This window comes from Triturus cristatus, chromosome 1_2 (assembly GCF_964204655.1).
Source record: "Triturus cristatus chromosome 1_2, aTriCri1.1, whole genome shotgun sequence".
Taxonomy (NCBI): domain Eukaryota; kingdom Metazoa; phylum Chordata; class Amphibia; order Caudata; family Salamandridae; genus Triturus; species Triturus cristatus.
The window spans coordinates 763,465,729-763,609,907 of NC_140580.1; the positions used below are offsets into that span (position 1 = coordinate 763,465,729).

The following is a 144,179-nucleotide window of genomic DNA, read 5'->3' on the forward strand; positions in this document are numbered from 1 at the left end:
TTTTTTCTTATTATCTGCCAATGCTTCAAGGAACCAACAATGTCCACTGAGAATGTTTGTACTCGCGTGCTTCATTGTATGTTAGTATTTGAAGATCTGAAACAGACCTTAACCTTGTTATCTAGTTAGGGATTGTTCATCCTTGAAATGTTTTGCACAGCTCCAGTGCATGCTAACTGTATAAAACCCTTGTAGAACTGTGTAAATTGTCCACTCTGGTCATAGCCACCTGAGCTCTGTGATCATGTGCACCCACATGTTACTATAAATATGAGTTGCTTTGGCAGACCTCCGACTACTGGCTTTCTTTGTTTCGTAAGAGGACACTAAAAAAATATCGATTTCCACACATGACTGTTATACGGACCACCAGCATTACCTTTGGTGGCCATGCATGGCTAAAATACAAGTAGCAGTTTGTCATGTAAGAGGCGTGCCTGTGTCAAAATATTGGGCGGACCAAGACAATGCACCATGGCTAAAATACATGACCCCACCCGGACACATAAGACCAACCACATGGTGAGTAGTTTGCTGTTGTTCTGCATTCACGTTCAAGGGTGTCACACCCTTGGGGACTGGGAGAACCCGGTAAACAGAACACGGTGGGTGCATGCTGGAACTTTAACAAAGGCACACGCCTTAATAAATGTGACTGGGTTCTATTAAGCAGTATGTGTATCGACTGACGGAATATAAACATGTAAAAACCCAATAAAGACATCTTTTAAAAAGTGACATGCCACCGGTACTTCTCTAAGTTCAGTAATGGTTGCTCCAGATGCGGGGGAAGAATCTGGTCCTGAAATAAGCAAGAAACACTAATACAGCCCTGGGGCTGAGGTGTCAATACAGAACTTATGGGAAAAGGTTAGTCTGGTTAGACTGGAGGTAATGTACCCCCAGATGGGGCAGCAGCCAGGGAGCTATGGGAGGGGTTTGCATATGGTTTTCACATTCCCTGTTCTGGACCACATGCAGGCATATATGTGGAGAATGTGAAGTCTTGTAAAACAGCACCAGAGATAGTGGCAGAGAAATTGAGGAAGGATCTAGAATTGGGTTGAATGGTGGGCCCCTTCGCCACACTGTCGATACGTGACTGTAGCATTTTACCTATGGGGATTGTGCCCAAAAAGGCACCAGAAGAATTTCAGATGAAACACACAGTGCTTAATTTATGCTGGTGGTTTCTGGTGCTCAGCACAGGCACTTAAGTGTCAAAACTGGCACCTATGAGAGCCTGCCACATGGTGGGGCAGTTTGTGTAATTTAGAGATGAGCAGTAGTTTCTTGATTTAATATAGATTAAAAATGACTGATACCTAGCGACCAAGCCATTCTTAGCTTTGGGGGCCTGAAGTAATCTGAATCGTCACACTTGTAGGACTGTGACTGTTAGTAGTTGTGTTGGTACCGTCCGCTGCAATGGCCTACTGATGATGGCCCTGCACTTATCCATTTACAAATTAAGCACTGGATACACCACCTGCCCGAAGACAGGTCGATTAATGATTTATTGAACAGGCAGAGTGTACAGTATTGTATGCAAGGATCTGACACAGCCATGGAGCTAGTGAGGAAATGTAGGCCTAGGACAGAGATTGGAAAAAACTGACATCAGGACGACTTTCTGGCTGCTGCCAGTTCACTGATTACTTCCAACTCCTGGAGATTCAATTCCAAGGAAACAATTACTTTGACAAAGACATGCCACAGGGGTGCTGAGTGGCATGTGCACTCTTTGATGAATTAGGAACCTTAGTGGAATGGGTGGTGAGACGGAAGGCAAAGAGTGAGCAAGTTCTGCACTACCTGGATGATTTTATGATGGTAGGCAGGGCAAGGGTCGAAGGGAATGTGCAGCAGGTTGATGACTACATGCAAAAAGAACAGTTGTTGGACAGAATGCAAAACAATGTCATACATTCTCCCCATTACAGAGATCTGGGCCTAAATCCATAGTTTCTTTGCTCACCATGCCATTCCAGTTTGGACCCAGCCAGTCTTGACCCTGTGCCCAATGGGAACAGTCCAGCCCGAACTGCCAGGCCAGGTCCTCCCTGGACTGGAAACAAGCATCCTAGTACCAGTTTCGGAGTTTCACCCCTCTTCAGCCAGGATAGCGTGACTCCAGTGGCATGGAGAGCATGGTGGATGACTGTCATAGACCAAGTGGTGAATAGATTTGGCATCCCATTAGCCCCAGAAAAGCCGACTGGCCAAGCACTGTGCTTACGTTCTTTGGCATAGAATTGGACTCATTGGCCACGGCTACTACAGGATAAACTTACAACCCTACAACAGCTATTGCACAACACATCGATGAAAAAAAATGTCAGTTGTGACAGGTTCAACAGGTGATGAACCACTTAACATTTTGCAGACAGCTGGTGTTTGCCATGAGGTGTGCAACAAAACCCCTGCACAGAATTCACATGACCAGAATCAAATCGTATGTGACAATGTGGTTGCAATTTTTTGACCGCTACAATGGAGTTGCACTGTGGTTCCAAGGGGATATGATGACGTGGGTGGTTATAATATTTTCAGATGCAGCTGGAGCAGGTGGAGCAGGTGGATGTGTGGGAGGTATGTGGGAAAGGTAGGGTGGTGTACAGACAAGTGGCCCAGAGCTTGGAAGGAAAAGTGACACAATATTGTGTTTCTGGAGTTTTTCCCTTTGGTGCTTGCAGGATGCTTGTGGGGTCAGTGAATTGAGAACCAAGAAGGTGATGTTTGTGCGTGAAACTGAATGTGGTAAACAGAATGGCGACCAACGATGAATAGTTCTTGAAGCTCTTAAGGAAATTGGTGGTGGTGCGCTTAAATTACTATATATTGTTCCGAGCCAAAATCCTAGCAGGATTGGACAATGGGGGTGGCTGACGCATTCTCTTTCACAGTGGGCGAGGTTCCATGTTTTATTACCTGCAGCAGACGAGAGGAAATGGTGTGTGTCAAAGATTCTGGGGGAAATCGGAGAGTGATAGCGATGCAGTTGGTGGAGCACTCACTGTGTGAAGTCAACAAGTCGGCCATATAGAATAGCTTGAGTTCTGATAGTCAGAGCCCTCATGGAGACTAATAGAGGGAGCAAAGTTGAATTAATAGAGGGGATAATGATGAATTTTATCATAAGACAGGTAGAGAAAAGCCTGGCAGCCATTTCAGCTTCAGAGAAACTGACAGGCATCAATTTGTATGTGAAGATGTGGTGGGGGTATGACCTTTGTGGTGGTGAGTTGGGCCTGGAGAATGCTTGAAGGCTCGGCGAGGAAGGGGAGAGTTAGGGAGGCAAAAGCAAGAAGACCGGTGAAAATCAGCATACTGAGGCTGGTAATCGAGCAGGTGAAACTTGTGTGTGCCTCCACCAAGAACAGCAGGCTGTTCGGGACCCTATTTACACCGATGTTCTTTGGGGCTTTTAGAGCATTGGAGTTAGTGGGTGGAGTAGGGACATAGGCCTGGAAATGGCGGATTTCTAGTAGTCAGCGTTTTACAGGGTTGGATTGGTAAATCGGGAATATGGGCAACGGACAACGGGCTGGTATCTGAGTTACAGCTGTGGCCTGCATTTTTGGCTAGCGTGGTGGCCGATTTGGGCTTTATCTGTGCTATTCAGAGTCTGCCAGCAGTCCAGTGGGGGCCCGAGCACCCTTCCCAAGACCGATGGGCCTCTATTACCTCCCTTTTACCAACTGGGTGAAGATGTCATTCCCAGTCTCTCGATGGGACGGCCCATTAATGTATGCAGATCGAGCAGGGGCTGGGGGCCTGAGCAGAAGTGACCTCACTTATATTCAAGTGTGGTTCTCCATTGTGAACTAATTCATGCACAAAGAGTCCTGGCAACAGTTGCATTTTTTTTTTATCTCAGTGAAGTTAAGGAAACGTGTCTCTTTCAGAGAAACCTCTGAAGCACGGTTTTGCAAAAAGGCAAAATCTGCAAATGTGGGCAACTTTTGTTTTTTAGAGACCTGGGCCTGTTTTTGTTCCCAATCCAGCCCTGGCGAGGGGCAGCAGCATTCAGATCAAGAAGAGTAAGACCATGGGAGTGAATGGGAGTGGAAGTGCTGAAGATGATGAAAGGAGACATGGGGGAGCTGAAGATCATGTGGCCGAGGACCAGTGAGTTGGACACAGTTGGTACCTATTCCTTCTCTCAGTCGTTGCTTTGTCACAGCAGCAAAGACTTTTGTCTTACTCACATCTCCTTCCTTCTGTCACTCTTCTCTTTCCTTGTCCCTTTTGCTCATCCTTACTCTTATCCTGTTTCTCAATTGCCCCATGTATCACATTTTCCTCCTCTATATTACAACCTCTCCTTTTCTTACATCCCTTACCTCTCTCTTCTCCATTAATGACTAATCACTTAGGTCTCGATTCACAGAACTAATCTCAGACAAAATCCTAAACATACTACTTTTGGTATTCACAGAAGGCACTTACTACTTTTGGAATTCACAGAATGCACTTACTACTTTTGGTTAAACTTACCACTTTTGGTTAAACATACTACTTTTGGTATTCAAACTAAAATACTACTACTAAATGCCTTCTGTGAATACCAAAAGTAGTAAGTTTAACCAAAAGTAGTAAATTTAACCAAAAGTAGTAAGTGCATTCTGTGAATACCAAAAGTAGTAAGTGCCTTCTGTGAACACCAAAAGTAGTAAGTTTAGGATTTTGTCTCAGATTAGTCCTGTGAATCGGGCCCATATTCTCGTTCCCCATCGAGCTTCCCTGGCGAGTAAACAAAGGTCCTAATTCATAAAGGTAAGTTGCATGTGTAGGTGAAGATCCACTCCTACATCTAGGTATAACTCTTCTCTTGTATATCCAATCCTACATCTAGGTGTAACTCTTATCTATTTGCTCTGCACCGTTTCCGAGTGGAGAGTGGCATCTAGGTATAGACTTAAGCAGGCTCAAATGAGCGTACAAACTCCTATGATTGAATATAGAAATGTAAAGTTACTAGTAGTAACTTTCCAGCTGTTTGTGGAGAGGTCTGCCACTGGGGCAGAGCTCTCCCTAATGAAAAATACAGGCAAATGTAATAATTATAGGGACATTTATTACAGTTTTTTATTTATTCATACATTAAATACACTTAATGTAAAATACAATTGTTAAATAACAAATTGCTTCCTAAAATAGACTGTTTTAATTAATAAATTACTTCAAATATATTCCTTTAAAAAAGATATTTGTTTACTTTAAAATGAAAATCACCACCCTCTTCGATTTTTATTTCATTTGTAAAAAACAGTTACGAGTATGTTTGATTGTATGTTTTTTTGACCTTTTAAATTAAAAATGTATTGTAAATTGAAGTGTATTAAATGAAAGAATAATACAATTTGGCAATATTTATATATTATATTATGTAATGCCACTGGAGTACTTTTCTACTCAGTCCAAAATAAACCAACCTTTTGTGATCTGGGTACAGAGCTAGGCTCAAGGCAGGTTCTGTGTTTGGAAAATTCTTAGCGGAGGCTCCTAAAATAACCAAGGCCAGTGCCACTTCACCATGGATGGCTATACCACTTCTTGGCAGATTCAAGTTCCCTTATGCACTTTCCTGTCAATTTTTATGTCTTAGCTTCTCACATAGCTTTCAGCTTTTCTACCTTTATTTTGCATTTCTAAACCTCTGTTGCATGTGCTTCAGCCCCTAGCTCCTTTTGCTGCAGTTTTTAGTGCTTGTGCCAGGCCTTCAAAAGAGGGTAAAAGGCAGAGGAGAATTATTACGCACTGCATACACTTTTTGAGGAGGGGACTCTTGTGCTGCAAAATATATGTATAGATTTTTGAAGAAAGCATGTCCTGTTCATTAATTATTAGATCATTAACACTTTCATACCACTAGATGGTGCCAAAAGCTGGTACTGATGTGTCTACTTTCTCTGGAGGATATTTTAATAAGCCTGGGCGGAGTTCGCAGAGTTCCGCTATGCGTAACTCCGCAAAGTGACCCAAAAACTCAGCCGCACTGTGTGGAGTTCCACAAGCGGCGGAGTGGACTTGGTCATGCCTGTTTGTGTTGATTTTCAGCGTAGGGTGTTTGTCCTGCGCTTGAAATTCAATGCGATTGGCACCATGTGCAGCGCAGGAGGACGCTGCTTCTTTTCTGCAGCTCGAGTAGGTTTTCTACTCGAGCGGCAACTTTCTCATCGCAAACAGAAGGTTTCTTAACGCGAGCGGTCGCGACCACCAGCTAACGGCCGCATTGAGGAATCCGACCACCCACATTGAGAAGCCGCGCCGGGTGGTGAATTTATCTCGCTTGCGATCGCCAACCTGAAGTTAGGGAGCACAAGCAAGGAAAAATCTCGCAGGGAGGTGTATTTTCCTCTTTTGCACTCGCCAACTTAATGTTGGAAAATACTGCTAACTCCGCGAGCGGAGTTCACCACTTCGGCTTATATTTTGAACTTGGAAACACTGGCCTTGCTAAGTGCAGGGCCTAGTATGAAATGTTTGACCCGGGCCCTGCAAAACCTTCTGACATGCCTATGCTTGTGTTGAGTTGGTGTAACCTCTTTCACCTCTGAGCAAAGTCCAGTGTCCTCCTTCTTCGACATTCACCCGATACCTTTTTTCAGTTTATTTCATCCACATTCCTTAATAAGGTTTGCATCAGTGTACTCTTGTGTTATGCCACTGTTAGCACTATTTTCGACCTGGCATGCTTCAGCCCCAGCTTCAAACCTCTGCTGTTTTCAGCTCACTTCATCAGAGGTACTTATCTCCTGTTTTAATGTGCTTGCCCCCGTGCTGGTTACTTGTTGGCCCTGCCTTTCCCTATTGGCTCTCTTGTAATTATTCTTTCTTGCACACATCATTTCCAATTGGCATATTTTGGACAGATATCGTCTACTGGGAGCACAGGAGACCATCTTTGCGCCTTTCTTTATTTTTTGTATTTCTTATAGTCACTTGTTTCTGAATGACAGCATGATGTCTCTATTTCCACAGGAAGCCCCCACAGTTCATTTTCTGCTGAACCCTTGCAGACTGGTCCTGTATATTTATTTGTGGCTTAGGGTGAACACACAAAATGTACTGCTGCTTCTCCTAGCGCAGGCAAAGAAAATATTATTTGCTACCCAAATATATTACGAAGACATTAAGCTTCCCTGGTAAGTTTCATGCCTAACCTTTGTACTCAGTGTGATAGTTCTCAGTGCATGGGCACCCTTTACCTTTACTTTACAGATTTGGTCTGCCACTTTTTCCTCCTTCTTTTCTTTAATTGAACTGCCTGGTACACCCTAATGATCATCATTTGCTTTTTCTCAGAGCATGCTTTCTGTCTGTCCTTCTGCAGCTAAGAACTTGTTTATGTCCTCCGAGTGTCCTGGATGTTACCCCACATGGGTTCCAAACCCCCTTACGACATTGCGGCTGCACAGATAATTTATTTTCAAAGCCCATTGACAGTGGATCCCTCACAAGAAGTATTTGCCCAAACCTACATGTCCACTGCAGACACACAAACACCAGGACTGAAAATAAAGACCAGAGAAAATAAACATTTGAAAACTCCATGTTAAACCCAGTGGATATGTTGAGCTATTGCAATGGTTGTGACTCTCAGGGAACATCTTAAAGAAGCTGCAGGATGAGAATGAGATTGGCAGATTTTGTTGCCACGACCATGGGAGAAGCTCCTAAAATGTTTTGAGCCAAGGGACGTCCCTACAAGAACGTTTCATGGACATCTTCGTAATGAGAATCTCAGACAATACTGACCATACAAACCACATCTACTTTATACAGATTAAACTTTCACACCCTTTTGACCAGTACACATTGCTTTTATAAATATTTGGCCACGTGAAAGTAATTTGGCCTTCCAGTCCATTCCTCTCCACCTACCAGGTTCAATAAGTGGAGAGATCACATTCAACTGTACCAGGAAATCTTGGACACTGAGTTGTATTCCCAGACCTGTACCTCTCGCTTTCCACAACATCAAGTACTTGGCTTCTATCTCTTTTCCATCAGGGGTATTAAACCCTCTTAACCAACATAGTTCAAATCTATAACAGTCTATTGAAAAAGAGAACCTAGGTCGCCAACAGGTATGCAATCTTTTCAAAGCGACAGACCTGCATTTCCAGGCCTGATTGCGGCGAGGGAAAGGGAATCGCAGAGTGTTACTCCAAGTGGTCTTGCTAGTCATAACTCTTTTGGGTCTTTCCTGGCTGATGGTTTGACCCAATGGTGCCCAATTTCCCCATCGCTTAGATGTCCTTTCATTAGTCTTCATCTGCAGGGAGTTTTAGATGGTCTCACTGTTTTGGATCTGTTCGTTCTGGGCATTCTTCTTGGCGTTCCTTCGCTCCACGGCCAGCTGTATGTCCAGTTCTCGCAGCTGCTTAAGGAAGCCGCGATTGGGCAGGATGCAGCGGTGTTTAAGGACCTGCTCGATGGCGTCCACCACAGTCATCTCCTTGTATATCATTAGATAAGCCAGGACCAAGGCGGCAGAGCGACTGCGTCCCATAGCGCAGTGCACCAGGACCTTACCTGCAAGAGAAGGGAAGAGGTGGAGGTCAGCAATGTAAAGATTATCCTCAGGAAAGAGCAGGTGGTTGTCATGCCCAGACATGTGCAGATGAATCGACATTTAAAGGCAAGGGCATGCATGTGAAGATTCATCGTGGGTAGGCCAACTGGACAGGGAAACCATTTGAAGATTAGTGTGAAAAGGGAGAGCCAGGGGCAGATTGGCCATTTGCTAGAGCACAGAGACGGAAAAGGTCAGCCTTATGATGGATGAGAGCTGAACTGTTCAGCCACATGCCAAGGAGACCGGGATTTGTAGGAAATGCAGTTTTTAATAGGGAGTTGGAGTGTCTGGGCAATGTCCAGATTATTTAAAGGGGGGCCGGGAATGTTGGCCATCAATACATTGCTCAAGGAGAGGACATTTCACAGAAGTCCAGATTATTCAAAACGATAGGCCGCAAAACTATCTCTCACCAGCTCTCAGATGCTCTCTCACCCAGTGCTTTTTTAGGTCGAGGACCGCCGGTCTGCCGATGGCAGAACCGGAAGTCGGAGATTTAATGAGTTGGAGAAGAGGGGCTTGAACCCGCCCCTCTTCTCCCCTGTTCTCCATTGGCTGGCCTCTTGAATGCTGGCCGGCTGGCCTCTTGAATGCTGGCCAGCCATTGGAGAAGAGGTCCCGTCACTCCGATCAGGCCCCGTCCTTTTCGGATCGGGGGGCGTGTTTTTTTCAGAAAGTCTAATTATCTCCTCCAGCCAATGGCAAGAGGAGATAACAGAAAAACACGCCCCCGAATCCGGAAACGCCACTGCGTTTCTCCGAGGCATTTCTGCTTCGCCTCGGAGAAAGGCGGTGGTGTCTTCCGGTGCCCTCGTGCGTTGCGTGCTCCCCGCATAACCTCTTTCCTTCTGACACAATCATTTTGCAGAATCTGCTCTTTTTTGCCACGTAGAAACCACATCTGCCTGGCATTGGTGCATGCACACCGTCTTCGACAGGCGCTGCCATTTTTGCAACGATACAGGCTGACTCCAGGAAGAAACAAATCATGCAGCCATCCCAACACTACCGGCTTGTGTCTAATCAAAACAGAAAGCAGACGTCATTTTCGCAGCCATCTTGGAAAGGGCTGATTAGAAGAAAGTTGACGAGGGGAAGTGGGAAAAGTAAGCCTGAACACCTTCAGAACGCACTGTTTATACTCATGTGAAGTTCTCTGCGTGTATTTAGGTGGCTTATGTCATTTACTATGTGTAACATTTCCAACTTATTGCATTTTCTGACCCGCCTTTTCTGGCTCCTTGGATGGCAAGTTTATTTCTGTATTTTTTTTATTTTGTTTTGTCGGTAGATAAGAACGACACAGTAACAACATTACATTTAGGTTGGGATCCATCAGACGCTGCCTCTATTAGGTACTTCGTTACCTAGCAATTGCGTACGTTGAATACTGCAAAACACTGATACTGCAAAACAGTGAAGTTAACATTATTACGTTATTAATCTCTATATTACACAGCGTCCAATATGTCACAATTTGACATATTTCATAGAATCGTAAATCGGCACACAACTAATGTGTACCAACTTAGGATCAAGAAATAGGATAAGAGCCCCGAACAATGACGGCTCCCTGTCCTGCTTTCTCCGGTTCCGCCCCTTCGTGCGTGAGGTCCCTACATTACGTCGGCGCTGCGGGCGGTTGCCTGTAGTCTCAGCAACGGCGGGCGGGTAGCCCCAAACTCAAACCTGAGATCCTGCGAGGTAGAAGTGGGGACACCGAAAAAGCCGCTGCTCGGAGAGTACCAGAGACAGGGGAGCATGATCTGGCAATGGCTGACCTCCTCTTCAACCAGCTGGTGGCCACACAGATAAAGTTCAAGGACTGTGAGGAGAGGTGGGATGAGAAATGGGGTGTCAATAGGAAGAACCCGGAAAATCTATAAGGGTTGTGCTACTGGTGAAGGGTCATATTGAGAGGATAGATGCATACCTGTCAGCAATTATTGAATGCCACAGTTAATAACCTTAATGAAAATGTGGTAGTTTTCTATTTGACTTTTGTGGGTACTATTACTTTGGCTTAAATTGTATTGGTGTTGACGATTCTTCCTCGTATATGTTTCTTTATCGTTTTTGTTGCTGGGCGCACCATAATATGATAAGCAAAGATGGTTGGTCAGGGTGCAGTTATGTTATTAGTTGTACTTTACATATGGGTTTTCACTCGGGAAACTCTATCAAATATAAACCATAGAGCAGGTTGTGGCAGGTTCGGTTTCCTTGTAATTAATTACTCGATGTCCCATTTTGCAAATGAAAACCAGTATGAGACCTTGTATTTAGTTAAAGCGTTTTGTAGTGCTCGTTCCATCTGCAAGGAAAGATTGCGAGTGGCCTATCCATGCTGAGAGCACGTTAATGTTTAAGCAGCAGTATCCTTTATTGATGCCAGAATGTCTTACATTAAACATTAATTATGGGCTAGAGTGGAAACTGATTAGGCGGAGAGGACAGCTTAAATCTTGAGAAATGCGTCCCGAAAGCGCAATGCTGTATAAGTCCAGTCTTAGTGAAGCATATCCAGAAAATAGACTAACTTCCCCAGCAATATTGGCGCTTCATGGGCACCAGAAAGTTTGGGAACCAGACGATTGCAAGGGAGGTGAGCCTACATTTTAGGCTCCGTGGTCTGAGGGTAAAGGGATATAATTAGAAAGATTAAATCTATGGGGCATATCAACAACAACCGGCGATAATTATCTCTAAGCGCACTTAGCGCTAGGATAATTATCGCCGGCTAGCGTGAATTTTTATCGCTGAGATAGCGTGCTATTAGCAACGCTTATCCCAATAGCGATAAAAATCCTCACGCTAACAGGCTAACGTGAGATTATCGCTGGAAACCCAGCGATAATCTCACGTTACCTTGTTGATAGGGACAGGCAAACTTAGCCATGATATCCTCCTTCCATAGGATATCATGGCTAAGTCTGAAAAATACCAGACGTAAAAAAGCAGCGTTAACCGCGGTTAGCGCTGCTTTTTTTGTCTCTAACAGGGTTAGCGACATTCTTGATAATAGGAGAAATGTCGCTTAGCGACATTTCTCCTATTATTTTACTCTGGAACGCCCCCTTTGCATCTCATTAGAGATGCAAGGGGAAGCGTAGAGTAAAAGGGTGCTAACATGCAAATTTGCATGTTAGCACCCTGTTGTTGATAGGGCGCTAGTTTTATCTCTCCTTTTTTGGCTTTTAAAGCCAAAAAAGCAGAGATAAAGCCCTTGTTGATATGCCCCCAAGTTCCTTAAAACGGGGCATTAGAGAGCACTTTCTCAATGGAACAAGAGGCATTGCGTTGGAGCAGAGAAGCTAAAGAAAACATGCAAGCAGAGATAATTGGAAGATTACGAGCACAGACAGAATAGGAGGAAAACAGAATCTTTTGAGCGAGAGAAAAGAATGAAGTAAAGCATAAGCAGTAGAATGAAGGAAGGAAAGAGATAGTATGAGGAATGTCAAGGGTACAGAAGGATAAATAAACATAATGTATGAATTACATTTCTATTGTAACTGTAAACTTTAACCATAACTCAAGTTTCCCGGATGGTGTTACTTACACCCAAACAGATGGCATATTCACTGCTTCAGTTTGTCTTGGGTTTTACAGCTTGTATCACATCCTCCTCTATTGTCTATTGACTGTCAAGTTGTAGTCTAACTTCTCTTTCTGTGACCTGCTCTGGTTTTCACTATGGAAAATCTGTTCAACCTATGGTTCAATAGTCCTAGCTGCCCTAAGTGATGCCACATGAGCACTGTTTCATTTTTTTGTCCTTCCCAACTGAGTAGAAAGTTGTTTTTTCAATTTTTTTAGTGCTTTTTGGAATGCTAGCAACTTAAGCATTTCCAATTTAATTCTGTCTTGTTTTAAGGGTCCCTAACATCATAGAAAGATTATTTCACATGTATGAGGGTTTAGCGAGGTTGAGAAAGTTATGTTTTCGCAGCCTATGGAGTGGGTCAGCGTGTATAGTGCACATTTCATTGGTGCAAGTGAGCAGTGGAGGCTCCCACTAACAAAGACTGCGTCTATTAATATGTCATATAATAACGGCCTGGCCAATTGTCCTTAAATCAGTGTAAGTTATAATGGAGTTTGGACAGCTGAGCACAGGACATGGAACAATCATGCCCCTTATTGATGCAATGACCAACAAACCCTTATTACTCTTTGCACATCATCCATGCTGGAAAAGACCATTAAGAAACATGACATTTAATTACCACAGCTTTAATCAAAGTCTTGTACTGCACCAGAGGTTTTATCACTTGAAAGGAGGTTATAACTACATATATACAAGACCTAGTTGCTGACCAAACCAGTGCTAATGTTGAACAAACCGGATCCAGTAAATATAACTGAGGACTCCTCTTTAGCATATCGATATATCTGGTTAGAGATCAGAAAGTTAGCACTAAGCAGTAAATAAATCAAGGGTATCGTGAAATTTATGCGAGAACAACAACATTTGGGACAGCTAGATGGGTAGAGTAAGTAGTTTCAGCACAGTTGTATTCGGAAGCACTGAGAATCAAAATGTTGTGTTGTGTTTGAGTATACGAACTGGGAACTTGGGTATCTGAGCATATATGTACCTCAAATGATTGTGATTTTAGGGTGATTCAAAGTAAACCGATAAAGGGCCTTACTCTAGATCCTGTTAGATTTGGCATCCTTGAGGTGCAGTTCCACCAAACCTTTTTCCTTCACCCCTCATGTTGGCCAGATTAGTTTTGTTGGCTTTAGGTCTCTGCAGTGGCCTCTGCACTTTACTAATGCAAAAAGGCTTGTGCTGTCTCCTCCAAACATGGTAAAATTGGTACATTTAATTTACTTGTAAGTCCCTAGTACTTGGTACAGCCAGTACCCAGAGCCTGTAAATTAAATGATGCTATTGGGACTGCAGCATTCATTATACCACCCACCAAAGTAGTACTTTTAAACATGTCAGGTCTGCCACTGCAGCCTGTAGTGCAGTTTTGAGCTGCCATTTCAACTTGGTAAAATAAACTGTTTGTCTGGCACAAACCTTCCTTTTTAGGTTTCGGCTGCGCTTGCGCAGTCTCGCTCCGAGATTTAATGTTTTTCAGAAGAGGGGCTTGAACCCGCCCCTCTTCTCCATTGGCTGGCCTCTTAAATGCTGGTCAGCCATTGGAGAAGAGCTTTGTCTCTCCAAACAAGCCCTGTCTTTTTCGGATTCGTGGGCGTGTTTTTTCGTTTCTTTCTCTTTTTCGTAGTCCCTGCCCCTTTTACACGTGGTGGGCGTGTTTTTTTTTTTTTTGTTTAATACATCGGAAGGTTCGGCCATTTTATGCGCGGTCTTTACGCCTCTTCATTGCTGCAAGGCTGATCTCGGCGTTTCCTCGATCGGCGTTTCAAGTACGGCGTTTCCTGGCTCCTTTCAGGTAAAAGCACTCACTGATTTCTGAATAGTGAGTAAAAGCGTTAAGGTTAAGGTAACAATGTTATTCCTGCTTGCATTTCCACATGTTTACTTTTCTCTTGGGGCCATCTTTATTGTGCTGCAAACCTTTCCTCCATACCAATTTACCTTTCCCTCATGCACTTTGTTCCTTGGTGGTATCCAGTCTTCCATACCAATAACATTCCCTTACAGCCATCTCTTCCATCCTTGCCCCTCACGGGCGATTATCTCTGCGCTGGAAATCATTCTTCCGTTCCCATCTACCTTTCGCTTACAGACATCTCTTCGGCGCTGGAATCCTCTCGAGCACCGGTTTACTTTCCTCACTGGCCCAAGCTTTCTGCATAGGTCTAGCTTTCGATAGGGGCAACTTTTTTGTGCGGGAGACCTCTCCTTCATAACGCGCTCTCAACGGCCTTCCCGTTTGAGGGGTTAACATTAGTAGCGCCCGTATATAGTAATACCCCCTACAAGAGGCAGGAGCTATATCTACTCCACAACTAAGCGCCACTTTTACAGAGTTTGCCAGTGAAGCGCTATTTTTGTTTTCTTGTCTGTTTTCCCTGGGCTTGCAACTAGTGCACAAATCCTGGAGGTACTGCAAGGTGTGGATTGGAAAACAAAATGTGTACTGCGGCTCTGCGTCCAGGGATGTGGTCTTTTTACCATACTGCTAACGTTTTGTAAGGATATCAGCAATGGCCATTGAAATGGGACCATTCAAGGCCCCTTTCAGGCAAAAGCACTCACTGATTTCTGAATAGTGAGTGTAAAAGCGTTAAGGTAACAATGTTGTTCCTGCTTGCATTTCACATGGTTCACGGGCGGCAGAGAAGTAACAGGACTCTGTCTTTTCCTTCTTACTTACAGAAGAAAAATATAGTGTCCGCTTCTGCGCTGCCGCTTCAGCTGCCCCCACCCCACTCTTTCATTCCTCCCTCTCTTTCTGTCTAGCAGTTCTTCTCTTACTGAAAACTTTGACTTCAAGATGGGGTTCTCACTCTTTTTCCTCTACTTTCTTTTATTTGCTCCCCTGTGAAATGGATCCAAAAAAGAGAAACATTTTTGCTGGAAATGTCGTATTTTAATTCTAAGGTGCAGCATCTGGAATAAAAGGTTAAAATATGAAAAATTACTAAATAAAGTAGGACAGTGGTAGCAAACTGGCCAGATTGCTTTTATTCACACCCAAACACATTAGCGCCACTTTTACAGAGTTTGCCAGTGAAGCGCTATTTTTTTTTTCTTGTCTTTGTTTTCCCGGGGCTTGCAACTAGTGCACCAATCCTGGAGGTACTGCAAGGTGTGGATTGGAAAACAAAATGTGTACTGCGGCTCTGCGTCCAACTGCTAACGTTTTGTAAGGATATCAGCAATGGACATTGAAATGGGACCATTCAAGGCCCCTTTCAGGCAAAAGCACTCACTGATTTCTGAATAGTGAGTGTAAAAGCGTTAAGGTAACAATGTTGTTCCTCCTTGCATTTCACATGGTTTGCAAAATTTTGCATTCCCCTATGAGTGTTTGCTTTTTCCAGGATGATGTTACTTATTTTTGTAGGCCGTATATTGCTCTTGTCTATTGCGTCATTTAAATTGAGCCTCATCCAGGTGTTTATAGCCGACAGCAATTGGGTTGTAGTTGAAGGCAGTGTGAGTTTTTCTGAGTGGGACAGTATGGTGTTCAGTTGGGAAGACGATGTGGCACTATGGCCAGAGCTGCTGAATTTGGAACTGGGGAACCAGGTTCAGCCTTAACAACCAGTCCACCAGACGACTCTGCTGAGAGAGAGCACAATCCCATGCTAGACCTAGAAGGCTTCGCAAGACCTTAGAAGCGCTGGTGCCTTAGCACCAGCAGGTGGACCCTAGCACTGGCAAGTCTGGGTTAACCTTCAAGGTTTGTCCACCACATTCCATACTGAAGTTCACCTCCAGTCTTGCTAGCAGGCCTATGAAGTAGCACAGCCAAGAACAACAGTGACTCTGTCACTTACGTCACAGGACCCTTGAGAAGGGCCAGCTCTAGGGCAGTGCAACCGGTGAGACCGGGCACTGACTTTGGGTGTAGACATTATGTTTGCAAGTAAATTAAGGTTTTAAAAGCGCTTGCTGTCTCCTTCCTGGCCTCCAGCAATTTTCGGCAACAATAAAAATGTCATGATGACTCTGGTGTTTAATGTTCTTCCTAGAGAGAGATCAGAGTTTTGTCTAGTGGAAGTTTTGACTCCTGGAAAGGTAGCACATAGGGTTAATGTGCCTGCAGCAAAGAACATGTACCATGCAGATCACAAAGTGCACATAATGTAAATAGGTCAGTGGGCTACTGCGTGTGTGTGTGTGTGTGTGTGTGTGTGTGTGTGTGTAGGTGGCTCTGTGGGTGGCTCTATTTGTGTGTGGGTTGCTCTATGTGAGTGGCTCTGTGCGTGTGTGGGTGGCTCTGTGTGTGTGGGTGCAAATTCAATAGGTCTCGCATTTGAGTGATTAAGCTATTGACATTGTAAATAACAATGCCGTTTCTTTAAATGTTTTAAAAACAAACAAAATTAATGTCATGAGCAATGCCAATACCTCTAACTTTAACAATGCCGAGACCATTGCATTGTAAATGCTTGTTTTTTTAAAGTGCAAGGTACAAAGTATTTCTTAGAAGCCTACTTCTGGGACTACCGAATGTTGGATTGCTGAATACCAAGGCTACCTCGTCTTGAGTGCATCTCATGCCTCTTTTTTCTCCACCTTCCTGCCCTTCTTGCATCTTCATCTCACTTGCAGGTTTTTTCATCCCTGCCTTTGTCTCTGATTGCCTATCCTTTTTACTGTCGTTCTCTCTCTTTCTCTGGGTCCAAAGTCTGATGAAATAAAATAAGTCAATGTCTCGAAATATGAGTGTCGGTGACCCCACCTCCAACAACTGAGCGCTGCCCTCATCCCCTGCGCTATGCTGACTAGGCTCCCAGCTGTTTGCTGTTCTGTTGTGTTTTCCCATGATCCCTTATCTTTGCCAGAATAGGTCTATCTCTGGGCAGTGCACGTCTCGTTCTCAATCCTTCTCTCTGTCTGTGTCTCCCTTGCCTTCCCTTGCGTGTTGTAGGCTTGTATCTCTGTGCAGTGCCTGTCTATGTCCCTTTAGCTCCTAACATGCACTAGTCCTACCAGGTGTAGGCCTTCAGTTGTGCCATGCATGGCTGCCCCCCCATGGACTTCCTGTCCTGATGTGGTAGAAATCCTGCTGTGAAGAACACTTACTCTCTGATTTGCTGAGGGCCTCATCAATGAACTTGGCTGCTGGGTAGAAGAACTCGCAGAGCTGGAAGCTGGGCAAGTCTGCTGCCTCCACGCCGTAGTACTCTATGGTCATGTCGCTGTAGTATTCCTCACCAGTGTCCACGTTCCAGCGACCATGGGCAGCGTTCAGGATGTGGGTGAAGCCCACCTGTTCTAGGCCGTAGCGATCCAGTGCAGTTTTCCTAAAAGCATGATTAACAAAAAATTGAAAGAAAAATTTGGTCAGGATTACAAGAACTGTAAATGAAAGGGCACTGATTATAGGAGAAGTGTTGCTGGATATGTTGGTGCAACATACATATCAGACAAAGGGCGGCCATAAACTTTACTTCAGAAACCTTCCCCCAGAACTGCAACCAGCCTTATTTGTTTTTTTGCATCCATGGGATACTTCAGTATTACAGATATGACCGTCGATGCATGAAAGGCCCCTTCTGTAATTCATACCGCACCAGTGCAACCTCAAGTGGGCATGCCCTCATTTTCACAGGGCGTCGCCGCATGAAATTGAGGGAAGTGTCCATGCCATATTACAGATGCAGGGGCAGAGCCAAAGAGATCGTCAGGAGACACACTGACTGTAAGCCTCATATAGATGGCGCTGCAGAGTGCACCAAAGAGTGGAGTGGGTGCCAGGGATCCTTCCGGGCATCCCCCTGCAGTAGGGTGCAGTTATTCACTGAAGCCGCAGGTGGATCTTTGTCTCCTTTAAATGTGAGGCTTGTTGCCACCTGCGCAATGAAAGGTGGACCAGTGTCTTTAAACAACCAGTCTATCGTTCACAAATGCACTGGGGAGAGGTGTGGCGCCGTGGCCAGGACGACTGGTGCTGGACGCTGGGGATCACGGTTTGATGCCTGGCTCCGACGGCACGGGTCTGCCCAGCACCATGCGACTCTGGGCAATAGCTCGCTTAATCTTCCCAAAGGCCCCCAGTGCCGAGAAACCCCTTCGGGGGTGATTCGTGCGCTATACAAGTACTGGATTTACATTTTATTTCTTTATTTACTAGTCCCAGTACATGTGCATTTGCTGTAATATTCCAAAGTGTCCCTGTGTGCACATTTAATCATGCACAACAGGCCCATTGACATGTTCTGTACCTATAAGTTGGGCCATGGTGTCTACATTAATACTTGTTTCGACTTAGTGTCTACATGGTGGCGTGAATTGTAATGACGAGGATGGCCAGGGAAATGGACAACCAAATCAAAACCCTCCACACAAAGTGTAAGGATATTCAAAATCGAGCTAGATTGCAAATCATTCTAAAAAGTGAAGAGAATGGCATTATGGATTACTCTAAAAGACAGCAGGCATAGATGCTTGATTTAAAGGAGGGAGATTACATTTAGATTGGAAGTATCCATAGGGTGGGCCTCACAAGGCAAGGACCTAATAACCAACCCAGATATATAATTGCATTGTACCAAGAGAAGGAATTGCTCATTAAAGAAGCAGGAAATAAGTGCTCCTTTACCTTCCAAGGTGAGGGAGTGAAATCGTTGTAGGACCTTGCTCAAGAGTCACTAGAAAAACAAAGACACTTCAGGCCAATCGAGGCAGAACGATAGAAGTGAGGATTCTGGATCCGTAGGATATTTCCATGCAGACTCTAATTCCAGTAAACGTGAGCATGCCATTAACCTTGGGGGGGAGGGGGGGGGGAGACATAAGTGATAAGCCCTCCTAGGGACATTGACTCCCTAGCAATGCAAGCAGGCAAATAGGTACTCCTTCTACTGAATACACATGGATACTGCCTTTATGGGACACAAAAGGGTGTCACAGATGAGAGCTAGATCGATCCGGCAAGGCTTGAGAATGAAGTAAGCTATAGGTATGATCCATCGGAGAGAGGGTCTTACCACAATGCAGATTTTCCTAGTTTTGTTTTGTCACTTAATGATTTCTGTTAAAAGTGGTAACTTTGATTGGCAGTTGAGTGGTGACTGGACTGAGGAGAACTAGCGATGGGATAGTTTGTAAAGATAAACCACATTTGGGACAAAGACGAGGCAAGATAGTATGGAAGAGGCAGATAACCCACCTGTACCATTCAAACCTTAACATTTAATGTTGGGGGATTGAATTCCCTGACCAAATGATGATGGGTGTACTTCAAACTTGAAGACTACAAAGTAGATCTAGTGTTTTTCCAGAAAGCATACCTGAAAAGAGGAGACACAGGGAGGTTTAAAAGAAGGCATTATAACACCCAAAGACAGGTGACAGGGGACACAAAATCCATGGAACAGTGATTCTGCTTCAGAACACAGTTGGAGTAGTTATTTTGGGAACTGATAGTCAACATTGGAGATTTGTGATGGACAAATGTAGACTAAGAACTGACATTCTAACAGTGGCTTCCTTATGTGGATAAAGCAGATTCTCTAGGACATACTGAGAGAACTTCCAGGCTTTGCAGAGCGAGAGTTAATAACGCAATGAGATTTCAATCGGGAATAGATGGGAAACTTGAAAGGTCAGGGAGGTTCATTAGGAGGGCTAATGTGATGTCTTAAGATACAAGGGAAACTTTACAGGGCAAATGACTGACTGACATCTAGAGAGTATTGATCTTTCCAAAGCTAAGAACCCTACACTAACTGAAAGGACGAAACAGGGTCTTTACTGGTGGAGTGATCACTTTATCTTGTGGTCAGGGAAAATAGCACCAATTACAATGATAATAATATCAAGACTCTTTTATTTCAAGCACACCCAATTAATATTGAGGTGAAAGCATTTAAGATGTTACAGAAACATTTAGTGGCTTTTATGTGGCATGAGACGCCGGATAGGATCTTTCAAAGCATGCTAATGAAGTCTTGGGATGGGGGAGGACTAACACTACCAAACATCAGAAATTACTACAGAGCCTCACAATTCAGGATTCTGACCGACTGGTCCTTGAGGGCATCCATTTGCCACTGGGTACACTAAGACAAAGTAGTTGCAGGCAGAACAATGTTGGACGCCATTTGGCTTCAGAAAGTACCAAGACCACAGAGACTACATGTTAGCCATATCACAAGTACAGCTTTAGGTATATGGGACACAATAACATTATCTAAAGAGCTGACAACATTCCCATCCCTTCTAACACCTGCTTATTATAATGCACAGTTTGCACCAGCTTATGAAGAATGAATTATAAAAAATGGAAAGATAGTGACTGTAGAATCTTGGCAGTTAGATTAGTCAAGGATAGTAAAGGGGTGTTTAAACCGAATGAATAAGTGTGATTCAGACATTACCACCTGAGACACTGGGGGCCCGATTCCCAAAAGTAATCTGAGACAAAAGCCTAACTTTACGACTTTCAGTATTCACAAAAGGCATTTAGGAGTAGTAAAGTTAGGATTTTGTCTTAAGTTTGTCTTAAGTTTTGGTCTTAAGACAAAATCCTAGTTTAAGTTTAACTTAAGTTTAATTTAAGTTAAACTTAAGGTAAGATTTTGTCTTAAGACCAAAAATTAAGACAAACTTAAGACAAGATCCTAATTTAAGTTTAACTTAAATTAGGATTTTGTCTTAAGACCAAAACTTAAGACAAATTTAAGACAAAATCCTAATTTAAGTTTAATTTAAATTTAATTTAAGTTACGATTTTGTCTTAAAAAAAACTTAAGACAAAATCTTAACTTTACTACTCCTAAATGCCTTTTGTGAATACCTAAAGTTGTAAAGTTAGGATTTTGTCTCTGATTACTTTTGTGAATCTGGCCCTGGGTGACTAACCTAAAGATTAGAGCATCAGCGACAAAACCTCTCACCCTTTGAACAATGGGTGACATCAAGGAAAAATGCCAAATGGACAGTCTCTAAGATATTCAAGATACTGGCTGTCCCTAGAGTTCAACTTGGATAGGCACACAGCGGTGGGAAAGCGTGTTGGAAAGGGACACGTTTGAATGGTCATTGGAGAGTTTGTTGAGAGCTATGCAAATAAGTAGGTGCTTCACTAGGACTCTTCCATTAAGATAAAGATGGGTTGGTACCACGATGAGTAAAATGTTGACAGGCATGAGTGATCACTATTGGAGAGGATAATGGAATAGAAAGGTTCCAATTCATAGTAGGTGTCGGTGCTCAAAGCTTGTCAGAATTTGGAAAGATTTGGCAGCTATAAAGGAGATGATAGACTTTCTCATTTTGATGGACCCTGCAGTCACAATACTGGGTTTAGGCTAGATACTCGGTAATGAATTCCGGGCAAGGAATTGCCCCAGGTCTTCCAGCTCTCAGTATCAGGAAGTTAGTAACACCTTGTCAAGGGAAAATAACCAGCTGTACCTTTGATAAACTGTGCAGACAAGAAGAAAATGAGGCTCACCCAACCTACTAAAAAGGTCAAAAATTCTTGGATGGGGGGTGCCCCAAAAAGAGCAATTGGGCCATACTCAGTGGGGAATCATTTTATGCTGTGCCTAATCCCACACACACAAACAGGTTGTGAAACTGTAGAGAAGACCTTGCTTGGATGCAACTGGACAACAAAAGATGTCATGAATAAAAATGGGATCATTCAATGCTGGAGAAGCTGCGGCCAATAAGAAAACATAAATTCTTTGGGACTGCCATAATATTCAGGAGGTTAATAAATCCATTACGTCTATAGTAGATATAACACTCCCTCTGTTTTCTGGTTGTGTATTTCTGGTCATGATGCCAGAGGTAGCCTGGGGTCTTAGGCGAAGTCTATTTCCATTGGTCAATATGTTGCTACTGTGTGTTAAGCAATCACTTCTAGCTAAGTGGGGCTCTGCTCACAGCCCAAGTATATGTCACTGGTATAAGAAACTATGGTATGTTTTTGGCATGGAAAATATTACAGTGTCTATCCGCGGGGCAGAGAAGTTATATGCTATGCAGGTACCTATCCTGGAATATTTTGCTGCTGAATCTAGAAAAATCGCCTGACAAGGACACTCGGAGCGTTGTATTAAATAATCTGAAGGTGGCTCATGAAGTATCTTAGTATGATACAGGGAAACTAGTATTACTATGGTATATGATGGTAAGGGAGGGAGGGAAGAAACGCTGCTGGGAGGGAAGAGAAGATGGAGAGATTTTTTTATTAATCTTATATTTCAATCAAAATCAATACCATTTTTATTGAAGCATAAGAACTCTTAATGTGATGAAGGCCTTCTTTACAAGAGGTAACATATCTAAGGTAAACATAGTCTATGCCTAACAATGGAGTTTATTCTTGCCATGGAGTGGGATAGGTGACCTCTGCTTCAGAGGTGAGGAAGGTATGTGCTTGAAATGGGTTATTTACAAGTGAGCCTAGTTTACTTAACTAAGGCAGTCGAGGTAGGTACTTCCTCCAGAGAACAGGCCTGTGCTTGAGATGTGTTACTCACTCTTGATTTAAAAGACACCCCTGCCTGAGACTGATTAGTGATACTTGTTGTGAGTAAGTCTATACATCAGATGAGGTACTAACTTGGGGGTGATGGAGGTCGGCGCCTGGTTGGAAAACTAAAGTGGCCATGATAAAAATGAGTAAACCAGAGCCACACTGCAGGAGGTTGTGACTAGAATAGGCCGTTGAGGCCTTTTTGGGTCACGGCTCTGAAAGAAGACCCACCTAGCTTGCAGCTCACTGGGAAAATGCCAGAGGTGCACATTGGCAGAAGAAGCTTGTGCTCGTGACTCATGACGGGGGGGGCTGCGGGGGAGTCCATGTCATGGGGTACAATATTTCCCATTTGTAGGAGTTTTTCTAGTGCTGGCGGTAAGAGCCATGATGCCAATGATGGGGTTTATATATCCCCAGTCTAAAACCAGCACATTATAGAATCTAATCACTGCTTTGTGCAGGGGTATGGTAGGCAGATGCATTAAGGGGCAGAATGAATAACTGTCAATGCCAGTATTCGGGCTGAAGGCAGACGCTCCCCCAACTTAAGTTTATACCGCTTGGCAACCGCTCAAGTACTTGCTCCGCCACCATCCTATTGATCTGTAATATAACTGGCTTCTCCGTAGATGTGTGTCTCAACATTGTGCCTCCTATCCTTCAACATTTATTTATGTGATTTTATGTAGAGGGAACGTGGTCTGGGGGAGTTACAGTATTTTCCAGTAAAACGGTTAATGTTACACAATGAATGAAATAAGGTGACATTGTAAGAAATTGCAGGTACTTAGTAACACACTATATACATTAGGGGGAAGCAACGTTTACATCGCATGCGGGACAACGCATGCGATTACAAACCAGTCATTACAACGACCGCATTGTTACAACGCTAACCATTACAACGCAAGTCATTTCTACGACTTGCTGTAGGGAGCGCTCTAAACTAAGGAATAGTATAATTTACTATTCCAACACCTTCCCTACTGTTGTGCAGGCTGGAGTTGAAATAGTAAATTATAGTATTCCTAAGTCCAGCCCGCCCCCTACAGCAAGTCGTAGAAATGACTTGCGATGTAATGGTATGCGTTGTAACAACGCGTTCATTGTACCGCATGCAATGTAACATCGCATATTCACATTAGGAGAAGTTAAAATACAAATCGGCAATGCTCAATAAATAGACAAACCCACTGAGTATATAATTGTTTTAGGAACAGATTACCTGCACCAGAAATAGCTGATAGACCAAGGCTTGGCAACCACGAGTCCCAGTAATTGACACGTGGGCAGCAGGCAAGACCTTCTCTAGCTTACATCAATCTTGGGCAGTTCTTTTATAAACTACTTTAATTTGACTGCTCCAACTGAACCACAACAACAACGTGTAGAATGTATTAGTTTGTCAAATGAAAGCCCAAAGCTGGAAAAATTGTGTTCTGGTGAAGTAGAGCCATCTAGTAACACTAACCATGCATTATTGGACATGTATCAGTAATAAAAAAAGCTCTACCAACTGTCTTTAGTGCAAAATGCCGAGCCTACCTATTTGGCTCAGCCTGCTGCCGAAAGTATGCACCTCCAATGATCACACTGCAACTAGGCTAGCATCTTACTATGCCTTACTGCTTTAACCCTAGAGCTAGAGGAATAAAAATGACTCGGTGACATGTTCAGCATGCGGTGTTTGTCTGAGTTTGGTCACACATACTCATCTCCTATGAAGAGGTTGGGGAACACTTCGTTGACATGGGTGTACTTCACTCCACCCTGCCAAAAGAGTCTTTCCAACTCAAAGGCTCCTGGAGTGCAGTACTTGGTCTCGGGATCCACCTTGATGGCCGCATACGCATTGGTCTTTTTCTTATTGGTGATGACGGCAGACATCTTGACCAGTGTTCACCTGCTTTTAAGCTGCTGAACTTTAACCTGGTGAGAGTGGTACAAGCAAGAGCAACAGTGTTTTAGAACCATTGAAAAGTAAAACATTATAATATGTCTTTTTTCTATGAAGCAAGTATTCTTGATGCTTGGAGGAGACATTGCTGATCGGCCCAAGTCGGCCGGCCAAACTGTCATGCGTACTTAAAAACTGCCCACCACTCCTCCTGTTCGCTGTGACGCCAGCCCAGCCCTGCACCTAAAATGCAACCAAACTGAGCCAGTGCGGGAAAAAAATTATAATAGCATAGTGTTATCATTTTATTTTTTGGTTTTGGACTGCTCAGAGAGCAGTGGTGCGCCGCTTCTCCTCTACCTCAGCGGTGGATCCGCTGCTGGGTTCCACCAGGGTAGTAAATATATTGGTGAGAGTCTGCACTTCAAGGTTGTGGTCCCTCTCTTTCCATGGCTCTTCATACGTCGAGGACAGGGGATAATTTGTCTTCATTTCGCACAAAGGATTGGTTCTGGGTTAGCAATACGAAATACTCTAGTCTCGAATTTGTGGGAATGTATGTTGTAGCTGTAAGGATTTTTTTTTTTCGTGGTGTGCTATTTGTATTATATCCTTCAATTAAGGATGTCGCCTGTAGTTAATGGTTTGAATTTAAGTGAAGTTGCATCGTAAGAACAGTTTTTTGGTATGGAGTACGTATACGCTTTTGCCAAATTATTGTTAGAAATTCATAAGTGGGCGAGAGTCTGTTTGGGAGGGCAGCAGGTATGAATGGCATAGGTTTGATCGAAATATGTTTTATAGAGCTTGAAAATACTGCTCATCATCCACACTTCACAATTTTGAAATTTGTACAGCTTTGTGGGTCTGGCAAATAATTGCATTCTTTCATAATTTAACTTGTAGAGCGAGGGAAACCTGGTGTTTACCTTTATTTATTTGTTGTTCTGTACTTTGTTGATGGCATCTGTGCACCCACATGCTGAGGGACCGGAGGGGGGGGGGGGCATTTAGACAATTTCTTTTCCAAATCTCACTTGTTGACTGTGCTGAGATGGAAGTTTTACTTTTAACTTCCTCTGCAGCACTTCTAACTTCCCTGTCTGTAGCCAGGCTGCATGCTGTGCTCATTGGATTTGGTAGCATTTTCACCAGCTGTAGTAGCCCTTGCTGTACATATTTCAGAGTGATCATTTATTTCCTTTACATCTTTTTATTTTTACACTTCTTTCTATACATGTAACCTTTACGTAACAGTAGCAGCCACCCACAACTTGATGGAATGAAATAGGCCTTGTTCTCCTCAGATTTAATGACCTCTTGCAAAGATATGTAAACCTCACTATATTGGGAATAATACAATATACAGAGTGTGCTATGGATTACCCTATTGGATGGCTTTCTCAATACATCAATCAATCAATCAATCAGGGAATTATGAAGTGTGCTACTCACCTGTGAGGGTTTCAAGGCGCTGGGGGAGGGGGGTTGCAGCTCCGAGTCAGCCGAAGAGCCAGGTCTTTAGGCTCTTCCTGAAGATGTGAAGAGGGGAGCGTCTGATGTCGATGGGGAGCTCATTCTAGGTTTTTTGCTGCGATGTGGGAGAAAGCTCTTCCACCCACTCTGTCTCTGCGGATGTGTGGTGTTTTGGTGAGGACGAGGTCATTGAGGTATTGGGGTCCGGTGTTGTGGAGGGATTTGTAGGCATTGGTGAGTAGTTTGAAAGTTACTCTCTTCTCTCCAGGGAGCCAATGGAGGTCTTGCAGGTTTTGGGTGACGTGTTCATGTCGTAGGATGCCAAGGACGAGTCTGGCTGCGGTGTTCTGTATGGTCTGGAACTTGCGTAGCAGGGATTTGTTGATTCCGACGTAGAGGGCGTTTCCGTAGTCTGGTCTGCTTGTTACGACTGTTTGGGTGATGGTCTTTCTGGATTCGGGGGGGATCCATTTGAAGGTCTTGCGAAGGATGCAGAGGGTGTTGAATTAGGTGGAGGCGACGGTGTTGATCTGTTGGGTCATTGTGAGGGAGGAGTTGAGTATGATGCCGAGGTTTTGGGTGTGATCCATGCGAGTGGGGGAGCTGCTGAGGGTGGTGGGCCACCAGGTGTTGTCCCACGCTGAGGGGGAGGGTCCGAGGATAAGGACTTCTGTCTGGAGGTGTGGGGGTCCTTAGCGAGGGAGTGGATGAGCTGGGTGTCGTCGGCGTAGGATACTATGCTGAGTCCATGCTGTCTGACGATGGTAGCGAGGGGGGGCCATGTAGATGTTGAAGAGCATGGGGCTGAGTGATGATCCTTGGGATACTCCGCAGTTGATATCTGTGGGTTCGGAGCGGAAGGGCGGGAGTCTGATTCTTTGGGTTCTGCCAGTGAGGAAGGAGCAGAGCCAGTCGAGGGCGATTCCCTGTCTGCCGGCGTCGTTGAGTCAGGTGGTGAGAGTGCAGTGAGAGATGGTGTCGAAGGCTGCAGAGAGATCCAGTAGGATGAGTGCCGCGTGTTGCCTTGGTCGAGAAGAGTGCGGATGTCGTCTGTGGCGGTAAGGAGGGCTGTCTCGGTTCTGTGGTTGCTGCGGAATCTGGATCGGGAAGGGTCGAGGATGGAGTTCTCTTCGATGAAGTTTGTTAGCTGGATGTTGACGATCTTCTCGGTGACTTTGGCTGCGAAAGGGAGGAGAACGATGGGTCGGTAGTTTTTGAGGTCTGTCGGGTCTGCATAGGGCTTCTTGAGGAGGGGCTTGACTTCTGCCCTTTTCCAGTCATCAGAAAAAGTGCCGGATTCGAAGGTGCCGTTGATGGTGCTTCGTAGCTCGGGTGTTATGGCGGCGGTGGCTCTGTGGAAGATGTGTGGAGGGCAGGGGTCTGTGGGGGCTCCTGAGTGAATGCTTTTTATGGTCAAGGCGGTGTCTTCAGAGATGGTAGGTTGGCTGTCGTTGTTGGGGGAAGGAGTGGGTTCGGTGTCTGTTCATTGAAGTTGTCATAGAGGGTCTTGATTTTCAGATGGAAGTACGAGCCAGGTTTGTTGCAAAGGTCCGAGGAGGGTGTGACATCTGTAGCTTCGCTGGGGGGCTTGGTGAATTCCTGAATGATGCTGAAGAGTTCCTTTGAGTTGCTGCAGTTAGCAAAGATTGTGTTCTGGATGAAGATCCTTTTGGTGGATCTGATGAGTTGGTGGCATTTTTGTAGGTGGTTTGATTCTCCGTGGTTTTGCTGTTTCACCATAGCTTCTCGTGACGTCTGCAGGTGCGTCTGGATTCTTGGAGGTCAGTGGTGAACCAAGTGGCCTTCATGGGGCGCTGTCTGTCGGAGTTGCGGGGGGGGGGCAAGCTTGTCTGCGCAGTTGGTGATCCACTTGTGAAGTTCCTTGGCTGCAGAGTTGACGTTGGTCGAGATAGGAGGGGGATCGTGGCTGAGGGTGGAGTTATGGTGCTCCTTAGTGACCTTGCTCCAGTTCCTTCGCGGAGGGCGTGGAGTAGGTTTGTGAGCTTGGCTTTGTCGAAAGAAAAGTGTATGCAGTGGAGGTCCGTCCAGGGGGTTGCGTGGTGTGGCTGAAGTGGATGTTGTTGCCTCCTGTGAAAATGGGGTTGAGGGTGTGTCCTGCCTTGTGGGTGGGGTGGTGAGGAGCTGTTTCAGTCAGATGTTAGCTAGGTTGTCCAGGAGGACGGTAGAGTTTGGGTCGCTGAGGTTGTCAAGGGTGAATTTAAGGTCCCCGAGCAGTATGCAGTCTATGGAGGCGATGGGATGTGGAGCGATGAGGTCACCGATGGTAGTGGTGAACGTGGTTCAAAGTCTGCAGGCGAGTGTCCCGCGTTGGGTCGTTCTGGGGCTGGTCTGGATCTGGAAATGGAGGTATTCCGTGGGGGACGGAGAGTTGTTCGTGCTGGGGGTGGTGAGTCGGAGGGAGTTCTTGTGTGCGATGGCGAGTCCTCCTCCTGGGTGGTTGGGATGGTCCTTCCTCTGGATCTTGTATCTGTCGGGGGTGGGGATGTCGGGCGGAGGTGGGGTTGGTCCAGGTTTCGATGGAGAAGGCAATGTCAGGTGAGAGGGTGTCAAGGAGGTCCCAGATTTCTACTGCGTTTCTGTGCAGGGAGCGCACGCTGAGGAGGATGAATCTCAGGGCTTCGGTAGTGCTTTCTGATCTATCAATATTTTGTGTTCCTTATATGATGGCTTTCCAGACCTGTTCTTGTGTTTGTCCCATTCCTGGCTTCTTTGCCTCCTTTTGGCTTGACTGACTTGTATCCCCCCATTACTGACTGGGGCGTAGCTTGGTCAGTAAGGTTGAGGGGTGCAAATTTCTGATTTAGCAAGACTCACACTGGTATATCTTGTTAAAATACATCATGAGAAGCGGGACACTAGAGGTGCTTAAGAGGAAGTGGAAAGAGGGAGGAGTGCTGATTGTTATAGGTACTTTGAAAACTATCATTTTTAAACCAACGAAAGTTATATTTTGTTGGAAAAGGACCCTCCCTGAAGGATCACCCCAAATGTTTTGCCTTCCTCCTCCTCTTTTTGCTGAATTAATTTTATTGGCTTTAGGACTCCGAGCATTTTACCACTGCTGAACAGTGCTAAAGTGCATGTGCTTCTCCCCTAAACATTGTAACATTGGTAAATACACAACTGACCTATTTAATATACTTGCATGTCCCTTGTAGAGTGGTATGCGATATTCCCAAGGCCTGCAAATTGAATGCTGCCAATGGGCCTGCAGCACTGCTTGTGCTACCTACACAAGTAACCTTTCAAACCTGTCTCAGGCCTGCCACTGCAAGGTCTATGTGTGCAATTTACTACCACTTCAACTTGGAATTCAAAATAACTTGCCAAATCGTAAAATCCCCTTTTATTACACATAAATCACCACTAAGGTATGCCATAAGAAGCCCTAAGGGAAAGGTGATGTATAGGTGAAAGTTAGGACATGCCCTCTTTTGTTTTGTATGTCCTGGCTGTGACAAACACCCTGATTCATTTTCACTGCTTTAAGGTCTACTCCTCTTATAGGCTAACATTGGGAATTCCTTAAAAAACACTTTTACGCTGTAATTCCTGATTAGAAAGAAGTAGCGGCATTATGTTTCATATCTTTGGTATAGTAAAGATAACTCCTTTTTACTGGCAAAGTTGTATTTCACATTATTATTTTAGAAATGTCACTTTTAGAAAGTGGACATTTCTCAGCTCTTACTGCTCTGTGGCAAAGTTGTATTTCACATTATTATTTTAGAAATGTCACTTTTAGAAAGTGGACATTTCTCTGCTCTTACTGCTCTGTGTGCCTTAAAGCCTATCTCCAAACTTGCCTGGGATGGATGACAGCTGTATTGTGCATTCCCTTTAGACAGCCACAAACAAAGGAAAGGTGGGTGTGACAGAGACCTCATCTGCATTCAACTACTTTCTGATAGCTCTTCCTTGGCAGGAAGAGAGGGGGCAGCTGACACGCCTGAATAGGTGGTGTACTGTTTCCCACACAATAGGCTTATTACCCCTACTGATAGTCTGGAGCCAGGGCTGGGAAGAAAGGGGACATGTTTGCTTAGAGGGCCAGCTTTAAAGTTATCCTCACTTCAAAGGTTAAACTGGGTATAAGTACCTGGGCTCTGAAACAACCAAGACAGTACACTGCTGGTCAACTCTTCCAGTAGTAAAGACTGCTGTGCTACAAGGATTGCCACTCTACTTGATTGCTGCCCTAGAACAACTGCTTTTCTGCTTTGCTGTGATTCCCTGCAGCCTGCTGATCTCTGCCCTGTTCAGGAGAAGGACTGGACCCATATCTCTTGAACCCAGGGTGATTCCAAGGGCTTGCTGGCTTGCCCCCTGTTCTGAGGTTTCAGGGCTATCAAAGACTTCCTTTAACTCTGATCTGCAACTAGACTCTGCACGCTATGATTCTGCCCTGCGAAGTGGTGCAACCCCAGTCCTAGACCCTTCGAAGTGGGTCTAAGGTACTCTCCCTTATGTGGGCCTCATCGGAACTGACACAAGGCAATTCAAAACCCTGCAAAGCCTTGCCGTGCCGCTGCCAGTCGATTGAACCGAAGCATAGCGATTCCAAGTCTTGCAGTGCCTTACTGCACAGCTCGCCAGGATTGATGCAAAGCAACGCCAAGTCCTGCAAAACCTCGCCGCACAGCTTCTCGGACCCTCTGCTGAATGCACAAAGCCTTGCAAAGCAATGCTGCGCAGACCACGCACCAGGATTTAAGGTACTGTGTTCAACGGATCCAAGTGGGTCCCTGTAGCCGGCCTGTGCTCAACCATGGTTGGCTCGAACTTTTGACTTTCTCCCAGTCCGGCGCGACCAGATAACCACAGATGGTGCTTTAAATCTTTAAAATTGCATATGTCAGAATCTACGTATTGGATTTTCGTAGCTTTGGTCTTGTTTTATTTATAAAATTATAATCTATTTTTTAACTTGTGGTGTTTTTATTGTGTTACTATGTGTGTGCGCGTTGCTCAAATACTTTACACATTGCCTCTTTATATAAACCTGACTGCTCTGTGCCAACCTACCAGAGGATGAGCGCAGGTTATTTTTTAGTGTGTATCTAGCTTACCCTGACTAGAGTGGTGGTTCCTGCTTGGACAGAGTGGATACCTCTGCCAACCAACTGGAAACCCCATTTCTAATATATATATATATATATATATATATATATATATCGTCGAAATCCAACTGATCCGGAAGAATCGCACTGTTAGACCTTCCGAAGTAGGAAACGGACACCAACTTTGTGCTTGATTAATTTATTTTCCCGCAGTAAATGCCGCAATATATATATATTTTGTCAGTGTTACATGTATATATCCAGTGTGAAACCCGACAGACACTTCACAGTACTCGACTGAAAGCATCTGTACCCAAATATTTACTACAGAGTACGGGGCATATCATCAAGGGCCGGCGTTAAAATTATCGCCGCTTTTGCGTCCATTTTTGGACGAAAAGCGGCGATAATTTTATCGCCCTATCAGCATGGACACGCTAACGCTTGAATCCATGCTTCAGCGCCCTTTTTCTTTTCACCTCGCCTCGATAATGAGATGCGAGGTAGGTGTTTCCCTGAGAAATACAGCGATAATGATCGCTAACTAAGGATCTCACTATCACCAAGGGAAGCGCTAACCGGCCTAGCGACATTTAATGTAATGCTAACCGGCTATATTGCCGGTTCCTTACGCCTGCTAATTTTTTGACTTAGGCATGTTTAACATGGGAGGTGGATCGTCATGCTGAGTCCACATCTCCCTATCACCAATGTTTTTGCTTTCACCGTTTTTTTATCGCAGGTAATCCTGCGATAATGCCCCTTATCGCTGCTATTGCCGGGATTTCTATCGCCTCGGCGATGCGCGTTGCTGATAGTGCGCTCACCGGGCGATAGAGTCCGGCGATAGGCGGCGTTATTTTTCTGCACGCTAAACACGGCCAGCGATAATTGTCGCTGGCCGTTGATGATATGCCCCGAAGCTACACCCCTGACTACTGATGCGAGGAGGCAACTTTGTTTCAGCAATCTGTGTAAGAGTGCATTGGTCATCTTCCTCTCTACCCCATTAACTCACTGCGCCTCCACCACAGATGCTCGCTTATAGAGCTCTCACCACTCTCTGTTTCGTTACTACTTTTCTTTTTTGACATTGTCGGTTTCACTGAATTGCATTTACAGGCGCCTAGCAGCTGCCCACTGGTCCTGGGCCACAAGCTTTTCCATCCATTGCTCCCTGCCCCACTTCCTGCGTCTCACTTTTTTGTTGTTGCTTGTTAGCACCTGGTATCTGCACACTGCTGCTGGGTAACTCAATCCCAGACTCTATCGCCACCACCCCCTTCCTGCACTGCGCGTTTTTAAAACTTTTTTTCCTGCACGGGCTAGACAGCTGCTCACTTCTACCAGGCCGCTTGCTGCTTTACTAGTGCCTTACTGTTAAAAAATGGCCATCAGTCATGTTGGAATGGTAAACCAAACATCTCGAAATAGCCACCAGTGGTCACAACTGAGGTGCATGGGGCAACAATCTTGGAATGAAGTACAAAAATTCTACTTTCCACATTCGCCGCCGCGTGTGCACATATATGCCCTATGTCCTGATGCACATATGGCTATTTTGCCATTTTTAGTTTATCATTCCAACATAGGCGATGCTCATTTAAAAGTTAGTGTCAACTTAAACATTGTCCAAAATGCAGCACGTGACTCTTGTACCTAAAAGCTTAATGCCAATTTAGCAGGAAATTGTAGCAAACAACACTTGGCCCTGCAAGCGACAGTCTAATATTTCTGGAATCACAGCAAGTGAATCACCGCCATACATACCATAGTATAACAGCTCCATATATTGAACCAAACCAGACCCAGAACGGGCTCAAGCTGTAGTTGGTGAGTTTTCCACCATGGTATTCTGGAAAAGCTTGTAGTTCTGCACTCTCTTGTGATGATTTCCCAAAGCAATCACTGTTACACTTTACCTTTTTGTGTAAGTTTTATATTTATTGCACAAAGGTTTATCTTTTACCTATTGTGAAAGGCCATCATTTCAAATTTTGTCGGCCTCCACTTTTCTTACAGACTTTGAAGGATGAAGAAACCAGTTTTGCTGTCGCTTCCTTCCTAAAAAGTGCTGTCTGCTGTCGCAGAACTATGTACTTTTAGCAATATAATGTATTGTGCTGCTCTTTCACCTTTTATATGTATTTTAGAACCACCATATGATGCATTGGCGTTTTCACTTTTTACGTGTGTTTTTTTGTGCTATTATGCTTAAATTAGTAAGCGAATATAGCTTTACTGACTGAATGTTGAGGACACCCGGTGAAAGTTTCAATTGGCTGAGAATCACAGATGGTTATTCTACTGATCGGCATGTTCCCTTCAGTGTGGGTGGGGGCTCGGTGGACTGGAGGGAAGTGAGGAGGTGATAACTTAAGCCGAATATGGCCTATGTGTAGGGAATATTTTCAAATCTATAGCAGGGAAACAAATCAATTTCAGAGATTAAGCCGGAATAAAAACTTTACAGATGACAGTATGCACCTGCTTGTTTTGCAAACACCTGAGCATAGAATTCGATAGATTTCCGCATAATGAGGGAGTTGGGAAAAGAATAGACTGGTTATATTGTCCAGAATATGTAATATATTTGTGTCAGGATGTGCAGTGAGGTCGATAATACATGCACGTCTCAAAGTTGCAAACCCAGACACCTGGATTTAAAAACTGCCACCAGAAAAAGAGTTAACATGACTGATAACAGTGGATAATTGTGGGCACACTGACAGACTGGCTTGCTGCAGCCTTAAAAGACTGGATTTTATGGCAAGACTGGAGGATCACATTGCACCCTCTTTTATCATGCTTTATTTTTAGCAGTAGCCAACAAGAAACCACAGGGTTCATCATGACAGAGCCCCCTATCATCTGTCAGGGTGTGAAGAGGTCCTGGAAGTGTGGACGACTCTGGAGCTGAATTTAGATATTGGATTATGGGAAGACGTGCACCTTTCAAGCCACTCAGCTTGGCTGGCCTCAGACTCAGACAGGCATCAAGTGACAGAGCTGTCATTCACCTGAGTGAGAGGGTTGTAGCAAGGTCTAGGGTATGGGTACTCACAAACAGTTGCCCAGGGGCCCCAAAGTACAGTCTGTGGTGTGACCGAGGGCTGCACTGATGCCAGCAGGGGGGGCGGTAGGGGGGTCTGGGGGGGTCAGGGATTGTGTAAGGAGGTATAAAAGAATGTAAATGAACAGGCAGGTTTTTATTTGCAGGTTAATAAATGCTAGCCTGTTTATTTAAAAACAAATTTTGAATATCAGTGCTCAGCAACTAAACAGCTGCTCCTTCTGCTGTTCACCATGGGGGGCCGCATGTAAAGGTCAATAGGGCCGCATGCGCCCGCCCGGGCGGTACTTTGAGCATCACTGGTCTATGGTTTTCACGATAACAGGAGACGATTCAAGGATCAAGCCTGAGCCCCCGAAGGTTGGCCAAAAGCCTTTTACGTACTTGGCTTGTTTTGACAAACTTCTCCTACTAGGGTATAATACTGATAACCATTGGTTCGTATGTCCTTGATACACCTGCCAACACCACAGCAAAGTTAGCCTCAGCATGACGAGTCAGGCTTAACTTGCTGAAACGTCCGCAATATTTGGAGTCCCCCGCTGCAGCCGAACTTCCCTTCCTGCAGTCTCAGCATTGACAAAATGGATCTTAAGTGCAGAGCCAATCTTGGTAGGATCTCATCAGTGTTCTAACTTGGTATGTATGGCGGTGATGCACTTGCTGAAATGTCAAGGAGTATTAGACTGAAGCTTTTAGGACCAAGTGTTGTTTGTTACCATTTTCCCCTAAGTTGGCATTTAGCTTTTAGGACTAAAAGCCACTTTCTTCATTATGGCCAGTGTTAAAGTTGATACTGCAGTAGCAATTATCACTTGTAATGAAGACATTTTGCTTGTAGGGTTTATTTCCTTTTCTGAAAATTCTGTGGCATTTGAGGTTAGCTGGTAGGACCAATATTACTTTGGTATTATCCCAGTAATGCTGCAGTGTATGTCGAGTAGGCTAGTCTCACTTACTGCAATGCAAGGCACGTTACCATTTTGCTTCTAGGGTCAAGGGTCCCATAAGGAGATCTCCACTAAGCTGGGAACGTAGCTGTTGGGGTCTGGCCCGGAATCTCAGCTATGCCAGACGCGGTCCCTTCGACCTTAGCCCCTCCAGGAATGTGCTGGCCTGGGCCACAAGTGAGCTGGTCGGTGTACAGTCCAAGGCCCTCGACTGCCCATGACATTCAGGGCTGCTGACAGTAATTGGAAGGCAGTGCGACAAGTGCTTCTGAGACAGGTGTGTGCCAGCCGCGGTTCTCGATCAGCAGCACCATCTCTAGGCATGTCTGAGCCCCTTGTGAGGGAAGCTTTGAAACATTGCCGCTTTTATCCCTGCCCCTTAAGCTGATCTAATAAGGAAATGCTTGCCCGATGAGACCCTGATCACTTATAGGCCAAATCCACATCACACTAGAAAAAAAACACAATAAAATCCCTATATCTCCCAGGAAAAACTTCAAAACAGTTATCACGGAAAAAGCAAAAAAGGAAAATATCCACCACTGTAGGGGACATGTCAAATCACTTACTTTAGGAACATAATTCTAATTACTGTGCGGAAAAAAAATACCTCCGTTCACCACCACACCCTTGCAGATATTAAAATCATTGGAAGATCCCACGTCAATACAAAAGGGGGAAACAAAAATTATCACAATACTAGAAAAATGTCACATAATAGACAAGTAGTTAAAACCTCAGATCAAACCATTCCACAGAAAATAATGACATCACCACCACACCAGGGCTACTCCTCATATCAATCCCTCAGTAAAGAACTACGGGGCATATCGTCAAGGAGGCGATATAAAATTATCGCCGCTTTTGCGATAATTTTATCGCCTAATCAGCAAGGTCACGCTATCGCGTGAAACCTTGCATTATCGCCCTTTCCCCAACGCCCATCTTTGCATCTCTAATGAGATGCAAAGTGGGCGTTCCTGCCCTGACATAACTGGAGAAATGTCGCTAAGCGACATTTCTCCAATTATCAATAGGCACGCTAACCTGCAGAGCGACAAGCAAAGTAGCGATAACCTCTGTTATCGCTACTTTCCTTACGCCTGCTTCAAAACTGACTTAGCCATGATATCCTATGTAAGGTGGATATCATGGCTAAGTCTGCCCTGCCCTATCAACAAGCTATTGCCAAACTTTGTGAGATTATCGCTGGATTTCCAGCGATAATCTCACATTTGGCAGTTAGCGCTTGGAATTTTATCGCTTTTGAGATAAGCGTTGCTAATAGCACGCTATCTCAGCGATAAAATTCCACGTTACCCGGCGATAATTATCCTAGCGCTAAGTGCGCTTAGAGATAATTATCCTCGGTCCTTGATGATATGCCCCTACATGTTCTCAATGCTTCAGGGGACAACTCAAAACCACTTCCAAATCACTGGAAACCTTACTCCAAATCGGTCACATTAAGAGAAAAGCTTAAACCAGACCTACACTTGTGAAAAATGGCCACCATCCGCACACCAGGTAAACATCCCACACTACAAACACACCTGGCAAACTATTAAAATCACCTTCACACCTAGGATACACTTCACACGATAAAAGCAAGAAAGACAACCCTAGACCTGCTATCAAACCAGGTCAATGACGACTGGAGTCTGTCCGAGGTCCTGGGAATAATTCTTATGCCAGGAGTTACATACAGAGGGACTGTGGGGACACGGATTTCTTATGTATATATGGGGTTGATGAGAGATACTTTTATTGGAGGATGATGCACACATGATGATCTGACAGCAGCAGTTCTCACTATGGTTTTTTGATCTACTACAGCCCTCAGGTGAAGCTCATGCCCACTGACCCCCATGCGAGTCCCTCACTCATGGCATTCAAAGCCGGTGTACAAATTACTACCCTTAACTCCAGGTGTGAGCAGCTAGAGTTAGAGTTGGCTTTGCCTACAATAAGGCAAACAATGAGCACCAAAAAACAATTCCAGGCTTCGCTATTTCTCTATATTCTTTTGATGGCTAAATTAACAACTGATAAAAGGTGATAAAAATGCAAAGCCTAATGGTTTTCTTATGGTACCTGTAGCATCTTCCCCAGCCCTGGAGCATGAAAGTAGATTATGCCACTCATTGGAGCTGTGAGTGAGCATATCTTTATTCTCCACCATTCATTCACACTCTGTAGATCGTGTTATACTTCCCAGCACCACACCCTGACACCTCCCCCGCATGTCATGTAGTTCCTGTTCAAAGTCTGTCCAGACCCTCGAGGGTCCTAGTGCACGTTGCATCAATATGCTACATTTCCCCCTTTGTTAAATAAAAAGTGGCAGACATCACATAAAATCATTCTCCGAGGATCTCTCACTTGTTGGCTGGCTCAGGCGATCCGAGGGGATCGAAGTCCACCCTTATCAGGCAATGGAGGCTCAGAGTCAGGTGCCAGATCTTTAAGTGTGTCATCTCCAGGGTATAGCATCTCTGATCAGAATACACTTTAATTTTACTCCTATGAGTAGCATCGGTGTTACGAAGTTTGTCAGCATTCACTGATCGATCTGAAGTTCATTGAGGTAGTTTTGTTCTGATGCCTCTCCCAAACAACAAAGTAGCTGGGCTCTTACCTGTTATGGAGAGAGTAGGTAATCGATAGGCCTGAAGGGCCTGGCACATAGCTTGATTCAAGTTGATTCCTTCCATGGATGCGCGTTGAAGTGCCCTCTTGAGGGTGCCCATAACTCTTTTGACAACACCATTGCCTTCTGACCAGAGGGGTGTACTCCTTTGGTGTTTGATATTGAGTCGTACAAGAAACTCTTGGAACTCAGAATTATCAGATTTGAGATCTTGTGGATATGCCAAGATGCAAAGATGTCATCAAGCCTTTCTATGACTTTATCAGGAGTTGTCAAGGACATGTTTTCACCAAAGGAAAATGTGAATATTCGTTTGACTACCATGAGATGCTGTTTATCTCCTAATAATCTGAAAAAGTCAAATACAACTCTCTCCCAGGCATGGGCAGAAAGATCAGACATGGTCACAGGGTGCTGCCTCCCCCTGGGGACACGCAATTGCAGATGTGGCATGCTTTTAATTCCTTTTCTACTCGCTCATCTAGTCAAGGGAACCACACTATGTTTCTCAATGCTCTCCTGGTGTCTACAATGCCAATGCCACGGTGTCCTTCAGGGGCCAATTCAATGATACGTTGTCTGAGGCTCTCAGATATGACCATTCTCGAGCCTCTCAGTATTATGCCTTCTTGGGTGACTTCTAACTCATCCTGTGCATTTTTGAACTTTTGGAATTCAGTATCATCGGCCAGAGGTCATATGTCATCTCCATGATTGTGTATTAATGAGTTCTTTGACAATAGTCATGTCTTTGTCTGTGTTGATGGCAGCACAAATTTGGTTCACAGACACAGTCGCTGGTGTGCTGGACCGCACAATAAAGTTTAGACATTCTTCTGTTTTCTGGGATGTTGAACTAGGACGATGTAGTGGCGCTTGTGAAAAGTAATCTGCTGGGCTCTGATGCTTCCCAGGTATGTGTATGATCTCATAGTTGCACTCTTACAGCCTCAACACCCACCTTTTGATGTGAGGGGTCATCTTAGCCATCGGGTTTCCATAACTAGTGAGCAATGCCCCATGGTCCATGACAGCAAATCGTTTTCCATAGAGGAATACATGAAAATGTTCACAGGCCCACACAATAGCCAGACTCTCCTTCTCCGACTGAGAGTAGACGCGTCTGTTTCAAATGGACTTCGACTTGCATAGGCCACAATGTGTCTCTGAGCCTTTGGATGGCCATTGTGTTGAGCAAGGTTTGCCCCTAACCCCACCGGGTTTGAATCTACTGTGATTTCGGTGTGTAGCTGGGGTCGAAGTAGGCCATTTCAGTTGCATTCTCAATTTTTTATATTATTTTTTTTAAACTTTGATCGCATTCAGGAGACAACTAAAAAGGAACATTTTACTTTGTCAAGCCTCTAAATGGGGCACTCACAGTGGTAAAATTACCTAGAAAGGATCTGAGCATGGTAACATCTTTGGGGGGGGGGGGGGGTGCATTACATATCAGTGCTTGTACATTGTCTGTATGTGGAGTCAATCCCCCATTAGAAAAATTGTGCCCAAAAAACCTAAGTTTGGTCTTGTGAAATTCACATTTCTCTTCTTTCAAAGTGGGACATGCATCAGCAAGTAACTGGCACACTTAAGTAAGGGCTTTGCCGTGTTCTTTCTGGGTTCTCCTGAAGACCAATGTGTCGTAACTGTAACTGAAAGCATGTGTAACAGGTTGGATTACTCTGCGAAACATTTTCTGAAATATCTCAGCAGCCGAAGATACTCCAAAACTCAGTCTATTGTATTTGATCAGACCAACATGAGTGTGAAAGTGATAATATACCTGCCGTTCTCTTCTAGCTTGAGTTGAAGGTACCCTTTGTTTAGGTCAAGATAGGAAAAGACTTTAGCCCTCTTCAGTTGCATGATCATGTCTGTCTTACGGGGACCAGGGTGTCTCTCCCTTTCACTGGCTCTGTTTGGCTGGCTCATATCAACACAAATGCGCACCGCTCCACTACTGTCCTTTTTTGGTACCACTGCTATGGACAAACCCCATAGCATGGAGCCTGTGGAACGTTTATTGATATCATGTTTCAGAAATGTTGCCAACTCTTTCACTACAGCTTTTTGCAAATGAAAAGCAACTCTACAGTGCCGCTGGGCAACAGGACGAACATCTTCATCCGGCTGAGCACTAAGGTTGTAGTTGCAAAATATTCACCCCATATCAGCACTGTGGCAAAACTGAGCAAACATGCACAAGCCGAGATTCCTTGTAGAACATGAATGATGGCTTGTTTCATTTTACATTGAGGCTGTGAACAACACATGGCTTCGTAACGGTTAAGAAGTGGCCCAGGTGTATACATTCTTGTCTGAAGGAGTGAGGCGTGGCAAATGCGAGAAGCTGTTGAACTTTTTCACTGGCACGATTTTAATTGATGCACCAATGGTGAAGGTTATGGAGTGACCGATCACCTTCAATGTAATTCTGGGACAGTGTCTGAAAGAAGTTTCGCACTTTGTTTGGTGATTTTCTTTTTTCTCTTTTATACTTTGGTCTTCTTCACAGGAAGCTAACCCGTTTTTTGTGTGGACATCATCAGCACACACCCATCTTCTTCGCTGGTACTCGATAATGACGTTGAAGAACCTTTGTACGACAAACTTGATGTAGACTTTTTTGCTTTGTCTCTACTTGTTGTAACTGTTGTTTTTTGGATTTTTTGGGTGCGGTGAGAGTGCTGCTGGCATATTCTCGTCTCCATCTTTTCTTTCCATCATGACGCAATTGCTTTTTCCTTGTCTCAACACAGTTATTAAGTGGTTCTCTTTCCCACAACCCTTACAAATTTGTCCTAGAGCTTGACTTTGACCTTCATGGGGAAACAAAAATCCACATTGGAAGCATAGTTTTGTTTTCTTCTACGACGCTGATTCATATGCATCTGTTTTGTGCATGCTTTTCATGGTCAATGCAGATTCATGGTGCGCTTTGAATATAATAGCTGAAGCTAGAAATCAAGGAGGGTAGTCTGCTTGTCAGGACGGTTCACTGGATAGAACAGATGACCATCATGTCTGAAGGAGTGAGGCGTGGCAAATGCGAGAAGCTGTTGAACTTTTTCACTGGCATGATTTTAATTGATGCACCAATGGTGAAGGTTATGGAGTGACCGGTCACCTTCAATGTAATTCTGGGACAGTGTCTGAAAGAAGTTTCGCACTTTGTTTGGTGATTTTCTTTTTTCTTTTTTATACTTTGGTCTTCTTCACAGGAAGCTAACCCGTTTTTTGTGTGGACATCATCAGCACACACCCATCTTCTTCGCTGGTACTCTATAATGACGTTGAAGAACCTTTGTACGACAAACTTGACGTAGACTTTTTTGCTTGGTCTCTACTTGTTGTAACTGTTGTTTTTTGGATTTTTTTGGGTGCGGTGAGAGTGCTTCTGGCATATTCTCGTCTCCATCTTTTCTTTCCATCATGACGCAATTGCTTTTTCCTTGTCTCAACACAGTTATTAAGTGGTTCTCTTTCCCACAACCCTTACAGATTTGTCCTAGAGCTTGACTTTGACCTTCATGGGGAAACAAAAATCCACATTGGAAGCATAGCTTTGTTTTCTTCTACGACGCTGATTTATATGCATCTGTTTTGTGCATGCTTTTCATGGTCAACGCAGATTCATGGTGCGCTTTGAATATAATAGCTGAAGCTAGAAATCAAGGAGGGCAGTCTGCTTGTCAGGACGGTTCACTGGATAGAACAGATGACCAGCACAGATAACTCTAGTCTCACCTTCACACACAAAGCAAGGGTCTTTTGGTGCTTAGAAAACTGACCGGAAAAGCCTTCTTACAGGTGGCAATAACGATTTATCCCCAGAACTACAATAAAAACCACATTTACCACTATCCACCAACAAGGGACCATCTACCCTGGATCTACAGCAAGGAGCCATTGTTCCCAAGGCTTCAACAATGAATTAAATTGAACTAAAAAAAGGAACCATATTGGTTAGAGTGGTTGTCATCCCACGACTCTAAGCTACAGAAATACATGCTCAAGACTATAGCAGAAGGAAACCATCGATACCCAGAGCCACTCTAATTATGCAATTGTGCGGCTGAGGAGACTTTTGCATAATTATAGATTTGCCACATTTGCCACATAGGCCATCATCTGCAGATCTTAACAAAAAAATTGTTTCTGCTTCAAACAGTTGAAAAGTTACTAAAAATGTAGCAACAGGTATTGCCGCGCAGGGGAAGGTCCTGTGCAAAACTGGACTGGCCACCTTTCTCTTGCTCCTTGCTATATTTGGGTGTTAAACTGGTACTAATGAAATGCAACCAATGCCCATACAGTGTTAAGAAGTTTAAAAATGACGAAATAATAAAGTGATGCTATTACAAAATGTGGCGTATCATGACACATAATGTGCCTTTCCTGGCCGCATAATGCACTCAACTCTGCTGCATAATTTGGCCCTCTCCAGCTGCATAATTTTAGTGGCCCTGGCTCTACCATATAGCCTTTGTATATGATCCCTACTCTTTCTGATCTGTTTTCAATAGTTACTTTTTTTGGGTGTAACTAAAACACTATTTGTTAATTACTTAAACCACGGATAGCTGTGCTGCACGGCTTGCCCAAAAGGGTTGAGGTCGATTTCCTAAAATTTGCCTAATGAAGGCTTCGTAGCCCCTCAGGAGTATGCACAGTGACTGATTGGCTCAGACCCCCTGATGGCTTCAGGTGCTGCACTCTGAATGAGCACAGGAGACCAGCCTACTCTTCAGGGACGCATTGCAGCCACACTCATGATGAGTACGTACAAGACTGTCCCCATCAGAAGCAACAGAGTTATTGAGCTCAGCTCCTCCAAAATACAGAGGCACTAACCTACGCACTAGGAACAAGACACTCTGCCTCATACCCACAGGGAGGCAGGCATAGGCCAATGACCACGAACATAGAAAAGTGTTTGGCGGAAGCCTCTAGGCCCAGGGGTTCTGACATGCTGGAAGTATTTCAGTGGGACTCCAGCAGTTTCCTCATGAGGTCCAAGTGGGTCGCTAGGCTACAGTGAAATTAAGCCTTTTTCCTCAGCTGAGCACAATACAGGTTTCCGAGGGGGTGGCAGCCCCCTCTATTCAGATCTACACATCCTTCAAACCGGGGGCAGTTTTGGTCTCTACAGGGGTAGATATTCTCTTTGTTCTGGATACAGCTCAGGTGTCCATGGGGGGGGAGGTTTCTCTGGCCTAAACACACTGCGCATCTGTAGGGGAGAGGGGTTCTCTCTGACAAACACATACCTTTGTCCTATACAGAACAGCCATACAATCATGATGAGATCATAGCCCCATAGGGGGTGACCCTCTCGTCTTACAGCACTAGAAGGATCCATGGATTCCTTCCATGTTCCAGGACGTACCCTTCCAGATATCGAATGTGGCCTGGGTGCCAGAAACACTGCTTGAAAACTACCCACAGCCCTGGGGCAGGCTGGCAGAAAGGGCAGCATCATGTCCGCAGTATTTGATTGACAGGAGTGGAGCGGATTAGCTGTTCCCTTCACGGATTCTAAATGTCACCCTTCCTGGCTGCAGTGCTGCTTTTTCTGTATGTGTAGGTGACAACACTCATGTCATTTGCTTTTGTTTTGAAAAACATGTGTTCTACTGTATTTTTCTTAGGTAACTGATATGGTGTCTCGTGCATTCAGCCAGGACCTGTCTAGAAACTGTACGTGCACCCTGTTTTACTCAAGGTGATGATTTTCTTTGCACGATAATCCACATTTGTAAAGCGCGAACAATCACCCGTAAGGGTCTCTAGGCGCTGGGGGCCGTCGGGAAGATTAAGCAAGCTATTGCCCAGAGTCACATGGTGCTGGGCTAATCTGCCACCGGCGCCGGGGATCGAACCGGCATCCCCAGATTCGGGAGTCAGTCGCACTGGCCGCGGCACCACACCTCATCCCGATAAGATGGGGAGCCTCTGACCAGGGGCAAGGCTGGTTTTGGTGCCTGGGTGGATAGGGGTGGGGTAAATGGGGCGAAAGGCTTCAATAGGGGGTATGTTTTACATTTTATGCTTCCTGACGTGTCCTGCTGCTTTGCGGAAGGTGGGTGGGCGGGGCTGCTCTGCTCACAGGGCTGCCCAAACCAGTTATGCGCACTTTCCCTGTTCTCCATGCAGGCTGTATTACCGCCTGCATGGAGAACATCACAACTCTGCATTGCAACGTTGTGATTGGCTTCGGGCAGGGAGCCTGACTCCCTGCTTCCTGTTCCTGTAGTCGGAGACAGGAGAGCAGAAGCAGCAACACGAGACCGGCCTCAAGGTAAGTTTTTTAAAAAAATGTCACCCCTCCCCGCGCCCCACCCCCATGGCCCCCTCCTGGCAACACCATGACCGCCCGCCACCGCGAGCCATGCCGCCCGCCACTGAGAAGCTCATATAAGCACACACACTAACCCAACAAGCAACATACACAGATCTGGAGATACAAAAAGAAGCTTTGGACAACCTCTTTCAGCCTACTGTCGTTCAGCTAGCTTTTGCAATTTGCTAACAAGATTGTTCATCAGGGTTGGTTTCAACCCATGGCATTTTGCAGATGCAAACACTTTAAAAAAGTATTTCACAAACACTGGCTTTCATTTTTTAAGTCGATATTTTTGAGAGTCCCCTGCAGCACGTGCTCTCTGTGCCTCCCGCCACCCCATCTCCACTGCAGCTTGCACCACCCATCGCCCTTGTCATAGCTGCCAAAACATCTCTCTCTCGCAGGTAAATATGAAAACTTATTCCAGATCCCAAAAGCTAGAGTAATGGCTGGGGAGTTAGGAATTAGTATTTTTAATGGATATTGTATTCCTAAACAACCCTTGTTCTGCTCATCTCTAAATTAGATGAGCAGTGCCACCATGTGGTAGACTGTTCTAAGTTTGGTGTTGACAATTAGGTGCCGGCGCCGAGCACCAGAAACCAATTAAGTGCCGGTGCTGAGCACTGGAATGCACTGGCTGAAATTAAACACTGAAAACGGACTCTATCTTGCTTTTGTAATCTGCCATGGAAGAAGAGGAAGTTGACCTACCCATCTTGGAGAAAAGTGGGCCCCAGGCCAGTAGGAGAAGGGGCAAGACCAACAAGCCTAAAGCCTTTTTGTAGATCTTCTAGAGGCACAAATACCATACAGCCCAGCTAGTTGAAACCAACCCAAGGCCTATGCATCATTAAAAAAGGTTGTAAAACATCAGAGGACCTTCTAAGAATGTGAGTGCAGTTAGCCTGGATTGTTCCAGCATGCCCCTTTCCTTCTCTAACGTAATAGGTGCTTGCATTGCCCAATTCTTGGCTGGCGTACACATTTCCTTCGTCATCCTAGGTCTTTGAATAGTAGCCACGTTGGACAAGAATGGATGTAAAGATTACAGAGCCTCTTAAACCACTTTTGCATCCCTTAAAGTTAGGAAGATATATTGGTTTGAAGACACTCTTGGATCATCACTCTAAATCCCGTTCCAGTTTGTGAGCTGATTGGTCCAGTGGGTGATCTAAGTCTCATGAGTGCCCATGACCCCAGACAGATCAATCATGGCCAGTTGTTTTTGAGGTACAGGCCAGTGAAGTTAGAATCCTCAGGGGATGTGTAGTGGTTGCTAGCCCTGTTCCAGTACCACTAGTACTACTACCCAACATTTGCTACTCTAAACAGTTGAGTAACTAAATGGTCTTCTGTGAACTGTGTCCCGTATCTCGGACACCATTATCTGGAGCCATGGTTGCAACAGGAAGTCAATACTTTTAGAAGGACTACCTTGGTAACCTAAATCCCCTCTTTTAGCTTGGGTGGTATCTTCTATTCATTTTGAGTAGTATTTTCGGTAGGACAGGATTTTTTTATTTGTGGGATATTTTAGCAGAGTCTCATTCACCAGGGCTCAAACCAAATGTATGGTCTCTTCTTACTCACAGGACTACTGAGAAACTAGGTCAAGCATCTGTCTTCTCATAAGTAATTTGGTGACATTCTGCCTCACACAGAGGAAACATCAACCACTGAGTAAACAACTCAGTGTTTGTTGATCTGTTCTCAAGGGTTTCCAAAAACAGCCACGGATGCTTGAGCCTTGCCCCGTGGGTTAACACTGGCTATATGGTCTATGTTAATTTGAACTTTGGTGTTTTATCGGGTAGGCACTATACCTGGATTAGGAGTCATACCACTGCCCCCAAAAAATGTGCTAGGCCCATCTGATTATTTTGTGCTTTTCCATATTTTACCTGACTTTTTTTTCCTATCTGTAAATACATCACTGATCAACAACTATCTCAACTGGGAATTTCAATCTTGTTTGGCTATCCTCCCACTTGTGCGACTCCTGTGCACTGTACCTACCTGCTATGTTATTGGTCACCAGCTGTATGCACCACAAGGTTCTATGTTTGACTTGTCATGGACCCTGATTAATGTCTTCCATGGTATGTAAAAGTTTCAATAAAGAACTAATGCTGTAACATCTCCTGCCTGTTATATTTTTACTCTGATTGCTCCATCTTCAATGCAAGTGAAATATTGTAAACGGCTGTGGTATTGTTAATAAAATTTAATACAAAATAAAAAAAGAACTATTTAAAAAAAAAAAAAAAAGCTGGAAACTTCAACTTGTAACGGTTCAACTATAAGAACAAGGCATCGTCCCTTCAAAAATCACTCCTGCACAATCACATCCTTCTCCTATATGGCCAGTGTCTCATTCATGCCAAAGGATCCATACTTGATCTCATCATTGCAGACAATATTTTAGAGAACGCTCAGACCCACTACAAATGGACTGTCAATTATCACTTCTGTATCCGCATTCTCCTCTCTGATACTAAACACCTAATTATAAAGAACATTAAGAACCACCAGAAATGGATTCAAAACTCTCTCAAACCTGATTATGTCTCTGGCCCACTCACAAGAGGCCTGGGCATAGTTCGCTGAGTTTTGCTATGCGGAACTCTGCGAAGTTACAAAAATACTCTGCGAAGTTCCGCGAGTGGCAGAGTGCAGTACAAACTGTAGTTTGTGCTGGTATTCCTGCCGCTCGGTTAGAAATTCTACCCGAGCGCAGCTCATGCTCGCGAACTTACTGTTTGCGATCGCAAACTTACAGTTTGCGAACGCGAGTGGGGATAAGACTCTGCTGCACATCGCAGAGCGGAGTTTTCTGCACTCCGCGAGCTCCACGGTGTGCAGAGTGCAGAAAAGTCCGCAAACGGAGCGAAGTTCACCGCCCAGGCCTAACACAAGAATGACGATCCGTCATCCCTTGTACTGGAATATACCACCATAAAAGCAATTTAACTTGCTGCTTAGATTGTCACTCTTCTGAAATAATACTCAAATAAAACAAAAATACTGACCAAAGGAACAACATTTAAGAGGGAAGTTCTACGGGCTGCTCAAGGAAACTGGAGGAAAGACCGCTCAGAACACATCTTACTCTCCTGAAGGCAGAAAGAACAACATGCAAGTCGTGTCTTAATAATTTTAAAGCATCATCTTTTAAAAAAAGGCATAACATGGCTGGAAATCGTCCTAAAGAGCGCTTCAGTATCCTCAAAAGTCAATCCACTGAACAGTCGCAGACCTAAATAAGCGGTTCAAGATGTTATGATTTTTGCAGAGTACATCTCTCAAAAAACATCAGTAAAGAAATGGCGATTCACCTGCAATCTCTGATAAGTGCATCATTTATCAAAAATGAAGGGGCTCATTTATGAGCAAGAGACACAGTGCAGTGCATCAAGTCACCTTCCTGCGCTGCACTGCGTGACAGGGAAGGAATGCGCCATATTTAAGTCAATACAGCACATTTCTGTCCTTTCCCTTGTGCTTGGTGCAAGGGTGCCTGCGTTGTAAGCAGGATTGTTTTTGTGCAGGAAGGTGCACCTTCCTAAACAAAAACAATCCTAGGAGGCATATTCCTCTTTCTATGTGTGCTGCAGCAAACAAAGAGAAATAGAGATATTTCTCCTCGTCATGCCTCTGCTAAGAAGGTATAAGAATTTGGCTCATTCCCAGGTATACATGTTATGAAAAATCTGGGGATGCGTCAAAATCCATGGGAGTTGCACACCCGTGCAATGCCCATGGAACGCCTACCCCAGGGCACAGTAACGCAATGCAGCAATTTGCGCTTAATTGCGTTACTCCAGATTTTTGAAGCCACTCAGAGCCATGCAAAGTGGCTTTGTGTGGCTTAAAAAAATCTGGCTCAGAGGTTTGCGTCACACGTGTACCACGTTATGTGGTGTAAATGTGATGCAACCCTCTCATAAATAAGTCCTGAAGTACTCCACTAAATTGCATATTTTGATCCCATTACCACTTACATTATCAAGAAAGTGACTGGTTTGCTATTTTGACGACATAATTCCTCCACACAGGGGCGTAACACAGGCCCCCGCAGCCCCCGAGGGTGCGGGGGGGGGCCCAAAGCTCCAGAGGGCCCCCTCAGCACAGCACTCTGGCTGCAGGGCTCCTCATTGAGCCCAGAGGGGGGCCACCTCAAGGTTTGTTAGGCCAGTGCCTCCACATATGGCTAAGAACTGTGCTGATGCCCTAACTTCTCCCTGGCTCACTATAATAAGTGCTTCCCTTAATGGCAGACTATTTAGTTTTTAGGAAAAAACTTAAAACTTATCTGTTCAAGACCTAATATCTGACAGATCTATTACTCCTGCTGGCAGCTGTATGACGAATTCTAGCTACGTAGCGCCGTGATATCCTTCGAGATGATTGTTAGTGCTCTATAAATAAATAAAAATAAAATAAGGCTTAGTTCTGGTTTTGCTAAAAATAGGCTTGTCCAGCCACTATTCATGAAGCCAGATTTCGACCTAGCAGCACTGAACACTTCAGACCCATCATTGGGCCTCCCTTATATCTACAAGATGACTAGAAAATGTAATGCTGTTCAGCTGAATGAGCATACAGATCAAAATCTTATGTCCCATCCAAACAAATGTTAGACCTGGCATAGCACTGAAACCAGCCTTATAAAGATAGAAGATGACACACTCTGACTCTTTGACAAGGTAAGTTTCTGCTAAATCTGGGGTCTGCATTTCACAATCCTCATTTTTTAGGTCTTGCCTGACCCAGCGCATGCGCTGGTCTGGCGAGACTTTTTGTGAGGCCTCAAAAAAGAGCTACCGCTGTAGCCTAGAGCTACAGTGCATGTGCGTGGGCGCGCGCCTCACTTTCGCGGCCACACGGCCTCTTTGATGTTTGATCGCGAACGCGATCACTTTCGCGGCCGCTTTGATGATCTCCGTGAGCCATTTTTTTCCCCAGTTTATTACTTCTATGTAGTAATGTTAGCACCCGTGCGCCGCCATTACTACAGAGCAGTAATAAACAGAAACAAGCATTGGCATAGCCAATAGGCCTCGCTTTTGGGACCTTATAAGTATTTAGTTATGCAACCGTTGCATGGCTAAACACTTATAAGGTCCCAAAAGCGAGACCTATTGGTTATGCCAATGCTGTTAATACTTGACTATGTGATAGGCATCGATGATAGTGTTCAAACGGTTCAGATGTTGCCTCTCAAATAGGTTCCAATGTTTTGATGTCCAGAGCCCTTGTTGTTGTCGGACATTACTAAATTAGGTGACAGCAACGAACAGTATCACATGCAAACTAACTGCAAAAAACAAAACCAAGTCACCCACACTCTGAACATCAAAACACTACAATGGAAAGAGCAAAACAGTATAGCTATATAGGCATGGTTATGGATCACTAGTTAGCAGACATTGCCCACCTAGTAACTCTATCAACTAAATGTATGGCGTGAATGCAGGAATAAAATGATCATTAAGAACACACAGCGGTAGAGTCGATATGCAGGCTTTAATGGCCTTTACTGCTAAACACACATACGGTACTCATATGGTACTCCGATGTTTTCTGAACACCTGAACCTCAGTCCTGTCATACAGCACGAGCTCTGTAAAATAGATGGTAAATCTCGGGCAATCAATCATTCATCATAGATCACAGTTAGAATTCACACTAGCAGCCATACCAGTGAGTATGGAGCAAAGGAATCTGGCTTCGTCCACAAAGTGTGTCAGATCTGCACAAGGCACCCTGTAGGCACATACATGCAGGTGCTGGGAACAGCCAGGTTCCAACTCCTTCTTTTGTCTTCCCAAAGACAAGTTCACAAAAATGCTAAAGAAATGCAACATAAGCTCTTGGGTATCTACACCAAATACCCCACTTTCGAATGGAAATTGCTATTAAAACAAGCTACCAGGCAATTCTCATTGGAATAGGGTCTCAACAAAGCAAAGCTGAATCAAGGGTCAAAACAACTAACCCCAACATGTACATAGAACAACAGGCTGTCATGCTTAGCAACCTTCCAAGAAGCCAGCGTAAAGCCTAATCTCTATTTCTGCCTTCTGGTCCACGGGACTTGTTGCCCCTCCCCCCCCCCCCCCCCCCCCCCACTGCCCCAACAGACCACACCCGCAACCTCGGCATCATCCTGGATAGCAAGCTATCTATGAAGAAACAAGTCAACGCAGTTTAATCTGCTTGCGTCCAAACCCTTTGCATGCTTCGCCACGATCTTCAAGTGGCTCCTGTTAAACACAAGAAGGACCTTCATGCCGGCCCTCACCACCAGCAGACTTGACTACGGAAACAAACTCTATGTAGGAATCACTTCACACCTCCTAAAGAGACTCCAGACAATACAAAACCCAGTGGCAGACCTCCACAGAATGACCCATTTCACACCCCATCTAAAAACCTATACTAGCTCCCAATTCAAAAGAGATGCCAGCTAAAGATGATCCACACTTACAAGGCCCTGCAAAATGAAGGACCTGCATACATCAACAAACACCTGGCCTTCTACCGATCGACCAGACACCTCTGATCTGCTTCCGTCTCCCTTGCAGACACCCCAAGGATCCACCGAGACAACAGCGGAGGATGCTTCTTCTCACACCTGGCAGCCAAGGCCTGGAATAACCTCCGCTTGCACCTCAGGAACTCACCATCACACAGCAATTAAGAGGATAACTAAAGACCTGGTTGTTTGAATGATCAAACCTCCACGCAGCAGCCAACATCTCCAGTGCCTCGAAACCCTCACAGGTGATTTGCTGCACTCTATAAATGTTTGACTGATTGATTTATTTACATGCCCCACCTAGAATTTGAAAATGCTTTAAATGGAATTCTCAGTCCACATCGCCAATGTTGCCTTTGTCCGTTAGCCTTGGAAACAATACATCACTTGATCTGCATTAGTAGTGCAGTGCAATTAGGTCTGCGTAGGAAATACCTATGTTCAAACTCTACAGAGAAATCATGCATGTCCATCCAATCAGCTGTACCAGTTTGCATCTCTGGTAAAAGCAATCGCATCTTCAGATGTTTACTGAGGCTCTAGAGGGAAGTGACAAAAAGACACAGGAGACCAGGCTAACGGTATTCCAAACTCAATTACACTAATAATTATATAATGAAACTTTGGAGGGCTGTAACAAAGGTTTTTCTGTGGCCGACGTCAGTGAAAGCTGGAACCTATTTACTGTTTATTCCTTATTCAAGGGCCTACAATCATACACTATATTAAAAGTGGTTTTAAATCAGTGTTACCAGTATATTGACACAATTTTATTTTATGATTATTGTAAAAAAATAATAATCATATGCAGTAAAACTTCTTACTTGCTGCACACCTGTGAATAGACGTCAATTCACCAAAATTCCAAGTTTCAACAGCAGCAACATCACACAGCCTTTGGTAACTTTACGAGACAATTCCTTGTTATCAAGATTCCAATTTGCAGGGCTGGTGTTTACTTTTTAGGTCTTGTCTGAGACCACACCTGCGCTGTTGTTTGCGAAACATTTTGAGTACATACAAGGATCTTAGAACTCACCAATTGTTTACCATTGGTTGGCTATATCGTCACTCTCATTTCCTTGCTTTTCATTGGTCATCGTGTGTCTGTTTCGCTTTCTCAGTGTATGTTTGTCCTTTCTGTGAGAATAGATCAAGTACTGATTCTGTTTGGCGGCAAGTGTCCTTACACTAGTTGCACGCTTATGGAAGTACTTAATTTTTTTATCTAAGTTGTAAGCACTTCATAAGAGTGCGTATTTTTGTACACGTCTGTCCTCCTCCACCCGTCCCACTCTGCATCATTGTTGCCCGTCCCTCTCCCACGTTGTTGCCCTTTTGTTGTTGCTTACCCTGTCACCTTCTTCCTACCATATTGTTGCTTGTCCTCTTCCCCCTACATCTGTAGTTGCTTGCCAGGTCCCCCTCCCTTGCTGCATTGTTGCCCTGTCATCATTGCTTGCCCTGTCCTCCTCACGCAATATTGCTTGAGCCGGTACCTCATACCCCTGTCATTGCTTCCTCTGCCCTCGCACCTCTCCCTCATTGTTGTTTGCCCTGCCTCCCTGCGCCCATTGTTACTTGCCCCGCACCCCTGGCCATCATTGCTTGCCCCTCACCCTGATCCCTCCTCATATCATTGCTTGCCCTGTTCACTTGCACTCCCATCGTTGCTTGCCCTGTAACCCTGCCACCCTCCCTGACATTGCTTGCTCCTTCTCCCTACCACCAGAAAAAAGGGCTACGATGCAGCCACCGCTGGCCATGTCATAGTGCTGTTATCCGAAGCATTGGCAAAGGCCATGTCACCAATGCAAGATCTATTGGCTTTGTTAATGTTTTTTGGTTGAAGCTGGTTGTGAAAAGACGTCTTGTGGGCATTCTGAAAGCTTTCATTGGAATGTATTTCACTCATTGCTTACCAATGGCTTTGGGGTTTGTAACTTACATTTTCTGGATTTCTATTTTCTAACTTTACTTGTTTTAGGCTGTCCAGCCAGTCTTCATCCCTCCCTTGCAGCAAAGCTTGTTCAACAGTGCTCCTTGTATTCTTCCACAAGTCCTCGGTTTCTGTAAATAGGCCTTTAAATTTTGTTGAATCACACCAAGGGAGAGATCAAGGGCATACATGGGCTCACGCCTGCCCTTACTCACATAGCAAAACACAAAAATGGCATGATACCCTGGGACATCCCTCTATGCCAAGTTGGCTTGCGGAGACAGTACACAGGCTCAGTGTGTAGTAATCCCTGCTGCCTACCCATACCACCATATTATTTCCCTGTTTAGAGGCAATTCCAAGAATTGGAACAGTGCCATGGAAAAGAGCTATGGTGATCCCCCTCCTCAAAAAGCCTGGGTTGGACTCGGAGGTCTTGGCCAATTATAGGCCAATTTCCCTTTTGCCGGCCTTGGCTAAGATCACAGAGAAGCATGTACATGGTGTTCTTTCCAGCTTTCTCGAATCCAATGATTTGTTCCACCCATCGCAGTCCGGTTTCCGTCCTAATTTAAGCACGGAGACGGCACTGCTGGAAGTGTCGGAAATCATCAGGGAGACACTGGATTCTGGAGGAAGGGTCATGCTCGTCATGCTGGATTTGTCGGCGGCCTTTGACACCGTCCCCCATGAGGTGCTCCTCTCCAGACTTTATGACATCGGTCTGAGGGGGACGGTGTTCAATTGGTTTACATCTTTTCTCGAAGGCCGCCGACAAACGGTCTGGGCCTCTCCGAGCTCCGCCGAGATGTCGCCATTGGGAGTCGGTGTTCCACAGGGTTCTGTGTTGAGCCCGACTCTCTTTAACATCTTTATGACACCTTTGGCGGCACTGGTGGAGTCCTCTGGGGCCCGGATCGTATCCTACGCTGATGACACTCAACTGCTTTTCACGTGTGGGAAAGGCCAGGCTTTTGATGGAGAGAACATCCGGGGTTGCTTGGAGTTGGTCTTTGGCTGGTTCCAGCGAAACGGCCTTAAGGCAAACTCCAGTAAATCGGAGGTGCTGTTCTTCGGCTGCTCTCTGGACCCTGATTGGCAGGCCTGGTGGCCATTAGGTATGGATTGCCCTGTCCAGGCATCGCTTGTGGCTAAGAATCTGGGAGTGAAGGTTGACAATAATTTGTCACTGAGCTCACATATTTCTGGCCTGGTGGGTACCTGCTTTGGTATGCTTAAGATGCTCCGGAAGTTCCTGCCTTTACTCTCAGAAGAGCACAGAAAGATCACTGTGCAAGCCTTGATAGGCTCGAGATTGGACAATGCGAACGTCCTTTATGTAGGTCTTCCGGAATATCTGGTTCAGCGGCTGCAGGTTGTGCAGAACTCCGCGGCCCCGGCCATCTTTGGCCTTCATAGGCGAGCGAGAGCTTCGGGTCTGGTGCGATCGCTTCATTGGTTACCTATCCGGAAGCGGATTATGTTTAAAGCACTGACCCTGGCGCATAAAGCGCTATTTGGCACCGGAGCGAGGTATCTACAGAAGAGATTGTCTTTCTATCGCCCAGTTAGATCTCTGCGGTCGGAATCTTTGTTTCTCGCGGTGGTTCCTCGGGTGAGGAAGGCCCGCACTGGGGGTCGCTCTTTTAGTTTGAGGGCCCCTCAGTTGTGGAACTCTCTGCCTTTGGACCTACGGTGCTCTTCTTCTCTCCTTCTGTTTAGGAAGAGCCTCAAGACGTGGCTTTTTAACCTGTAGGGTGTCTTTGTCTTTTTTTGTCTTTTTTTCTTTAGTCTGTTTTTATGTTTTCGGTTTTACTGAGCTGCCTCGATAAAGCGCCGGGACACTCCACGGAGTAGCCGTGCGCTATAGAAATAAAAGTTTAACATAACATAACATAACATAACATGGCTCACTCACGTAATGTGACATGCTTCATCATTTGCCACCTCCTCCCACCCTGGTAAGATGGTACTACCAGGGCGGACTTGACCTCAGGAGCTGGCTGGCCTGAGGGGGTCTTAGATATTACTTATCTTTTCTGAATAATGCTGACACTATATTCCACTTTAGACACTCCACTCTATGCCACAACACTTTACTCCACCACACTCCAATCTACGCCTCTATCACTTCACTCTAGGCCACTCTAATCCACTATGTGGCACTCTATTCTACGACACTGCATGATACTCTACTCCACGCTACGCCACTCCACACTATGCCACTCCACTCAGCGCTGTGTCACGCCACTGCACTCCACTCTATGCCACTCCTCTTTACTCCACTGTACTCCATTCAATGACACACTATGCCAGTCTACGACACTCCACTCTATGCCACTATATGGCTAAAATACATTGGCAAAGCCAATGGCTCTTGCATAGGCACACTCCACTCCAAGCCACTCTGCTAATTCATGGTAGGCCACTCTGCTTCACTCTACAACACTCCACTCTGACACTCCACGACACTCTATGCCTCTCTACTCCACTGTACGCCACTCCACCCTCTGCCACTACCCCCTACGCCACTCCATTATATGCCATGCCACTCCACCACATCTTACTCCACTGTATGCCCCTCCATATTGTACTCTACACACTCTACTACACAACACTGGTACTCCACTCCACGACACTCCCTCTGTGCCACTCAGTGACTCAACTCCACTATAGGCCACTCCACTCCACTCTACACCTCTACTCTATTCTAACCCACTCCACTCTATGACTACACTCAACAACACTCTTCTCTACGCCACTCTACGACACTTTATTCCACTTTACGCCCCTCCACTCTACTCCATGACACTCTACAACACTCTACGACACTCTACTCCACTCTGCACCACTCCACTCAATGCCACTCCACTCTAGACCCCTCCATTCTAGGCCACTCCACTCTACAACTCTACTCCATTCTATGCCACTCCACTCTACGCCACTCCACAACACTCTACTCCACTGTATGATACTCCACTTTCTGACACTTTATTTCACTCAACACCCCTCCACTCTATTCCATGACACTTTACTCCTCTCTACAGCACTCTACTCTACTCCACTTTTCGCCAATATACTCTTCACCAATCAAGTCTTCCCTAATCTACTCTTCCCCAATCTACTCCACTCTTTGCCAATTTACGCCACTCCACACCAATCTACTCCACTCTACAATACTGCACTCGATGCCCTCGCCTCTACGCCACTAACTTTTAGCCATGCTGCACAGAAGTCATAGTTGAGTACAACATGGCTAACACACTTTAGCAAAGCCAATAGCTCATGCATAGGCAAGAACTATTGCCTTTAACAATGCTTTGTTTGCCATGTTGTACAGGAGCACGGCTGCTGTGCAGCATGCTTGAAAGTAAAGCCATTTTTTCAAATAATGCTATGATATGGACAGTGTTGACTGCATCCTACCGCTTTTTTTCCCCTGTCTGCTGTGCTGCACAGCCACTGTGTAGCTTCACAGCATGGCTAAAAAAATGTTGACAAAGCCAATAGAGCCCGCATAGGTTAAACATATTGGCTTTGCCAATGCTTGTTATAATCTGGTGCAATGTGGGAGTTACTGTCTTTGGATCATTTCAACTGAGCAAATTGACTAACGCATCTGAAAATAATTGTTTGCAAAACAGAAAGCGCATGGCTGAAATCTAGGGTCCATCATTCATGGAGCAGTCGGGTAACCATACCTTTGAGCCCCATTAACAGGTCTCGTCCCCATCTTGAGATTCTCGTGGCCTCCTATGCGCTGCTAGAGGGAAATGGGGAAGTCGAAGAGTGCAATGGAACTACAGCTGGAGCCCTGTTTACTTTCTGTTCCTCACACAACCTTCATAACCCGAGACCAGAGCCAGGAGAAGCATAGTTAAAGCCATATATAGCAGTTGCTACCTTCTCTACCACTAATTGACAATGAATATTCCCTAAGTATTTTTTTTTTTTTTACAACAAATAGTTTAATTCCATCAAGTTAAATCCACTGCATATAAAATTCGTTATCGTGCTGGAGAAATCATTACACAAAATAAAAGTCATTCAAAGACATCATACATTTCTCTTTAGTTTTGTCCTTGGTTCTGCCTCTTAGATGTCTGGCTACCTGCCTGTCTGTGTCCTGACTGTACAGCTGCTGTTATGCGTCCTTATCGCTGACACCAGCCATCATCATCTCATAAAGGGGAATATTTAATACAGATCATTCCTGTTCGCGAGGATGAAGTCACCCTGTTGGGAGTACGCATAAATCTCACCACATTTCAGACACGAAACAAAACCGCAGGCCTGACAGCTCACATCCTTCAGCTAGTGGAGCAGAAGAAGGTCCCCGCAGCTGAGGTAACAAGCATTGACAAAATCAACAGGTCTCAAATTAGCAAAAGCTATTAGCTTTGACAATGTTTTTTTTGCAATGTTGCACATCAGCGTGGCTGCTGTTCAACATGTCCAAAGGTTAGTGGCATAGAGTAGAGTGGCGTGGAGTATCATAGAGTGGAATGGCAAAAGGTGGAATAGAGTGGGGTGGCATAGAGTGGCGTACGGTGGAGTGGCGTACAGTACAGTGGAGTGGCATACAGTGGAGTATCTTAGGGTGGAGTGGTGTACAGTACATTGGTGTAGAGTGTTGCAGTGTATAGTGACGTAGAGTGCAGAGGACGTAGAGTGCAGAGGAGATGACTACAGTGGTGTACAATGCAGCATCGTAAAATGCAGTGGCGTAGATTAGAGTGTTGGATAGTAGAGTGCAGTGGCAGAAACTGCAGTGGTGCAGAGGAGAGTGGTACAGAGTGCAGTGGTGCAGAATAGAGTATAGTGCTGTAGAGTGCAGTGGCATACAGTGCAGTTGCATGGAGTAGAGTGATGCATAGTAGAGTGTCGTAGAGTGCAGAGGTGTAGAATGCACTGGCGTAGAGTGCATTGGTGTAAAGTGCAGTGGTGCAGAGGAGAGTAAAGTGCAGTGGTGTAGAATGTCGTGGAGTGGCATAGAGTGGACTGGTGTAGAGTTAATGGGCGTAGAACAGTGGTCTGCAAACTTCTTATTGCTGCCCCCCTCTGTAAAAAAAATTAAAAAAATCCTTGGGCCCGTCTATTTTTTCACAATTATTCTGCTAAATTGGCAATGTTTAAATATGTCTGGATACAATTAAATATTGCTGCTAAGCTCTGTTACCCCTTTTTACACATACTCCCAGTCAGGATGTAAATGACAAAAGTTGTTAGTGATGGCCCATTACAAGGTGGCTTACTGCTGCTCATGTGTTTAACACTTTAAAAAAAGCATGATGCTCCTTTGGCTAGAGACTGCCCCCCCTGAGATCACTTAAGGCCCCTCCATGGGGGGGCCCGTCCCCAGTTTGAAGACCTCTGGCGTAGAGCGTTGCAGAGTATAGTGGCGCAGAGTGCAGCAGTACAGGGTGGAGTGGAGTAGAGTGGGGTAAAGTAGAGTGGCATAGAGTGCAGTAATGCAAAGTAAAGTGGCAGAGAGTGTAGTGACGCAGAGTAGAGTATTGTAGAGTGGATTAGGGTGGTGTTGAGTAGAGCAGCATAGAATACAGTGGCGTAGACTGCAGTGGTCTAGAGTGTGCAATGGTCTAGAGTGCAGTGGCGTAGAGTAGATTGTTTCAGAGTAGAGTGAAGTGGAGTAGAGTGTAGTGGAATAGAGGAAAGTACTGCTGAGTGCAGTGGTGCAGAGCAGAGTGGTGTACAGTGGATTGGCGTAGAGTTCAGGGACATACAGCAGCAGCTCGCTCGGAACGGGGGTGGTGTGGTGAGGGGGTGAGGGGGTTCTAAACAAAAATGAAAAATAAAAAACGTACCTTCATCGCTGCACGCCTCTCCTGCTGCCGCACGCCTCTTCTCCCCTGCTGGAAGCACCTGAAGCACTCAGGCTGCTGGGCTCTACAGCCCAATGAAGAACATGCCAATTGCGCATAACGGTTTGGCTGGCCCTAAAGGGCCTGCCAAACTGTCATATGCACTTAGAGGAGTGCAAACCACTCCTCCCCTGCTCCGGGCCAGGGAGCCAGCCCAGCCCGACTCCCAAAAGAAAATGATAATAACGTCTTGTTATTATCATTTTCTTTTTTTCACTGCTGCAATAGCAGTGGGGTGACTCTCCTCCGCCTTGAGGGCATACAGAGCAGTGGTATAGATTAGAGTGCATTGGCATAGAGTGCGGTGTTACAGAGCGGCATTGAGAAGCGTTGTTATGTTGTTATGTTATGTTAGCCGGATTTATAAAGCGCAACAGCTGCCTCGGCTAAGAGGCGTCCCGGCGCTAAGCAACGGCAGAGCGAAACAAGGAAAAGAAATAAAGAGGGCCTACAGGGAGGGGAACAAAAAGGTCTTAATAGCTTTCCTAAACTGGAGGACGTTGGTGAGCTCCCGAATGTGAACCGGCAGAGAGTTCCACAACAGGGCCGCTCTATGCTGGAAGGAGCGTCCACCGGCGCGAACTTTCCTGACCCGAGGAGCCGTGACTAGACATTGTCCCATAGAGCGAAGAGGTCGCCTAGGGATATACGGTGAAAGAAGATCAGATAAAATGCAGAGTTGAGTGGCCTAGACTGGTGTAGAATGCAGTGGCGGAGAGTGCAGTGGTGCAGAGTTGAATAGCGTAGAGTGCATTGGTATTGAGTAAAGTGGTGCGGACTAGAGTAGAGTGCAGTGACACAGAGTGCAGTGGTGTAAAGTAGATCGGTGCAGAGTAGAATGCAGTGGCGTGGAGTGGTGCAGAATAGAATGGAATGGTGTAGAGTGGAGTATGCATGGTGTGATAGAACACTGCCATTACAGGCAACACAGGTTCAATTGAAAGGACCATTAGATTTGCTCAAAAATACAGTTTTACAAATAAAACTTTACAGCGCACAAACGATAATGTGTGAAAATAGCAACACCTAGTGTATTGATTTGTTTTGATCATATTAAAGTCTTTTTTTGCAATACACTGTTCTTGATTTGTGCTTTCCTAATTCTGGTATATTCTGAAATCCTTGCACAGTTCATTTAAATGTTGTGTGCTAGAAAATAATAAACTTTCCTACCCCCAGTATCAAGCAGGGTTGTCACATAAACCCTCTCATTTTGAAATCAGAGAAAGGAAAATAAACACCAAGATCCCTTGAAAGACAGAGCCTGACATTTGACCTCTGTCTCTGAATGCACAGCAAACGTGATACGATAAGAACAAGAACAGACCTGTTTACAGAAAGGAGCGCTCCTTAAAAAGCTTTACTCTTCGGGAGTGATGAACGTATGCTGAAGAGTCTAAAACAAAGTCAACAAATAGATAGCTAGAAAATGTAAGTTACAAATCACAAAACCAATGGTAAGCAATGGGCGGAATGGATTCCCAGGGAAGTTTTCCGGAATGTCCTGCAGGTGTCTTCAGCATACAAGACAGCTGTGCTGTCTGGTAGGCTTTAACCTAAAAATGAACCTGTCCTTCTGCCACTTCATTCATCCATTCGACCCCAAGATGGACAAAAGAAAACCCCCAGTAACATTACTACCTGCAGGTAGTGTTTCCAGATTGGATCTCTTATTTTCCCCGAAAGGGAAAAAACAAGAAGAATTCGACCATATATTCAAGGCTCCACATGGTACATTCCACTGTGGGGAGGGGGCTCTGGGTGTAGGGGGGTGGAGATGAATAACTTGTAGTTCTTGTTATCTCACAAGGGGTGTCAAATCCAGTCTGATCGCTGCCAGAGAGATTACAGGAAACTTGCAATGATAAAACACAGAGGAAATCGGAAAGCAATTATCAGAAAACATTTCAGAATATCAGCTTTGTTTATGAAGAGATCGCTCTTTGGTAATAGGAGGTATAGGGATTTTCTGGACAACATAGTTAAAACGGAAAGATAATACCACCAGGGCACCATGAACAAGAGGTTTTTTTCTTGCTAGTTTCAGAAAAAGTGACCATATCACTGCATCGACCATATTAGCTTTAATAATGTATAAAAGCTAAAACACTGCCACAAAACAGTAGAAAAATAAAATTGAGAGGCTTTGCCACGTGCACAATTATGATGTTACGCATACAGACAAAATGCCTGTTTGGCCTATCTGACATAGGCAAACTCAGAATGAAAGCTAAATACATTGGTGTGAACTTTAAATTTTATTTGTATCTCAAATGCAATCAGTTTTTCAAAAGACCTCCCCTAAAGCTCAGTATGAGATTCACACTTGGTGGCAGATTGTTTAAGTTGTACATTCGGATTTTGTAGGAGGCGGGAGGGGTAATACGAGATCATCTTTGAAATCTTCGGAAGAAGCTGCAATGGTGGATAGAGGACCTGACATTATATGGCCTAGGGTGAAGAAATAGCAGGCTCTGAATTGCTTTCCCTGGTGCTTGTGGTTTGGTTCAGTTAATGGTGGGACTAACACCCGGCCCCTAAAGTAACTTAAACGCATCTCTTAAAATATGGGACAGGCCTGACAAGGAGTCACTCATTAGTGTTACACATCTGATCAACAGTTCCTTGAAATCTGATTTTTGCATTGGCAGAGGGTGGTGATGAGCGTTCTCTTGACACTGTTATATTGTAAGGGCGGGACATGTCCAGGAAATATGCCACTGCACCATTCCTTTAAAGTTAAAACAAATCTTCAAGGTTTAACTCCTTCACAGGATAGAAATATCTAACCCATCACCCAGAACACGTTTGTCTCTGTTTTCTTCAGGCGGACTCTTCACTCTCACCTGGGGCTTGATTTAGATCTTGGCGGACGGGTTAGTCCATCACCAAGATCAAAATCAGGAAGTTGTTCTATTGCTCAGGGCACTCTGACAAATGTTCAGTCATCTTTGTGGTTTCAAGGCAAAGATAGAACAAGGTTTTGCTGCCTGTTTGTAACTCCTTGAATGGGATATGTGTATCTCATGACATCTAAGCAGTTTCCCCTGCTGATAAATGGTGAGATCCTTCCTTGGCCCAGAGGTCATCAGGGTCAAGAAGGGCTTGGTTCATGCAAGACAGGCACTTTGTTATCCACGCGGTACAAAAGGGGGTGGTGATGGACGGAGCATCAGAACCAATCAAACACTCACACCCAGTCAACTGATCTGGGTTTAATCCATCACCGTTCTTTAGCCCACTCTGCCACCCCAGTTCAGACATGGCCATATGCAAATCAGTCGGACTCTGTGCCTCATGGGAACAGTCCAGCCCGAACTGCCAAGCCATGCCTTCCCTGGACCGGAAACAAGCTTCCTAGGACTGGTTTCTGGCATTTCAGCAGTCTTCAGCCAGGCTTGCTTGAATCCAGTGGCAAAGTGAGCAAGGACTCACGTCTGAGCAATCCTGCATTCTGTCTTGCAGGAACTCGTGGGATAGCTCACTTGGCTGAAAGCCTGTTTTGGCGGTTTCCCTGGGGCTTGATTCTTTAGCATTCATGTACCAGCTAGATCATATTGGGCTTTTATACTCTAAGAGTTTGTCGTATGAGTCTCACCGGCTTGTGCTAACATGAATGGCGCTGTGTTTTTTTACAGCACTTTTACTTTGAAAGATACTTTTGTTAAGCATTTTGCAAATACTACATTTGTAAACAAGTATGCTCCTGATTATCTCCTCAGGAGCTTATATATGATTTATGTAATGGAACAAAAGACTTTCGAAGATATCAATAAGCCATAGCCGGGTGCAGGTTGCTGAACTAATGATATTCCCTTGTCTAGAGGAAAGATGTTTGCTTGGGATGCAGAGGATCCTGCTCCAGACTCCAGGTGAGTATGACACCTTTCATATGTTCATCTAGAGAAATATGTAGAAGACATTTTGAATTCACATTCTCTCTCTGTCACAGTGGCTGGGCATTTTCCAAGGTAAAGCCTACGGATTGCTATCTGACTGTCAATAGACTCCACTGTTTGACGTGGTCCTCCATGTCTTTCAATGGCTTCAGGTTTATGAAATGTGGCTGTTTTACTGGGCCTTGGTTGAGACAAACCACTCTCAGGCTGGCATAGGAAAGACCATCACCTTCCAGTGCAGGAGCTTTGACTTTAGAAACAGAGCAGTTCGCCCAGGGGCTGGATGATGCCTCACTGTTGGTCCAAAATTCCTATCCCGCTATTTCTAGATAAGCTATTTCCCCTATTTAAGTTTGTTCCACAACTTGGTGTTATGTGCATAAGGTCTTTTCCAGGATGTCAAATCCAGGGCCCTGATAAGCGGACCTATGCATTGATATTTATATTTAAAAAGGATGGTTTGTGCTTCCATGTTTGCAATCAAATAATCCTCATTGCTTTTACAGCGTGCATGAAAAACTAGCTGTCTAGCAACCTCTTAAAAGTAATCCCCCATGCACCACTCACATTCCCCATACATCACTGCTATTGGTGCTTCCCAACATTCCCGCCATACTTGTTCATTCCTAATGGGGGCAGCTCTTTATTTTTTTAGCCCCTGTTTAAACACTTGTACTGCCTGTGGTAACTTATTATAACAGGCATGCTCAGGCTCTCTGGTTCCAATACAGCAGCAATTTTCTTATTGTACTACAGTTGATTATAAAGAATATTGTTTCTAATGAAATGCTTTTTTATCATCCTCAGAATATTGTTAATTATGAGGCACTTTGGCCAGGCTAGGCTGGCATTATGGCCTTTGACCTTACTGTTCATAGACAGTGGCCTTGTTTACAGGACTTTTAGGTAAGCATATCTCATTTTTCAGTGGCTTCTTCTCTCTCTCCTCTTCCTATCCGGCTCCTTCCAAGTACATTCTCAGCCTTATAGTGAGAAAGAAAATCTTCTTGGAAGGGACAGGTTGAAAAAAAGGTAAAATGGAGCTCACAATCTTACCCCATAGACAGCAGGCACAGACAACTTCTACCTGATAATTTTAACAGTTTTAAGCCTCAAACAAAAGAAGTTATAATGTCACAAAAAGAAAAGCTTAAGCAGTATAGATGATGCAATCCAGTCATGAAATAACAGCCAAAGCTAGAAGTGCCCTATGGCACCAAGCATTATTACACCCGAACTCAGAATGGACCATCACTCAAACTTCAGCTTTAAAAATACATGACGCGTGGCTCTGTAATATGAGCCACGTTTTTAAATATCACAAGAACCCCGATATGTCAATATAGATCACAAAACACTTTAACCGTTTTTTTTTTATATTACATGTTTATTTTGGAGGGTAGTTATCTTGAAAGAGCTGTTTTCTTTAAATTTCAGCTAAAAATGGCACGAATTTCAATTAAAATATGCCTGTGTAGTTTAGTTCCAATATATATTAAACAGTAGTGGTCACCACTGTGCAGTTATGGCTCAGCCACATTTTCCACTGAAAAATAATTTTTGATTTGCCTATACTTTGTGACTCATCAATAAGTTTGCACACCATTTGGCAATCTTAGAACTTGGTCAGCTAAGGTTCAATGTGCCAATTATTGGGCAGATATGTGCTAGGGAAATCATTTAAAAGCGATGGGTTGGTGGTGAAAATATGTGTTTTCTATTTTTGGCTCCCTTAGGAAAAATTGCACACACTTATAGCAAAAAACCCTAAATGGATGTTAGCCAAATTTAGCATGGAAATGGAACTGTACTCAAAAACATGATTTTATTGGTTTGGTGTAAATCTGTTCATTTGTTTAAGATATAACTTTGAAAACAAAAATTCTAGGTAGGCTTGAAGGGGTGAACATTTTTTGTATCTTTCTGACATTTTAAATCACAAGTCAACAAATCGTGAATCCTGTCAATCAGACGTGAATTTTTATCAAATGTGTTTGGCTGGAAAAAGGCTGCAATTTTTGGGGGGGACATCCGCAAACTAACGCTTTTTCTTTTTTTGTTTTAAATCACGAGTATTGACCTATGGAAATAAACACAATGGTGGAGGAATGGTGAGGGCCAGAGAAAAATCCACCAAATTAACCCTAAAAAATCGATTTTTGGCACTAGAATAGCGATTGTAATGAAAATCAAAATTCCACATCAACCATTTTGTGATAATTTCATTGAAAATCACGATTATCATTACAGAATTGTGAATTTTCAGCAACATTTTAAAAAGAAAAATACAGCAACATAGTTTTCCCATTGAAACATTGTGTGTGCCTGCAGCTACCACCTGCTGGGCACAAGCACACACCGTGGGGTTTGGTTGTCTTGGGTGCATAATGTGCAGGGTTTTGCCACAGACCACACCCTTCAGGCAACCCCCACTGCGCATGGCTGAAGGCCGTGCATAGTGGGTTTTGGCCTCCCATTTATTGCTATCAATGCACAGAACACAAATCATAACTAGCACCACCAGGCAGGCATACGCAAACCAACCATTTGCAAATTTTACTCAAGAATCAGTAATCAGGCAAGACTTAAACATGGTGGGTTGCACTAGTTTTGGCATGTGTTGTGTGTGTTGGTAACCATAACATTTCAGTCAGAGTCATGACTCAGTTTTTACCTGTTTTTTTCTCAGTGGAACCAAAATAGAAACTTTGGGATTTCCACACTTTGCTATCAATATATGCTTTCATTATGAGTAAATAAACTCACATTTCTCACACAACAAAAAAAAAAATGTCTGCGTTTCACGCTCGAAAAGATTCTATCGTTGATTCCCATGCATCACCATCATATTGCAAGGATTGTCCCTTGATGCTTGCAAAATGTGAAGAACTACCACCATTGTCCCAAGGTCAGAATTATAACACAAATAGGCTCGATTGTGCAGTGGACGTCCACAATATGCCAAAATCTGCAACAATTTAGGAAGGCAGAAAGCGTGGTGCCAGAAGCACCTCTGTGAGGCAAATGTCCACAAAATGCCAAGATTGACCAACATTATGCCATCAGAAGCATCGGAAGATGTAGGGGCGACCACGTGGATCCAAAAAGGGTGTGGATGTGGGAGAGGATGTGGTCCATTGGCTAGACTGCCGACTTTGGTGCTGGAAAGCAAGGTTCGAGCCTCTGTGTCGCGTCCACATCCTGTGATTCTGGGCAGATCACTTAATCTCCCCGTGACTGAATGTGTCCTTGTGTAACGTAACCGGTGCTTGTGTAAAGCACTCCAGTACCTTCAGGTCGAGTTCGCGCTATATAAATCTGCAAATGATAAAAGAAATGGGATGGAATGTGCCACCTTGACCACTCCAGCTCCAGAACAGTTGTTTGAGTAATTGGTACCGTTTCGGCACCTTTTTCCGGAGTGCAAAGGATTGGTGTTATAGCTGTAGTATCTTTGGACAGAAGCAGAGACAGGCGAGCTTTGTCCTCCCTTCTCCTTGTCTTTGTTGTGAGGGTCATTTTGTGCATGTGCTTTTATGCATTTCTGTAACCTTGTAATTGTAAATTGTATTTACGTAGCGCTTACTACCCTTGAGGCGTTAAAGTGCTGTGCAGTGAGTAGTACCCTACTCCAGACCCAATGTCAGAGTTAATTAGGTAGCAGATTAGTGATATGTGCTTCCTTTTTCCTTGTGGATTAGTTATGGAAAGTTTGTTAAGTTTGTGCTCTTGATTTGTCATGCATTTAATGTAGGGCTTTGAATGGGATAGATTAATTGAAGTAGTTTAGTAAAGGGAAGAGGCGAGATGTTGTTCGGAGCAGTGGACATGAGCGCCTGTTGTTTGGATGAATTGTGTATTCTGATGGCTATGCCGCGGGGGGGGGGGGGGGGGGATCAGCCATTACAACGTGGTTTTTACAACGCGTTGCCATTACATCGCATGCGTTACAACGCGTGGTAAAAACCATGCCTACAATTACATCACATGCGCTTTTACAACGCATGCAATGTAATGTGTAATGGCGGCGGCGGCTATCCAAGTTGTTGTGAGGAAACTGAGGCTGTTTCCTCACAACGACGTCAGGAAGGAGGAAGCAGGAACCGGGAGCAGAGACGGCGACGCTGGAGAGGAGAGAGGTAAGGGGGTTTGCGCTTGGGGTGGGGGTTACTTTTGTAGGGTTTAGGGTAGTGTAAAAGTAGTGTTGTAATATTTGCGTTGTGTGGGTTTTTTTATAACGTTTTAGTGTGATTTTTTGTAGTGTAGTGTTTGTTTAGTGTAGTGTATTAGGGTTTAGGGTAGTGTAGTAGTGTTTATGTAGTGTAGTGTTTTAGGATTTAGGGTAGTGTTGTGTTTGAGTAGTGTTTTTTTATAACGTTTTATGTGTTTTTGTGTAGTGTAGTTTTGTAGTGTTTGTTTAGTGTAGTGTATTAGGGTTTAAGGTAGTGTAGTAGTGTTTATGTAGTGTAATGTTTTAGGGTTTAGGGTAGTGTTGTAGTGTTTGTGTAGTGTAGTGTTTTAGGGTTTAGGGTAGTGTAGTTGTGTTGGTGTAGTGTAGTGTTCTAGGGTTTAGGGTAGTGTTCTAGTGTTTGTGTAGTGTAGTGGTTTAGGGTTTAGGGTAGTGTAATGTTTTAGGGTTTAGGGTAGTGTAGTAGTGTTTGTGTAGTGTAGTGTTTTAGGGTTTAGGGTAGTGTTGTAGTGTTTTAGGGTTTAGGATACTGTTGTAGAGTTTTAGAAGTGTAGTGTTTTAGGGTAGTGTTGTAATGTTTGAGTACTGTAGTGCATTAGGGTTTAGGGTAGTGTTGTAGTGTGTAGTGTAGTGTTTTAGTGTAGTGTCATGGGGTCGTGCAGGGTAGTGTAGTGTTATTGTAGGGAGAGGACTGGGTGGCGGGGGAGGGTTGTGTAGGGGTAGGGTAGTCACTTACCTTGCAAACTTTATAGTATAGTTTTACCACGCATGCCTTTGCGTTGTAATGGCATGCGTGGTAAAAGCATACTCGTGGTAAAAGTTTGCGATGTAATGGCATTTCGTCATTGACATCGCGTAGTAATACCCGCGTTGTAATGGCATGCGTGGTATTACTATTCGATGTAATGACATACATCCATGCCACGGCTATAGGGAAACTTCGAAGGACTAACAAAGCTGGGGTTCTAGAAAGTAAATAAATATATTTTTAGCCTGTTCCTTCCTGGAAGCCTAAGACCAGGGATCACCAAACCATTTTGGTTGAGAGCAACCTTGATATTCCATGTGAGGGATTTCACGTAAATGGGCTAAACACCCGCGGCAGAGTTTTTTAACGTTGCTACTAGTATAACCATTTGAAAGCTTTGAGCTGACCACTCAATGAACAGAGTTCCACTGTAAGAGGCTGTGGGTGGGTGGAATCAGAGTAGGGGTGTTCCCTGTGAGCTCTGCTAGGTTCTACATCACACGTTGTTTCAGATAGAAGTGTTGTATTTTACATAGGCGTATATCTGCTGCATGTCTCCTTCAAAACCGGGACACAGATCCATCCCCTGGTCAGAAGGAGGCAGTGGGGAGTGATATGTGGTCTGTGAGCCACTGAGCCCAGACTTGTGAGGCTCCCGAGAGGCAGAACACAGCTGGACATTTGACCATGGAAGAAAGATCAGCGGACCCACAAACATGGCTGGTGAAGGACCTGCAAGCGGACCAGAGTCTGCTGAATTGTGGGTGGGAATGCAGCTGTCCCTACAAACCCCTTTGTGTTTTGTTATCCAAAAGGATCAGTCTCTGCTGATCTCTGTGTTGCTTCCCAGGCCACAGCATAGCCCCCAAAAACGCTCCTTCTGAATTGAAACAGCGGACTAGTATAAGTTGTCTGTCACTGCACTTGATGAAGGGTATTCGCTGGAAGTGGAAAGTGAGTGACTTACACTCACTGTAAACTCTCCAGAAGGAAGGTGAGAACTTTGGGATCAACACCAGGGACTTAACTAGAAAGTGCGAAGGGGGGGGGGGGGGGGGGTGTACCGTCCAGTGCTATGAGCTGAATTGGAAGGACCAGAAGAGGTTCTGCTTGCCATGGAGACGCAAACCAGAGACATCCCCACAGACAGTCTGTGAAGCCTGGAAGCTGCGAACTGTAACATCCATTCCACAAAGCATGACTGTAAGGAAGAGACAGCCTGGAGCAGGGAGCTGTGCTGTGTGACTTGAGGTGGTGGAAGAAGACTTTGGTGGCCACTTGTGAGAACTGCCAGTTGCCACTTGTGTGAACTGCACAGGTACTTTTATTGACTGGAACGTAAGTTGCTTTGAAACTCTATAACGCTGGAGAAACTGGTTCAGATGCTGGCCTTGTTTTAATCATAAAATTCTTTCTGATTTTGCTAAATTGGTCTTGGAACTTCATTGACGGGTTTCGACACCAAGTGTGGTGTTGGTACTGCTAACCCTTTACATACATTCTCTGAAGTAGCCTATAGTCTTGATGAAATACCAGCATTTGTAAAGCGCACAGCTACCTCCAGAGAGGTGTCCCAGCGCTGGGGGCCGTCAGGAAGATTAAGCGAGCTATTGCCCAGAGTCACATGGTGCTGGGCTAACCTGCCGCCGGTACCGGGGATCCAACTGTGAACCCTGTGGTCCGAAGTCAGGCACCCTGGCGCTGCGCCACACCTCTTCCATGCTTCGATGCTTTGCTACTAAGGAGTAGGCAAGGATATTTAAGAGTAAGAGTGTTTGCATGAGTGGCAGCTAGTTTTGCAAACATGAGTCTATCCTTCTAGGGGGGTTATGATTCTGCCTGGACTGAGCTTGACCTGTGTCATACGTTTCAAGTAAGGAGTATCAAAGGGTCAGCATCGTATCAGCATTTAGTTGCTTTGTGTTTATTCTGTAGCACTTGTTATCCTAAGCAGGTGTCTCCACAGTCCTTTGGTACCTGTGATCTTCTTCTTTATTCTTCTTGATATGACTTGGGCTAAGTTGTTAAGGCATGGGTTCCCTGAACATACATGGCCAGGAGAGATGTTCCCTTCTTTGTAAGGTGTCACTTGCTGGTTCACAGTATAGTTCAGGCATCAGCACTCCACGAGGATGGACATCTATATGGCTTCTGGTGTAACACTGTGTCCATTTAGTGAATTGTTCATTGCTTTTATGCCTATGGGCAACATGGTCCTTTTGTGGCTGTATCATTTCCTGATCTCAAAAATGATTTGTGGTGACATTTCTGCTATTGATTTGAAAATTTACCAGACACCTATATTTGCAAATGGTGTTTGGAGCTTGCGGTCCCATATGGTTCATGAGTTATGCATGGCTTTTCAGTAACTGCTGCCACAGATCTCATTTAGGGGTGAGTGGGTGAGAATGAATGACAATGAGTGTAAGAGGGTGTAAAAGTGAGTTAGAGAATGACTGTGAGTGAGTGTATGCTAGACTCGGATGTAATGCTTGCAAGTTTGTTGTCGGCCCTGGTAATTATTGTCTTGGGGAGTCGCCCAGGGCAAAAGAGTGGCACTGGCATACTTGAGGAAATTCGTAACACGGCAGACACCGGTGACTATAATAATGGCACTGAAACAGTAGGGGTAATTCTGGGCAAAAAGGGCTCCAATGTTAAAATACTGGCATACCAGAAGTACTTCATGACATATGAGGAGCCTGTAGAAAAAATACTGGGGTACTTGAGGAAATTCTTGGCATATGGACACCAGTGGCAAATGCTGGCATGAACCCACTGGAAGACATACTTGGCATTAAGTGGATAACCTGCCATACGGGAGGGTGGCAGCCATGACTAAATGCTGGCCCTGACCTACTCAGTCCATTTGTGAAATAAGGGACGCCTGTGGTATAGGCATGGCATAAACTGCAAACTTCTGGCACTGGCATATTTTATGTAATCTTTGTTATAAAGGGCATCCATGAAAAAAGGCTGGACCTCACTCAGCTATTTAGGAGTCGGGTCTTGCCGGCACACTCTACAGTTCCAATATCTCCTCACCGAGTGACATAATTCGAATTGGGTGCCATTTTGTGAAGTCTCCTGTATGGCATTTATGCTAAGAGAAGGTAGATATAAGCTATCTTTGTATGGGTGCTTGGATACTTATTGAACCAGAAATTCATTTTTTTGACTCAGATGGGACACGAGCGACAGCCATGCCTGTAAGGAATTATGGCACAGTCATGTGCTAATTTAATACAGTTGGGTGAGACTTTCCCTTGAAACAACGTTGTTCACATCTACGGTTGTGGGTCTTAGCCCCAATCCCTTGGTGCCGCCTGTCTTCATTCTGTCCTGCTGATGACCCCATCTAAATAAATGTGCCACCGGGTCGAAAGATCAGCAATAACATATGTGGGCTGATTTTAAATTTTGATTGTAGTTTTCAACACTTATGTTATGAGTGCCATCTGTAAAAACATACTGTCCCAATCAGTCACGTATATATTTCTGTATATAGCACAAGCGCACTATTTTAGTCACTTTACTCACCTTCATACAATGGCCAACTTTTTTCAAGCAATTCGAAAACGCTTAATGAAATTAATTTATGCAGCATAGTTTCAATCGTTTATCAGAATTAATGTATTTTGAACCACTCTGGACAAAGGATGAAATTTGGGTATCCATATGTAAACCTCAAAATACAGCTCAGTGGGCGCTAGGTGGCGCCAGCCAAGATGGCCGCAACGGTGTGAGGCTCCTGGCTGCCGGACCCCTCTTAGTCGCCCCACATCCGTGGATGCTGTCCTAGGCTGGATCCGCTGTCCGCCGAGTGTGGAGGTCCCGATACCCGACCCTCGGAGCGAGTTTGGCCAGTCTTGGTGCCTCCGGGGCTGAGTTGGACGGCCCGCGGCCCGCGCCGGCGCATGGGCGGAATCCCTCAGGATCCCTGTGCGGCTCCATCTGTTGCGAGAGGCCCCGGCGCACCACGAGGGGTGAGGGCCGCACGATCCTCACCAGCTGCTGCGGACCCGGAGGGCGGACGCGTTGCCCGTGCTGCTCCTTCCTGGCACCTACTTGGCGGCGGTGAGGCTCCGGTCGACGGGTAGACCGACCCGCTTCAGCCTCGACGGCCCGGGGCCGCCCGGGGGCTTGTGTTGCTGCTGCCTCCCGGGGCATGGGTCGCCCTGGCCGCCCCGCCGTGCTCTCCTGACGACTCCCTGGCTGGCTGCATCTGGAGGTGGCGTAGGCGAAGAGCGGCTGCCCCGTGATCGGAGGAGCTGAGACCCGTTGATCTGCTTCTGAGGTGAGCTGGGGGAGGCGAGGCTCGACGGACGCTGCCCGGGGGTGGTGAGGCCCTTGTCGGCGAGCGGATCGGCCCGGGGCGGCAGCTGCGGCCGGCGTGGGACGACCCCTCCTGTGCCCTTGATGTAGACCGGCGCGGACTGCGGTGGTGGCCCCCCTGAGGACCTGCGCCCCCCAGCTCGGGCACATGGCTGGCTGAGAGGGGTGTCCCCATCGTGCCCTCTCTGGAGCCGCGTCTTGCCCCCCGGACCTAGCGGGGGGTTGGGCTGTCGGCCCCTGACCTCCTGCGGCCTTGATCACACCGGCGCCCCGGTGGCCCCCCCCCCACAGTTCACCGTTGGGCACCAGTGCGGGCGGACATTCTGGTTGGTGGCCCCCCCCCGCTGTGGCAACAGCAATCTGGTCCGGATCCAACGGAGTGGCCGGGTTGCGCCCCTGCTCCTTCCTTTCCCATCGCCCTCTCCCCTCTCCGGCCTGGTGCGGGGGGCAGCCCCGTTGTTGAGCGGGGGCCGCCTGCCTGCGTTCCATCGGTCCGCCATGGGCAAGGAGAAGGGCCCCAAGTTGCCGGGCACGTCTCATCAGACGCGGATCGACCAGTTCGCCAGCTCGGACCCTCCGGGCGGGGGGGGGCCTCGGCCCCGAATAAGGACCTGACTGTCATCCTCCAGGCCATTGATGCCTCCCGCACCTCCCTGGAGGGGATGGTTGGGGAGGTGAAGGTTGATGTCGCACTTTTACGGCAAGATCTCCGCAACGCCACAGCCCGCATTACGGAGGCGGAATCCCGGATCTCGACGGCGGAGGACGACATTCACTTGCTGCAGGATCAGGTCCGGGAGCTCACCACCCACTCCAAGGAACTGCACAGGCGGGCGGAGGATGCCGAAAATCACGCCCGTCACAACAACCTTCGCCTGGTGGGTTTTCCGGAGGGGGTGGAGTCTGGCCGTGCCGATGATTTCCTTGAGCAATGGTTCAAGTCCTGGATGCCGGAGACTGGGCTGTCGACTTGGTTCGTGGTGGAGAGGGCGCACCGGTCACTGGCGGCCAGACCCCCCGTGGGGGCTCCCCCGCGCCCGTTTATCCTACGGATCCTCAACTTTCGGGACAGAGACGCTATCCTGCGGGAGGCACGAGAGCGTGGGCCTTTGACTTTTAACAACCACACCATTATGGTTTTTCCGGACTACACCCGGGAGGTCCAGGAGCAGCGCCGCTCCTACATGGATGTGAAGCAAAAGCTGCGCTCCCTGGGTCTTCAATACCAGCTCCAGTTCCCGGCCCGCCTTCGTGTTGTCTTCCAGGACAAGACACTGTTCTTTGACACCCCCCGGGCGGCCTGGACTTGGCTCACTGAGGAGCGGCCTCTGCGCCCACCCGCGGGGGGTGTCCTCCGCTGCGGGGTCCCGAGGCCGCGAAGCGCCCGTAACCCGACGACCACGGCGCAGGAAGCACACGCAGTCCCGGCTGCGCCGAGGAGTGGCGACGATCCGGACCCGGTCCGCCAACGCTTCTGAGAGATGTGTGAGGGGCTCGTCGGCTTCCTCCGACGCATCGTCTAGGGCGGCAGGGGGACCCCGGCGTTGCTTGTCACCCAGGCCGGGGGGATCCCCTGTCCCTCTCACCGTACAGTCGGACTTGTCTGACCTCTCCCGCAGTCCTGCCCTGTGATGTGTGGTCTGCCCCGGGTATCCACGGGGGGGAGACGGACCTGTTCGAGGGCAAGGAGCCGGGGAATCTGCACTCTCACGCTTTCTCGCCACTACCTAGGCTGTATCACTGAAATCCGTACCTCTGGAGGGGTCCACTACGCTCTTATACCCGAGCATCTAAGCTTGGGGTCTTGTACCTGTTGGGTTTGTTCGGGCGACAGATGCTTCCGTTTTCGAAGTGTAGGGTGGGGGGTAGGGGCCTGGGGTTGGGGGCCTGTTGGTTGTTTCTTTCTGGGGGAATGTTTTGTTTGGGTTGGATTTGTCTTTCTTTGAGCGTCTTTTACTACACCACACTCAGTGCATCGCCGTGCCTCTCCACACACCCACCCGCGCATGCCCCACTGCCGCTCGCCCTCATGCGCAGTTCAATGCTCCTCTCCGGTGTGGGACCCATGGTCCTGGCCTCCCGCGGCCATCCCATCTTTAAAGTGCTCTGCTCTTACCATTGCCATGGGTGATCTCACCTCCAGGGCCCGCGTGCGCATTCTGTCATGGAACGTGAACGGATTATTGGACAGACTCAAACGCACTGCAGTCCTTAAGTATGCCCAGCGCGCCGAGGTCGATGTCCTCCTTCTCCAGGAGACCCACCTGCTGGGTGAGAGGTGCCCCTTCTTGGCCAGGTACGGGTATGACCGGGTGTGGCACTCGGGATACTCTCGCGGATCTCGGGGAGTCGCCATCCTGCTACGCCGCTCCGTCCCCTTTGTCTTTTCCCGTGTGATCCGAGACCCCCAGGGGATGGGGATTGCTATCAGCGGTACGCTGGATGGTCGGCCGCTCAATTTCCTGTCACTCTACGCGCCACCCATTGAGTTGTCCAGGGCACTATCCCAGGCCGCATCTATGTTGGCTGATCTCCCATCGGGTGCAGTTGTTGTGGGTGGGGATTTTAACGCTGTCTCCGCCCCACCACTGGATTCCTCCGGTCTGGTATCGGCGCCCCGCGCCGCGCGGGCTAAGCAGCTGGTGGGGTGGGCAGAAGCTCAGGGCTTATGCGACGCTTGGCGTATTTGGCACCCGCACACACGGCAATACACCCACACCTCAGCCGCCCACCACACTCACGCGCGGATCGATGCTATCTTTGTCCCCTCCACCGATTGTGCGGGCATCCAGGACGTCCAAATCCTTCCTAGAGGGATATCCGATCACTCACCTGTCCTCCTGGGGCTGGGCTCCCCGCCCCAGGGGGCCCGTCAGATGTGGCGCTTCAACGCCTGGTTTCTCCGGGATCGGAAGCTCTGCAAGGGGGTGGGATCCGCGTTGGTGCAGTACTTTGGCGACAACGACGGGTCAGTCTCATCGGCGGGGACCCTCTGGGAGGCGGGTAAGGCCACTGTCAGGGGGGCCGCCAAGGCGCTGGGGGTGCGCCGCCGTCAGACGCAGCTCCAACAACTCACTGCATGCGAGGCTCGGGCGTTGCGTTTGGAGCCATCGCTATCCGCGGATGGAGATCCGGCTGTAGATAGACAGCTGCGGCTTTTACGGGAGGAGATTCGCCAGCGGTCGTTAGACGCGGCTAAACTCCTCTGGCAGTCCTCGGTGGCACGGGTCTACGGGTGGGGTGATAAGAATGGTGCTCTGTTACACCGGCTGGTTACGTACTCGGTGGCGTCGTGCATTATCCCGGCGGTCACCGATTCGGAGGGCCAGCTTCAGTCCTCCTCCGTGGCCATGGCAAACGCCTTTGCTCAATATTATGTGCAGTTATACCGCGCCCGGGCGCCGGAATTGTCCCTAGTTTCGCTACTTGCAGCTCATAATTTAAAGCTCCCTTGCCTTCGGTCCAGTGACTGGGAGAGCCTGGAGGAACCCATCTCTCTAGAGGAGATTGGGGAGGCAATAGGGCGCACATCCGCGGGAAAGACCCCGGGACCGGATGGATTCCCTCAGAAATTTTATGCCGCCTACAAGGACCTTCTGACACCTCGGTTGATCGCCCTGTATGCCGAGGTGGTTAAACGCGGCTCCTTTCGCCCAGAGGCCGACATGGCCACGATTGTGGTTTTGCCCAAGTCCACACCACCCTCTTGTGATAGGTCGGCCTATCGGCCGATTTCCCTCATTAATACGGATATCAAAATCTACGCGGCGGTCCTGGTGCAGAGGCTTCGGCCCTTCTTGCCGCACCTGGTCCACCCAGACCAATGTGGCTTCATGCCGGATCGGGGTACTCGCCACTGCCTGCGTCGCCTTCATGTGGCTCTGGCTCACCGCCACCGCATATCCCCATATCTCACGCTCCTACTCGCCGACTTCGAGAAGGCTTTTGATTCGGTTGGGTGGCCCTATCTATTCGAAGTCCTGGCTCAGATGGGTTTCGGCCCCAAGTTTGTCGGAATGGTGCGGGTCCTTTATGCGCGTCCTCGTGCGAGAGTGCTAGTTAATGGGGCGTTGTCGCGGCCGTTTCGGATCGGCCGGGGGACGCGGCAGGGGTGCCCACTGTCGCCCCTCCTCTTTGCCCTTGCTATGGAACCCCTTGCCGCCCTGGTCCGCGCAGATCCTCTTCTTCGGGGCTGGGAGTGGCCGGACCTTGTGCCCGACAAAATAGCCCTTTATGCGGACGACGTATTGCTGTACCTTAGCGACCCGGCCCAATCTGGTCCCAGTGTGCTCCATCTCTTTGGCCTTTTCGGCCGTGCGTCCGGCCTCTATTTGAACCCACACAAATCGGTCCTAGTACCTCTGCACCCCTCCCGGGAATGCTTTGACTGGCAGGACAGGATTCCCCTCCGCCGGCTGTCCTTTAAATACCTGGGTATTTGGATCTCTCTTCTCCCAGAGTTGAGCTGGGCCCTTAATGTGGCCCCCCTGGTCAAGAGGGCCAAGGCTGATCTGGCGCGCTGGCACTCGCTCCCGCTTAATCCGCTGGGGAGGGTTGCACTCTACAAAATGATGGTCCTCCCCCGGTTCCTTTACGTACTACAAAACACCCCTGTGTCCTTTCTGCGGCCTTGGTTCCGCGAGATGGACGGGCTGGCTACTCGATTTCTCTGGGGTGGGGGGAGACCGCGGCTGGCCCTCGCTACGTGTCGCCTGCCCACCTTCGAGGGAGGGCTCGGTATGACCAATCTCTACCTCTACTATTTGGCCACTCGCCTCCTCGTTATTCATGATTGGTTCGGAGGGGGATGGTCCGACCCGGCCTACAGGGTGGAACTAACTGCCTTGGGTTTCCCCTGCATTTTGGATCGTCTGTATGGTGCCCCCATTCCCGCTTCCTGCCCCGACATCACTAGAGCGATCTTTTTGGCCTGGCGAGCGGCGCTCCGTCACACCCGGTGGACCGGGCGGCTGACTCGCGCCACTCCCCTTTGGCATGGGACGTGGTTGCGGGACGTTGCTGCCCGGGAGGGTTTTTGATCATGGGACCTGCTCGGCATCTCCCTGCTGGGGGACGTCTGGCGGGGGGGACGCATGTGCTCCTACGCGGAGCTGCAGGCGCGCTTCTCTCTACACTCATCACAATTTTACAAGTACCTCCAGCTGCGCCACGCCATCCGCACCTACACTCCCCTGGATGTTCGGTTGCTGGACCATAGTCCCCTGGAAGCTTAGGTCCTGCTGGGTAACCTAGGGAGGGGGGGGTATTTCCCGTATACATCGTACTCTTATTAACAACACCCCCGCGGTCCAGAACGGCTTGAGGGGCAGATGGGAGGGGTGGGTGGGGCCCCTGGACGAGGTGGACTGGCGGGACGCCCTTATGGCCCCCCGGCTGGTGACGGCCTCAGCCAAGCTACGGCTGATTCAAATATATTATCTCCACACAGCATACCTTACACCGGCGCGTCTACACCGTGCGGGCCTCTCAGCTGAAGCCTCTTGCCCCCGCTGTGGTTTTGACCCGGCCGACTTCATTCATATGGTGTGGTCCTGTCCGGATCTTGGGGATTACTGGAGGGGCATAGAGACTGATCTCACTGAGGTGCTGGGCTGGGAAGTGCCACACAATCCTAGACACGCCCTGCTGGGCATCACTGATGGTCTACAGGGTACCCACGCAGAGAAGCTGTTCCTTATGACTGCGTTCATGGTGGCCAAACGGGATATTGCAGCGGCATGGAAACACTCACAACCGCCTACCTTGGCCAAATGGAGTGCTGGTGTAGACTGGTGCGCGGCCCAGGAACGGACTCTCTACCAGGCGAGGGGTTGCCCCAAGAAATATCGTAGAGTGTGGGGGAAATGGTTGGGCAATGTATTCTGAGTGGGTGTGTTGGGGGGTGGGGGCGGGGGGTGGGGCTTTGGGTGGGGACGGGTGGAGAGTGGTCTCATTCCGTGTGCTTGCACAGTAGTGGTTTGTCCGGCTCAATGTTCCTTATTGTGTTTTTACAAAACCTAATAAAACTTGTTTATCAAAATACAGCTCAACGTTTTTGAGTGGTAAATTATCCTGCGTTTTCATCAAGATCTAAACAAATAATGTATTTGTGAATTAAATGTGGTGGCACTTAACACTTCACCTTTCATAATAATTTCACTATCAAAGCCTATTCATCCCAGACCTTCCACCAGGCTTGAAGTTCAGGAATTAATCCTTTCTCAAACATTCCTTCCCCTTATCTAAAACTGCATGATGTTTCATTGGACCCAACCAAGGCTTTACATTGATAGCATGGCCAAACTCTAAAATTACATCACTAACACTTGCAACAACACACTCCTCTAGGCTTGACAATTAGTGATTGGCAACTTGGACAAGCAATCTGCTTCAACCTTTAATGGCCACATATGTAAGTTACTAGAAAGAATGCAAAAAGTCTTGGGAGCATCCTTACGAACCGGGCTAAACCCTTCCTTGCGCTAATACCATTGGGAAATGCTAGTGAAGGTTTATGATCTATTCTAATACACGACATCCCTCCCCCCAGATATGTCTTAAATGGTCTATGCACCAAGCACAAGTATGCCCTTCACTTTCAATAGAACAGTACTTTGATTCTGCAAGTGTCATTGGTTTTCATGCAAGGACAATACATCCCTCGTCTTATTTAACTTCAGTAAAAACTGCCCCTAAAGCACCAAATCTAGCTTACATTTTCCCAAAAACTTTAGCTGTGTGAGAAAAGGACTTACTGGTAAATTTTTCAAGACACTCTACTTGTTTATGAGTTTTCTTGATATTGGGATAGTTAGATTATAGGTCCTTTTTTTAGAACATTCCCTAAAGGTGCAGCAATCATTGCAAAGTTATCAACAAACATGGAATATGATTCACATAACCTCAAAAACAATTACAGATGATATCTGTTATTTGGTTTTGTCACTTGTTTGCCAGCCTGCATTTTTCCTTAGGAAAAATGTATTTAATAGAAATAATTTTCCTTAAATATTCTGCTTCACTAGACAAAAGTTGCATTTCTTAAACTCCAATGGTAAGCCTCTTCCTTGCAAAATCATTAAATCTTTTCTAATCTTGACTTGTGTTTCAGTCACATTAGCAAAGATTGAAATGTCATCCAGAAAAGCCACCACCCCACTAATGTTTCCAAGCAATGCATGGATCGATTTTGGAATACCAATGAGGTGGAGACCAAACCAAACGGCATCCTGGCAAATATATAGGTCCCATCAGAGGTGATAAAGGTTGCGATATGTCTGGAATTCAGAGTGAGCTCTATTTGGTGGTATGCTGATTTTAACAAATAGTTTAAATATTTAGATCATTCCAATATGCCAAGCACCCCCTGGATGTGTGGTAGAGGGTAACGAAATATGATGGTTTTCTCTTTGTGGGGTGATTTATCAGGCGCCTGCTGGTAGGGATTCATGTAGGATTGATGCTGCATCATCACTATGGCAAGTTTCAGTGATAAACAGCAGATTTGGGTGTCTGTGATCAGCCCATAGATCGTCAAACAGCTTGTGCTTAATGATCTTGTATGAGGGAGAATACAGGAAAGTAGGTGACCAGATTTAAATGGTCAGGGAGAATCCTTAGGAAATAATGTTAGTTGATAGAAAACGAGAGCTGAAATAGGGTCACAGTGAGGCTGCGGCATTACAGGGCTGGGAACAGGAGAGAAAGGAGAAAGAAGAGGGGAGGGATCAGTTAGTGTGGTATGTGCTTGAGGGAGAGTGCAGGTATGTGTCAACAAATGATGGTGAAGGATCACCGCGAGGTGAGGTGAACAGACGATGGGCATGGCTGGAGGTGAGAACAGATCAGGGGTGAATCTGATTTTGAAAGGTGGCCACTAGGCTGTAGCTGTGTGGGTTAGTGGAAAAGATGTGTAGGAATTAGTACGGTAAAGGCAAGTTTTATAGGAAAGAATTGCCAGAAAATGGGAAGAGGGTGAAGGGGATCTGCTTCGGGTAAGGAAGAGAGGGGTTAACCTACAGAAGGTGAGAGAAGACAGTGGGAGGAGTGTGCTTGTGTTGGCAGCATAGACTTGGCAGCAGGAGAGGCAATAATTCGTTGAAGGGTAGGAGGAGATGAAAGTAAGGCACCAGATTGAGAAGAGGGAGAATGGTAAATGATAGTTCATGCTTCACATTTTTTTTAAAGATTCTCTTACTCACAAACAGCCCTACAAAGTGGTCTATTGATCATTAAAGCCAAGTGGCCTTCGGTTGTGCACAGCAGGCTCTGGGTGCAAAGAGTGGTCGGAAGACATGCCATGCTCCCAACCTCTGTGCTCTCAGAACCCACTGTGAAGGACCCTCTGTGACCTTTACCCCGTGGTGTTTATATTTTTTCAAGTCTGTTGATCTCAAAACGAGCTTCACAGACGAGCTGATGTCGTGATAACTTTGATTCGAGGACCTGGGTCCATGTATCCAATTTAAAATCTGTGGATCCTGTAGTGCACAACCTATATATTTTCAATGTAGAGAGCAGGACCTGCCATTTTGTGATATCCCTGCATCCTCCCTGGGGACAATGATGGGCCTCCTTATGCACCTCTCAATTATTTTTGTTTTGCAAAGTGTAATCTGCTAATAGTTATAGTTCCTGTGCATCAGCCAATCTGCTGACATTTTCTTAAAGAAAAATGCTCACTACACTCCCGTAGCTTTGTCCAAATTTTGTGTAGTGCTACCAAGGAGGCAGGCAGAGCTAGAGCTAGTTCCCCAAAAATACTGTTTACATGACCATTACATAGGGAATTTGACCTTTGATAAAAATAAAATAAAAAGCTGACCAAGAAAACCGCCAGATTTGGAAGGTTTACCGTAAATGGCTTTATTAGGTGCTGTTTGCTTTAATAGTGAGGTTTTGGCAAGATCTTTTTGAGATATTAAAAATGACACTCTTCACTGCACATAGCACCCATTATGAATATGCCCATGATCGGTGCCTGCCACACAGTGCAGGCATTTACAAGGGGGCCCAGAACCCTAGGCCATAGAGAAAAGGGGGCCTTGCAAGAGTCCCCCAAAGTCACTTTCCAAGAGGCTTTCCATGTTGGAAAGCACGACATGGAAAGCCCGTCGGAAACTGACATCATAATCCCGATGGTGGAAACACCCTCCGTAAGAGATTATGATCAGTTTCCGACTGGCCAACGGGCTCCTTGAGCCTGTCAGAAGCCAGTCGAATTGACCAGCAGGTTTAAACTCTTTGTAATAAGGCGGTCGGAGTTTAAATGACGGATGTCAGTCGGAAAGTCTCTGACCAGCGCTAGGAGGCTTTCCAACCAACATCCAAATGAGGCCCATTATGTTTCGCTTCAAGTTATGGGACGAGCTGTCAGGCAATATATTTGGAGTGAAATAGTGTTTGCAACACAAAGCCTAAAAGGGCTAGGAGTTTGCCAGTTACGATGCTGATCCAACATTAACTCCTACTCAATCCTCCACTGCTTATGCTCTGAAGTAAAATATCACAAATAACACAATCAAGTCGTCACTGACAAATAGCATGTGTCATAATCAAAACTAATGGTCAGTACATAATATGGTGGGAAAACCCATACTCCTCCACCCCAACTTTTATTTTTTAACTTTTGACACTAAACTAACATTCTTACTGTAAGCTTAGCGCTGAACTAATTATGAACATCCTTAAGCCTTGAGAAGCACCAGGCGTACCAGTGTAGAGGGCGAAACAGGTTTTGGCCATCAATTAATGATTGACTTTGGACCATAATTAGAATACTGCTGTCTAATTACTACTGGAACAAGCATTGGCATAGCCAATAGGTCTCGCCTTTAGGACCTTATAAGTGTTTAGCCATGCAACAGTTGCATAACTAAATACTTATAAGGTCCCAAAAGCTAGACCTATTGGCTATGCCAAGTGGCCGTGCGGCCGCGAAAGTGATCGTGATCCCAATCAAACATCAAAGCGGCCGTGCGGGCACGAAAGTGAAAGTAATCGCGGTAAAGCGCGGCGCGCGCGCCCGCGCACATGCACTGTAGCTCTAGGCTGGCCTGGTAGCACTTTTTGGAGCCCTCTCAATAAGTCTCGCCAGACTGGAGAAGAGAGTGAAAGTCCGGATACCCGAGACTGTCCTTGAATACCTTTGGGTGTTTTTCACCTACCTCATTATGAGTCTGTGTTCTCGGGTACCCTGTTCCAGCCGTAGACTCAACGCCCTCAAAGCAATCATTGGGAGGCCACACCTGTGTGCTCATGGCACAGGCTGAGGCATCCCACACCTGTAAGCATAGCAGAGATTGGGGGAGCCTCTCAACAAAAGCACCAATGGAGTAGCCAGAAACTGCCCTCCATTCGAACCATACCTTTAAGGGCACCGAGAGAGCAAACCTACTTGTCAAAACCACCTAAGTAGAGCTCTCCTCAATCTTCACTCTCCACCATTCCATCCTTTGGCCCATCCATCTATCCCCTCTTACATTATCCCTCCCTCTTTTACCCATACACCAGTCCTTGCCCCATACACTCGCCCATTCATCCATCTTTTCACCTTTCCATCATGCATCCCCCTAACCAGCCACCATTAATCCCCTGTATTCTTTCCGTCTTCCGGCCATTGAGCCATTCACTCTGCGAGCTAAGCTATAATTTTTCCTAACTTTCTTACCCTTTCCGTCCTTCCTTCGTTTAACTCTCGCTATCACCTCTGCTTATCCACGTCTTTCCTCAATTGCCCTTTGCTTCCTTGATTTCAGCTTTCCTTTCTCAGCCCCATTGGTGGCAACCCATTTTATTTTTTTCTCTCATTCTGTTCTCTTTTTAGGTCGAGCCTGGGCAGCGCATGCGCTGCTCTGAGAGGCCTGCTGTATTCGAGTATGGACTTAAAGCTCTGCCCACTGTCCGCCATATTTTTGATTGGCTTGTGTCATTTTCCTTTGTGAATGCTGGCTTCATATTTGCTAATAGGCTTGTTAGTCCCCCCCTTAGTACCGCCTTGTCTTAATTTGTAACCTCCCATGAGGACTGGCCCTTTTACTTCTGTTACACGGTATGTCTTATTTAGTCTGTAAGCACTATTTTCTTTAATGAGATTCTCCTACTGCAGGCACGACATGCTTTCCTGCAACATTCAGCGTGCCGTGCGTGCTTTCACTTTCCAAGCAGCCCGGGACAATTTATTATTTTTGCCTTTTGTCTGTCTCCTTCATTGAACGTGGGTGATTTGGCAGCTCTCAGCCCGCGCCCCAATCCTTATTGTTTTATCTAAGGGCTGCAGCCAGAGGAGGCCCAGAAAGAAATAATCAATGTTTTAGTTGCCACCCCCGCTGGAGCTGCTAACCTTTTCATCTTTCTATGCTTAATGTCGGGGTGAAATTGTATTTAAAGTAGCATTTCAGCTCCCGGAACATTTTGTTGCCATTTTTCGAGCCAACACAATTACCAAGTCACATTCTCTGCAGGATTCCAACCAGAGGTGTGTGCAGTGCTTAATTTGTAAAATATTAAGTGCCAGGGCTCTGACCAGGAGGCCACAGCAACTTGCACCACCCATCGCCCTTGTCATTGCTTCCAAAACAACTACTAACCATCTCTCTCGCATGTAAATGCAACAGTTCAGGTTATTGCAGGTCCCCAAAGCTAAAGGAATGGCTGGGGAGGCAGGTATTAGCAATTTTAATGTATATTGTATTCCTTAACTACCGTGGTTCTGCTCATCTCTAAATTAGATGAGCGGTGCCACCATGTGATGGACTGTTCTAAGTATGGTGTTGACAATTAGGTGCTGAGCACTGGAAACCAATTAAGTGCCAAGGATGGAAGGCAGCTTAGTTGCACCAGGTTATGAGGCTTGCTCCCGACCTTGACCCCGACACCGCCACCAGCAACCTCAGACAATGGATTGACGACTGCGCCAACACCCTCGCACCGCTCAAGAAACCCTCCGACAGCCACAACAGCAAGAAAGCCAGCTGGTTCACTGAGGACCTCTAGGCCTCCAAGCAAACATGCCGAAAGCTAGAGAAGGACTGGATCCGTGAACGAACACCGGAAAGCTACGCAGCCCACAAGAACGCCACCCGCAGACACCACCCCCTCATCAGATCCGCCAAAAGGGCCTCCTTCAAAGACCGCCTAGACAACAACGCACACAACAGCAAAGAGCTGTTCAACATCGTGAAGGAACTCTCCAACCCCAGCTCCAACACCAACGACATCCAACCGTCGCAAGACCTGTGCGACTCGCTGGCCACCATCTTCTATCGTAAGATCACAGACATCCACGACAGCTTCAACGCCGCGACCACCCCGGCAACCACTGAGACTGAGACCTCCGCCCCCACGACCACCATCCGCACCAACGGCCTGCTCTCCTGGACCAACATCGATGACAACGACACCATCAAGATCATGAATACCGTCCACTCCGGATCCCCGTCAGACCCTTGCCCACACCACATGTTCAACAAAGCCAGCACCACCATCGCACCTCATCTCCGGAAAGCCATCAACATCTCCTTCGAAACAGCGACTTTCCCGGAGAGCTGGAAGCACGCCGAGATCAACGCCCTACTGAAGAAACCCAAGGCTGACCCAAAGGACCTCAAGAACTTCCGACCCATCTCCCTGCTCTCGTTCCCGGCGAAGGTCATCGAGAAGGCGGTCAACAAACAACTGACCAGCTTCCTCGAGGAGAACAGCATCCTAGACCCGTCCCAGTCCGGGTTCTGCAGCAACCACAGCACCGAAACCGCCCTCATCGCCGCCACCGACGACATCAGAACCCTGCTTGACAACGGAGAGACCGTGGCCCTCATCCTCCTGGACCTGTCAGCCGCCTTCCACACAGTCTGCCACCACACACTACGAACACGCCTCCATGACGCCGGAATCCAAGAGAAGGCCCTGGACTGGATCACCTCCTTCCTCTCCGGCAGAACTCAGAGCGCCCGCCTCCCCCCCCTTCCGCTCAGAAGCCACCGAGATCATCTGCGGCGTACCCCAGGGCTCATCCCTCAGCCCAACACTGTTCAACATCTACATGGCATCGCTCGCCCACGTCGCCCGACTGCACGATCTCAACATCATCTCTTACGCCGATGACACCCAGCAGATTCTATCCCTCATCAAGGACCCCCACACCGCCAAAACCAATCTCCACGAAGGAATGAAGGCCGTCGCTGACTGGATGAAGAACAGCCGACTGAAGCTGAACTCGGACAAGACGGAGGTCCTCATCCTCGGATCCACCCCCTTGGCCTGGAACGACTCCTGGTGGCCGACAGCACTAGGAACAGCTCCAGCACCCACCGACTATGCACGAAACCTAGGGGTCATCTTTGACTCCACCCTCTCCATTACGAAACAGGTCAACGCTGTCTCCTCCTCCTGCTTCAACACCCTCCGCATGCTCCGCAGGATCTACAAGTGGATCCCCACTGAAACGAGAAGGACGGTCACCCAGGCCCTCGTCAGCAGCAGACTGGACTACGGAAACGCACTCTACGCAGGAGCCTCGGCCAAACTCCTGAAACGGCTCCAACGCATCCAGAACGCCTCTGCACGCCTGATCATAGACATCCCTCGCCACAACCACATCACGCCCCACCTGAGAGACCTGCACTGGCTCCCTGTCAACAAGAGGATAACCTTCAAGCTCCTCACCCACGCACACAGGCACTCCACAACGCTGGACCAGCGTACCTCAACAGCCGACTCAGCTTCTTCACCCCCACCCGCCAGCTCCGCTCCGCCAACCTCGCCCTCGCCACTGTCCCCCACATCCGAAGAGTGACCGCCGGCGGCAGATAATTCTCCCACCTCGCCGCCAAGACATGGAACATCCTCCCCATCCCCCTACGGCAGACCCAAGATCTACTGACCTTCAGAAGACTCCTCAAGACCTGGCTCTTCGAACAGTAGCAGCGCCCCCTTCCCTCAGCGCCTTGAGACCCTCACGGGTATGTAGTGCGCTTTACAAATGATTGATTGATTGCTACATGTCAACACAGCTAGAATAGGTGGCAGGTGGTTAGAAGGACTAGAATCTGAAGAGGCTATAAAATCGATACCCATAATCCTGTCCACAATAACAGTAGTGTCCAGAAACAAAGATAGGCCATTCAATGGGGTTAGGCAACTGAAACTCCCAGGTGCTGTTGAATCAGTGGCCTCACTTGCATCGGTTTAGAATCACTCTACACACATTATATATAGTGGAGTTAACCAGCGTTTTGAGAAATAGCAACAAATGTGAACAAAGCGAGATGGCCTGATCCAGGGCTGTTAAAGGTAGGGGAAGTTTCTTAGCTTGAAGGACCTCAAGCAGTTATATCCCATACATGTTGGTCAATTCCCAGAGTACAGCACAGTCATTTGTGCCATTAAACGCACCTGGGTAAAAGAAGAGGGAGAATCACAAACACAGTTGCAGCTCAATCCTCTACTGACTATTGATAAAGCATTATACAAGAACTGTGGAGTGATGGCCAGTGTGTCGATAGAACTCTTGAAACTCAAATGGAATGCAGACCTGGCAAAGAAATGGAAGACATGAAATGGGCCTCAGCAATAACGTTCCCTGCCAAGATATCAAGGACACAAGATTTAATTGGTTGCAACATAATATGCTGTGTCATATATATCTCGCCAGCACACCAGTTCCATAAGCTATACCCAAAAATACTGAATACATGTCCCACATGGAAAGGCCAGTAGGCCGGGCTTCATACGCGTTTGGCTTGTCCAGCTATTTAGACTTACTTGCAAGAAATTACCACCTTGACAGACGCAATAACAAAACAATAGGGCATGTCGAAGCACGAAATCTGCCTCCTGGGGTTACTGCCTGGTACTAAGCCACATAAAATGGCAGGTAGTTTGCTCATCTGGACCTCCTGTTGTCGAAGAGATCTATAACTATACACTGAAAATTATCCAATGCTCCCTGAATCCCATTGTGGATTCCTGAACTCCTAAAAAGGCCACGCGCTAAGAGAACCAAACTTCACACGTTAAGGCAAGGAGATGGGAGAAGTGTCGGGGTTCAAGGTGGTGATGGCTGGAACGCTATACTACTCTCAGTTACCGGAAATAATGGCAGTAGACGTCCATGACCCCCCACTGCAGCTTAAACGCTCACTTGCAGGGAACCACTGAATTCACACACAACTACTCTTAATGCACAGCATGACTGGAATAGAGGCCCTAAAATGCCCTGATGCACAAAACACTTGATATGTGGAAGGGTTTTGTAAACAACCTCAGGAACGGGCAAAATGGGCAACTGATTGGGTCTCCTTCCTGTCTGTGTGCATTACTGAGAATTGCACCGATCCTTGAAAACAAATTGTGAAGTTCTGGAAAGTGTAATATAATCACTGAGAAATTAAAATACACTTTGGTGTGATGAGAAGGAAGCATACATGTTGATGGCCTGTGGCAGGGAAAACTATATTAGAAGTTAACATATACTTAAGACTCCAACAAAGACCATACTGAAACAAATCCAAATATATAAAATATTTTTTTTTCCTCCAAACATCAACTCATCAGTTGCTGAAAATAAACATTTTTCAATCAAATACATGTTTTAAATTTTGGTTAAACAAACGCAACTGCCCCAAACAAATGCTTGCCATTTTTCATTTTGAGTGAAGACACATCTGATCCCCAAACAGCTTCTTACTTTCCTTGGGATGTATAGCATCCCCACGTGGACAGACTCTGCTCTGCATAGGATGTCCAAGTATTAACATTGAATGACAGCATAATGTCAAAGACAAAGTCAGAATGCCAAGGGTGGCTACCACTGTGACAGGCGTGGTCATCACAATGTCAAGGTTGCTATCAATATGCCAGTGGAAACTAACAGTATGACAGCCACCAGTGTGCCAGGGTTGGGCACCATAATGCCAAGGTTTTATACAGTAGCGAAACAAAGGCCCCTGCAGCCCCTCCGGAGCGGGGGGCTTCTAAGCTCCAGGGGACCCTCAGCACAGTACCCTGACCAGAGAGCTCCTGATTTAGTCCGGAGAGGGGGGCCCCCTTGACGTTCGGTACGCCACTGGTTGTATATCATATTTCAAGGATTTATGTCAAATAATCAAAATGATGTCAGGATGGTCACCATAATGCCAGGAGTACCCACCACTATGCCAGTAGGATGGAAATTAGACCAAGGGTACTCAAAATATGTTAAAGATAAGCACTGTAAAGCACAATAATGCCGGGGGCACAATTAGACCTACATATGGCAAGTATAATCATTATAGAAGGACCACCATTATGGACCTCAGTATGAGTGCCCAAAAAGCAGTGGTCTTAATTCTGCCCCACAGTTAACAATACTTGTCTCGCATTAAGTCCTGTGGTGAGGAATTAATTGAAATCTAATTTGAACTCTTTGAATGCCTTGCGGAATGTGAACTAACTGGTGGAATTGGTAATTTCAAGTCTGATTCCATCAATAATTGCTCATTTCCCACCACTATTTTCCTCAGAGAGTTGGGCTGCTTTAAGCATTGTGCACATTGGGGAGAGGGTAAACAGATCTGCATTGTTCTCACAGATGTCATCATTCCATTGGGATCCTTAACTACTGCTACCAGCCCATTCGGAATTAAGTAGCCGTTCATAAAGAAAGCCTATTCCAGGAATTGCCACAGACTATTGCAGCACCAGATGACCCAGGTGGTTCTGCATTTGAGAAACTGCTGCTGGGTATGGGCACTGTCTGCCTTTTGGGGCCACCATATGTGGAATACACACAAACCACAGACCAGAGCACATGAATGTGTGCAGTCAGTTGTGGGCATGCAGACCACATTTCACACCACTCCTTATAGCAGGTGAGGCACTTGCGTCTCTGCCCCTCACACAAGCCTATCCCTCCCAATTCCTGCCCTGGTCGCACATTCAACTTGCATGCCTCCACTCCTACAAACGAGCTGCTGTGGCTAAGACTGGTACTGCAGTCACTCACTCTCCCTCTCTCACACACACACATTTTCTCTTTCTCTGTCGTTTTCAGCACAGGAGTCTACAACAAGACCAGTCACAATGTGTCTTTGTGTTACAGACCCTACAGTGAAAATCGCACTGTGTTGGTGTGGGGCCCTCACGTTGGTTTGGCCTCCTGCCAATCTAAGGGGTTAGAGCTGAGTGACACTGATGCTGACTATTTGCAGGAGCCAGTAAGACTCCTCTCCAGATCCTCTGTGTGGCCTATTGGTTTGAACTTCATCTCTCTCAGTTACTTACTGACTCATGAAGAGGTAACGATGGCTCGTAAGCTACTCTTTGGAGACCAGTGATGTACATACTAGCTTGACAGATACAGTTTGGCACGATTTTTTCACTACTTACACCAAATTCATTCAGATGCCATTTCAGTGTTCTGAAAAGTGTGCTGAAAGCACCACTACAAATGTGTTCATATTCTGAAAATAATTGTATAGATTTAATTCGAAAGTGCATTACATGTTCTTGGTTCCCTTCCTGACATGTTCTTGTTTTTCCTGGCTTACACCTATATATTATTACATGAAATCTACAACAACGAACAACAGGGCCTACTTTAACGCTGGTGGTACCTGGTGCGACAATCTTTTTTAGCACCCCCCGCATGACCACCTCCTCAGATTGCCCCACTAGCACCTGGCAAAAGGGCCACTCATCTCTCCATAGCCCCTTTCTTGCATACATTTAATTTGTTTTAAAGTGCTGGTAAAGGCTGGCTTTACTAATCCACTCAGCAAATACAGATCTGTTCTTTGCAGCAGGCATATTAACCCTCTGTGCTACTTTATAGCAAGTCAAATCTGCCACTAGACAAAACTCCGATCTCTTTCTCTAGCAGGAACATTAATCACCAGAGTCATCTTGACATTTTTATTGCTGCCTGAAATCTGAACGCGCAAGGAACACTGCATCAGCTGCTTTTAAATCTAAGTTATTGCTAAACTGAGCGCCCCCCCCCTTCCCCAGAGGTCAGCGCACCCCCCCCCTTCCAGGTCAGTGGCCAGTGTGGCCGAACCAGTTGTGCTGTTCTAAAGCGGGCCGAAGTGAACATCATGCAATCTAGATGTAAATTATGCAAATGTACAGTCACAGACACTTTGTGCACTCTTACATATTTTTCGAGGTATCAGGAATATTGAGTCCTGCTTATTTTATGCATGTGTACTTATAACTTTTAATTGCCCTTGGTCTATTTAGAACCATGAAAATTTCGGTAAATCAGTGCACTTGCTACCCATAGGGGAGGTCGCGCACTGTCTGAAATATCAGTCACTCAAAGTCCATCCACAGGAGACATCTCATTATATGATTTAAATGTTAGGATACATTTCGACAGCTGTATATGTTCATAAACTATGCTTATGCCAGCCCGTGTGGATATACCTCCTGTCTAGTAAAATGTTATCCACATTTCCATGTCCCTCTGCATGAGCACAATTTATGTTATAAGAGCATTCCTCTAATAAGGCTACCTGTCCGCAGCCCCCACATATCCCTCCCTGACGAAGTAATATCTGCTGTAAGAAGATTCCACCAATAAGAACATCTCCCACAGTTCCACCGTCTTCCTCCCTATAAAACTGAAGTATTTCTTGCTGTTATAATATTTCCTGATGAAAACATCTCTTGATAGCCCCAGTGGGCCCCTCACTATGTCAGAATTCTTGCTACGAGGGCACTGTCGGATATAAACAAATCTCCATGTGACACCAACATGTCCATCTGTAGAGTAGTGATTACTGTTCTACAAGTGGGAATCTCTCTTCCTAGCGTCAGTGGTCCCTTAGTGACTGTGGAACAGATGCGTTGTAACATTAATGGATAATAACATTTCTTCATGGCTCAAGCACGACCTCCCAAATTTCACAGAATAAATTCCTGAACAACAACATTCCAGATGAGCACATTTCTTCACGACATATAGAAGGACATCCTTTAAGAAGAACATTGAACAGAGAATGTCACAGCCCCTGCTGTAAAGGTTCATAATATAAGGATAATCCGGGTAGTTAAATCTCTCTGTAGTCCTCGCTGTCGAATGAATTTCATTGTACCCCTCTGCTCTGGGGGCCTCATTGGCGGAATCCTGTTATTTCTGACAACTGTTTGTGTTCGCGCCTTTATTGCAATGCCCATTGCTAGATCTATCTAGCATTAAACAGATGCTGACCTGGGTATTCGCACAAGAACTGAGAGGAAAACCTCCTTTGAGAGGTCTAGAGAATTTGGGCCACCAGAGTTTTTGATGCGGTTGAAAAGTGATACCGTCTGTGATTAAGTGGTGGCCACAGCGGCGGAAGATTTATACACAGTCACTTGCTCCACAAGATGAAAAGGGAGTGCTTTACAAATGCCCATTCAGTCTTTGGCTTCTCTGTATGTGTAGTAGACTCAGGGTGTGAGGGGCTCATTGCTCTCTAATTTAAATTACCTTGCACTGCCGTTCACATCGCCCATGCTACGACACTGGTAGAAGCAGTTAGACCGGGTTAGGCTCTGCTGGCGCGTGCGGCGCGCGCTGTGCTTCCCCTGTGGCTGGGCCTGGGTGCTCTGCTGCTACTGCTCGCGCCGCTTACGTCGCTGGGAAGTGGCGCGTGGGGGCCTCGGCGCGTGACGGTTCTTACCTGTGGCCGTCGGTCAGCCGCCGCTCGCGTCCGTCGAGAGTGACAACACTTGACAGAGCCGAGTCTCATCGGCCCACGGGCTCCGGAGCGGCGGGCGGCTATTTTTAGGGTGGGATTTGCTGACTCTGACCTTGCACGCTGCCCAGTGCAACGGGAGCGGGCCTCGCGACACCCGAAACCGAGGATGGCTCGCTCAGGCCTCACATAAACAGGCGGGCACGGGCAGTGACCCGTGAGACCACGGTAGTTGTCAGGAGCCAGACCGGCTTGGTCTGATCCAAAAGGAGCTTGTGATGATCACAGTGGCACGGGCTGTCTGTTCTACCACAAGGCACACACGTGCACTGCCTGGCATCTGGCACTCCCACTAAAATGCCTTTAAGCTTTTAGTCTCTGATCTGCACTGGTAGCATTAATAATGTGTTTGTTTATGTCAAGCGGAGCCATGGGGAAATCTTTGAAGTATACAAAAACAGTGGTGGATGAAATGCTTGAATTAGTCTCAGCCACTGTAATTACTTAGGGCCACATCCCAGTCCCTCGTTATTTTGCACACCATGTCACCTCGGTTTGGACCCAGTCATATGCAAATCAGTCTTAATTCTGCTCCGATAGGAACAATCCAGCCCGAACTGCTGGGCCAGGTCCTGCCTGACCCAGTACCCAAGCAACCCAGGATGGTTTTACCCTTAATAGTGCTCATCAGCTGGATGCAGCCTGGTTCCAAAGCACAGTGTACAACAGCTTCCCTGCTAATTTTGAAGGACTCGAGTGGAAGCCTTTATCAGTGTCAAGAAGATCACTAATCTAGATTGAAAATAAAGTTAGGTACCAAGACACAGCCCTTGCGTGCACAACTCTGACAGGGAACCTTTGTTTGTGTAGCCAGTTACTGTTCAACTTCACTTTGGCCCAGTTATTAGAGTAGAATCTGGGAAGATCATAGTCACCCAGAATGGGCCACCTATATACAGAATCGTTTTCTATAAGAGTAGCCCGCCCGATGCGTTTTGATTTAAAAACAGCATCACTTTGATGCATTGTTTTGAGCACGAGAGAGAGTGAGGTATGTTTGAGCTAACTTCATCTAAGAGGTTCTAAGTTTTATGTTGGTGTGAGGCAGGAGACAGCTGTTGTGTTATCAGCTCTTTACCAGCTCTATGGCTTTGTTGCCACATGTGCCCATGAGTGTGTCAGAGGCCCTGCCTGACACGTTATATTTGGCAAAGGCAATTTTAACCTTAATTTGTAGTGAGCACTGTTGAATGGAAGGTGCCGGATGATTGCCTGGTGTAGACTCGGGAAAGACTTGAGCATTCTCCTACAATTTGGACAATCCTGAAATTTTACATCACAGCATTGAAATAACTCGTGGCATTCTCGATTAGAGGTCAACTCTATCTCTTTCTGTGTGATAAATCGTTCAGCAACGTTGTCTCGTACATAACAGTCCCTCAGATGAGAAGTAATATTTAGCATGTAAACAATCTCTACCCCCTCGCCCACCCCCTGCATGCTTGCTCCGTCTCTCATTGTTCCACTGCCCTCGAGGGGAATGCTGCTGCAACTTGATCAGCTGGCGAAGGAAGGGAATATGTACACTGTGCCCTTGGATGGGGGGTTCTGAGAAAACTGAGACAGGGTAGGTCAACGATGGACGCTCAAATGAGCATTAAATACATGCCTCAGGCAAGCTTTATGTGATAACATATTTTGTGCTATCAATTCCAATGAAAGTCTTGTTGCACTGTCACCCAGGGCATTCAAAATCATGCTTTGCCTAACACGTTGGCAAGTTTTGACCAAAGAGTGACACATTTTGAATGGCCTGCTCAAGGTATAGTGGTGACAGCCAAATGATGCAAAGACCAGAGAAATCTTCTCACATCGAACATTGTGCTCTTGGACCTTGCCTGGTGGTAATAGAAAACCGGAATCTTGGGGTGAGGACAGGATTAAGTTCTAGCCATCTTTACCTTGGCCGCCAGAAGGGAAAAACCACCACGGACAGCCAGCAGTGTTAAACCCCTCGAGTGGAGAATAGATATAAATATTTATTTTCCACAGCAGGTCGATTCGGGGGCTTCACATATTGAGGATTAAGAAATTTCCCTTCTCTTGGGATGTCTCCTACTTGTGGAGGCCACCATAGCCCCGCTCCTCTCCGTTTGTAGCATTGGAAGTTTTTTAATTTCTTAGCCTCAGAATACGTAGATCTTTGCTGCAAGTCTGCAGCCGCCTTTGTGCCTGTGGAGCAACATTTTTGGTGCTCTCTTGTGGAATTAGACCCCACTTTATCTGAGCCAGGAAAGAAGCCCTTTTAAGATGTCACAAAAAATGGAAGACCTTCCTTAGTTATTTCTCTTTTAGAAATGCTTCTTTGCACACGTGTGTATCCCACTCCTTTTTATTGCCAAAGACCACTTGAAGAGACTGTGAAATAACGTAATGTCAAGTAACTTAAGCTTCCTATATGCCCTCAAGACATTGATTTTCACAGCGCCATTAGGTGATTGTTTCTCTCATTACTTTATATAGCCTGCTGCCTGATTGAATCTAACTCAGTGGCCATATCTGCGCCAGACAGTTTGTTGGTCCCACAGGTAGCATACGATTGGCCACCATACAAAGAAATTATCGCTCTCTGAGAAAGCCCAGTTGTTCTGATAATGGAAGCTCTAAATGATAGATCTGGAATGCTCACACTTATCGTTATGTTGAGAAGCTCCTATGGATCTGGGATGAGATGCTTCAATTCACTCCCTGCTTCAGAAACGAGCTGTTTGCTTCGTCTAACTTGGCCACAATTTATGCTAGGACCCTCGTGGGCTCTGGATTGCTCCTTCTTGGATGGAAGATAACCAAGCCCTCGCTTTGATACTATACTGAGGTTGCAGTCCCTCTTGCGTACTCTATCGCCTACCACGACTTCACCTGCTCCTAAATAGCCACACTCAGCTAATACAACCATCACCAGAGCTCGTAAATGCTAATACCCATGTTTCATTGGCCACTAAGGATCTGAGGAATTTCCCTGATAGTCAGGAATTGGCTTTCTGATTTACTTAGAGAGATAGATAATGGAGCAGAACTGTACCTGGCCATTTAAAATCTTTCTATTATTTCATCGCCGACAGAGGAATTGAGAACATTTTCTGTCAGTGGGACCTGGTATTTCACAAATCTAACCCAAGCTCTCTGAGATTAATAATGAATGGAATAGCCAACATGCGCTCTCTGCCAAACCTTGGCATGATTTCAATGACCCCTAAGAATTGAGAAAAACACTGTCTGCGTTACCTGGCCATCTACTCACATACACCAAAGAATTTGAGATTAATAAAGGGCGAAGGCTGTAGCCTGCCATCCCGTATCCTGATACTTGATCACCCACTGAGGAATTGGAAAGCCGTTTGTCAGAGGGACCTTGGATTTTCATGCACCAGAGACCAGCTTTCTGTGATCAGTAATGGTGCAGGGCTGCATCCTGCCACTCCAGTTCTTAGTAAAACCTTGAATAAATACTAAAAGCTGACCATTCAATCAGAATGCTGCCTTTGTGGACCAAAGCTACTCTTACAGGGCCCCTAATGTCCCTGCGGAGTGCTGTGGAGCCTAGGAATGCTGCAGGAGCGGGAATTGCCTCTTACTTTAAAGGCAGGTTGAAAAAAAAGGCTTCTTTCTCTTGCTGTGTTTTCACAGCCTTTCAGGTACTAGACAGCACACCCCAAAGACCAGGCTGCACAATAATGTGTGTGAAAAAGGCTGTTTTAATGAGACAGGTGCACATCATATAGTATACATCTAAACCCATGGCACATTGCCATACAGTCTAAACAAAGCTTCACTAGACATCAGCCAAACCTGACATTTTCCTGCTCACACCCGTAAGTCGTCGACTGCAACTGCATCAGCCTTCTCCTACACTGCAAAACTCAACTTATTAATGAACTTGATAACAACCCAAGGCCTTCAATTTCTAGACCAGTGAATTCTGAACTCTCCTAACCCCCACCATTTGATCCCTCGCGGCTGATCCACCCGCCTAGTAATGTAACCAACCAACGTTAAGACCCAAATCAGCCAGAAAACACGCCACCGGTAACACCTGCTCATCAGCGACAACCTCTATTCAAACATCAACCACTCATTGCGCACTTATGCCGTCAACAACAACCTCTGACCATATGTCACAACCTTAAACCTTCTCTTGCTCCTTTAACACTGAAAGGGAGGGGGGCAATAAGTCATGTCCCTACTGAGCCCCTGGCAGCTGACTCACACTCACCAAGAGAGCACCTTATCCCCTTGACCTTCACCTCCAGAGCCCTTAATAGCCCCGCCCCCAAAAGCACATGACCAATAACTACATGTGCAGTCTCCAGACTGCACCAACCTTCCTAAAAGAGCTGGGGGCAGACCTATAATGATGCCTGCCTTCGAATGCCTCCATTGGGCCAGAAGGTACACCACAAAGAACACGCTTCACAATAATGTGTGTGAAAAATGCCCTTTAATGAGACAGGTTCACATTACATAATATACATCAAAACCCTTGGCATATTGCCATCCAGACTAAACAAAGCCTCACTATGCATCATCCAAACAAGCATGGCGCTCTTTAAGTACATCAAAGGTATAAAGGAAGCCAGATAACATTTGGAGGAATAGGTATGGGTTCGGCATGACATCTAGTTCCGGCCACAGTTGGCGGAGGATGTGGATGGGAAGTAGGCATAGTTGGACATGGATGTGTGGCTCCAGTCGATGGTCCCAACATTGCCAGTTCCTAAGGTCTACACGGGCAGTGGGCTACCTGTGGTTTATCGCCCCTTTCAGGGGCAGTCCATTCAGGAACGGGTGGTGAGGCAGGTAGAAGGTTTTCGTTGGGTCTACAACAAGAGGTTCTGCAATAGGGAATATTACAGATTTAAGCGTGAGTGAAGAAAGTGCAGCAATCAATCCGGGGGGCACCAGTGATCAAAGTGGGGGTTGGGGGGGAGGGGTGGCAGCCAAATACACAGAAGGGAAGCAGGGTGATCAAGGGTCAGATGGAAAAACAAATATTCCGATCATAACTGAGTGGTGTTGCTTTGGTTGCAATTTTATGACAAGAAGGAAGAAGCAGAATTGTTGTTGCAGGGTTTTCAGTTTGTTTTTTGATTAGATTGTGACCGTCCGAGGCGCACGAGATGAGCGGGAAATGAACACTTAATGAAGAAGCATTTACAGAAATAGTTCAGAGGAAACTAATGAAAGAGGTAGGCGAAGGGAGGATGAAGGTGTCTTTTGATGTATAGCCAACGGGGAGGTTGTTTGTAAATCAAACAGCCGAGGATTAATACTCGGCCCTGTGTCTTTAAAAAAAAATCAAATTTTCCTTCAAGTTATTTGGAAAAATTTGTATTTTATGGCCAAGCAGAAGAGCTAGGCTTTGATTAAGACTGCAAATGCAATCAATTACAGTCAAAGAGGCATGAACTAATTACCAGTTTGTAATAGACAGTGTTACAGGCAGAATCCTAGACAAATTAGTTATATTTGATATGCCTAGAAAAGAAACTCCTGCCCAGAAAATTTAGAAAGCCATTCCTCCAACAGCACAATCTGGGACAAACATGGAAACTCCAATATAGCCCTCTGCAAGACTCCCTTACTCAAGTATAGGAGATAAAACAGGACAATGTTTTTCTCATTAAAGAACCTTTGTAGGGAGGAAAGAATAGTGAGGGTTGGCCACCCTGATATTAGATTCGAGGAGGAACAATTTGTCTGTGATGATGGAGTTCACTAATCAATATTCATATCCACTAAAAGTAGGCCAGGGAGTTTAAATCCTCAAGTATGGAATCATTGATAAACTGTCCTTCTAACCAGGACAAATGTATCAATCTGAATTCTCCCCTCTCTTTTTTGGGAACAATGTCTCTTTACACTTGTTCACATTTTATTTCAGCTTTGGTTATAGGCTCCCACTTTTGAAATAGGCATTGAGGGCGGGTAAGGCATTGAACTCTTCCGGTTAAATGTCCGGGTTCTTCTTTTTTTTCTTCTAAAGTATTGTTTTTGTCAATATGCATATCCATTATCTAGTGGTGCACATTTAATAACATGCGGTGATTATATCATGAGACAATTAACTATATTTAAGTATAATAAATGTTTTTAGGCATCACCATGATTTTGTTACACATAGAAATCTGCGTGGTGTTGTATGAATATGGACAACGAGCAGCAAATTATACTGAGGGGTATTTAATAATCCTTCTAATAAATCGCACAGCTTTATAGATTTTCTATTCCCCTCAGTCAATGAAGATGGCAAAGCACATTGTACCGTATGTCACCTGTCCCATGAGTATTTCTGATGTGTCAAAGCTACATTAAACAACTTTAGTCTGTGTTCTGTAGACCTCAGCATCTTGGAGTTCATCAGCTTGCTCAATTGAATGTCGGAAAACCATATATGTTACATACAATGTAAATGCTTGCACACACAAACCCACACATAGACACACACCTCTCCTTGCAATGAGATATCACTGATCCTACCTGTTTTTCAGTGGGTGACTATTCCTTTGCCTTAAAAACCTTTAATTCTTCATATGAAGCACCCATCGAGCCTCAACATGTAAGGTCAGAGTTTTCTTTTTCAAGAGGGAAGGGCTACAAAAAGTTTAATTATTTAAAAGAAATGTACACTAGTACCTTACTCTATGTATACTATGAAATAATTGATGTTTTACCAACCCTTTGATTCTAGAGGAAGAAACAACCAGTCCAAAATTTAGAATCCGGAGGGATTTAAACATATGGAGATGATTTACACCCAGTTTATCAAGAGTTAATGTATCTTCAGTGGAGTTCTAGAGTAATCCCTAGAGATACGTCCTGCAGATTTTACTTTGGAATTTGGGGAAATCAGATCTCTGACAGGGTTAACCGTGCCTTCAAGCTTCTCATAAGCGCCCAAAGATGTATTAATTTGCGTTTCCTGATCCCGTGCAGATAAAACTGGAGCTGATCAGCAGCAACTGGTGCCTTCAACAACTGCAACGACAGATACCCATTTTTAGATAAGCAGCTTTTACAAAGCTTTGCAAAAACAAGTACCTTCCCTTGTGGTTTCTTGATTGGAGAACCAAAATCATCGCACACCTTTTCAAAATGTATTTGTATTTGACCTATCTGTTTGTGCCTACTTTTACATTTAAGTTTTTAAACCAGTGGGCATTCGAAATTGCCCTCAAATGGAGGTTAACTATATTGAAATCTTTTCAAATGGATTCTGCTTAAAAGCATGCAATGAGAGGGCAAACTGTAAGAAATCTATTTTAAAAAGTTGTGCTATTTAATGGCAACTCCATTTGCGAGCCACACAACACACTCATTTACTTTTAATCTGGAGTTTAAAAAAAATCATTTGTGCTAACGATACTAGGGCTGATATGTCATTTGGATAATGGACGAGTAAAACTGCAAATTCCATAAGGCTTAGGACAGAAGAAAAAAAATAACTATGACTGAACGAAAGCACCCTCATGACATTGTGCCACTTGACAGCTGTTATGCAGCAACAAGAGACGAAGGGTCTGATTTAAATGTTGACAGGAGGTGTTGGTACCGTCACCACGGCGTAGTACTTTACTCCTGACGTGGGGACGGTACACCGCCCGATTGATTTGCGCTGCTCCCACTTAGGGAGGGTGTCCCCAATAGCACTCCGTTCATTTTCACATTTTTGCGATAGGAGGAGTATCTCACGGGTCACTTTTTGAATAAAGAACTAGTAACTGGATAAAAGATTAGTCGTCCGGAGGACAACGGGGCATATTATCAAGCACGGCGTTAAAATTATCGCCGCCTTAGCGGCAGAAAACTGCCGCTAAAGCGGCGATAATGGGTTTGATAATATGCCGCAGAGAATTCCAATAGAAGCCCATGTTGACACCAGAACATGGGCTTTTATGGGAATTCTCTGCGATAATTTTAACGCCGTTTCTTGATAATATGCCCTAACGTTTCGTAAGATAAAATCCCCTGATGAAGGGCAGGGCCCGAAATGCACTCGACACGATAAAACAATAATGTGTGAAAAAAACATACCTCATTATTACTGAAGGAAGTAAGATGATACAATGAATTGAAAAAGAAATAACAATGAATAAAATTGGTCTTGAAAAACATTCCACAAGAGTTGAACATTTTTGAAAATTAACGGAGTGCAATTGGGGACGCCCTCCCTCAGTGGGAGCAGCGCAAATCAATCATATCATTCATCCGCATATTCAGGAGGATTGACCAATTTGCACCAACAACTGTAATACCATTTGGAATACCAGGATTACCCAGAGTGCGACGGTCCTTCTTCCATTTGGATTGAACAGACGGTACACTGCCCGCCACATTTAGAGATGTCTGCCAGTACAGCGGACATTACTTGCACTACAGGAACCACCTTCATGGCAGTTCCTGTAAATGCAAAGAAAGTGTGCCCTGCTGCCCGGCCAGCAAGATGGCACCATACGGCTCACTTTCATTTTCTTTTTTTAAAAACAGAATCTCATAGCGGGATTTATTTCTTTTTTCCTGGGGGGGGGGGGGGCAATGACTCCCTCGCTATAGGCGTTTTCTCTCATGTCGCTAAAGGCTCATTGGAAAGTTTAGACTTTAACATTCTGCCACGTTTAAGAAGCAGTTTGTAAAAGTAAAAACTATCTATGTGTCTGTCTACTCTAAATTGGGTGAGTGGACCCATGCTCTAACTTCCAATGGCCCTTACTCTGTTGGGCCGTCAGAGGGTTATGTCGGAGACAGAGTAGTCTCCGCCGTCTACATACTGAAGGTCTGCCCGTCTATAAGTCGGACCTTCAGGTTGGCGAAAGTGGCAGTTGAGATGGAGTACCCTTTCTGCCAGCATCTAAATCCGGCCCAAAGTGTGATGTGCCCTCTTAACTTTCCATTTGTCACAATGTTGTATGATATGTTAAGTGTACAATGTTAAACGGAATTTGTTGAGGCAAGAATATCTACATATTTAAGTGCTTGCAAGTGGCTGGCTGTCAAGTGTCAATGATAAAAAATGAGCAGTCAAGCTTTCTTAGCAAAGGGTATTCTGAAACATTTTGTTTTACTTATTACCATTGTAAACAAGCATTGGCATATCTAATAGGGCTGGCGTTGACTGCTAACCTTTCGCTTTGCAAATGCTTATTTTCTGCACCAGTCATCCCTGGCACTCAAGGGGACTACTTATTGTGCAGATGTGCACATTGTGCAAGAGCATAATGCCATCATTCACAGTCAGGCAAGCCAATGGCTGAAGTGGGCTGAACCAATGCCCAGTCTGCATTCTGTAGTGGGTGTAAAGTAAAACAAGAATGACACTACCGCAGAAAAATTATCAAGAGGGCTGACATAAAGTATGTATAGTATATATGTTTTTATTACAAACGAAAGGTTGTGGCTACTGCTAGACCTAAAAAGAACTAAAAAAAAAACACAGCAGGCAAAATTCTCTTACTAAACCTTCTTGCACTTGGCTAAAACTTTAGAACTGATGGAAGGCGATGCACAGAAAATAGTCCTAAGAATTTGTAAAACAGATTCATGCAGCGATATCTCCACCGATTTGTGCTGCCATAAAATTTGGTACCTGGGATTGACTGCCGTTGACCTCATTGTTTCTTTATAGCAGGCGTTGCATGAGTCGCATCTGCGGGTAATGTAATTTTATGCTGCTTGTAATGTGCACACATGGTAATGAATGGCATGAGGCGCGGAGTAATGTGACTCCTGTTTGCTCACAGCCAGGCTATAATCGGTATCATGTTGTCAGTAAGGCCTCTTTACAAGCAGGCATTTTGTAAGTGTGTGTCAGTGACATCTGCTCCCTCTCCATAAACAGCACTGGTTCTAATGCACAGTGGTTTTAGAGGTTTACACCATCGTGCTGGACAGCTCAGGAGTCACCCAGAAGTTGTGTGTGAGTCTGTCCCTGTCCATTTAGGGGTGCTGCAAAGTTGCCTGGGGTTGTAGGTTGGACCGCCAGAGAGATGGGTCAGAATGGGTCAGCCTGTAGATCTGCTGCACAATGGTCCTTTGAGCATCTCCAGACATCTCCGAAACCTCGCTGCCCTGCTGTGGTTGCCCACCCTGGCACGTACCAGCCAGTGATTGCAGAGGGGTGCAGTCTTTTAGCTCTTGCTGTTCCATCTCCAGCGTGTCCTGCCAAGGGACATCCTTTAGCAGGGAATTGAAAGGATTTTTTTGCCAGGCGTGCATAGACCGATAAAATGAGCCAAAGTCTGGGTACTCCTGAAAGGGTAAGCAAAAGGATTTGATGTGGCCCAGCCGCCCAACTCAAAATGGAAAATGGGGGCTACTCCTCCACAAAATCCTAGCTGAAGCAGTACCCGCCTGTGTGCTACCACTAAAATGTCCTGCATGTCATTAGGTTCACATTAAAATAATATCTTCCAATAATATCCTAAATACCAATGTTAACATTTACGGATAGCCATCAAGCTATATGTCATGTCTTCCCACATGTAAGAGAAAAATCAATTGCAATCTTCTGCTGTAGTAGGAGCGTCTAAAGTAGGTCTAGAGGGAATACTTCATGTGAATTTTTCTGGTTAAACACTCCCTATGTAGAAGAATAAATCTAGCTAATATAAACATCTTGAAAATCTGGCATGGAACCACCTTTCCTTGACTTATTTGGACACCCACATTTTTCGGCATCCATGTCCATATATTTTGCATGTACCACTAAATACCTGACTGGTGTTATGATTGCATCCGTTTTTTTTTCTATCTTCCCACACATCTGAAAACTTGTATATATATATATTCACTGAAAAAACCATAGGTTTCACACATGTTATAGTTAGCTGGACATTTTACTGATAAAAAACCAATGAAATTCCCCCGTTATAGTTACTGCAGGCAACTATAACTCACGCGACCGCAATCCTCTGCTGATGCTAATACTGTATTTAGACACTTATTTGCCCATGTCTTCTTCCATTAAATTTTAGCTTTACATATATTACAAATATTTTTTTTTCATAAAGACACATATGTCATCAGCAGAAGATTGCGGTCGCGTGAGTTATAGTTGCCTGCAGTAACTATAACGGGGGAATTTCATTGGTTTTTTATCAGTAAAATGTCCAGCTAACTATAACATGTGTGAAACCTATGGTTTTTTCAGTGAATTTGCAAGGTTTTTTAAATGCTAAGTTACTTTACGCCATTCGTGGCGTGCGCGCCCAGTTAACGCAGTTCGTTCCGTGCGCGCACCGTGCGCTTCGCGCACCGTGCGCGCACAGTGAGCACGCGGTGCGCTTCGCGCACCGCGCGCCCACTTTCCGCAGTTAGTGCCGTGCACGCACAGTGGTCACGCGGTGCGCTGCGCGCACCGCGTGCCCACGTTAAGCGGGATGGGCCATGTACGCACGATGCGCTTCGCGCACCGTGCGCACATGGGGGACATATTTTGCGCATCTTTGTGAGATGTATTCTTTGTTAACTTCTTAGATGTTATATGCCATGCACAAATGGTGCCCTTCGGGCTCCATTTGCACACGGGGTGGGGAGAATGTGGATAATTTTTTTTTTTTTACAATTTTTTACCGTAAGCGTTCGTTCCGTGCGCGCACCGTGCGCTTCGCGCACCGTGCGCGCACAGTGAGCACGCGGTGCGCTTCGCGCACCGCGCGCCCACTTTCCGCAGTTAGTGCCGTGCACGCACAGTGGTCACGCGGTGCGCTGCGCGCACCGCGTGCCCACGTTAAGCGGGATGGGCCATGTACGCACGATGCGCTTCGCGCACCGTGCGCACATGGGGGACATATTTTGCGCATCTTTGTGAGATGTATTCTTTGTTAACTTCTTAGATGTTATATGCCATGCACAAATGGTGCCCTTCGGGCTCCATTTGCACACGGGGTGGGGAGAATGTGGATAATTACGGTAAGCGTAATCGGCGATTTTCCGAAAAAATTTTTTTTTTTTTTTTTGGGGCTTGGGGGTGGTTTGGGGACCCGTGTATCAATGCTGGGTGGTTAGGATCTCATGAAACTGCCTCTTTACACATTTTTGGGGTTCGTTTTTGCTGCCCAACTCAGGAAGCGAGAGAGAAAATGGCGGCCGCCGCTTCCTGGTTTCGACCGATTCGAATGTTTACTAAGATCTAAGAGCCAATCAGAATCGCGCTCGCGCACGCCACCGTACGCGTACGGGAAGCTTACGGTAAGCGCACCGTAAGCGCACCGTAAGCTGCCACAGATATATATATATTGATTTAAAGGCTATTTTCTCAGAATCTACTGAACAGATTTACACCAAACCTACAAAAGGCACTTCCTTGACCTGGGGACTACCTCTCTGCCAAATTTCATTAAATTCTGTTCAGCCGTTCGGGCTGTAGCCCTGTCTAAAGGTCCTATGGAAAAATGCATGGGAAAAACGCGTTTTGGGACCCCCCTTTTATCTCAGCCCCCGCTTGACGAATCCCCCCGAGACTTTTAGGGTAGGAGCGGAGCGTAGCGCCCCACCTATTTTGAAAAATTCGCGAGGATTCGTCGACCGGCGCCAAAGTTATTCAAAATAGAATGTTGCGGATTTCCTATGGAAACGTGGTCCTAACTATAACTACCTACTGGCGACCGCCAGTAGGTAATATATATATATATATATATATATATATATATATATATATATATATATATATATTTACACACACACACACACACACACTCGCACACACATACACACACACACACATACCACCATCCACCATGCAGCAATGCCAACTTTAAAGATGTTTTACTTGATACAGTGACCAACACCCATCTGGAGTGCCCATTCTTAGAGACCTCAACTTATGGTTTGACAAGAAGAATCTAACCACAACCACAGCTATCATAGCCAACCTTCAAGACTTCTATCCACAACAAATCGTTTCTGGCCCAACCTACTGCACAGGACACACACTAGATGTTACAGACAACTCCCCCGTAAGCTAGAAACAACCACATCATCACTTTCAGGATCAACACACATATCAATGACAACACTTCGAAGACACCAAAAACTAACAGCAACAAACACTTGTACAGACAATGTAAAAAACTAGAAATATAGCAACTCAAGACCCACCTTGAAAGAGCCTAAATAAGCTTGGGGCCGAAAAACATACACACCTTCTACAACTGGGTCTTCAATGCACTGGACCAACAGACACCAATGAAAACCACATCCAGGGTTGACCACAAAGAGAACACCTCATGGGTTAATGACAACATTAAAACATTAAAAGACTGAAAACACAACTCACTATATTACAACGCGAATGGAGAAAATCAGGATTTGAAACAGACAAAAGCATGTTTTACCACTATAATAGACCCTATAAAAGAGTCAACAGACTCACAAAAAGACACCACTACTCCTTGCCCATATCTGAAGCAGACTACTCTGTTAAAGAACAGAATTCCACAGTCCACAATGTCTAAACCCAGAAACTCTACAATCACAAGACGTCTGTAACAATCTGTAATGAATTCTTCTACAAAATTAAAAAGATTGAAAATTACCTCAAGATGAACATGGACAAAACCACAACACATGACCTAACCACCACAGAAAGAGACAACAATAATCATCCATCAATTCATACGGTCATACACTGTCACAGAGAGATTTCCTCAATTTTATCATCGCAGCCAGACAAAGGCTTTAAAGATATCCGTCACTCAAACTTTGGAGGAGAGGTTGCCAGATGCCTACTCATCTAGCCCCCTGGAAATGAGTTTATCTCCACCTGAGCTCAACACCTCCTATATTAGACCTCTTCTCAAAAAGAAAAACTCAACCAATCCTACCCAGCAAACTACAAACTCCTATTAAGTTGACCATTCTTTTTAGCCCCCCAGTTAATTGAGGTGTATGCAGAGGCCTTGGAAAAACAAAGCCTCCCCCCACTATGCGTGAAGCTGTGATTCTTCTTCTTCCGAAACCGGGTAAAGATCCTAAACAGTGCGGTTCTTACTGACCACTGTCCCTACTGAACTGGGACTACAAAATACTGGCGAACTTGCTTGCCAACAAGCTTTCACAGCTGATGGAGTACATCCTCTCCCCAATGCAGTCTGGCTTTGTACCCAAACGCTCCACATCCTTGAACCTCCGACCACTGTTCACTGTGCTGCACAGAATCCAACCGGAGGTTCCTGCAGCAGCGGTGTTGCTTGACACTGAGAAAGCGTTTGACTCTTTGAAATGGCCAATCCTAGTGGAAGTAATGCAGCACATGGGCCTACCCTACAGTTTCATCGCAATTGTTTCCTTACTATACAGCGGCCCCTGGGCACGACTCCGCTTGAATGGTATTCTGTCCAAGCCGTCTTGTTTATATTATCGCGGGACTAGACAGGGTTGCCCCCTATCCCCCCTACTATTCATTTTAGCGATGGAACCACTAGTCAGGCATTTCCAAGAACGCCATCTGCATAAACGGCTACTATTCAAAACGGGCCCGCTCTTAGCTTCCCTATACGCGGATGATACCATCCTGTATGTCCGGGAGCCCCACCTAAACCTGGCTCCTCTAATTCGTGAAATTATCCAATTTGGCAGATTCTCTGGGCTGTGCATCAATTGGCACAAATCTATTATATTCCCGCTAACGGAGAGCACAGTCAGATGGGACTGCGAATTCCCCCTTGAATGGTGCCAAGACTCGGTGAAAAAATCTCGGCATCCACATCCACCTGGACACCACTCAGATAATACGCTTGAACTATGGGCAGACCTTCCAAAAGATAGAAGAGCAGGTGGAAAGATGGCTGAGACTACCCTTGTCACTAGCTGGTAGGGTAGCCATATTAAAAATGGTGGTTCTCCCCAAATTGTTATATCTATTTAATAATATCCCTGTGCCCCTGTCGGACGGTTTCTTTCGCACTCTAAAGTCGCTTATGATTCGACTGGTATGGGGTGGCAGACGTTTTCGAGTTCGCTGGTCCATACTGACCCTGCCTTATGACAGAGGAGGTTTTAATGTCCCAGACTTCCAACTGTATTACTTGGTGGCACAGTGCCGCTACGCGCACACCTGGTTTTACCCCGACGCACGTATCCCGTTTCTGAGACCAGAGGCGGACCTAGTTCTTCCGGACAAACTGAGCGAGGTGCTGCCGAGTGGTTTCCCACGGGACGAGTGGGATATCCAGACAGTGTCAACGACTGCTTGGGCCTGGGATAAACTGCGAAGGCGCGCGGGTGCCACATCTTTATACTCCTCCGCCCTGCCTTTGCCCAATACCAGATGGTTCCCACTCACTGGAGAGCGAATAATACAGTGCACATTAGCAACAGCAGACATAGCTAAGCTAGGTGATCTGTTCCCCGGGGGGCATGTTTTCACAATAGACAAAGACGACAGATTCCTGGATTGCAGTTTTATGACCCGCTTCATAATGTGCAGAATGAAAGCCGCCATGCGTGCGGAGTTTCCCTCATTCCCGGTTGAAACGGACTCATTCCCCCCGCTTAGCTTGGTTCTGGAGAGCACAAGTGGCGCACGCCTAATTTCTAAAATGTACAAGTCCTGCACCCAGCTCCTTCCTGTAGAGGACTCCAAGATCAGACAGGAATGGGAGGTGGATGTGGGTGGGGCGATCACAGACGACCAATGGAAGAAGTGTTGTATGGTCACCAGGGACATCTCGCTTAACAGCTGCCATAAGTTACTACATTTTAAATTTCTCCGCCACGCTTATCTCACACCAGCCGTGGCCCACAAGATTGATGCTACTAAACCTCACAATTTCTTGAAATGCACCTCCCCACATGCTGGCTTTCTTCATCTGGTTTGGTCCTGTCCTCGTTTACAGACCTACTGGGCGGAGGTACATGAGACACTGGGGAAAATCATTGAGATTCCACTTGTCCCCCTTCCTGAAATTGCCCTCCTGGGTTATACAGTTCAGATTCCCAAGAAAGTTATGATGTTGGCGTCCCTGGGGCTGTTGCTGGAGAAGAGGGAGGTGGCTATCCACTGGGGCAGGAAAACGGCCCCCAAGCTACAATACTGGCTGCGTAGCTTAGTGTACTGCAACACTAATGCAGAGTTATATGCCAGTTGATGCCACCGACATCCCGTCCTAAAGCCATATGGGGACCGCTAAGAGCACACCTGGCCACGGCCAAGCAAGCTTCCACCTCACAGGCAGACAATGGCATAGTGCCAGAGGGTGTGGGCTGAGAGGCGGGTGCTGCACACTGTCGCACGGCACAACGTGGCGGAAACTCGCTGTGAGGCTGCGGCTCAGAGTGTTCACAGGAAATTGACTGCTTAAAGTTTTATAGTTCGGAATGGGGCGGTGGGTGGGTGTGGGGGGTGGGGTCAGGATTCGGTGTCCATTGTGTGTTGCCACTGTATGGGTCAATATTTTGTCCACTATTACATCACAAACTGTCAGGTACCATTTGTTTTTGGTTGTGCAAGAACCATATGCAATGCAATGGGAATTGTCTCCTTAATTTGGAAAATAAAGTGTTATTAAAAAAATTTAAAAAGAAAGTTGACCATTCTTAGGAAAAATGTTTGCGAGGGCAGTGTTTACTCAAAGCTCTAATTTACCGAACATTGTGGCTTATTGTCAGACTAACAGTCCAGCTTCAGACCAGGCAGAGGCATTGAGTTAGCCATCATTTTCATCTGGTTGATTTAAAACCCACAGTGGTAAAAAAGTGATTAGCTGGCTTGTTGTTTCTGGGGTTATCAGCTGCACTGGTGTAACAAAACTTGAGGGGGCTCCCCAGCAAGGTAAGTGGAGGGATCCCCTCCGGACTCAATCAGAAGCTCGCCAGCCAGAGTATTGTGCTGAGGGGGCCCCCTGGAGCTTGGGAGGCCCCCGCACAGCGGAGGCTGCGGGGGTCTGTGTTACGCCACTGATCAGCTGAAATTGACACCGTCCACCATAACACGCTTCTTCAAAGACTCTACAATCTCGGAATCTATCAACATGCTCTAAAATGGATTCCTTTTTATCTCACTGAGCCACAAAGTTTCATGTACCTACTACGTTTCAATTCACCTTCTCACACACAACACTGTTGTTCCTCAGTGGTCCATCACATCCCTTCTATTATTCATCGTCTAATTAACCTTCTTACCAAATCTGATTAAATCATCCAACCTCACCTGTTACAACTGTTCAGATAACATCCAAATTATTTTTTAAATGGATACCTCCCAAGACCTGTACAATACACAACTTGATGGTTGCTTTTATGCCATAAACACATGGATGATGAATAACCATATAAAGCTTAATACCGCAAAGACAGATTATGCCCTGCGGACAATAAAAAAAATGTACCAGTCTACTGCCATATGGCCTAAGGAACTTCAAGCCACTCCAACATCAATAGAAATTAGAAACCTAGGAGTAACCATGGATTCAGACCTGTCCTTGAAACTGAATGCTAAAAAAGTCATAAAGAGTGTCTTCTACACAATGAAACACAACATTGCATTTTCCCATGCTTTGCACACCAACACAGACTGCAAACCATCCTCGTAATCTCCAACCGTGTCTATGCCAACAACCTATACCTTGGCACACCTGCATTAATCATGAGCATAATACGACTCATCCAAATGCTGCAGCAAGGTTTCTTCTCTGCCTATGCTCAGGAGAGTGCATGAGCCCAGTCCTGCAATTGCTCCACTGTGTCCCTATAGCCAGAAAGGCAATGTTCAAGGCACTCTGCATTGTACACAGAGCCTACCAAGGAAAAGGGATCACTATACTTCAAAGTTAAATTCAAGTAATACAAAGCAAATAGACCACTGCGTTCAAAGCTTGCACCACTTATCAGCATACCACCTTCCCGTAAGAAATCCGTAAGAAGCACTGCTTTTACAGTACTGGCCGCCAAAGCTCTAGAATTGACTACCAGCCAACATTAGAAGCACCCAAGAGCATATGCACTTTAGAAGACAGATGAAAACATGTCTATTTCCTAGGTAACTGTACTCCCACATCCCGTCAGCAGACCCCAGAAAACAAGCACAACCCACGTATTTCAAACAACTCAACCAGCAAAATGCTTTGGATACGATGTAAGCTAAGAAGGGCTGGCCTGTGGTTCTGCATGGCATTATATAGTTATGTACTTGCATATATAACAGTTGTGGCCCACAATAATACTAAAAGCATAAAATTCAGTGGCCAGCAGCAATTTATAACTTATACCTCTCAAATTCACACAAAATATGCTATGAGGGTTGTCCGTCACCAGCACTGTACAGCCAAAAATACTGAAATCAGTATGGAATAACTGAAGAGATCTGTCACGCATTGCTGGACAATTCAGAGGACTTTAATATAGTCTACCACTGTAGGTCCCATGTATTTATACAATCGGACTGCTTTTTTAAATCTCACAAAGACTGAGATATATACGATAGTAAAAATGCCCATCGCAAAACCTCCCTCCACTTCTCACACCCTCCATCAATACCAGATCAAGACCACAACTATACACAAAATCTCAAATTGGAGAACCCAGTGCAGTAACCAGCTAAGCAAACTAACAAAATAAGAAATACCATAAAGGAACCTGCAGAGATATGTTCAAATCTGCCAGCTTACCAAACACCATAAAACTGGGCATCTAGCTCTCATACTCCATTATTTACCACACTGCTATTACATGCATCCCAGAACACGATTAACTGCACCTTGGCTGTTATCACGTGCAACATGGTAACACTTCTCACAAAGGATAAAAACAAAGACAACAACCTTCCAACCTCATACCCTATACTATATAGTGCATTATCCATGTAAGCAAGCACTTCAGCACCCCACATAGGGGTAGCAAACTCTATATACATGTTGCATTAGAATAGAAAACAATAAGTTAAATGTACAGTCGATGGATCCACAGATGGTGCACAGTTAGGTGCGATAATAAGGTTCAATTTAAAAATACATGTTAATTTAAAAATAGGGTTATATTTATGACATTATATTTGTTCATTTGGGATCAGAACCACAGCATGAGTGGATAATGTGAATTACATATATGGTATGTCACCAAACGTTAGAACCATGGTGAGAGTGTCTCCAAAGGCTCTGTGCAAAAGAGCCCAGCCAGCAGGCTGCTCCAAACAGAGGCCAGAGAAAGGGAAGAGTAGAGGAGAAGACTGTGTATTTAGATTTCAGCTTTTTCCTCAATTTCAATGTTCTTATGTGAGTTTTAAATTTAGCAATTTTTGCTGGTATTTCAGCCCTTTTAAAACATTTTATTTGTATACAGCACGCTAAAGAGATAGGACTGTGCATAATGCCTTCAGTTTGTGACTGCGTTTAAAGACGTGAGGTTCTGGTGTTAGTTGTGAATTTTCTTCCTAATTAGTATAGAGCAGTCTTAAACACAAGGAACTGACTGAGAGGTGTAGGGAAGCTCAGTCATGTGCTTAGAGCTACTGAGCAGGAAATGCAGACCAGTCTTTTCAGGTCTCTCCTGAGAAAGCACATGTGCTGTGTCTTGCAAGACATTATGTTTTCCTACAGGGGACTTGGAGCCCACCCATTGCTTACCAATGGTTGGCTTCAGTGTCACTCTAATTTCCTTACTTCTCTTTTTTCAGTGTGTGCCTTATTCGCTTCCTGTTTGTCGCTCCCTTGGAGCATGGCCCAAATACCTCTTCCTTTTCCCAATGGGTGTCCTTCCACTGCATACACTCAGACTGAGGAACTTTTTATCTTGCTGCTTTCCCTGTAGTCATTGCCTGTTGTTGTTGCTTGTTCCTACGTCGTTATTGCTTTACCATTCCCCGCATCATAGCTGGCTGCATCGTTGCTTGTCCATCTTTGCTAGTACTTCCTCCCCTCACTCCTACCTTGCTTGCCACGTCCCACCAGCCCCCTCCCCCATTGTTGGTTGTCCTGTCCCACCCATACGCCTTCCCCCATTGTCAGTTGCCCCACCCACACTCGCCACAAAAACAATTGGCAAATTCAATTGGTCTTGCATGAGCAAGAGTTGTAGACCTTGTCAATGGTTAGTTTAGTCATACTGTACTGCAGAGCGGCTGCTGTGCAGCAAGGCTAAAAGTAAAGGGAAAAAAGTGCTATCTTGTGGTCAGCATTAAGCGTGCAATAGTGTTTATTTTTTTTACTTACAGCCGTGTTGCACAACAGTTGTGTTTCTCTACAACATCTAAAATAGCAGTGACAAAGCCAAGAGATTTTGCATAGGTGAGACCTATTGGCCTGGCCAATGCTTGTTTTAAAAAGTTACACTACTAATATAGGGGGATAAGGTGCACTACTAATATACTAGATTTGACTTCATAAAGTGCATTTTTCCTCTCAGAGGAATGCTATAAGTGCCTAAAAAATTAGGTATTCTATAGTGTGCTGTAAGAAAAGGTATAAATACACATCACCCTAAAAAACAACACATATTGCAAATAGAAAGAAGGCGTGTTACTCACGATTAACTATTACCTAAAGTTGTATGTCTGAAAGCGATGCTGAGCAATGGCAATGCTGTGGTAATCCTCCATATATCCTTGTAAAGCAGCAGAGGGAATGTGAGATAACCTCATAAAGCCACGTCGATCAGCAGGCGGCAGCAGCAGAAGAAGGGATTTGGAAACACAGGGACACCAACAGGCCAGCCCATCCCAGGACAGTGTAGCACAGAAAGGCATTTGTACAGGTGCGGCCGGCACGGGGGGATTCGCGGGGGGATTGCGGGGAGATAAAAAAAGAAAATTATTAAATTAAACTTACCTTTCCGCCACGCTGGGTCCCTCTCCTTCTCTGCTCCTGCTCTTCTGCCTCCAACAGCAGGCAGGCAGCCAGGCTCCCTGCCCTAAGCCAATCACAACGGTGCAAGCAGCATTGTGATTGGTCGGGACACCGCCCAGCCAGGGGCAAATGGGGTGGCCATGTTCTCCATGTAGGCTGCCATGCAGCCTGCATGGAGAAAGGGCAGAGTGTGCATGACTGGTTTGGGCAGCTGACCGGGCAGACTAAACAGTCTTTGTGCACTCAGGAGTGTGCAAACCACTCCTCCCTTGCCCTGCTCAAAGAACAGAGCAGCCCAGTCCAGCCCGCCCATCCTCCCACCCGCAATGTGCAAAGGAAATATAAAATAGTATTAACTTTTAGTTATTAACCATTTTATGTTTTGGCTTTCTCGCACTGTGAGAAAGCAGTGAGGCTACGCTCCTCCTCCCTAGTGGAGGAGCCGCCCCTGCCTTTGTATCAGGATTGTAGTGACTAGGACCGTACGTACCTCTGATAACAGCAAATTCTGCTGTACTGTACATTTTGTTCAGTTCCCACTGAGGGGCAATCTTGGAGCTGTCAGCTTGGGTAAGGTTTAATCTGGTTTTGTTCAGTGCCTTTGCATTATGCTCCCCTTTTCGCATGTTTTGGGAACTGCCGGTAGGGATCACAGCCTTGGGATCCTCTTGCCTCCAACCATAGATATGCAACACCAGCATTTTATCTCTTTCACCTCGTCTCTGAGCCCCTCTTTATTTACAGCATTGGCCCCGCTAGTTGAGACGTTCGGATTTAAGGTCATCCCACAGGCGGACCACACCCAAATGATCCTGTCCATTGAGAATGGGGCAGAGTGCAGTTACGATTCAGGAATCCTTTAAAGCCTGCCAAACCAATGTATTGGAATAGATGCGACAAGGCAACCTAAAATGTAATTTGTACAAGACCAGAACATTGTTGTTTGGGTCGTTCCATGGTAACTGGTGGTAAAGTTGTTGGCTCGACTCGCTGCCACCTCCCACCTCAGCCTACTGTAGCTAAGATTCTGGGGGAATTTCGACTTAAGTTCTCCTTCCAGACCCAGGTTTCGTCCGTGATGGGTGCGCAATTTACTTTGCCCCGGTCCCCACCAAAAATAAATAAATATATATTCCTTCCGGTGCGAGACTGGGTCTCCGAGGCCATTGGATATAAAGGTTTGCAAATTGTACAGAATGTAGCCATGTGTCTAGCCTGCAGATTCCCTGCTGCGGATATATTTCGCCTCACCTTAATGAACTGCATTGACTGCCGGTTGAGAAGAGGATTCTCTAAGTCCCTCGTATTGGAGCTTTCTATTGATTTGGTCCCCAGTACCCATCAGAGAGGCATACACATTATTATCCACCTAGAACGATATGTTCCTCACAAGCTCTCCTGGGGCTGTATTACACAGCGGTAACCGGCACAGGTAAGCGTGGTGGGGCGGGGCAGGGCGCAGCAGGGGGAAAGCCGACAGACGACAGAATAAATGTTTATTTATTTAAATATACCTATTCCGTTGTATGTCGACTTCCACCTTCCCGCCCTCCCTGCCCCATCGCATTTACCTGTGCCGGACGCTGCTGGTATTACAGAGTGGGCCCCGGGGTGCATGGGGCATATGTGCCTGCTTTGTGCACCCCCTGGGCACTATGGCTTACCCAAGGGGCCGCAGATGCTTGTCAAGCCCATTCTGTAATACAGATAGCGCTGGCGCACATATAGCTCCATCACTATCATTAGAGGGCGTTCCCTCACTTGCATGGGGTCGTGGATACCTGAAAATGAGGGGATCACTTTGCCTCTGCACCATATTATGGACGCAGGTGCTTAGGCAAGCATGCCTTTAGGAGGCACACAAAGTGCACCATCAAAAGGTAGCTCACTTTCAGAGCAACTCCTAGAGGCAGCCCTCTGGAAGGGAGAAAGGAGGTCCCATGGACCCCCCCAGACATCCCCTTATAGGCAGGTACAGTCACTCACTGTACCGCCTGCAAGGGGATCTCTCTTCCCTCTGAAAAGTGCGGGCGGAATGCTGCTTGCACTGTGAAACACAGACCGGCTTTGAAGCCAGTGCTCAGTATTTCCCTTGAATGCACTGTCACCAAGGGCAGCACAAGTTCCTAGCTGCCCTGGTGGCAGCGCATTCACTGTAACATGGTCACTGGGCACCAATTTAAAGGTGAGCCATTGCGCAAACAGAGAAAGTGCACCATATATGTAATACTGCCCAAGGTGGTGATCCGGAAGTTTTGGTGTTCAAAGGCAGATGGTTGCTTATTCTTCTTTCTGGGTACAGAAGCTTGGAATTAGTTGCTGGTGAATCCACAAAGCACAAGCAATGAACTGAAGTTTCGAAAGCTTTTAAAAAGTTTGTTGTTTACATTATCCTAACTGGTTTAATGGCAGGGATTTCTGTGAGTTCTTTTAGCGCCCGGACACTCCTCGGAGTAATAGTGCCCTCTATAAATCACATTCATTCTTGAATTTATTCATGCACATATTGGAACTCCTAAACTTCTTCTAGGACATCTGAGCACAGTGGCGTTTGTGAAGGAGGAGATGCCATAAATTTAGGAACTTTAAAAAGTATAGGGTAACCGAGGAATCCTGTGACACCATGTACTACATGTTATTGATATAAAAATCACAGTACGGAATTACATTATTCATATTTTAGACTCTAAGAGATTCTTATTTGTGAAGTGCATTGGACATTCAACTGTACATGTTAAAAAATGATATAGAAGTGTTCAATAATCACAGAACACAGGCTACCCTCATTGCTGCACCCTTGATTTGAATAAAAAACCATTTTTAAATGGGAAGAAATTCCTTTGGAGATAATTTTCTAGTGCCAGAATAAATGGAGTGGGAATCTGGTTTGGGCATGGTGTTCTCAAGGTTGAATTTATTAACTTCCAAAGCCTCATCTCGTATGAAAGAGATTTGATGTCAGGTATGACAAGTATATCTTGAATGGTCAGGATCGTCTTGATTTTGAAGGAACTGGTGAAGTCTAATCTTACACAGAAATGTGACTATGTCCAGTGGGAGGAGTCAAGATGTTAGAGGACAACAGAAAGGCAGCGTCCTTTGCCTTGGATGTAACTCGTGAAGAACACAGCAGAAGGGCCTGGGACACATCTCTTGGCTCCCTGAGCCAAACAAAGAGCGGTGTGGCACCCAACTAGTAAGTGACAAATGGAGAAGAACCACAATAAAAGCTGGCAGGCTGGGTTGGGGGGAAGAGTGCCGGGGCCACGCCTGTGAGAGAGGGTGATGACAGTATAGCTGGGTCTTGTGCCAGGGGTGAGAGCGGATGCAAAGGCAGCCTTAAACACACTGATGAGCTTTATTCATCTGGGATGGCCTCTTGTTGCACCCGGCTGAACCCAACAGCAGTGGGGAAGGCCTGACATGCCAAGAGACAGTTGCCATGGGGAATAATTCTAGGTGGTATCCTACTAGCATTAATAGACAGTTACAATACTGGGTAGACAGGTCTCTCTAGGACTGCATATGGATGCAACATCGGCACACTGTGGGTGGTGAGGCAATTCAAAATAAACATCACTCGAAGGGATTGCCATAAATAAAAAACACAACCATGAAAGGCCTAGAATATGGTAGAGGATACAGCTGTGGATGACGAGCATGAACAACCCAAATGGAAATTAATGTTGTACCCTGTGATATGCATTATTTTATTTATTTATTTATAGAGTTTTATATAGTGCGGACTAGACCCGATGAGGGTATCGGAGCGCTTTACAAAGGTTACATCATAAGAAAAATTGCACGCTAGTCACATATAAATGAGTATCTAAGAAGAGATCGTATATGTTTGATAGTTCTTGTTGAAAGTCATGTTTCTGTTAGACATTCTCTATTAGAGATCAGCACGGCTCTTGGTTGATGAGTAGCTTCTGGTTGGTATCAACTTGCATCAGGGCTGGGATCAGGAGAGAGCTTTATTCATCAGAAGTAGTTTGACTTCATTTTTTAATGAGGTGGTGGAGGGGTTCATTCTGATTGCTTGGGACAGGGCGTTCCATATCCTGGGTGCTAGGCCAGAGAAGGTGCGTGTGTAGGTTTTCTGTTTCCGAAATTTTTGTAGTTTCAATAGCAGGGTGTTGGTGCTTCTCAGAGTTCTGCTATTCCCTGCTAATTCGAGTTTATTGGCTAGATACTTTGGCGTTTTGAGGTGCAGGGCTTTGTGTGTCATGCATGCAATCTTTAGCTGCACTCTTGCCTCAAAAGGAAGCCAATTCAGTTCCTTTAGATCCGGGTGATGTGGTGGTTTTTTCTGGAGCCAGTGATGAGTCTTGCAGCCGCGTTTAGTGAGGCTCTTAAAGGAGCCAGACTGGATCTCGGCAAGCCACATAAGGTTGTATTCCCATAGTCTATTCTGGGTAGAACTAGAGATTGAACAGCTGTTTTTAGGTCGTTGTCGTTGAGGAAGGGTTTTACTTTTCTGAGAATGCTCGTATGAAAGTTGGCTCCTCTGGTGGCTGTGCTGATATGTTCACTCATGTTGAGATTCTTGTCTAGTATTATTCCCAGTGATCTTGTGGAATAGATAATGTGGGGTTTGCAATTGAGGGTTGTTAGGTGTTTCATCCAGTTTACTATGTCACCTTGTCCTTGTGGTGGCGAGATTAGGAGAAAGTCAGTTTGAGAGCCTTGAATTTGAGGTGGTTTTTTGTTAGCCAGATGTGGGTTTTGTGTAAAGTTGTGTTGAGTAGTCGGATGTCATCTGGCGATGATATTTTTAGGTATAGTTGTGTATCATCCGCGTACATATGGTAATGGATATTGGAGAGTTTCAGAATTTCGGTTAAGGGTTCCATGAATGGATTGAAGAGGGTAGGAGATAAGACGGAGCCTTGAGGGACTCCCAGGGTGACCGGTGTGGTCGAGGATAGCGATTGCTTAATCTTGATTCTTTGAGTTCGGTTGTCTAAGAAGGAGGTGAGCCACTTTAGGACAGTTCCTGATAAGCCCATTCTGTATTCAAGTAGGTCGAGGAGACTGATATGTTTGACCGTATCGAAGGCTAATGAAAGGTCTAGGCGGATTAGGAGGCAGGATTCGTTTTGATCTAGTATTCTGAGTGCGTCATCAACGATGTGGGTCATGGCCGTTTCCGTACTGTGATTCTGCTTGAAGCCTGATTGGAACTGGTCAATGAGTTGGAATTGGGCTATAAGGTTGCATAGTTGGGAGTGGACGCACTTCTCCATTAGATTTGCTAGAGTAGGAATAGTGGATATTGGGCGGTAGTTATCGGGATTTGTGTGGTCGGCCGTATTTTTTTTTTAGAATGGGGGTTACCTGCCCTTCTTTTAAGCAGCTTGGAAGATTTCCTTGTGATAGAGATGCATTCACTATCTTTGTCCAGATGGGTAAAAGGACAGTTTTGATCTTCCTGAAGATGTTGGCTGGAAGCGGATCGCAGAAGTGGTTTGACGGTTTAAGTGTTGTTATTAACTTGAAGATGTCATTTTCGTCAAAGATTTTAAAAGTGTTCCAGGACGCATTGTTTTTAAGGGTAAGATCATGCTGGATAGGTGTTAGTGCCGATTGTGGCAAGTTGGGGTTAGGTGGGGGTGCCAATGAGAGTTGTTTATTTGCTGTACGGAGCTCTTTTTCTATCATTTTGGATTTTTCCAAGAAGTGTGCTGCAAAAGTGTTGCAGTTGGGTTGCGGTTTGGGGCCTACAGAGGAGTCGTTGTGATGTTGAGCGGACTGTTGTTTAATAATTTCAAATAGTTTTCTTGGTCAATTTCTAGCATTGTTTAGTTGTTCTTTGAAGAAGTTAGCATTAGAGATTCTGTTATCTTTGTTGTAATTACTCCTCCTTGATCTTAGTTGTTTAAGGTGCTCTCGGGATGGTGCGGATCTCCAGGTCCTTTCCGCTAGTCTTAGGTTGCGGCGTTGATCATTTAGGCTCCCATTGTACCAGAGTTTGGAGTCTTTGGAGAATGGCCTTTTTAGTTGAAAGGGCGCCACTGTGTCGAGAATGTTAGTCATTGAGTTGTTGTAGTGGGTTGTGAGTTCATGTACATCTGTCAGGACCACTGGTGGCAATAGAAGATTGTTGGTGAGGGATGTTAGTTCAATACGGTTATTGGATCTTTTCCATTGTTTGGGTTTCTTAAGTTGGAGTTTCTGGGTCTTCGTTGGTTCAGGAACAACTAATGAAACCCTCTTGCTCTTAACTGCCGTGGGTGCTGCATAGACCAATGCTTGAATGGGTATGTTTAAATCGATAACAGGCGATTGAAAGACCCAACACCATTTTTGGACATCTGCAGCAAATTCAAAGGCATGGAAATGGCAGAAACACATCAACACTGTAGAGTAGTGAAGGCGTAGGGAAAAATGGCACAAAGTGCTGTGATGATACATCAAAGTGAAATGGGCTGAAACACCCTAAAGTTTGGACACATCCACTGCTGAAATTAAACTAATACTTGAAGTAAACAGACAAATACCTAAAAAGAAGTAATCCCTCACAATTGCAGTCACCTTCTTATATAAGACATTGACAAGGTTAGAGATAGAACCACTGAAATGGATAAACAAGTAGCAAATACAGAAGAGAAAATGACACAACATCTTCAAACATTGACAACAATGGTGGCAACCTTGAAAAGGCACAAATAAAAATTGGTAGACTTGGAAGATAGATCAAGATAGGAAAATTTGCGCCATCTAGGGGTGTCTGAGGGTACAGAGAAATATATATTAGAGATATGTTAGAGGTACTGGTACCCCTTTATGTTCGCATATGTAGAACCCATTCAAGGATTACAGATTGAGAGGGCACACCTCACCCCAATTCAGAAATAGCCCCCGGCAGCTCTGCCTGAAATAATAATGATGAGAATGCTGAAGCATAAGGCTAAGATGCTACTCCTAAATGTTACACAGAATTGATGGTTTATTTATTCATTTTTTAAAATAGTTTTATGTAGTGCATGGGCAATAAGAGCTCTAGGTTCACTTTCGATAGCAGCACCACAAGCAATGCAAAGATCTTACAATAAATTAGAACAAAAGAGGGAAAGTGAGGAAAAGACAGAGGATGGTGAGTTGACTACTGAGGATTAAAGTTTAGAGCATCAAACAAGAGAGAAGTGGACAAAAGAGCAAGAGTGGGTATGGTATGGAAGGAAGGGAAGGATGAGGAACAGGCCAAGGAGGAAGGAAGGATAGAGGAACAGGGTGGGGGGAGGAGAGAAAAAATGAATGATGTGTAATGTGGAATTGGAATTGTGAAGAGGGGAGCAAAAGAGTGGTAGTGAGACGGCGAGGAGAGGGGTGAAACAGCAAGGAAGAAGGTGAAGGGTAAGGGAGGAGAGAGAAGGTAGGGTGGAGGAAGGAGGGCATAGGGAGGAGTGAGGAAGGTGGGAAGGAAAACCAGAGAAGTCAGGGAGGTAAAGGGTGAAGAGGGAAATAAGGTGGAGAAAGAAAGAAAAGGTGGAAAACGGAAGAGATGCGGAAATGGAGATGCAATGGGAAAAGTGTGAAAGGAAACAACCAGATGATGGGTGAAAAGGTAGGGGATGAAGGGAAGGAATGGAAAAAAGGATTAAGTTGGGGAAAGGCTGGAATGTGAGAGGCTAGAGGAGAATGAGAGAGAGGAAAGGGGTAAGGTAGGGAAGAAGAGAGCTAGGTTGGGGGAAGGAGTGGAATGGGGTGGAAAGATGAAAAGATAGGGAGAAGGGAGAAAGAGGAAAATGAGAAAGAGAGGTGGGTGGAGGAGTTATATGGGGGTTAAAGTATGGGGTCAGGGTAAGGGGTAGAGTGGTTGCAGTTTAGTGGTAGGTGAGGAGAGAGACTGTAAATACTTAGGTTACTAGATTTGAGGGTTCACTAAAGAGTAAAGGAGAGTAAAAACACCTGCAGCTACAATACAGTAGTGGCAATTGGTCCGATGTACTCTAAAGAGCTGAACCCTTAGAAGACAATGAAAGTAGTGAATGGCAAGTTTTTTTCTAATTTCCACAGGGAGAGAGTTCCAGGGAGACAGGCAGCTCCAAGGAATGACTGATGAAAACATTAGGAGGTTCAGTAGTTCGGGACTTCCAGAAGAAGGTTTTTTTACGCTGGAGTTTTCTGATGCTGTTGGATGGCCTGTGTAGATTAGCTGTGTAAGATGGTAGGGTCCCACGTTTAGCTAAGTAGAGCACATGGTCTCACTGCACTGACCAAGGGTTCTGGTTTTAATTTCAACTTCTGTATTAAAACATAACCCTCCTCAAACAATATTACTGCCAATCCTTATGAAACATTCATAACCTAGATGCCCAGATTGAGACGCAAAGGAGGAGGTGCTTGTTTGATGAGGTCAAACTTAAATTATGATAGAGACATTTTCCTTGCTCTTAGAGAGGATGTGGTGCAGCGACCAGAGCTGCTGACTCTGGAGCTGGGGATCCGAGTTCAAGTCTTGCCATCAGCGCAACATCTTGCGATTCTAGGAAAATCACTTAATCACCCTGTGCCCATGGACAGCGACGGGATACCCTCATGGGTGATAAGCCACGCTACTAACCAGAGCACCTGTAAAATTAATACAAAGGGCAGAAAGAAATTCTTTGGCAGCCCTGAAGAAGTGCTTCACTATGTTGAAACACTTAACCTCCTGTGATAATTCATGAATTTTAAGTTGCTGCATCTCAATCCGACTACATTACAGCAGCTGACAATATGAAATGATGCAGGTGGAAAACAGTTTATGAAGGATGAACGCACACTCAGAAATGATACATACACATTTGACAGTGTGGTGGACATGTCACTAACAAAACTTTCCTTTACAAGAACCCTGCTACGGGGGGGTTCAAAGCTTTGGGCAAACCAAAGGGGGCTTCAAGGGATTCAAGTGTTACAACCCCCCTTCACCCCCCCCTTAGACCCTTTAGGAATGACCACAGAGTACTAAACTGGAGCTCATATGATTTATTTCATGTTGAAATGTAACCGTTTTTTGATAGAAGGGTGAGGCAGACACACTTGTGTAGATCAATACAATTGCTAGAGCATGAGTTGGGGCAGATAATGCTGTATGGCGGGGACGTGAGGAGGAACACCACATGGTTGAGGAGGGGAATGAGCAGTGAAGACTCAGAAGGAGTGCTCTGCTGCACTGCTGCTGGGAGGACTGACATGCTGCCCTTCTGCTGGAAGGACTACCCTGTTGCCCTGCTGCTAGAAGAAGTGTCCCACTGACCAGCTGCCTGAGGAAGGGAGCTTAGACCTACTGCTTGAACCCAGAACCACCAGACTGACTACATGGGTTAGCTGGCTGGCCTCCTGTTTGAGCTACAGGGACATAACAGGCTCCAGAGACCTGTCCTGCATCTGTCCAGCTGACCAGACCCAACTTGACCTGCCTGGGCCATGATGCTGGCCTCTACTGGAGTGAGTCCTGACCCTTAGCTGGCATCAGAGTGTACTTCTCCTGGTCTAACTGCGGGTTCCCTCAAAACCGATGCAGCTTGATGCAACTCCATGCAGTCCCTTGCATTGTATCACCTCACAGCTCCTGATCTGTGGCCTCATCGGAACTGATTCAGCACAATGCAATTGGACACAGGTCCTTGAATCGGAGCTCCCGATCCGCACCATCATCAGAACTGACGCAGTATGACACAACTCGACACAGGGCCTCACATCGCAGCACTTTGCAGCTCCTGATCAGCAGACTCCTCTGAACCAATGCAATGTGAACCATCTCAATACAGCAACTTCCAGCTCTCAATCGGCTGCCTCATTGGAACCGACTCAACTCGAACCAATGCGACGCAGGACCTCACATCTAAGCCCAAGTACAGACAGGTACACTGTCTAGCAGGTGGAACTCGTTTTGTACCTGGTCCATGCTCCATTGCGATCGGCCTGATCTTGTGACTTTGTCCCGGACCAGCGCAACCAGATAACGACAGTTGATACTTTGCGCTTTTTGGAGCTACTTTTACTTATGACTTTGAAACTGCATATTTCAGTTCTACTAAATGTTTTGTTGTTGTTCTGGTATCATTTTCTTTATTAACAACTATTCTATTTTTCTAGATTGCTTTGGGATTTTTCTTCTGTTGTGTTTCACCTTTTTACTGATTGAGCGCTGCGTAAATACTTTACACATTGCCTCCAAGTTAAGCCTGACTACTTTTGTGCCAAGATACGAGATGATTAAGCAGATGTTAATTTAGTGACTTTTGTGGTTCATCATGACACGGATGGGGGTTGTTGCTTGAGAAGGGTCTTCAACCCCTCAATCTAAAACCCAATTTCTCACATAATAGTTCTCAGAAAACTGCCACCTTAAAGTGTTTACAGTATTAACAATCAGAAATACTGGGGGGCCTATTACACATAGGGTGCATTTTCCCTGTTTGCTCCACGGTACACCTTAAAACAGGTGCGCGGATGCTAACAGAGAAAGTGTGCCCTATTACATTGAATGCAGTGCCCCCAGGGCAGTCACAAACCTGTGCTGCCCTTTGGGCAGCTCATTCAAGTAAAAAACAGACAGAGCAGCTTTGAAGCAGCTTCTCTGTGTTTCCCTGTGCAGGCAGCTACCGGCCATCACTTTTAAGAAGGAAGAGAGATCCCCTTGCAGGGGGGTGAAGTGAGGGACTGCACCTGCCTGCAAAGGAATGTCTGGGGGATCCATAGGACCCCTCATTCCCCCTTCCAGAGGACTACCATCAGGGGGTGCATGACAGTGCGCCTCCTGACAGCTTCTTTGCCTCTCTGCCCGCATCTATATGACTGTGCAGAGGCAAAGGGATTCCCTCACTCTCTGGTAATAGTGCTGGTGATATATATGTGCATCAGGGCTATCTGTCTAACAGAAAGGGCCGCAGAAGCATCTTCGGCCCTTTCTGTAATACCAGTGTCCATTGGGCGCCCAAAGTGGGCACACATGCCCATTGTGCCTCTGGGGAACTTTCCATAACGCGGCCCCAGGTGTCCCACATGATAAACCCATACCATGAGTTGCTAAGTGCTATTTACACAGGCATCGCAGATGAATAAGTGAAGTCCTTGTAGGAATGTCAATTATATATTATTGTGACTCGAACTTTTAGGTGACAACTGAGTTTATCATGAGCTGTGGTTAACCCCTTGCATGCCGAGGACGTAATGGTTACGTCCTTGGCTGCAGTGCTGCTATGTCAAGGATGTAAACATTACGTCCTCAGCACAGCAGTCAGAAATCCCTCTGCTGTAAACAGCAGAGGGATTTCTTTTTTTTTCTTTTAGCCTCAGGCCTTTTTTTCAGTGTTATGACGATCATTTCGCATGCTGCGCCTACGTCATATCACTGAAACTGAAAGTGAAATGAGCCAATAGGCTCATTTCGCTTTCACTTCCTATGTGCTCCTGGGGCTAGCTCATACCCCCCCGAGCACGTAGGTAGACAGGAGAGGTACCATTGGAAAGGGGAGAATCATCCCTTTCCGACGGTACCCTTCCCTAGTGGATTCCTGCTAGGGGAGCGTCGCAGGAAGGCGATCTCCAAGCAGGGATTCACCCATTATACACCAGGGAGGGGTGAGCAGCCTCTTTTGCAAGGTCATTTTCTCCCCCCCCCCATTTAATCTGGGAAGCATCAGTCTTTCTGCCCTCCCGGGGGGGGGGGGGGGGGGGGGGAGCAGAAAGAATACTAGACACCAGGAATTTTTTTTTGCACAAACTCAGTGATGGGGGACTGCCCTAAATGGGTATTATAATGCCCCCAATCCTTCCAAATATTGGCACAGTCGCAATGACGGGTCAATGAGTTGAGAGCAACATAAATCACTGCCTGTTAGGCGTACTCCCAACTCCAAAGACAACTAATGAAATGCACCACAGGCTTGCCCAATTGGGGCTGGTTCCTTGCTAGAAGGTTTGTCGTGATACATTGGACACGGGCTGCTCTGCCCACGATACGCAACTGGTTGGCAGATATGCAGGAGTGGGGAGTGGCTGAGGAGAGAAGACTGTGGATAGTCCGCACTGACGAGAACACCAAGCGGGACTTGGAAACATGGGGGCTAATGCTAACTGATTTACAACCTCAATCAATCAATCAGGGAATTGCGAAGCATGCTACTCACCCGTAATGGTCTCAAGGCGCTTGGGGGGTGCAGCTCCGGTCAGTTCAAGAGCCAGGTCTTGAGGGTCCTAATGAAGATGTGAAGAGTTGGGGCCTGTCCGATGTTGATCGGGAGCTCGTTTTAGGTTTTTGCTGCGATGTAGGAGAAGGCTCTTCCACCCGTTCTGACTCTGTGGATGTGCGGGGTTGCGGCGAGGGCTAGGTTGGCAGATCGGAGGTTTCTCTTGGGTAGGTGGAAGGAAATTCTTTTGTTGAGATATTGGGGTCAGGTGTTGTGGAGGCATTTGTAGGCGTGGGTGAGTATCTTGAAGGTTATTTTCTTTTCGATGGGGAGCCAGTGGCGGACTCGCAGATGTTGGGTGATCTTTTTGTGTCGGGGATGCCGCGGATGAGTCTGGCTGTGGTGTTCTGTATGGTCTGGAGCTTGCAGGGCAGAGATTTGTTGATCTCGGCATAGAGGGAGTTTCCGTAGTCCAGTCTGCTGGTTATGAGTGCGTGGGTGATGGTCTCTCTTGATTCGGGGAGATCCATTTGAAGGTCTTTCGAAGGATGCGGAGGGTGTTGAAGCAGGTGGGTGCGACGGTGTTGATCTGTCGGGTCATGGTGAGGGAGGAGTCGAGTATGATGCCGAGGATCCGGGCGTGGTCTGTAGGGGTGGGGGCCTGCCAAGGACAGTGGGCTACCAGGTGTTATCCCATGCAGAGGAGGAGGGTCCGAGGATGAGGACTTCTGTCTTCGCCGAAATGAGCTTCAGGCAACTGCTGCTCATCCAGAATGCGACATCCTTCATTCCTTCCTGGAAGCTGATTCTGGTGGTGAGGGGGTCCTTGGTGAGGGAGAGGATACGCTTGGTGTCATCGGCATAGGATACTATGCTGAGTCCATGCTGTCTGACGATGGCGGCGAGGGGGGGCATGTAGTTGTTGAAGAGCGTGGGACTGAGCAATGATCCTTCGGGCAATCTGCAGTTGAACTCAGTGGGTTCGGTGAGGAAGGGCAGAGTCTGATTCTTTGGCTTCTGCCGGTGAGGAAGGAGCGGAGAAAGTCAAGGGCGGATCCCTGTATGCCGGCATCGTGGAGTCTGGCGGTGAGAGTGCTGTGGGAGACAGTGTTGAAGGCTGCAGAGAGGTCGAGTGGGATCAGGACCGTGGTGTGGTCTAGGTGGAGGAGGGTGCAGATGTCGTCTGTGGCGGTGATCTGGGTGATCTCGGTGCTGTGGTTGCTGCAGAATCCCGATTGGAAGGGGTCGAGGATGGAGTTCTTTTCAATGAATTTCGTTAGTTGGACGTTGATGATCTTCTCGGTGACTTTGGCCGCGAAAGGGAGGAGGGAGATGGATTAAAAGTTCTTAAGGTCTGTCGGATCTGCTGAGGGCTTCTTGACTTTTGCGAGTTTCCAGTCGTCGGGGAATGTGCCAGCTTTGAAGGTGGCGTTGATGGTGCGTCGTAGCTCAGGTGCAATGGTGGCATTGGTTCTGTGGAATATGTGAGGGGGTCCGTGGAGGCTCCTGAGTGAATGCCTTTCATGGTCGATGCAGTGTCTTCGGTGGTGGCCGGGGTCCAGGAGGAGATGGTGGGCTGGTTGCCATTGATGTTCTACCTCAGAACCTGGTAGAAGGGGGATCAGGCTCCTACCCACACTCCAGCTCCCAGAGGGCGAGAACCGGAGATGATAATGCTGCCTTGGCCACCCCAACATAAAATCCATAGTGCACTACACCTGGTCAGGGGGGTGACAATCAGGGTGAGCTACAAGACATATGCCATTTCGGTTCACAGAGGGAGTCTCTGACATATCAGACCCCATTAGTGAGTCATACAACGGAGGGGGACCTAGCACACCATTAGCCACCCAACACGATATACACTTGATAGATCAGTTGACATATGGTTCTTAAAATAAACTCCTAGAACGCCAGTCTATCCAATACCAACTGATATACTACAGATTGTCAAGTTAATTGCTGCCTAGACCTACTATGCCTTTAAGTTTTTGAGATGTTTGTAGTTTTATTTGCCTAATGGCAAAATGTAAATATAGTTTGGTTGTAACGAGAAAAATAGGGATATATGACCTCGTTTTGACGTGCCTTCTTATTAACTCAATAGCACACAGCAAGCACATGTATGAGCACAGATAACAGAATGTGATATATGTTGAAAAGTGCAATAGACTGAGTATTGTCTGCTCAAACTGTAATGTAATACTATGGTTATCTGGAATGCAATGCTACAGTTATCCCGCAATAAAATAAAAATTCTGAAAAATAAATATTGGCACAGTCTTTCTGCCCCCCGGGGAGGGGGAGGGCAGAAAGCACCCTAAACACCAGGGGGGCAGGGAATTATAATACCCCCACCACTCCCAAATATTCTTTCTGCCTCCCCTGAGGCGCAGATGGGGGCAATAGCCCCCCTCTGCCCAACCCCCGGGGGGGCAGAAAGCACATTAGGCACCAGGGATTGTTTTTGTGTGCTCAAATTCAGGGGAGGGGGCTGCCCTAAGGGGTATTATAATGCCCCCACCCCTCCCAAATATTGGCACAGTCTTCCTGCCTCCCCCGGGTGTGGGGGGAAGAGAGCACACTAGACACCAGGGATTTTTTTGTGTAGCAAACTTAGGGATGGGGACTGCCCTAAATGGCCATTATAATGCCCCCACCCCTCCCAAATATTGGCACAGTCTTTCTGCTTCTGGAGTGCAGATGGGGCAATAGCCCCCACTCTGCCCCCCGGGGGTTGAAAGCACACTAGACACCAGGTATTTTTCTTGTGCGCAAGCTTAGTGGTTTGGCCGCCCTAAATGGGCATTTGTAATGCCCCTACCCCTTCCAAATATTGGCACAGTCTTTCTGCCCCCTCTGGGGTGCAGATGGGGCCATAGACCCCAATCTGCTCCCCCGGGAGGGGAGGGGGGGCAGAGAGCACACTAGACACCAGGGATTTATTTTGCACAAACTTAAGGGTGAGGGCTGGCCTAAACGGTATAATAATGCCCCCACTCCTCCCAAATATTGGCAGTCTTTCTGCTTCTGGAGTGCACATGGGACAAAAGCCCCCACTCTGCCCCCTGGGGGTTGAAAGCACACTAGCCACCAGGGATTTTTCTTGTGCGCAAGCTTAGGGGTGGGGCCGCCCTAAATGGGCAATATAATGCCCCTACCCCTTCCAAATATTGGCACAGTCTTTCTGCCCCCTCTGGGGTGCAGATGGGGCAATAGCCCCCAATCTGCTCCCCCGGGAGGGGAGGGGAGGGGAGGGGGGGCAGAAAGCACACTAGACACCAGGGATTTTTTTTTTCACAAACTTAAGGTTCAGGGCTGGCCTAAACGGCATTATAATGCCCCCGCCCCCCCACAAATTGGCCCAGTCTTTCTGCCCTCCCTGGGGCACAGATGGGGGCAGCAGCCCCCATCTGCCCATCCCCTGGGGGCCAGAAAGCACGCTAGGCACCAGTTATTGTTTTTATTTTTTAATAATCGGGGGATATTGCCCCCAATTTGCCACCAGCGGGGCAGAAAGCCCACTGGACACCAGGGACTTTTTTTTATTATAAAAGAGGAATGGGGCTGCCCACAATGGGTAAGGGCATGCCCCCACCCACACTTATAACAACAGAAGTCTTTCTGCCCCCCCTGTGGGGTAGATGAAGATACTAGCCCCAGAAAGGCAGAAAGCCCACTAAGCATCAGGATTTTTTCTTTTAATATGTAGGAGTGGGTTCTTCCCAAAATGGGCATGACAATGCCCCCAAGCCCCTACCTTGAGGGGGCGGATGGGGTTATTACCCCCAATCTGCCCCCGGGGAAGAAAGCCCACTAGACAACAGGGATTTTTTTTAAATAAAAGAAAGGTGTGCCAATGGACCAATGGGAATGCTGGGTGGAAGGAAATGTGTGCAGGAATGGTGATCCCAAACAGAAATGTGAGGAAAATTTGATTTTTATTTAGCAAAAACTAAGGTTTACAGAGGATTCTGCGTAAGAAAACATTGGGGGATCCATGCAAGCCACACCTCCCTGGACTCCCCTGGGTGTCTAGTTTTCAGAAATGGTTATCAAAATAAGGGGGGAAGGAGAGGTTGATGGTTAGGTTCACCCTCCAGAAGTATATGTATCACAAAACAACCTGAACTAGTCAAGTAAAAGAACCTAACCTTAGGGGGAAGGGAGGTATCAGAAGCCAAATAGGTTCTAAAATACCAAATGTAGAAAAAGGAAAAGATTGTCCTTTTCTTGAGTCCCCTCACTCACCAGGGTTTCCCCACGGTGACATGCTTCATCATTGGGGTCCTCCCAGTCCTCTACGGACTGAGGCGTGCTGCGACTTGCGGATTACGTAGGAGCACTGGAAAAAACAGACTATGTGTAGTGCAAGTGAAAGTGGAGTGGAGTGGATTTGTGAAATTAAAATTAATCAGCTAGTGGGCCAAAATAGACTTTATTAATGCTCTAAGCTGAAAAAATTAAAAATGGGGTAATATACTGAGGTCCCTAGTTATAATGAAATAGGTGTACCTAGCATATTGTGTTGTCAACTAGTTTCGAGCTTCCCCAGCTCTTCGTCAGGACAACACTGGGACCAGCCCAGTGTGACAGTGCCACTCCTAGTCAAGCTTGATGTGGTGTAAAATGAAAAGCGCTGCTACATTGAGGCATGCGTAACTTGTAATACATACGTTTTGTACGTCAGGAAACTTCTGTGGGATATAATAAAATACATATTATTTTGAAAAAATTGTTAGTGGGTACTTTTATCTATAAAAAGTTTTTGTGAACACACTACACCCAAGTGGTCAATCACTTCAGTCTATGACGTGCCTCGTGGTTGTTTCCTTATAAAAGAGAAGAGAAACTGAAGAAAGTTAAATCACTATCTCCATGCCGGCGTTTTTGTGCTGAAAAGTGATTTGTGGTTTAAAAACATACTAAACCAACATGTCTGACATCACACGAAACATACATATACAAAAAAACATACAATCGACACACAAAACGGGTAAGTACATACTTTTTAAAGGACATAGATATGCCTCATGGTCAACGGAGGGGCAATGGCGGTCTAATACATCTAAGAAAAAATGTAAAGTATGCCGTTAAAGCTGTTCGCTGCTTCGTGGTCGAAGCTTGCCCTGTTATGGAGGCAGAGACGGAAAAAGATCAATGTTCTCCGTATGGTGGGCGGGATGAATAGAGCAACCTGTTACGGAGCGCTCACTTACTTGTACCAGGACAGCCACGCATCGGTAAACCTACTGGGGCCAACACCTTCCGGACCGCATTCTGGCGTGTCTCAGGTGTGGTGATGTTTTATGAGGGCGGGTCGGGGTAGAAACTGAAAAGGGGAGTGCCTCGTACTTGGGGAGGCCTCCGGGGGGGGGCCATCTTGGATAGGGACAAGTATTGAAGATAATGCCAAGACGTATATTTGGTGAAGCTCAATCGAGTTCAACGAAGAAGTTAAAAAATAAAAAATGAATAGGCTTATGACCGTTCCTAATAAGTCAACAGGAAATATTATTTAGAGGAAGTATAAACTATGTGACAGTTATGTCTCTTAATTTATATCCTTTTGTAGAGATGGTGGCTAGGTAATTGTACTAAGGGTACTGTAATCAGGAGGAGTCCCAAAGCGGTTTGTTTACAACTTCAGAGGGGTGGTGCTTCATACTTGGAGAGGCCCCCGGGGGGTGGCCGTCTCTGCCTCCATAACAGGGCAAGCTTCGACCACGAAGCAGCGAACAGCTTTAACGGCATACTTTACATTTTTTCTTAGATGTATTAGACCGCCATTGCCCCTCCGTTGACCATGAGGCATATCTATGTCCTTTAAAAAGTATGTACTTACCCGTTTTGTGTGTCGATTGTATGTTTTTTTGTATATGTATGTTTCGTGTGATGTCAGACATGTTGGTTTAGTATGTTTTTAAACCACAAATCACTTTTCAGCACAAAAACGCCGGCATGGAGATAGTGATTTAACTTTCTTCAGTTTCTCTTCTCTTTTATAAGGAAACAACCACGAGGCACGTCATAGACTGAAGTGATTGACCACTTGGGTGTAGTGTGTTCACAAAAACTTTTTATAGATAAAAGTACCCACTAACAATTTTTTCAAAATAATATGTATTTTATTATATCCCACAGAAGTTTCCTGACGTACAAAACGTATGTATTACAAGTTACGCATGCCTCAATGTAGCAGCGCTTTTCATTTTACACCACATCAAGGTTGACTAGGAGTGGCACTGTCACACTGGGCTGGTCCCAGTGTTGTCCTGACGAAGAGCTGGGGAAGCTCGAAACTAGTTGACAACACAATATGCTAGGTACACCTATTTCATTATAACTAGGGACCTCAGTATATTACCCCATTTTTAATTTTTTCAGCTTAGAGCATTAATAAAGTCTATTTTGGCCCACTAGCTGATTAATTTTAATTTCACAAATCCACTCCACTTTCACTTGCACTACACATAGTCTGTTTTTTCCAGTGCTCCTACGTAATCCGCAAGTCGCAGCACGCCTCAGTCCGTAGAGGACTGGGAGGACCCCAATGATGAAGCATGTCACCGTGGGGAAACCCTGGTGAGTGAGGGGACTCAAGAAAAGGACAATCTTTTCCTTTTTCTACATTTGGTATTTTAGAACCTATTTGGCTTCTGATACCTCCCTTCCCCCTAAGGTTAGGTTCTTTTACTTGACTAGTTCAGGTTGTTTTGTGATACATAGTTTTCAGAAATGACTGGGTTTGGTAGTTTTCCCTAGATGGACGCCAAACCTGGGACCAAAAGCGCAGATGATTCCTTTGCAAAACCCTGCCTTTTTGTGATCGATAATTTTGAGGTCTCCACAGTACATTTTGGGCCATTGCCTGTCGCGGGCACTTGGCCCACCCATACAAGTGAGGTACCATTGTTATCAGGAGAGGGGTACACTGGGTGGTAAGAAATTTGTGTCGGCCCAGTGATCCCATAACTTCCCCACACAGAAATTTGAGGAAATGTTAATTTTTTTAGGAAAATTTGAGGTTTGCAGGGGAGTCTGGGTAAGAAACCATTGAGGGATCCAGGCAAGCCACACCTCTCTGGACTACCCCAGGTGTCTAGTTTTTAGAAATGTCTGTGTTTGGTAGGTTTCCCTGGATGGCCGCTAAGCCTGGGACCAAAAGCGCAGGTGATTCCCTCGCAAAACCATGCCTTTTTGTGATCAATAATTTTGAAGTCTCTACATTAAGTTTTGGGCCATTTCCTGTCACGGGCACTAGATCTACCCACACAAGCGAGGTACCATTTTTATCGGGAGACTTGGCATAATGCTAGGTTGTTGGAATTTGTTTGCTCCCCGCAGATTCCAGAACTTTCCATCACAGAAATGTGAGGAAAATGTGTTTTTTAAAAAAAAGTTTGAGGTTTTCAAGGAATTCTGGGTAACAGAACCGGGTGAGAACCACACAAGTCACCTCATCTTTGATTCCCCCGGGTGTCTAGTTTTTAAAAATGTACAGATTTGTTAGGTTTCCTTAGATGCTGGCTGAGATAGGGTCCGAAATCCACAGGTAGATGGCACTTTGCAAAAAGAGAGTCAGTTTTCTGTGTAAAACTGCGATGCGTCCACATTGTGTTTTGGCCCGTTTCCTGTCGTGGCACTAGGTCTACCCACACAAGTGAGGTACTATTTTTATTGAAAGGCTTGGGGGAATGCTGTGTGGGTGGAAGTTTGTGGCGTGTCCGAAGATTCCAGAACTTTCCATCACAGAAATGTGAGGAAAATGTGTTTTTTTATTTACACATTTTGAGGTGTGCAAGGGATTCCGGGTAATAGAACCTAGTGAGAGCCACACAAGTTACCCCATCCTGGAATCCCCTGGGTGTCTAGTTTTCCAAAATGTACAGCTTTACTAGGTTTCTCAAGGTGCCGGCTGAGCGACGGCTTAAAATCCACAGCTAGGCACATTGCAAAAAAGAGTCAGTTTCTAGTGGAAAAATGTATTGTGTTCAATGCGTTTAGCCCATTTCCTGTTGCGGGCTCTAGGTCTACCCACACAAGTGAGGTACTGTTTTTATTGGAAGACTTAGGGGAACACAGACTAGTAGGACAAGTGTTATTACCTGTTGTTTGCATGCATTTCTGCATTCCAAATGTAAAACAGTGTGTAAAAAAGAAGACATTTTGAAAAATGTCCCTTAATTCAGATGCTAGTATGGATACCCATACATTCAGAGATGTGTAAATAACCACGGCCTCTAAACTCCATATCTTGTTCCCATTTCGGAAATACATAGGTTTCCTTGATACCTATTTTTCACTCTTTATATTTTACCACATGAATTACTGTGTACCCGGTACACAATGAAAAACCATTGCAAGGTGCAGCACGGTTATTGGCTCTGGGTACCTCAGGTTCTTGGTGAACCTACAAACCTGATATATCCCCACAACCAGAAGGGTCCCATGGACGTAGCGGCATATTGCTTTTAAAAATCTAGCAAAATTAGAAGAAGTTACAGGTGAAAATATAGGCACAAATGGCTGTTTTTTTCAACTTAACTTCAGTATTGTTTTATTTCAACTGTTACTTTCCATAGAAAAAGCTTGAAAGATCTACACCAATAACTCCTTGCTGAATTTAGAATTTTGTCTTCTTTTCAGAAATGTATAGCGTTTCAAGATCCATTATTGGTTTCACATCCATTTCTACCACTAACTGGAAGTAGGTTGAAACCACAAAAATAGGTAAAATGCCAAAACTGTGTAGAAAATGTTTGTTTTCTGACAAAAGTCTGCCTGTTCCTGAAAGCTGGGAAGATGTTGATTTCATTACAAGACCGGAGGCTACATTATGCATTAATCCTTTAATGCAGTCACAAGCAGCCGCACTACATCACAATAAGAAAAAACAGTTCTAGAATGCGGTGGGCAAGGGTATAATAGGCATGAGAGACAAACAGACTGCCTCTTTTAACCCCTTCCATGCTCATGACGGAACGGTTCCGTCATGAGCCACGGTTGAGCTGTGCTCATGACGGAACCGTTCCGTCATGGGCCCGCCCGCGCACGAACCCTTCAGCACCGCGGCGGAATTCGCCCAGCGCTGAAGGGGTTAAATGCGGCTCACAAGCAGATAAGTTTAACTTTTACTTGCTTTAATACCTCAATGTCTTAATCATTGTGCCTTTTTTTAAATATATTTCCTTGTCTTATTTTGCTTTTCTTATATTCAAATTTACCACCACAACCTTGATTCTTATATCTTGCGCTTGTTCCACCCCTCGCACTCATGGGTGACCATGGTTCCCCTTTCCCCGTCACCCCTCCTCACACGACTTCCTATTAAGGTTGTCGCTTCCCTCCGCTCACTCCTACCTCTCCTCTGTCTTCTCGACAAGCTCCTCTTCGTTTTTTCTCCGTGCGCGCTCACCAATTTGAAACGCGCTTGTGTGTCAAACGCGCTCCTGTGTCCAGACTCTCCTTGCCGCCATCCCCCTCATTATACCACCGCGCCTCTTGCTGTTTTAAATTTTAGACATTTTTCGGATATTACCCTAGACGCGCTCGCTTCCCCCTCACAAGCGTGTCGATAGCACGTTTCACTAGGAAAGTACCTTAGCAACGGCGCTAAAACGTGAGGCTTCTCCTCACGGTCTTTTCTCTTCACCGGCAGCAGCTGATCTCGAGCTAAGTATTCAGTTACTTCGCTTTCACGATCAGCTGCTGCCGGAGAACGCCTCAACTACAATCGATTCCCTAGATTGACCCTGCTACATAAATAGGGTTCCACATCCCTAATATTTATTTCAGGGTCAAGGTGTTCATCTTTAGTCCCCCTTCTATATATTATACATAAAAAAGTAAAAAAAATAATAAAAAAAAGATATATTTATATATTTATTCATAATTTTTAATACATACTTACCTTACCAAAAAAAAAAAAAGAGTATTTTACCCTTTATCAACTACTTTGTTTTAAAGCTAACCCTTAACCTTTCCCATTATATCTGACTTAGACTCAGACGAGGCTACCGCAAGCTCTCCCATTCATGACGATAATTCTTTAAAATCTTTCTACAAAAAGAAATGAGATCCTGTATGCTCTCTATCTTCAAGGAAGTTATGTCTTCAAAAAGATCTCTCTCCCTTCCCCACAATGATTCAACAGATGATCCGAGTATTCATCGCAAAAAAAGTAAAAAATCTAAAAACTGCGATTACCCCTCTGATTGCAATTTGGGAGGTCGAAGCACCTCAAACGATATGGGAGGTCGTAGCACCTCACTTATGATGGGAGGCCATCGCGCCTCAAATGACTATGGTGTCCTTCGCGGCACAAATATGATGGGTGCCTCCAGCGGCACAAATTTGATGGGTTTCCCTCGCGGCACAAACTACAATTCAAAGCAATCTGACGCAGTCTCTGACTCTGAAGAAGAGGAAGAAAATTTTAACAATCTCTACGATGAATTCGTATTAGACTTAGATGACCAGGACCTTGAATTCAACAACCCCCCTGACCTTGATTCCCCTTCTTCCTCAAAAAATGTTATCCTTAACCCTCTTGGAGAGGAAATGTTCTCTCCCCTTACTATTTCACACCCTAATAGTTCAAAATGGTTCCCACAAGAACATGTGTCTAAATTTATCACTAGGTGGCTGAGAAACTATCTCGAAAGAGAGACAAGAAACACCCTGAGATCAGAGTGTACAAGACCCTCTATCCAAGATAAGGTCTCCCAAACCCCCAACCTTGACCCTGACCGTATTAAATTTCTATTCAAATTGGGAAAGGACCCTAGAAAAGGTCTAGAGAGAGCCCTCAAGGGTTGTCAAGACCGCCTACTCGACATCCTTGGTCCACTCACAAGGATCCTCGACCTTGCCGAGGAATCACATATCTCCAATACCCCCCTTGACATTAACCTCATTCGAGGCTGGAGCCAAAGGGCGATAGTTCTCCTTGGCAATGCAAACTCTAGCCTCAACATAGAAAGAAGGAGAACTATCCTCACCAAGATTAACCCGAAACTGGGTGATCTGGCAGAAAAAGAACCCTCCGATAACCCCAAAGGCCTCCTCTTCGGAGAGGACATGATTAAATCCATCGGCAAGTACGTTGCTACCTTTACCGCCCTGGACAGGGCTCAAGCCAATATGAAAAGAGTCTTCAACGCAAACCTTTCTGGACAGGCCGGAAGAAGAGGCCGTTCTTTCGGCCTTGGTATCCAAAGGTCCTTCTCATCGTTCAGGGGTACCGGAAGAGGGTTCTACCCATCTAACCAACAATTCTACCCACAACGAGGCAGAGGACCATGAAACAGAGGCTTCAGGTCCCGAGGAAACACCAACAGCTCCAATCCTCAAAGTAAGTCTTCCTCTTTCTTCCGTTTCTTCCCGAGTAGGGGGCAGATTAAAATACTTTTACCACATTTGGGAATCTATAACTCAAGATCCATGGGTTCTCGAAACCGTGCAGGGTTTCAAAATAAATGTTGTAGATATTCCTTTTCAAACAAATCCCCCTCAACCGCTAACACTTTCGGAAGAACATCAAAAGATTGTAGAAGAGGAAATCTCCTCAATGCTTCAAAAAGGAGCTATCACTCAAGTGCCATGGTCACTAAAAACCTTCGTCAGCACTCTTTTCCTCGTACAAAAAAAGGAAAAAGGATGGAGACCGGTCATAAACCTTCGGGAAGTGAACAAATACCTAGTTTACAGACACTTCAAAATGGAAGGCATTCACCTTCTCAGAGATCTTCTCCTGAAAGGAGATTGGTTAGTCAAACTAGATTTAAAAGACGCATACTTTACCATCCCTATGGCCTTAGAACATCAACCCTACCTCCAATTCACATGGAAGAATCGCCTTTTTCAATTCAAAGCTCTTCCTTTCGGACTTTCCTCTGCCCCTTGGTGCTTTACCAAGATCATGAGGACTATCGTCTCTCTTCTGAGAGAGAGGGGTATTCGCCTCATCATTTATCTGGGCGATATCCTCATCATGTCACAGCTCTACTCCCAAGTTTTAAAAGACCTCAATTCTACAATGAACCTTATCGAAACTCTTTGTTTCATTATAAACAGGGACAAATCTATCTTAACTCCCTCAAAATCTCTAGAATTCCTAGGGTTCACTGTAGATACCTCGAACTGCCTTCTCCTTCTCCCTTCCAAGAAAATTGCGAAAATTCGAAAAGAGATCAGATATGTTTTGAAACAAGAATCTCTAACACTCAGAGAATTAGCCAGACTCCTAGGTTTACTTTCCTCTTCCATCCAAGCTATCTTTCCGGGCCCTCTGAATTACCGTGCCATACAAAGAATAAAAGCCAAGGCACTCATGCTTGGCCTCTGGTACGGAGATTCAGTGACCTTAGACCTGGAAGCCAAATCAGAACTCAGAAAACCTGGATGCCTGGAATGGGAAAGCTATCTTCGGATCTTCTCCGGAATTTATCCTGGAATCGGATGCCAGCCTTCATGGTTGGGGTGCTCGCCTCCTCGACCAAAACACTGGTGGCGCTTGGTCTCTCGAGGAATCTTCCCATCATATAAATTTCCTAGAACTTACTGCAGGCATGTACGCTCTAATGAGTTTCAAACACTCTCTTCAAGGGAGATCTGTCCTTCTGAAGATGGACAACATCTCCGCAGTTTCTTATATCAATCGCCTCGGCGGTACCAAATCTGCAGACCTATCCGCTCTAGCCAAGAAACTCTGGATGTTCTGTTTAGAACACAAGATCTCTCTGAAGGCGGAATACCTTCCCGGAAAGTCGAACCTTTCTGCGGACTGGAACTCAAGATTCCTTTCAGACTTTACCGATTGGAAACTCAACGTGAATGTTTTCAATCTTATCTTTCACTTTTGCCAGCAGACTAACCTTCCAACTTCCGAAATATTTCAGCTGGATGCCAGACCCCGGAGCTCTAGCTGTGAATGCCTTCCTCCAATGCTGGTCGAACCTTCAGGGCTACGCCTTTCCCCCCTTTGCCATGATCCAAAGAGTCCTACAGAAGGTCAAAATGGACCAATGCACTCTGGTTCTGATAACCCCCTTTTGGCCTTCTCAAGCATGGTTCCCGACATCTCTGGAACTGTCCTGCGACATCCCCTTTCTCATCCCAGCGAGCAAAGGTCTGATTTCCAACGCAGACGGAGAGGATCATCACCTAATCATTTCAGGGAATTTGAACCTTCTTGCTTGGAAAGTGTCAGGCAATCCAACGAACTGTTTGGCCTTTCGTCATCAGCTCTCACTCTCCTCGGTGAGTCATGGGCTCCCGGAACACACTATAGATACAACAACATTTGGAAAAAATGGCTTTGTTGGTGCATGGAGAGGAACCTGGATCCCGTGGAAGCTCCTATCGTCAATATAGTTAACTTTTTAGTAGAGCAATTTGATAGAGGCTTATCTTATAGATCCATTAATTGCTACAGATCAGCTATCTCCGCCGGTCATTCCCTTGTCAATAATAAGACGGTAGGTAAAAGCGTTATTATTTGCAGAGTTATGAAAAGCATTAGACTCAAAAGACCTCCTAGACCTAAATTTCAATCCTTGTGGGATGTTAAAGCTATACTTGATCTTTTCTCTTCCTGGCCTGACAATCCTTTCCTTAACAGGAAATGTCTCTCTCTTAAACTTTCCACTCTTTTATGTTTAATCTCCTGTCGTAGAGTTTCAGATGTTAAATGCCTAGATATTTCCCATAGATATTATGATATGTTTGGGGTTAAATTCGAGATTTTTAGAAGGACTAAAACCATGTCAGACTCTATTTTTTACCCTCGTTTTGATCTTTGCAAAAGACTTTGTGTTGTAGACTGTATGAAAGAATATGAGTTGAGAATGAAAGACCTTTGCCCTTCAGATACTAATCAACTCCTTATTTCCTTTGTCAAGCCTTTCAAACCTGTTTCTTCCTCCACCATTGCTAGGTGGGTCAAATCAGTCATGAATCTAGCTGGTATTGACCTTTCTAAATTCCAAGCACATTCCCTCAGAGGTGCTATGGCAAGCAAATCATTTTGGTCAGCTGGTAAGTTGATTGATATCCTTAAAGCTGCAGATTGGTCAAATGCTTCTACCTTTGCTCACCACTACTGTTAACCAATTGAGCATATGTCCGATGTCGTCCTCCAGGGCTACCAACATGCATAATGTAGCCTCCGGTCTTTTAATGAAATTGCGATTCTCCTATTAACATGTCCAGAGAATCTGGATTTCATTAAAGACACGGAGGCTATCATTATCCCACCCGTCCCTCCCTTGGACGAATTAGCATTGAACTGTACTCTTAACATTGCTTAATTTCTTTACATATGCTCTTATTTTGTATTTTGACCTAATTCATGACGTGCTTATACATTCTCATCTTTCTTTCAGACAGCTCCACCTGACGTCATTTCACACTCCTTATCCCACAGCAGAACTCTCTACATCTGCAATTTCAAGATCAAGCTGGACTTCTACTTTGAACTTCCATTTCTTCGCTTCATTTAAAAGAGGCAGTCTGTTTGTCTCTCATGCCTTTTATACCCTTGCTCACCGCATTCTAGAACTGTTTTTTCTTATTGTGATGTAGTGCGGCTGCTTGTGACTGCATTAAAGGATTAATGCATAATGATAGCCTCCGTGTCTTTAATGAAATCCAGATTCTCTGGACATGTTAATAGGAGAATCGCAATTTCAGTACCACAAGCCCTTTGTTGATACCATTTGCAGGGAAATAACCAGACGCTGTCTTCTGCAGCCCTTTTCCCCCCAAAAAACAAAATGTGGCTATATTTTGCCTAATTTCTCAGTCCCCTCCAGGGAAATTCACAATCCCTGGGTATCTTTAGAATCCTCAGGATGTTGGAAGAAAAGGACGCAAATTTGGCATGGATACCTTATGTGGACAAAAAGGTATGGGGGTCTAAGTGCGTAATACCCCAACTAGCCAAACAAGCATTGTCATAACCAATAGGTCTCGCCTTTGGGACCTTATAAGCGTTTAGTTATCCAGCACAATATCCTTGGTGCAACAACATCAAGTGTTGCACGGCTAAACACTTATAAGGTCCCAAAGGCGAGACCTATTGGCTATGCCAATGCTTGTTATTCATGTTATATTAACAATGCGTTGTGTACGCCCCTTAGTTGTTTACTGCGTGTGCGCGTTCAGTGTTAATTAGTTTAAAAATGCTGCCCCCGGAGTTAAATCAAGGGAAAAGACATTGAACAATTTTTGGGGGGTTCCATACAGCGCTTAAAATAGCATCTCTGATTAGTTGCGCACAGGAGGAAATGCAGGCTTGAAACGCATGTTCTGTTTAATGTGTCTGTGACTTCTTTTATAGTACGAATAAACTGGCGTATTTTAAACTGCCACCCCACTACTTTTCTTGGTATCGACATGTGCTCTACTGTTTGCAAGAGATTCCATTTTCTGCTACCCTTTTCCAAATTGCTCGGACATCTAAACATGCCGTTTCTGCTGATTCTTATTCCAGTGTTCATGAAGGGGAATTCATTTAATTTCCCCCCTTGTGCTCTCTTGTTTGGTTCCCTGGCTCTGCTAATACGAAAATGGATGCAAGCCCTATCCAGGCGTGGGTTGACACATGCTGTGTGGTTGTCGCCACATAAGCTGGCCACGCCAGCGACCAGCGTTGAGCTACCCTCCCAGCAACAACTGTCAAGAACACAGATGCTAAGAAGGCACCCGTCTGCTTCGAGGCTGACGTACCTTTTCAAGACGAATATCAGACTCTCTCCCTCTCTGTTCTGTCTCGGTTTACTGGCAAGGACCTACATAACGGCTACCTGCTCTAAATCCATTATCCTTCGGCGCAAGCATTTATTAAAAGCACAGAATATAGAAATAAGTCCATAGACGTACTTCCTTTTCTGCAGGGCTGGTGAAAGAGCGCTGCTCCCTTTGTGGTCCAGCCTATTGCCACTGCCCATCCAAGATGGCGCTGCGCGATGATTGGTCCGCGCTGTATACAGGCATGAAGCCCCTCCGCCCAGAGTAGTTAATCATTCATGCTTTTGAGCAGCATTGTCTAGTCGGGTAGACGATGCACAAGCAAGCCTATGCCTATTTTTGTGTCCGAGTGCATTATCAGACAGACACGTTGCATTCACAGATAGTAGCCACCAGTTAATTCGAAGTGCTTTGGAACTGAGGCAGTGGATTATCGCTCACAAGCGTGCAGACTGAAATGTTATCCAGCCAGCTTTAATTTTTTATCACGTGGAATACTCGTGGCTGACGTTGACGGCAGGGGGTTAATAAACTTCTTGTTATGTTGCGCCATGATTTAAAGTGAGCTCACATTTTGAGTAATAGTGAAAAATTCTCTAAATTAAGGGTAGGCAAAAATTGCATATATTTTTACCCGTGCAAAATTTCGTGCAATTCCATTTAAAATTCGCAAAATTCTGATTTGAAAGTGAAATGTGGCGTAGATGGTATCTCTCATGACTTTTCATGTGAGCGCGCTGTTCAGTAAAAAAAAAAAAAAGAGTGGTGCGCACGCGCGCACCACAGTGAGCGATCTGTTTTCAATTATCGCGCCCGTGTCTCGGCACGATAATTGAAAACAGATGTGGCCTGTGCGGGTTACCGCAAGCAATAGGCTGTGGGCGGAGCAAAGGCGGGACATGCACCCGCCTTTGCCCAATTGCGTGCTGTCTTTCTTAGATAGCCTAGGAGAAAAACAAAAGCACACGCACGAGCATGTGGTGAGCTTTCTAAAGCCCATTACTAAAAGTCGAGCAAGCAGCGCATGCGCGCTACTCTAGGCTCGACCTAAAAATGGCGTGCCATGGGGGGGAGAGACCTGGCAATGAAGGGTTAAAGGTATTACCTATCGGAATAAAGCTGTGCGGAAGTAATGTATAAACACTGGTAAATCTGTGTGCACGTTTGAAATTACACAGAGCTGAAGTTCTGTTGGGATTTGACCCCAGCCATGGTGAGGACCTGACCTTGAAAATGCTATGCGTTCAGGTCTGTGCAAAGTAATTAGGCAAAGTTATGCTCTAGAGTGCTCGGTTGAGGAGCTCCTGTTTGATATGAATCTGGAAAAGATATTTCTCTAAAAGATACCAATACATTTTTTTAAACAAATTCTTCATTCGGTTTTCCATTTGCAAACATGACCTACAGCATTATTTGTAAACTGTATCCGTCAAAACACCAAGCTTATGGTTTGTTTCACATTGCACAAACATGAATCTTTTTAAAGTATTTCCATCCTCAGCAGCAACCTGTCCATTTATTGTTTAGAGAATAGTGAATGACTTGATTGCATTCTTCTGTTAGGCAAATCATTGCATCGGGGGCTACTCTCATGTTCACAGTACATATCCCAGCCCCTCCTCTATGTTTTTCCATGCTTGAGAGGACATCCTCCATATTCATAAATAGGTAGTTCTGGGATGCAACATCTGTCTATGCCTCTTTTCCACAGGGTTAGCCTAGGGGGGGGGTTGTTACCTCAAATATTAAACAATGTCTTGTTTCCCGATTGTGAAGTCTAGTCTCAGTAAAGTGTTTTTCAGCTCCTGTGAAACCCCTGGCATCAAGAATATTCAATAATGCTGGTTTGGCTGTCAGGTCTAAATGGCATTTAAATATTGGTTGGAATGTATGGGTTATTGCCACCTAGAAGGTTCTAAGGTAGGGCATGATCAAATCATGTGTATGAAGCCTCCTTTGTCTGTACGACATCTAAGGCATTCTAGGCCTGGACCGTGTGGGAACCTCCAGAGTTAAGTATATTTGATGAAGTTATTTGAACTGGATCGATCAATACCTATTGGAAATGGATCCATAAACACAAATACCCATTCTTTGTCTTCCAAAGTACCTATGTTGCATTCTCATGCCTCCTTGAGATAAAGAAAAGTGGCAAGAGAACGAATTACTAATGTTTTGTACAGGAAGGATACAAGCCCCTTCTAGTGGAGTTGATACATGGGGCCCGATTCACAGAACTAATTTAAGACAAAATCCTAAACTTACTATCATTTTGGTATTCACAGAAGGGACTTACTCATTTTGGTATTCACAGAAGACACTTACTCATTTCGGTATTCACAGAAGTTGGGAGTCCTAACTTTAGGACTCCTAAATGCCTTCTGAGAATACCGAAAGTCTTAAAATTAGGATTTTTCTCAGTTTAGGAGTAGTAAAGTTAGGACTCCTAACTTTACTACTCCTAAACTGAGAAAAATCCTAACTTTACGACTTTAGGTATTCACAGAAGGCATTTAGGAGTCCTAAAGTTAGGAGTCCTTACTTTACTACTACTAAACTGAGAAAAATCCTAATTTTAAGACTTTCGGTATTCACAGAAGGCATTTAGGAGTCCTAAAGTTAGGAGTCCTAACTTTACTACTCCTAAACTGAGAAAAATCCTAATTTTAAGACTTTCGGTATTTCCAGAAGGCATTTAGGAGTCCTAAAGTTAGGACTCTTAACTTCTGTGAATACCGAAATGAGTAAGTGTCTTCTGTGAATACCAAAATGAGTAAGTGCCTTCTGTGAATACCAAAATGGTAGTAAGTTTAGGATTTTGCTTAAGTTAGTTCTGTGAAACGGGCCCAAGGTCAGTATTTCCTCCAGAGGACTAAGTCTGAGTAGGTCGCCCAGGGCTCTCAAGTATGTGGTGATTGCTTGTCGAAGTCGGAGATATCCATAAAACTGTGTGCAAATTAGCCCAAATTTGTCTTGTAATTCAGCATCCTCCAAAACTCTCAAGTCTGGTTACCTCCATCACCATAATTGCCGTCCATAGAGGTCTGACCTGTTATCCTTTCATTACAACCAGCTTGACACAAACACATTTTTTGGCGCCTCTAAATTAGTTATTTTTCGGTGTTATATTCAGGGTTCCTGTATTAAATTTATTTTTTTGTTAGATCTAGATGTCTTGTTTTAGTTTGATAGCCTTCTACTCTTTTTAGAATTTCTGTTTTTTGCCTTTGTGCATTGTTTTACAATTCAAATATTTGCTTGTCAGTGTTTTTAAGTAGTTGCTAACCATTTTTTAGGTCAGAGCTGTTCTTTTAAAGTTTTCTTAAAATGTGGAAGTCTTGCTAATTCCTTTTCGCCTCAGAATTGTCCAGTTTCCTAGAAAGAACTGTGCATTTCTCAAAGCTTTTCTTTGCTATATAGTTAAAAAAAGCAATGTTGTTCATAAGTAACAAATATTATTCTAATGCTTTTCTCATGTAGCCCTAATAAAATAGTGCTAGTATTGGGGGTTCTAAAAGGTATTGGCCATACCTCATTTGTTTCTTTTTATTGCATATAGGAAGGGCAAAGTTTGATTGTTATTTTTGACCTATAAATGATGACAACTTGCATGCAGACAGCTATAAAGGAGTTCTGATGGGTAAGTTGATGGGATCTTCAGATAAACTCAGGATTCCTTGCTTTGTTCTAGTCCCGCATGTCAAGAGAAGGAGGAGAATTGATGCAAGACTATTGTGTATTTTCGATATATTGTAGAACAAGCATTGATAAAGCCAAAGGTTTTGTTCCAGGAAATCATGCAATTTACTTGTTATTTATTTTTGAAAGCATATTCAGTATGTAAAAAAATGATATATACATAAAAATTAAAGGACAGGGTCAGCAATCGGGACAAACAGCCCAGGCATTAAAGTGGACTATCTTTCAAGTGGCTGTAAAAATGGCATTGGACACAAAGCTATCACGCATAGTGCAAGACAGCCAATGGGTGAAGTGCGCTGATCCATTGTCTCATGCCGTATGCTGTGGTGGGAGGAAGCAAAATATGAATGACACTAGAACAAACCAGTGGATGAGGCGGGCTGACTGAAAGCTGCTGTATGTATGTTAAGACGTA

The 144,179-nt window shown here is 45.6% G+C and overlaps 1 protein-coding gene across 2 annotated transcripts; it reads right to left on the reverse strand.

Moving 5' to 3' along the window:
• Positions 1-5,060: 5,060 nt before the first annotated feature.
• DUSP29 (dual specificity phosphatase 29) lies at positions 5,061-91,612 on the reverse strand. 2 transcript variants are annotated; one of them, XM_085608737.1, is made up of 4 exons: positions 91,339-91,612; positions 24,392-24,609; positions 17,268-17,488; positions 5,061-8,544 (listed from the first exon to the last, which is right to left on the reverse strand). In XM_085608737.1, the coding sequence occupies exons 2-4, from the start codon at positions 24,565-24,567 to the stop codon at positions 8,297-8,299; spliced, it is 645 nt and encodes a 214-aa protein (XP_085464863.1). In that variant the 5' UTR covers positions 24,568-24,609; positions 91,339-91,612; the 3' UTR covers positions 5,061-8,296. The 2 variants fall into 2 exon arrangements, with proteins under 2 accessions (XP_085464863.1, XP_085464864.1); XM_085608738.1 differs by having other exon boundaries at positions 91,146-91,415.
• Positions 91,613-144,179: the final 52,567 nt, after the last annotated feature.

Coding starts and splice junctions, on each gene's coding strand:
- DUSP29 (XM_085608737.1), bottom strand. CDS start 24,567: ATGTCTGCCGTCATCACCAATAAGAAAAAGACCAATGCGTATGCGGCC. Junction 17,489..24,391: donor AACCTCTTCATAGGAGATGA/GTATGTGTGACC, acceptor TCATGCTTTTAG/GAAAACTGCACTGGATCGCT. Junction 8,545..17,267: donor GGCCCTCAGCAAATCAGAGA/GTAAGTGTTCTT, acceptor CTTCTCTTGCAG/GTAAGGTCCTGGTGCACTGC.